Source organism: Topomyia yanbarensis, chromosome 2 (genome assembly GCF_030247195.1).
Source record: "Topomyia yanbarensis strain Yona2022 chromosome 2, ASM3024719v1, whole genome shotgun sequence".
NCBI classification, from domain to species: Eukaryota; Metazoa; Arthropoda; class Insecta; order Diptera; family Culicidae; genus Topomyia; species Topomyia yanbarensis.
In genome coordinates, this window is record NC_080671.1 from 441078203 (window position 1) to 441222381 (window position 144179).

The 144179-nt window shown below is 39.3% G+C and overlaps 11 protein-coding genes, 3 long non-coding RNA genes and 2 pseudogenes across 16 annotated transcripts; 7 read left to right on the forward strand and 9 right to left on the reverse strand.

Moving 5' to 3' along the window:
* The first annotated feature begins 5198 nt into the window (after positions 1 to 5198).
* LOC131685607 (uncharacterized) lies at positions 5199 to 7405 on the forward strand. The gene is made up of 3 exons (XR_009304849.1): positions 5199 to 6234; positions 6300 to 6441; positions 6522 to 7405. It is a non-coding gene; the product is annotated as an uncharacterized LOC131685607 (long non-coding RNA).
* A 2494-nt stretch (positions 7406 to 9899) lies between these two features.
* LOC131685606 (transmembrane protein 256-like) lies at positions 9900 to 11449 on the forward strand. 2 transcript variants are annotated; one of them, XM_058969462.1, is made up of 4 exons: positions 9900 to 9987; positions 10055 to 10216; positions 10837 to 11136; positions 11199 to 11449. In XM_058969462.1, exons 2-4 carry the CDS (start codon positions 10136 to 10138, stop codon positions 11340 to 11342), a joined length of 525 nt encoding a protein of 174 aa, XP_058825445.1. In that variant the 5' UTR covers positions 9900 to 9987; positions 10055 to 10135; the 3' UTR covers positions 11343 to 11449. The 2 variants fall into 2 exon arrangements, with proteins under 2 accessions (XP_058825445.1, XP_058825446.1); XM_058969463.1 differs by having other exon boundaries at positions 9904 to 9987; positions 10096 to 10216.
* Positions 11364 to 12821, reverse strand: LOC131685605 (geranylgeranyl transferase type-2 subunit beta). Its single transcript, XM_058969461.1, has 4 exons — positions 12666 to 12821; positions 12495 to 12599; positions 12072 to 12431; positions 11364 to 12003 (listed from the first exon to the last, which is right to left on the reverse strand). Exons 1-4 carry the CDS (start codon positions 12666 to 12668, stop codon positions 11473 to 11475), a joined length of 999 nt encoding a protein of 332 aa, XP_058825444.1. The 5' UTR covers positions 12669 to 12821; the 3' UTR covers positions 11364 to 11472.
* Positions 12822 to 19858: 7037 nt separating this feature from the next.
* On the forward strand, positions 19859 to 21496 carry LOC131685609 (probable mitochondrial glutathione transporter SLC25A40). The gene is made up of 2 exons (XM_058969465.1): positions 19859 to 20284; positions 20346 to 21496. Exons 1-2 carry the CDS (start codon positions 20164 to 20166, stop codon positions 21368 to 21370), a joined length of 1146 nt encoding a protein of 381 aa, XP_058825448.1. The 5' UTR covers positions 19859 to 20163; the 3' UTR covers positions 21371 to 21496.
* Positions 21447 to 25711, reverse strand: LOC131685608 (uncharacterized). The gene is made up of 6 exons (XM_058969464.1): positions 25498 to 25711; positions 24946 to 25442; positions 24548 to 24873; positions 24017 to 24475; positions 23761 to 23955; positions 21447 to 21634 (listed from the first exon to the last, which is right to left on the reverse strand). The coding sequence occupies exons 1-6, from the start codon at positions 25593 to 25595 to the stop codon at positions 21509 to 21511; spliced, it is 1701 nt and encodes a 566-aa protein (XP_058825447.1). The 5' UTR covers positions 25596 to 25711; the 3' UTR covers positions 21447 to 21508.
* A 19058-nt stretch (positions 25712 to 44769) lies between these two features.
* LOC131681046 (folliculin-interacting protein 2-like) lies at positions 44770 to 57227 on the reverse strand (annotated as a pseudogene).
* A 14321-nt stretch (positions 57228 to 71548) lies between these two features.
* Positions 71549 to 72865, forward strand: LOC131685620 (Bardet-Biedl syndrome 5 protein homolog). Its single transcript, XM_058969483.1, has 2 exons — positions 71549 to 71703; positions 71767 to 72865. Exons 1-2 carry the CDS (start codon positions 71648 to 71650, stop codon positions 72761 to 72763), a joined length of 1053 nt encoding a protein of 350 aa, XP_058825466.1. The 5' UTR covers positions 71549 to 71647; the 3' UTR covers positions 72764 to 72865.
* Positions 72859 to 74774, reverse strand: LOC131685619 (mannose-1-phosphate guanyltransferase beta). 2 transcript variants are annotated; one of them, XM_058969481.1, is made up of 3 exons: positions 74596 to 74774; positions 74098 to 74507; positions 72859 to 74038 (listed from the first exon to the last, which is right to left on the reverse strand). In XM_058969481.1, exons 2-3 carry the CDS (start codon positions 74257 to 74259, stop codon positions 73100 to 73102), a joined length of 1101 nt encoding a protein of 366 aa, XP_058825464.1. In that variant the 5' UTR covers positions 74260 to 74507; positions 74596 to 74774; the 3' UTR covers positions 72859 to 73099. The 2 variants fall into 2 exon arrangements, with proteins under 2 accessions (XP_058825464.1, XP_058825465.1); XM_058969482.1 differs by lacking the exon at positions 74596 to 74774 and having other exon boundaries at positions 74098 to 74528.
* Positions 74775 to 78698: 3924 nt separating this feature from the next.
* On the forward strand, positions 78699 to 80710 carry LOC131685623 (uncharacterized). Its single transcript, XM_058969487.1, has 4 exons — positions 78699 to 78829; positions 78897 to 80064; positions 80120 to 80263; positions 80326 to 80710. Exons 2-4 carry the CDS (start codon positions 78907 to 78909, stop codon positions 80479 to 80481), a joined length of 1458 nt encoding a protein of 485 aa, XP_058825470.1. The 5' UTR covers positions 78699 to 78829; positions 78897 to 78906; the 3' UTR covers positions 80482 to 80710.
* LOC131685622 (RNA polymerase II-associated factor 1 homolog) lies at positions 80696 to 82618 on the reverse strand. The gene is made up of 2 exons (XM_058969486.1): positions 82403 to 82618; positions 80696 to 82337 (listed from the first exon to the last, which is right to left on the reverse strand). Exons 1-2 carry the CDS (start codon positions 82471 to 82473, stop codon positions 80786 to 80788), a joined length of 1623 nt encoding a protein of 540 aa, XP_058825469.1. The 5' UTR covers positions 82474 to 82618; the 3' UTR covers positions 80696 to 80785.
* Positions 82619 to 89252: 6634 nt separating this feature from the next.
* LOC131681047 (uncharacterized) lies at positions 89253 to 91826 on the reverse strand (annotated as a pseudogene).
* A 2244-nt stretch (positions 91827 to 94070) lies between these two features.
* Positions 94071 to 95424, reverse strand: LOC131681048 (uncharacterized). Its single transcript, XM_058961752.1, has 2 exons — positions 95308 to 95424; positions 94071 to 95233 (listed from the first exon to the last, which is right to left on the reverse strand). The coding sequence occupies exons 1-2, from the start codon at positions 95399 to 95401 to the stop codon at positions 94071 to 94073; spliced, it is 1257 nt and encodes a 418-aa protein (XP_058817735.1). The 5' UTR covers positions 95402 to 95424.
* A 12472-nt stretch (positions 95425 to 107896) lies between these two features.
* LOC131681049 (uncharacterized) lies at positions 107897 to 109214 on the reverse strand. Its single transcript, XM_058961753.1, has one exon. It carries the CDS (start codon positions 109212 to 109214, stop codon positions 108147 to 108149), a length of 1068 nt encoding a protein of 355 aa, XP_058817736.1. The 3' UTR covers positions 107897 to 108146.
* Positions 109215 to 111786: 2572 nt separating this feature from the next.
* LOC131685625 (uncharacterized) lies at positions 111787 to 114015 on the forward strand. Its single transcript, XR_009304851.1, has 4 exons — positions 111787 to 112922; positions 112993 to 113296; positions 113387 to 113551; positions 113604 to 114015. It is a non-coding gene; the product is annotated as an uncharacterized LOC131685625 (long non-coding RNA).
* A 484-nt stretch (positions 114016 to 114499) lies between these two features.
* LOC131685624 (uncharacterized) lies at positions 114500 to 115209 on the forward strand. Its single transcript, XR_009304850.1, has 3 exons — positions 114500 to 114664; positions 114729 to 114979; positions 115033 to 115209. It is a non-coding gene; the product is annotated as an uncharacterized LOC131685624 (long non-coding RNA).
* A 786-nt stretch (positions 115210 to 115995) lies between these two features.
* LOC131681050 (hemiasterlin resistant protein 1-like) lies at positions 115996 to 116346 on the reverse strand. Its single transcript, XM_058961754.1, has one exon. It carries the CDS (start codon positions 116344 to 116346, stop codon positions 115996 to 115998), a length of 351 nt encoding a protein of 116 aa, XP_058817737.1.
* Between the last annotated feature and the right edge of the window lie 27833 nt (positions 116347 to 144179).

A 144179-nucleotide genomic window follows, 5' to 3' on the forward strand; every position in this document is an offset into this window, starting at 1 on the left:
AGTTAACTTTCCCATACAAAATCCCATGTAAACTTTAAACAGTGGGCGCAAAAATATAGTTTCACCGATCGAGCTAAGAATTTGCATAGTTGTTCTAGGGCCCAAATGGTACCTAAAAAGTTGCTCGGAGCTGGAATCTATTTTTTGTCCCACCCTAATGATCATAGTAGATTGCTTATCATTTATATAATAGAACTGCCGTTTAAAGAATAATTTTGTGAATAATAACCATACGCCCCGGTTCTGTCTAAAAATGTAAGTTTAGCCTTTATATTCCATATGAGAAGAAGGGCCTAAGTTGAAATCTCGAAGAAAATGCATGTTTCGCCGTTTTGTTTTCTTTGATTATAAATCGAATTAAAAACCATTTCAACTAATTTTCACCTCAATCTTGTAGTATTTTTGTCGCATAATGTCATAATAGCGAAAACGCTGTTTGTTTACATTTGCGATTTAAGCCCTAATGAAAGATCTATGTCGAAGTATGGTAGTATAATAGTTAAATTATAATGGTGGAATATATCAGTAGTATTCCCAATATGGTGAATATTATATGAATAGTTTGGAAATGGTTCCAAAGATTTCTGGAACGGTATTTATTTATACGGGCGAGCTCTGGAGGTAAATTTTACATAAATAGCTCTATTATTGTCGCGCTTATAATAAAATCTCACATTGCGGGCGTCTGAAAGGCGCATCAAATCGCAGTTGCTCCGCAAGCAGATTTCAGTGGAGCTTTATTTTTCTGCCAGCTGTGTGCTTTTTTTTGCTTTGCTTTTGCAATTTGAGCTTTCATATAATCGCATACCCGAATAGAAATGTACAGTAACAAAACCATGATTTTCACTGTGACAGTACAGGAATTTTACAACAATTTACAGTAAGTTTTAGTGTTATGCTACAATACAAAAACAATAAACTTTCACGCAGAAAAAAGATTTGTAGGTTCAATAAAATTATGCATTAAATTCAATAAATTAAATTATTGGTCGGGAGACAATAAAATAATTTATTGAATTCATAAAATTTATTTATTGTTTCAATAAAACAAGATTATCGTTCCGTTTTTCAATAATTATTTTATTGAAATTAAAAGAAAATTATTGATACTAAAAATGTATTTATTGAAAGCAGAAATTTGTTGTTGTTCTAATAAAAAAAATATTTTCAAACCAATAAGTTTGTTTGTTAAAGTGATAAACAATAAATGATTGGATTCAATAACACATATTTTTGGTTTAAATATGCTAATTTTTTCTGCGTGTTAACGTTTTTACAGTAAATTTCAATGTAAAATAGACTTTTACAGCGAAAAAGGGGGGTGGTTATGTATCTTAACATTAAAAAAATCAATTTTTCTCCATACATTTTTTTCTCGGAAACAGTAAAATTTAATGTGAATGCACTGTGTCAGTTTTTTGGTGAACAGTGAAATTTATTGTTACATGAAATTTTATTGTAAATCTACTGTGAGAACTTGGCATTGAACAATGTTGAAACAGTAATAACTATAATATTTATTGTTTTATGATTGTTTGTAGGGTAAATGCCATTGTATAATTCTATCCGGGAGACCATCAAAAGTCTATAAAATACAGACATGTCTGTAAATCTGGCATCGCTGTATACTGCGTGCATTCTCGTTTAAAATACGCACACCGAGATCTCGCATTTTCATACTACCGCCCTCCCCTTAAACCCAGATGCGGTTTGTTTTCCTCCCAATTCGCCGTGCAAATGATTTGTTTTCCTCCCAAATTAAACGTCAAAACGGCACAATACCAACGCAGCTGGATAAGTCTATGGTAACTCACTTTTGAGTTATTGAGTTCTACAAGATGACGACAAGAATGAACTTCACGGAAACGAAAAACCAAAGAGAATAGTGAAAGAGACGCAGAGTGAAAATCAGTCAAAACGGCAACACTTCCTTTACGATGATTTCAACACTAGTATTTGGCAACCCTTTCCAAAGGCAGCACTTTAATGTGGTTTTTGTTTGAGGCGAAACTGAGTCAGTTCCTAACCCCAACTGCTGTCAAAATGTATGAACTGACAGCGGTTGGGGTTAGAACCTGACTCAGTTTCAGGTTCAAGCGAAATCGCCATAAATTACTCCTATTATATTTTGAAAACAAACCTTTTGTCGATCGTTGGATTTGTTTATCAAACGATGTGCATTTTGAAACAAAGAGATGAAATAATTCTAAAGCTTGTTTTTACTCATACATAGACTCTAGAATGCACCTTCCAATCACGATTGCACTAAATTCTGACGAAAATTCAAATTTCTTTTTTGATAGATTTACAATACTTATCTCCTCCAACTCAGGCATGAGTAATGTTTATTTACATTGCACGATTGGTCTGCTCAATAAGGTATTTTTGGCTTCACACTATTCGTCTCTTTCCCTATTCTCTTTGCGAAAAACTACCTAAAATTGAGTTCCTTTGACTCAATCTTGTGGTATCGTGTGGGAACTTAAAATTAGGTAAACCGTGTTGAAGGTACTTTCCATTTAACCATGGCAAAAAATACAACTCATAGATAGGTTTTTTATACTCAAATATAAGTTGAATTTACCTAATTTTGAGTATACCCCAAACAACTCAAAAGTACCTTCCTCTACGGAAGACTTCGACTGAGTCGAATCTCTCGTTTTGTTTTTGACAACACTAATAAGTGCGAAAGCGACGCACAACTCAAAAGTAAGTTAAAATAACTTATGCCGCAGGTTGTTTTATTTAACCGTGTTATGATGAATGAAGTTCATGTTTGACAATTCTTGAGCGTTTTTTCAAAACGTCATATCTGCAATGAGTTACTCTATTTACTTTCTCTTTCGATTTTTACGGCGTCACTATAACACTTTTCACTTATTTTACAGTACAGATCGAAAGACGGTGGTTTTAACTAGTATATTATGCAAAGAGTTGAGGGATAAATGTTAAAGTGACCGAATTATTAACAGAAGAGAAAGTAAACAAAGAGAGTAACTCATTGCAGATATGACGTTTTGAAAAAACGCTCAAGAATTCTCGGTGGTTTGTTTACTTTGTCAATAGACTTTTCTACGGCTCATGTACGTACACGTCACATGATACAAATACTACATTACGAGCTGGTGGAAAATAATTAGGTTATTTACAGACAAAGTTAACCTCACTTTTCTTGACAGTTCGCTTGTACTGTTTACATGGACTTAGAAAAATTCGTGGACGAATAGATTCGCTCGAAGCAAATCGTAAAGAATTTTTCTAAGTCCATGTAAACAGTACAAGCGAACGGCTGGATGTTGTTGGCTCGAATCAAAACTTGTCGAAAGTAAACAAAGTTCATTTCATATCGTCAACCTGGCGCCCAGGTGGTGAAATCATTAGAATTCAACGGGGTGCTGGAGCGTTGCCAAAAAAATTTTATTTCCAGATGAAATTTTATTAAACTTCCCCGTTAAGCTCAGCCGGAATGCTGGCTGGTTCTAAGTCGTATGCCGGCTCATGTGACACAACCGATTCTATTTAGAACGTTTAAGGGGTACCATTTCGATGCGGCTTAGCCGCATAACCGAGGCCTAGGAACCGAAGCGGCGCAAAGCCGCTGAGGATCCGCCGGGCGAGGTGGTGACCGACCCGCCGTCGGAAGCAAGCGAACCTGTGATCCACTCGTTTGCCCGGCTTACTCAAACATAGGGGCTATCCCTAGTTTAAGTTCGACTGAGCGGTAGCGAAGTCGGACAGCATGCGCGAAAGCGATGTGGCGTAGCCACATTGGGTGTTGGACACAAAATAAAATTGGCAACGCTAGCAAAATGTAAACACAAATGAACACTCCGGATGAACCAATCGTCAATTGACATTTCGACGAGTTTTGATTCGAGCCAATAATATGGGCCCAATAAATTGGTTTGTTTTCAACCAGGAAGCTACAATAGTGTTCGTGAGGCCAGTCCACAAGAACTCAATTGCGTGAGTGCGAGTGCAACGGGTGCTCATCTGTTACATTCGAACTCACGTAACTCCCATGTAAACAAACCATAATATATTATATCAAGAGTACTTATTCAAAAGGTCCTAAGTAACATTGAGCTCGAACTGAGAAAAACGAGGCTGAAGTTTCATGGACCTAAAACAAATCCCTATTAGAGAACAAATATGTGTTTTGATGAAACAATTATGCCAATATAGTCTATGGACTATGCTCTTTAGGTAAATAATACTAAAAACATGAAATGTTTAGTGCTAATGTAGTTTTCAAGCGCTTTAAAATGATGCGTCCTTTTGAAAATTATAGGACCTTTCACATAGGTCTTTTTTCGGGCCTAAGAATCATACGACACTGCACATAAGGCTTTTTTCAGCAAAGGTAGCTCTTACGACGAATATTGAATATCTTCAAAGTTTTCGATAAAATGAGCACCGGAATACGAATGTTCTTCATTACTATGGTAAATAGTTGCACTGGATTTAACAGAAGTCTTGCGGTAAAAAAAATGCGGGAAACTTTAGTTTATATTAACAAACCATTGGCTGGAAGTGGTTAAAACTAACGAATGGCACGTTACTTTAGAATAACTAAGCTTTCCAATTATCATTTAATTTATTATACTTTCTAAATTCAACTTCGAAAATAAGTCGCATGATCAGAAGAAAATAATTTCTTTTATTTTGATGCTTAGGACGTTTTTACTAGGTACCTATGTGCAGTGGGAAAACATAGAATGAAATGAATCATGCGTCGTTTTTGCATGACGCCTATGAACAGACGCAGAGGTTTTGAAATGTTTCACGCATAGGTCCTTTCAATTTAAAAGGTCTCAAGTGCAAAATTTCAAAATAAGATCATGAAAACTTTGCGACTTTTTATACAATGCTTGTTATTTTGATAAATACTGGGTATAATGAATTCTGGTTTTCGGTATTCGTTAGCTATGTTGTAATCACATGCTGCGCTGCAAATAACTCAGTTTGTTTACATTTGTCACTAAGGTCCATTTGAATCAGCACTCTTGATATATTATATATAATTATTGTCAAACCAAATACAAATATATAAATACAACATATTTCTTGAGCCAAATACAAATTAAATACGCCAAGGTCCCATACAAAAGGGTAATCATTTTTTGACTCGCCGAAAACTAGATTTAATGAACCCTATGCATGGATTTTGCTTGACAACTAACAAACACTGAAAAGTAATAAGAAACGGCAACACATTTCGATAAATCCGATCAGAGCATGCCGTTCTTAAGTTTATTTTTTTATTGACATTTGTTTATACTTCTGTGAAAATTTGTGGATCGTTTCGTATATTGAAATTGAAAATTATTCGTGCCATGGTCAATCTTACCAAGCCATCAATTTTCTACGATGGTTCCGGAAGCAGCTGCCCTTTGGTTAATACTTTCTTCGGATCGAAGCAAAAATGCTAACATCGATCTGATCGGTCTAATTCAAAACTGGAATCGATACGGTTAGTGGTATGCGAAGAATTTAACTATCCGTTTCACCACGAACGCTCGTTCCGGGGGCGGAGATGCACATATGCAACACCTGGAAGATCATCAGTTATGCTTGGACAGCGAAGTTGAGCAGTATGATGCTAACAATAAAAAGTTTCAATTCTTAGTGGCCAGTAGTGGTAACGTTGCCTCAAGTGCAACACCGAAAGTGTCAAAAATAATATCCTTCTGGTGTGCAATATCCTGTATCCTACCAACACCAACAACAGACATGTCGACGGAACATTTGCGTCAATTTTGAAAAATTATATGTCCGGTGAAAAAACTACATCGGCCTGGTGTGAAAAGTGCAACAATTTTACCCACACTAATCAAAAGAGTCGTCAGCCATCTGTCGGAAATTATGTCGGTTAACTGTCCAAGTGTCCAGAGATGCCAGATTTGCAGACAAGTCTGCAAATTCGCAGACTTTTAATTTAAGCTGCAGATTTTTTCGATGACGCAGATATTTGCAGATTTTCTAGTTTGGTTGCAGATATTTGCAGATTTTTTAGTTTTGTTGCAGATATTTGCAGATTTTTGAATATAAAGGCTTTTGGTTACACTAGCTTTCCTGACATTTTTGTTCTTCCCAGACATTTAAAATTATTGTTGCAGACATTTGAAAAAAGTACCTGGCATCTCTGCAAGTGTCTAGCGATGGGCACTGGTGCAAACGTAGGTAATGGGATTATGTGTCGTTACGGGTAGATGGTCGCTTTTTCCATGCGAGGTGAGATTACTTGAACTGGAATGTTGTTCTCACAGGTCCTATAATATTTTACGCTGTTATTACAGAAATCCCCACCGTCGTTCAACTCGAATGCGTCTAATCAAGGTCAGCAGAAATAATGGCTCCCACTAGGCTTCCGAATGATGTTGGATGTGAAGGAGAATTTGAAAATTGGATCGTTGAAAACTGCTTCCAGCTGTTCTAAAGGTTCTGATGCTCACGAAAGCTGCAAACTGAGTCAGAGCATATTCCGTAGTAGCAACAATTTGAAATCTTTTACATTTCAGATATGCCGTTTCGGAAATCAAAAAGTATCGCTTGTCAGCGGCCGGCGTTTACATCAATGACAGAACTCGGCGTAATCTGGTAGCTTTGGTGCACGTACCAAAGAGCTATCATCATGATCTCAACTCTGGTGCCCAGAAAATTCTCAATTTTTACCACAATATCCATTGACGCAAACACATTCATGTCCCATTTGTCTAGTCGAACACAGACCGTTCAGGCAGGGTGAGTTAGCGCAGAAATCAACCTTAATCTTACAATGTCGCCCCATGTAATCCGGTTTACAGTTGGAGTGATAGTCATTCACAAGTTAAACGTAGTCCAGCGTTCCTGGATATGAGCATGAATTCGAAAGACACTCGTTGATGGCTTCTTCGCACCGTGATCCCACAAACCAGGGCGGACTATAACACTCCATTTCACTAACTTTCAGCAAATATCTTACTGTAACAGGCATCAGGAGTACAGTCTTACAGTGTTTATTGTGGAGCATTTCAATCAATTAAACACACGATGTCACCTCACCGAACATGTAGTTCATGGCTGAAAATAACTACTCTCCACTGCAGGCTACCCAAGGTACAATTCTTTGAATGTTTCAACCCGTACCAGAATGCTGGGGTCATACATGGGTCAACGCTGATTGATTAATCAAGCTCTTGAAAATTACTCGATTAACAGATAATCGATTATTCGCAAAAATCAGATATCACTACCCCCACCAAAAGATACGTGAAGCGTGAAGATTTTCAACGAACACCATCAAGACTTCGGAAAAGATTGGTTGTGTCTTGCCTGACCCGATGAATCCAACATAAACTTCAATTATGCGTACAGGTCTGTGTGGATATGGATGAAGTGATAAAATTAAATAGTGTTTCAAAGAGTGGGGTTGTTTTATTGTTTTGTTGGTTATTCGTTAGATTTTTATAATGGCATAGCATATCGTGCTGCTCTGGACAGTAGTGTACAAATTTATGTGCCTCAAAACCGTCCGGAAAATCGTAAGCGATCACTTTACTCTCAATGCCTTGATACTTGTATACAATCACCAGCGTTAAAAGCCGAGATATGCACAAGTCAACGAAATGTTTTTTACCTCAATTTGAGGGTACCCTGAACGCTCCCTTTGCAACAGCATGGCATCGGACTTCATTTTTTATCGCACGAGAGACGACGGTCATGGTATCGACTGTCATTCTTGGAGGTTTCATAGATAGTTTTTTCTGTCCACACAGTGGCGATAGCTGCTGATTTCGATTTGGTAAATTGGCAGAGACGACACAAACAGGTACCGACTTTTGCGCACTGTTTGTTTCCATTTGTCGGGTAATTGTTCCGAATCACGGCTTTTTCGAAAAGAGGGTTAATTTCTTTTGAAAAAAGGTTCTAAATGGCCTATTTTATAACACGCAATGAAAAAAATCGGGGGGAAAGCTTTAAAGTAGTTTAAACTGGAAAAATAAGTTGTTCCCACTTACCTTACATACAGTGGCGGATTCTCAGCGGCTTTGCGCCGCTTCGAATCCTTGGACTTTATTATGCCGGCAAGCCGCATCACACTATCTTCGCCCTTGGTGTCACTTTCTCATGCGCAATGCCACTGTTATAAAAGTAAGGGGGAAAACTTATTTTTCCAGTTAAAAACTACTTTAAAGCTTTCCCCCGAACTTTTGTTATTGCTTGTTGTAAAATAGGCCATTTAGAACCATTTACAAAAAAAAAATAAACCCTTTTTCCGAAAAAGCCGCGATTCGGAACAATTGCCATTTGTCGTAATCCCTTCTGCGTCTACGTTGAGGTTTCCAAGCCCTTCATCATTAGAAACGGCATCATCTGAAATCTCTTTCATATTACATTGTACGTGTAGTAATGATTTTTCGTTCATATAAAAGAATTCAAATTTAAGTTATCTTATTGGAACGAATAAATGTTTAAAATACCCGATTGATCGGCACATTCTTAAGAATTCCCGCGGGTCCATCCGGAATGCTCCGTTAACTTTTTTCCACCGTTCTGGGAATATATCGAACTAAACGAATATTTCTTAATGATTCTAGGCGATTTTTTAATTTGGTTCGCAGAGAAAACTTGAAAAACTCCGGATTTCTTACCAAAATTGCCAACGGCCGACACTGACAATATACTACCGGGAAACAATCGATTTCTGCTATCAGCATAGAAGTATTATTATGCCCCGATGAGGGCTGTAACCCATCGTGGCGATTCGAATTTTCCGCAGTTACTTTTTGTTATGATCCGGCATGTCTACTTGAACACGATTGTCGGAAAAACATGCGCATATCTTACCAAAGAATCACGGCCATAACGCCGTAGTAAACTGTAGTGCCGTCAATTAAAAATCTGGTATCTATTGATGAGAATGGACGAAATAGACGAAAATTTAATTAAATACACAATCGAAGTGAAATGTCATAAATTTTCAACAAGAACAACATTGAGTTCTACAAGATGACGACACGAATGAACTTATGATGAATGAAGTTCATGTTTGACAATTCTCGGTGGTTTGTTTACTTTGTCATTTGCGTGAGTGCGAGTGCAACGGGCGCTCATCTGTTACATTCGAACTCACGTAACTTTCATGTAAACAAACCACTGATAATTGTCAAACGAAGTTCATCCGGCTCGTTTTGTAGGGTTATGTCGGTTGGTGTAAAACCTAATAGCAATACCTGTGTTGCTAGTTTTAGCACTATTTCATCAAAGTACACTGTCATTCTGACAGTGTACCTTTATTGGTGTACCTGGGTTATAAAACGTGTCCTCGAAAATTCATCAGAGCATTCCGTATTAACATATTTCTTGAGCGTTTTTTCAAAACGTCATATCTGCAATTAGTTACTATCTTTGTTTACTTTCTCTTCTGTTAATAATTCGATCACTTTAACATTTATCCCTCAGCTCTTTGCATAATATGCTAGCTAAAACCACCGTCTTTCGATCTGTACTGTAAAATAAGTGAAAAGTGTTATAGTGACGCCGTAAAAATCGAAAGAGAAAGTATAAACAGAGAGTAACTCATTGCAGATATGACGTTTTGAAAAAACGCTCAAGATTTGTATTTGGTCAAACAAAGTTCATCCGGCTCATTTTGTGGAGTTATGTCGGTTGGTGTAAAACCTAATTTTGATTGATCCTTTACTGCAGAGATGCCAGATTTGCAGACAAGTCTGCAAATTTGCAGACTTTTAATTTAAGCTGCAAATTTTTCGATGACGCAGATATTTGCAGATTTTTTAGTTTGGTTGCAGATATTTGCAGATTTTTTAGTGTGGTTGCAGATATTTACAGATTTTTGCATATAAAGGGTTTTGGTTACACTAGCTTTTCTGACATTTTTTGTTCTTTTAAAATTATTATTGCAGACATTTGAAAAAAAGTACCTGGCATCTCTGCTTTACTGTTTGATAAGCTTGAAGATTCGTTCAGCGACATTTTTGGCGAGTGCGTATTTATATTTAATAATATTGCTATTTGAAGAACAAGAATCACCTAGTTTCACAATTTATAGTTGCAAAACCAGAATATCACCGCTTTGTGGGTTTCTCGTAGGTTTTAGTTTAGCTGACGTCTTCTCACTGCACTTGGAGAAATGGGAGTCAACGACGCGATGAATTACGTCCTGTTCAACAATCCAGTTGCCACCAATGTTTGGTCATTTCTATCATCAAATGTAAGTTCTCCCTAATTATTGTAATTTCTCCCTAATTATTGTGAAATGTTCCATAAACCAGCGGTTCTCAACCTTTTTCGGACCCCTTAGAAATCAGCCTGGGTTGCTGCGGACCCCCACGGATAAACGATTTTGTATGCTATCAATATGTTATTTCCAGTTTGTTAGGAAACAAGGAAATTTCAATATGCTCTCGAAAAAATATATTTTTCTTCGCAGACCCCGAGGAACGACTTCACAACCTCCTAGAGGTCCGCGGACCCTAGGTTGAGAATCACTGCCATAAACTATTATCAGTTATGTCTTGATTCTCGTTCGCCGTCCAGAAACTCGTTCCCTACCTGGAAATGATTGTGCCAACTGGCTGTTCCCAAAGTCTGTACGGGGTCCGAGATGTACCAAAATGCAGTTCGTCGCTGCCTACCTGACTAGAATTAAAACATGCAGTTATATGAATCAGATAATAAATTTCATATCATATAACTGAAAGAGAAGACTGATAAATTGCTGATCGAAATGGACATTTCTTAATCATATTTTAAAAGCACCGTGTTATGCGGATAAAGATAAACTTTTTTTTAATCTTGTTTCGTCAACCTTTTCTCAAATATCTACAATAGAAATCCAAAACAGCTGCCATCGCTCAGCAAGCGGCGACCCATAGTGCCAAGGTGGTGGTGGTTTCGGAACCACTGCCACCACTTTGGAAGATACTGGGACCACATCGACATATACTGAAACTTGCCGGGCTAAGCGGTGCAGTAGCCGTTATGCTCGGAGCTTATGGGGCTCACCATAAGTTCAATAGTTTCGTCGAGAAGGAACGCGATCCCAAAGCTATCTTTGAAATGACCAACCGTTATCATATCATCCATTCACTGGCACTTCTTGCCGCTCCGTTGGCGAGAAAACCGGTTTTGGTAAGTGATAGTTAATAAGCACACGAAGAAATAATTTCTGAAGTAAGCGTTTATTTTTCCAGACTGCCATTCTATTTTCCGCGGGAATGGCTTTGTTTTGCGGCACTTGCTATTATATTTCGTTCACCAACGATCGTCGTGTAGCCAAGCTCACACCGGTTGGAGGATTTCTGCTAATTTTCGGCTGGCTTTCTTTTATGCTCTAAGCAGACGAATAACTGATTGGCTAAAGCTTAGACGCTGCTTATATTCCAATACATGGGGGTAGTGTACTACGTTATAAAAATGTCAAATTAATGTGTCTGCGTTAAAAGCTTCTCTCATTTTTTTGGAATATTAGAGAACAATTACTTTCGGATTCAGTTTGCACCGATCGATAACGTATTGTGGCATGCAGAAAGTAGGATTGACTTTTCGTAACCTTTCGTCGCCAAGCAGTGAAAGTGCTCCCAGACCAAACAGTGTATGGAAAATATCCGGCATATTACCGGTGCGATCGGAGAATCCACCAGTTTCTGAATCTTGACAGGAGAGTATAAATTGTTGCAATTTTTCCGAACTAATCCAGTGCAATCGACCCATTATGGTCAACGACGCCAGCACCCACCAAGAATAGCAGACGTCCGGCAATTTTTCGGGTCTCCCATTGAGCCCACCGCTAGGTAACTGTCGCTCGCACAGCCACCAAGCAAGCTTCTCGCAGTCCAACTTATGCAGATGATCAGTTATCGATAGGAATCCCACACAGCAGTAAATAAGACCGGCATGGCTCTCGGCATTGGGCTTCGATCCGAAGCCACCATCGGAATTACAGCACGACATGACATAGTTGACCGCCTTCTCCAGGTCAATCACGTTCATTTTGTTCTAAAAGCCAAATCACGTAATTCAAAAAAAAATCCGTTCTCGTTGATAAAATGTTGAAAGTCACTTACGATCAAACTGAGAATTGCAACTGCACAAAAGGAAAACCTCGTATCCTCTTCGCCCCATTTATCGCCAAAGAAGCTGCCGTTGAGTTGTTGCAATGAACTGACATACCGAGCTACGGCTTCCGTATCAATCTCATCCAAACCGTCGTAAATGCACAAAATTTGCACTGCACTCAGTGTGTACAAAATGTGAGGATCATGACCCTCACATGCCGATATTCCTCCGCTTACCGGACATTGGCAATTTTTCACGAATTCGATGATCTCTTGCTTATCGAGTCGGTCGAGTTTGTACATTAAATCTAGCCCGGTTACACCCCAGTAGATTCCTGACATCCGAAGAAACTCCGTCATGCAGTATTCCTGTAATGCAGTGAAAAAATTTATGCTAGTCATGGATAATACGGTAATATTACTATAACTTACGTAGTCATTTTTGTCGTTCCCGTGATTAGCGATATATTCTACGTGTTTATCGAATAGCAGTTCCTTGGGCTCGTTGTTGATCGACACATCGTTGGAAACGAGAGCCTGTGCGGGAATAGTTTTTCACTCTATCACAACAAAATCCGTAATTTTCAATTGAAATGTACTTACCATCTTTGTGGTAACGATTCCTGGTATGAGATTTGAATCACAAAGTTTTATGTCAATATCACCTAGGTGCTGTTGCGTTTAAAATTGAAATCTAATTGAAATGACCATCAAAAACAAATGTAGATGACAAATTCATTAAGTACAGGGTGAGAAAATTTGTTATTACATGTGACATGTGACGTTCAGGGTGGCCAGAATGAATTTCCTAAAATCACACAGGCTATACTATAGGGTAACCCTACATATTTTGGACCCTGTTAATGTATTTGCCTCCTACACTGCCAAGTTTCTCTGAATTTGTTTGGTTTGATGCAGCAATTACATTCCTTGGGTTGTCTATTAAGTTTCAATATCATTAGTTCATCTCTAAAAATTAAACAGAATCCACAGTTTTCAAAAATATCATCGAAAACGTTTCATGTTTCAACGATAGCCAAGAGGAACCGGTGGAAATGATACATTTTCAAATTAGATTTAAATGTACAATTATAATATTTTTTATCGATTTAATTAGTTTGTCTGATTTGGTATTATGCATGTTACGTATTTGAAAAGGTTTCTTCGTAATGTTTTATCTAAAAAATCTTAAATAAATGGTGTCCACAACATGTCTTAAAAAATTGATATCAACTTATTTTGGACACCCCTCGATTTTCTTTCTTGATAGTTATTTGTTTATCGATTTAGAATAATCAAAAAGTGAAAATTTTCGTAGCGGTAGGTCGCCTGCTCTTTTTGGTCAAATTATTTAAAAATGTTCAAACCAATGGATGTCGAAAATCAAACGATTGAGGAACATTTCGTTGAAGACCATAATATGACCAAAGAGGAGACTTCTGAAATCCATGTTAAAGAACATTTGTATTTCGAATTTATTGAATTCGACGAGCTATATGTTGACAAATCTAGGAGACATATCACAGCTAAATATTGTCGCTGCAGCACTATTCTGCAATGCGCTGGACAGTCCAGCGACGCGAAGATTTCTAGCGACGTCAGTGGAATTGTCATTTCATGAATAAAATAAACAAAGAAATTTTCGCAAATAAACCTATAGTTAATCTTATATTTTGTGTTGTCATGGTTATAGTCGACATGCTACTAAAAAGCAATCACTTTCTTATTTATTTTAATCATGTGAGATCATGACAAATGAATATCATAATATAGAACTTTTAAATGCGATTGTATGGCTCTAATTTGAATTTTTTTCCTTAAGAATCACAAAAAGATTTATTTTGAATTATTTGTTTATAATCAACACATTTAACAAAGTCTATACTACATCAATAAACTATGAACTTCGCTGGGGTAACGTATGCTGACGAGCGACAAGTCGCTTCTGATTTTTGTCTGCAGACACAATAATGGTAATAAGAGTGTGCTTGCTGAATTCCTAGAATCGCCTGAAACACTCACACGAACAGGAACATCACGATTCAAGCGACGTTTGATATTGCGCCGAACAGTTGAATACCACAAGGCGAAAACTGAAGAAAAAAGGAAAATAAAGGAAGAGAAACAAAGAAAAACTGAGCTTAGAAAGAATAACAAGAAACCACCTTCTAAAGAAAAGAATTAAAAATTAATATTTGGTACAAGAAGATTCCTGACGAACTTTGAAGCTTGATTTATCTTGAAGATGTTACTCCATAATACTGCTACAGATGAATTGTTACACGAAATATATTATTGTTAACTCTATTGCATAACATTTAATGCTGCTTTGTTAAGTCTGCAGTAACTTAATTGTACCGAAAGTTTTTCTATTTCTCAAAATGATAGAACTAAAAAAATACTTCATGCAGTAAGCCTTCCATATAAAGATTAATGTACCATTTTTGATTGGCAGTCACTGATTTGCTTATGTTCTTCTTTCATGCATTAAACATACTGCAAAGAGAACGAGTCAGTAGGTCAGTTTAGTAGAAAAAATTTCACTGTTTCCAAAATATATTCAGTCACATTCAGTGTGTCCAAAATATGCTTGGAACACTGTCGAAATTAGTGTGGAAGGGTCCGAAATGTGAAAAATTCATGCTGTGAAGAAATGTCATTTTCGAGTTTATGTCAATGTATAAAACATCCATTGACAGTTTTCTTTCAAGAACAGTATTTTGGAGCAGACTCGTGCATGTGTTGCATTAAAAAATATAGGCAAGCAAATATTTTTTGACGTTCACGTAATTTTACTTCTTCTAGGGGTCCAAAATTGGTTGGTTACCCTATACACCACGAGAATTATGGCTAGTTTACATTTCGGAAAACGAAATTTGGGTCCCTGTGTATTGAAGCTCGGGATTTAAAATCCTGTGACGGGAAATGAGTCTACACAAAAATGAGTTTTCCTGAAGTGTAAACCCAACCGCGGGCAACATCACGGGATTTTAAAACTCTCCACACAGAAATCCGGCCGGAACTAGAGTCTGTATACAATATAGAGTCCCGTACAGAGAAATGCGCAACACTGCGTAGAATACAGACTATTTATTTTTTTCTGGCAACCGGAATATTTGCCGTAATTTTGAGTAACTTTGATCAAATGACAAAATAAATTCATACTGAATGAAAAATTAAGCAACTTTATCGTGGCAAACGGAATATCCCAACGAAAACCGTTTCAAACATTTCATCTGATTAATTGAATGCTATTTAATAAATTAATAACGTGTTTAAATTTATTCAAAAAATTCGAGTCAACGTAGGACTCAGGTTATTGTAAGCAGATTTTTCTCGGATGAACTTGACACTCGAATAGAACAGTAACAAAACCATGTCACTGTGACAGAACAATAATAATCATTTGCAGCGAAGTCCAATGTTATACTATAATACCAAAACAAGACTTTTACAGTAACTAGGGTTGGCTATGAGTTGATTTTTATTTTTTATGTTATTTAACAAATCATTTTGTTCCACGCATTTAACATTTAATGCTAATTTACTGAATCATTGCTTGTTTGAAAATGAAATTAATTAGCACTTGAAATTTTAGTGTAAATTTATTGCAAGAACACTGCTTGAATAACGTCCAACTGCTCTTCAATTTAAAGATAACTTGAAGTTGCATTCTTTATCATAGTTCATATCTGAAATTCCTTCATCATCTTATAAGTTGGACGATATAAAATGGTTAAAATCAGTTCAGATCAAAAAGAGTATAATGAACAGATGGAAGAAAAAGTGAACCAGGTGGTATCAAATATAGTCTTGGTCTAAAATGTCTTCCTTTTTTCAGGTAGATCTTGTGGAGTTAGAGTATTCTGAAGATTTCTGATGATAGCGTGTTCGATAACTCAGAACGTAATCTAGTGTACCATATTGCAGGATACATTCGTAAGAGTTTCCCGAAAAACTATACTGTTTGTGAGGCATGCTTTACACCATTGCTTCGATCGGCTTTACCATAGGATTGCTCAATGCTCACTTGCTGATGCATACCTTCTCTTTTACATCTTCTCGATGCATAGAGACAGTTAGATGCGGATTAACCCTCAAAAAGGCACGCTGGTCTTCCAGGCCCGGCGGCTATCGATTTCTTAGTTACAAAGCGTTATGCATGTAATAAAAGCTTGATCATGGAAATTCCATTAACTGACGCTAAAATTCATTGAAAAAGTAAGATATTACGGAGCTATCACATATGGTGTGCTTCATAGATTCGTATAAACTTTTTACATGCACAATAAGGCATGGGAGGCCTAACAGGCTCGGTAGGTAGGATGTTTCGGATTTTGACATTTCAATCAGCGCATTTCTTTTAAAAAGCTTATATGCGCTTAACGTTTCTTACGTGCAGTTTAAGCGGTTTTGAACGGTTAGATATCCGTTTGATAGGATTAAAAAAGGAATTCGTAATTTAATTAAATTCTTTAAGTTTTATTATTCTTTCTCAGAACTAACCAGTTCTGTCGCTCCCCTCGGGTGAACCAGAATGAGAGGGTATGTGAGCAGAATGTGAAACGAAAAATAAATAATAAAAAACACATCTATCCGCTTGTCCCGCTTGTGTTTCATTCCCCCTGTATTTTAAATGGAAGATGGACTTTCGATTTTCCGTGACGGAAAAAAAGTTTAAAGTTCGGGAAATGGGTCACGGGATTTTTCAGCTGCTTCTAAAAAACACCGTCAGTATCAGATAGCACTGAATTTTAAACCTAATAATAATACAATTTCCCCGTCGGACACAATTTGTGTTGAATTGTTCCCCCGCCGTATTTATGGTGTGGAGAAATTTAAAAACCCGTGATATTTTCTAGAATTGGAAGATTTTAAAGCCACCCTAATAAAAAAAAAATTTTATTAATGCATAAATACATGCATTAGATTTCAATACGTGACAAATACTTCAATACGTCATTCAATATGTCAGCCTGAATCAAAAATACACAAGTGAATCGCCCCTCTTATTTTACTATGACGTTTTTACAAACGGGCTTGTAGATGTGATATATTTCATGTGCTGTGTTGCAACCGAGAGTGTAGATAGTTATGAGGTTTGGTATTATCGGAAAAAGATGCTGACTACACCTACAGTCGACTTGGCGAAACATCACATCAACGCTTTTTTTGTGAAAAGGGCGATACTTACAAATGTAAACATAGGGCTTTTTTAATACATGCGAATGAGGGCTTCAAAACGCAACAAACTAATCTAAAAATTTGGATTTTACTATATTGCTTTCTTAAACTACAGCAAATAATACAACGTGCAAAACTGTATTTTTGTTTGTTTATTTAAAGTTTTGCCCTCCACGCTCCATGCAAGCAATCAGGGCGACACTTTTTTTTGCTACCAGTTTAGAGGCGAATCTGTTTTTTTGTATTTTTTTTAGGGTTATCAAGCTGATACTAGCTGTAAATAGTAACAATGATTGCTATAGAAAACCCGGACAAAATCGGTGGTGTAAAACGGTAGTTATTGTAAAAAAGGCGATACTTCAATGGTAATAGGTGGGACCGAGAAAGTAAACAATCACCAAAGGGGCGATACTATCATTTTGTCGATTTAAATAGCAAAAACAAATTTTAAATTAATAATTTCAAATACTTTATGAAGTTTTGAGTTTCGATCTTTGAATCATGCAATCTAAGATGTAAAAAACACAATAGTTTTTAAATAGGAAATAAAACCAAGTCTGGAAATATTCACTGTTGATTTTCTTAGAATGCTGTCACTGCTAGTATCGCCCTTTTCAAAAAAAGGGTTGACATCTACATACTGTTAGCAAAACTTTGGTGCACTATATGTGACATTTCAACTTAAGATTAAATTAAGATGTAAAGAATTATTATTTTTTTCTATTATTTGCAGGTGATAAAGAGTCAATACTTAGCTTGTATGTGGCATAATAAACTCAGTAACTGTACACATTTCGACATAGATCTTTCATTAGGGCTTAAATCGCAAATGTAAACAAACTGCGTTTTCGCTATTATGACATTATGCGACAAAAATACTACAAGATTGAGGTGAAAATTAGTTAAAACGGTTTTTAGTTCGATTTATAATTAAAGAAAACAAAACGGCGAAACATGCATTTTCTTCGAGGTTTCGACTTAGGCCCTTCTTCTCATATGGAATATAAAGGCTAAACTTACATTTTTTGACAGAACCGGGCGTACGGTTGTTATTCACAAAATTATTCTTTAAACGGCGGTTCTATTATATAAATGATAAGCAATATCTACTATGATCATGTCTACTCGATAGTTGCTGCACATAAACATTCGAATATTTCGATATTTTCATGTAATTCGAAGAAAAGATGCACACGCCCTTTCATTTACATTGGGTTTCAATGCGCCCATTTGCTGAGCCCCATTAAAAAGTATACTCACAGATAACAGACGTTTAGGTTCGATTTGAATTGTGTGTAAATACCCGCTACTGAGATTCCGAATAAATCAGACGTTTGAAACACGTTTGGCAAACGTTTGTAGATGGCGCAGTGATCGATACAATGCAGTTAGAATGCAGCTGTCGAACACGTATAGCAAACAGTTGCGCAGATGGCAATAGTGAAAAACGGATTTCCAACGTTTATCAATTTGAAAGTTTACACAGGTTTTTGAAGAAATTTTGTTCTAGCCTAAACGTCTGTTATCTGTGGTATACTGTCAAGCTCGCCTATTTACCCAGCCCTACCCAGCAAGACAGAGTCAGTTTAGCCCATTTACCGCGCCCTTCTGAAAATTATGTACACATGTTTAGCCCTTCCGCAAATGATGGTTGCTGAACGGCGAAATCACGACGAATCGCGGAATGCAAATTGGGCGTAAGCATTTTTTTAGTTTCTACCCACTAAAAGCACATAGGAATTAAATTCTTTGTTATATTGTCATAAAGTTTAACCAAAGATGCTTCCGGAAAAACATGGTCATAAAGTAATTTATACCTACAATCAAAACTACATTTAGAAAAGCATCGCCGAATATTGAAACTGATTTTTCTCCATTTGAGTACATTGCGACTTAGGCCCTAATGAAAGATCTTTGTCGATTTGTTAGATATTACATTTTGAATAAATGGTTTAGAAATCATCACAAAAGGGAGTGTTGCCATTTTGACTGATTTTCGTATACTCGCAGAAGAATCAGGCCTTTTTGAAACAATAAAACGTTTAGTTGAATTTCAAACTTGACGAATGATTGTTTCAAACTGAAATGGGCGTTTCTCGGAAGCACGTATTTGGTTTAATTCAACAAATACTTCTGTATGCATTTTAAATAGGTTCATTGTTGAAACAAAATAAAATTTGTTAGATCGAAATGATCCCTTGGTTGAAAAGCAACAGAATCTATGTTTGATTTCAACTAAATTTGAGTTGTTCTCTCATTGGGTTATTACTAAAGATTGTTATTGTTTCGTCGAACTTGATTGTTCGGTTAAATTTATCATGATTTTGTTGTTTCAAACGAAATATTAGTTGAAACTATTGAAAAGCCAAGAAATGAATTTGTTGGTAATTTCAAGCAATAGTATTGATTGATTGAATCAAACCTGAATCTTGTTTGTCACTATATCAAACAGGAAAATATTGTTGATTAAAACCAAAATTTGTTTATTTTTACTGGTTTTTTTCTGCGTGTATACACGTTTCTTCTACAGGAGAAACGCCAAAAGGAATAAACAAAAATCAGCTGATCAGAAACGTCTCCAAATGGCTAATATCGCCCAGCACTTTTCTAATTTTTCATGTTTTGCTCTGTTTCTTTTCAATGCACCTGCTTATTACGCTGTGGTTCAATTCGAGGATGTAATCTACTCTACGCTCTCAACAATAATTTCATTTACGAATTGCTGCTCATTATTTTACCTTCTATTTCTGAAGACGTGCACTGATAAGACTATCACTTGAGGATTATTACTATTTATTATCATCCGGTGTGTCAGAGTAGGCAGATAGTTGTTACATTGAAGAATCTTCACGATGACTGTCAACTTTAGCGCATACGCTTAGATTTCGACATACGATATAATAATAGAATAAAAATAATGTCTGGTGCTGGATCATCACCGGCACCTGGTGTCGATATGGACGATAGTCGCTTCCGGATTCGACCTTATCAACAAATACTATCTTCCTGCAGTGGTGCGCTAGTTACCTCACTTTTTAGTAAGTATAAGGTTCCTCATTATTGTTATTTAGCTTAACCTAAGCTTCCTATTGTTTCTAGTGACTCCGCTAGATGTGGTGAAGACACGCCTTCAAACACAACAGAAAATGATGCTATCGAACAAATGCTACCTTTACTGTAACGGACTAATGGATCATCTGTGCCCTTGTGGACCGAACGGAACCGTGTCCGCTTTTTCCAAACCGACAGTTCATTTCAATGGGACAGTGGATGCATTTGTCAAAATCAGCCGGTACGAAGGAGTTAATGCGCTTTGGTCTGGCCTGGGACCGACGCTAGTACTAGCCCTTCCCACCACCGTTATCTATTTTGTTGCGTATGAGCAGTTTCGACTTCGCTTGAAAGATTTCTGGATGAAGAGTAAGGGCGCGAACTCGGAAATACCGTTCTGGTTTCCTTTAGTAGCTGGCAGCTCTGCTCGCGTACTGGCCGTCTCCATTGTCAATCCGTTGGAGCTGGTTCGCACAAAGATGCAATCGGAGAAACTGAGCTATAGCGAAGTGGGTCGAGCCGTTCGAGGCATGCTCAAATTTCACGGTATTTTGGGCTTGTGGAAGGGATTTTTTCCGACCATACTACGCGATGTACCGTTCAGTGGAATCTATTGGACAACTTACGAGACATTTAAGAAGCGTATCAATGTGACACAACCGTCGTTCGGTGTCAGCTTCGTTGGTGGAGCAATATCCGGTGGTGTAGCAGCTTTTCTCACCGTTCCCTTTGATGTGGTTAAAACCCACCAACAGATAGAATTTGGCGAAAAGTTCCTGTATGCCGACAATGGCGAGAAGAGACTACCGGTCAAAAGTACCGGAACCTTTGAGACGATGCGAAGAATTTACGTGAGTAACGGCATTAAAGGTCTATTTGCTGGACTAACGCCACGGCTGTTTAAAGTTGCACCGGCTTGCGCGATCATGATAGCTTCGTTTGAGTACGGAAAGAATTTCTTCTACACTTACAACGTTACTAGGTACCTGGCGAAACATAGTCACAAGGAACATGGCGAGGCCACGGGGTTACCCACCACAAAATCAAACAAGCACTCAACCATGGGATATTAGAACCTACCACACAAACGACTGGTCAACGAATGAATCTTCCATCATAAATGGATCACGGTTTGAACGGAAAATCAAATTTGATTTGATTTATTTTGCTGTAATAAACTTCGTCTTTATTGTTTTAAACATGTAACATGATTATTCGTAGAATCGATACTGTCTGACACAACCGTTGGTATCATATTCATTGACAGCTTCTGAGTTCTGTAGGCAGTGTTGGTGAATGTTTTGAACTTTAACACCATCCAGTCGGCATTGGTTGTCCTGAAATTGAAGCTAGGGTTCAAACCGAATCAAGATGCTTTCGATGGTTCTATCACATTCGCCCGAATGACATTCACCCGAAAGTCATATACCCGAATGACGTTCGCCCGAAAACCATTTACCAGAATGGACCATTTACCCGAATGTCATTAACCCGAATTGACCATTTACCCGAATGCCATCAACCCGAATGGACCAGTCGCCCGAATGTCATTAACCCGAATACCACATTCACTCAAGCATAATATAAAATCGGTAATTGTCTAGTTTAGCGACTTTAGTGATAGAAGTCCGACTTTAATGCGGTTTTTTTACCAAAAGAATGCATTTTAACGTAAATAAACCAAATCCGAGCGGGAAATGTGAAATCTTTAACCAAAGTTTGATAAACTGAACAATAACAAGTGAGCTGATACAGCGGAGCTAGTGTAATGCGGCTTGGCCGCATATCCGAGGATCCGAAGCGGCGCAAAGCCGCTGAGGTTCCGTTGGACGAGGCGTTGATCCACCCGTCGCCGGAGTTATAAGCAAACCTGTGATCCTCTTGTTTGCCCGGTTTACTCAAACATAGGGGCTATAGCCAGTTTAAAGCCGACTGAGCGGCAGCGAAGTCGGACAGTGCACCAGAAAGGGATGTGGCGTAGCCACATTAGTCAACCGTATACTGACCAATGTGGCTATGCGACATCGCTTTTAGGTGTACTATCCGACGTCTATGAGGTTCTGTTGCCAACGCCACAAATGCTCTTCAGGTGCAAACTGATGCATATAGGACGCAGTTGTCAGCTCGAGCGGTGAAATCTTGTGATAAACCGGACAAGATAATAAGAAATCTTTCGGAAACACCATCGATCGAGGTAAATATATATTGAGATGTTCCGTTAACGAATTGAATCAATTAAATTAGTAATTATATCTTGCATGGTGGGAGTCCATTTGGCACAACACCGTTAGTGAATAGTAGCTCATAAATGTTATGTGGCGAAGCTAGTGTGATGCGGCTTTGCCACAATTACCGAGGTCGTGGAACCGAAGCGGAGGTCCCTACTCGGCAAACCTGTGATCCATTGGTATGCTTGGTTTACTGAAATATAGGGGTAGATTCCTTCTTTAAATATGAGCAGTTCTTTGAGTTTGTTGGCCCTCGCAATCAAACCGGTGATCCACTCGTTTGCCCGGTTTACTCACACTTAGAAATTGATTTCTTCTTTTAAACATGAGCAGCTCTTTTCCCACAATTAGGGGTTGATTGCTTCTTTCAAACATGACAAATCCTTGGATCTGCATGCCAAATAAATCTGCAAAGAAACTGTTGATCCACTCGTCTGCCCGGTATACTCAAACATAAGGGTTGATTCCTTCTTTCAAAACAAGAGCAATTTCTTGAATCTATATACCAAATTAAGGTATTCCAATGGCACTCGAAGAATTGAGGAAAAGTTGTCCAAAGCCTCTCGACGATTTTTTGGATTACATTAGTAAAAATTGTATTTTTGGTAGGAAGGAAACTAATCAAAAGGTTTCTCGATAACCCTTCTTTGCCCCCCGCTCCGTGGTCAGTTTTCGAAAATTTATCGACAAAGTTTCCTAGAACCACCAATAATGTGGAAGACTAGCACAATAAATGGAACGGTTTGTTAAGCCATGGAAATTCTATGGTGTGTTGAAGCAGTTGCAGCTTGAAGAGAAAAACCCTAGTACGTATGTTTTACGCACACTACAAGCGGTGCCAACAGCTAAAAAGTCTAAAAAGAACTCACGAAAGGACTTAAAACTGGAAACCCTAGTTAAATCATACAAACCAGGTGATTGGATTAACTATTCGACTGGTATAGCTTTAGTGTTAATTTCTTCATATCATCAAATGTAATAAAATTTGTATTTCATCTTAATAAATTAAATTTTTTCGAATGACATTTCGATGTTTTTCGGGTATATGGAATTCGGGCGAATGGCATTCGGGTTTATGTTGTATTCGGGCGAATGTCTTTCGGGTGTTCGTGGCATTCGGGTGAATGACATTCGGGTTTGTGTGACATTCGGGCAAATGTCCTTCGGGTAAATGGCTTTCGGGCGAATGTCATTCGGGCGAACGTGACAGAATCGCTTTCGATATAAGATCTTACAATCAATGCTTCTGTAATACCGCAGATAACGAGGGCTTCCCGTACGTAGTATCTCCAGCGAACATACATAAAGGTCGCGTGGAACATTTCCATATTTAATTCGTCTGGAACTTTATCGAGTAGCGCATTACGAGTGTTGTAATTTTCAACTGCAAGCAGAATACTGTCTGCGACATTCGATGATATAATGCTTTTCTGAAATTAAATCGTAGACGTATCACATACGCCGACAGGTAACAGAAGCGAACTCTAATACCTTGAGCATGTAGAAAATTGTAATATAATCCAACAGTTTCCAACAATTATCTGATTTAACCAATCGGTCGATACGTTCAGTAGGCAGTGCATCTATGTCAAACACGAATCTCAAATAGTCCAAACTTTCTTCCGTAATGTCGCCTTCCGGAACAGGGGTATGTGTGATATTAATCGGATCAGGAAATTTTACATCCACTGAGTAGTTATTGAAGTGAGATTCGTGGGATCGTTTCATATACAGTTGCCTTGATTGGGGGGCGCCCTGTCCATTTCGAGTCAGAAGTATACCAGCAGCTCGAGCGTAAAATTCCGTAACCAGCTGAGCAAAGTGGATTCCTTTTTCATCCCAATACCGGTAGTCGTTTAGCATAATGGTAATCACCGAAGTGCGATTGTTTATGATGTCGTACTCCCAAGATGATTGATTATCTTTTTGCACTGATAATTCGAAGGTTTGCTGAAAACATAAGAATTACAATGTAGTGTTAAAATCAGTAGTTAGTATCTATGTTAAATTCAAATAACGCACTACGTCATTGTATTTACATGCACGTTGCAAATCATCTACTAGAGCTTCGGAATAACGATCACCAAAGATCGCTCTCGCAGCTGCACAATACTGGTCCCGCTCTATATTTCCAGGTAACTTTTTCACTACATTGTGAACTCGGACCAGATTACGGCCAGTGGTACAGTTACCGATGAATGAACCGGGTAGCAAGGCGGTCATTAGAAGACGTTGCTTATGCGTCTTCAATCCCATTTCCCGACGAACACTTGCGGTATCCAATTCAGATACCTCCATCAATTCTAGATCAAGCTCTAGCACGTACCATACCTTCAACGGAAGTAAACCTGCAAACATTGAAATGATATTGGTGGTTTTGTATAAATAACAAAAACTAGTTTTTTTTTGTTGATAGTCACCGGTCAGAAGAATAAATTTCATTTTCTTAGTCAGCACAGCCATGGCCCTGAACTGTACAGCATATTTGGCTATTTCTAGATACCGCGGATTCTGCAGGGCATGCCACAAGATACCATACTTTTGGGCCAGTGTTTTCATAGAGTCCATTAAAATTCGATCTGTAGGGATGTGTAAGCGCCGGGGCAAAAACTGTTTGCAGCTTTTGCCATTATTTAGCAAATCTATGACTTCGATGTCGTGATCATACCGTCCGTCTTTATGATGCGGTTGGTAGTGGACCATATCCGGAAAAGTGTCACTGGAACTGGGACCATCGACAAAAAACACTATTTCTGCCTGGCATTCATCTCGAAGAAACCGGAAAAGGCGCTCGAACTGTTGCAATACATTCAAATTTGGCCCACAAATGTTACGCAGCCTTGTTTCCTTGTTGGTTACCATCTGATCTAGATGCATAAGATCCACCAGGATTAGTGGTCTTTCGTTTGAATGAGTGCTACGAAGATTTGTATTATTATGGTTTTGCCGGCCCAAATTTATTGGAATAGTACTTGCGGTAACTTTCAATGCTGTCCTTGATTCGGACAGTCTGTGTAGGTGTCATACGTCGCAAAAAATTATGGAACTGTTCATGCCGTTGTGGTTCCATTGTAAATATTAATGAACACAAATTTATATTGAATCTAAACTAAGCTGCGTTCCTGTTCATAAACGTCCAGATAGAAGACTGAGACCTATTGAGTGAGACTACAAGGTTAAAAGTCCGTATATTGTTCGTTCGTTCAGAATATTGTCGCGCTTATAATAAAATCTCACATTGCGGGCGTCTGAAAGGCGCATCAAATATAGCCGCAGTTGCTCCGCAAGCAGATTTCAGAGGAGCTTTATTTTTCTGCCAGCTGTGTGCTTTTCGAAAGCTTCAAGGAAAAAGCTGCCTATAAATTTATGTAGGCGGCTGTCACGTGCCAATCTCAATTGAGCTTTCGCATATCGAGCGATTATATGAAAGATCAATTTATAGGCAGCTTTTTCCTTGAAGCTTTCGAAAAGCACACAGCTGGCAGAAAAATAAAGCTCCACTGAAATCTGCTTGCGGAGCAACTGCGGCTATATTTGATGCGCCTTTCAGACGCCCGCAATGTTAGATTTTATTATAAGCGCGACAATATAGAATAACGTAAGGAACGTATAGAAGAAGCGAAATGTTTATTGTGGAGAATCTGAAGTCGCAAATAATTAACGTTAGAGCATGATCAGCAGTTTTATTTATACAGGAATTTCGAAGAACTGGAACCAAGAGGGTAACATGAGGTCATACTATCGTAGTCAACATAAGAGCATTGATTGTAACGAAATTTATCCTAAATACGAACGAGGAGCACTTTCGTTTGCATCAAATCAAAGAAAGTGTGCATTGTTCTCCATTGTTTACTGTAACAGCTGTTTGTTAATGACATTTCAACCGATTTTGACGTTGTCTAACTGACCCCCATCGATCGGTGGAAAATCGATGTTGCCTATTGTCAAACTCTGTATGTAGAGATAGGGACGTCAGTTACCTGACTGGAACCGAAACAATCACATCCCCAGCAGAGTTAAAAATATTCTAATTCATTGAATGAAAATTGATCATATTCAGCCGCATTCATTTTCAATATTCAGTGACGCAGCTGAAAACGTCAAACGAACAAACCGCCCATTCATCCATGCAGATTTTCATTCGTCTCCGATTATTACACGAAGCGCCCGTGCAGCCACGAATCAAATGCACCAAAGTAGGCCCTGGTCAGAGAAGAGAAGGGCCACTCAAAATCAAAACTTCTCACAATTCTTTTTAAAATCACTAGCGGCACGTGGTGTCGAAGCCCTGCAAAATACACTGTTAATCAACACATTAGTTCAAAATTATACGACGTTACTGGTATAAAATATCTAGCAAATTCATCCCCGATAATCCGACAAGTGGTCAGAATATGTTCTACCAAATAAAAATTGTCATGCAATAATTAACCCATTTTTCAAACATTGACTGCGTTTTTGGGTTGTAAACGGATATTTTACTTTAAAAATTAACCTATCTTTTTCCATCGAAAAACGAAAGTTTTAATGTTGAAGTATGTAAGCATACATTTACGTTTAAATGTCGAAACTTTTGACTGCACAGTTAATTCTTAGCGCACTGCCCAAGAAACATTTTCAATGGATATCTTCCCAATGGTTATTGTGTGTCCTTTCTTTTGAGAACCACCAAGCAAGGACAATAAATTTAAACGCAAACAGCATTTTGTTAGCCAGCCATTTTCCTTTTCCAGGATTCGATATAAGTTTTTTGGTCCTTATAAAAGTGGAGGAAATTAGTTTATAATTATTTTCAATCTTTAATATTGGAGGCTGCTTTGTATAAATTCTCATGAGTACCTTTTCAAGGATTTAACGTCGCATTTCAATTTTTACGACATGTCACCAAGGTCTGTAAACCATGACAATCGTTCTGACTACTCACCAGTGCTGCCACAATTAAACCTGTACTGGGAGTTGAAAATTCTTCGTATTCTGTACCAACACAATGACAAACAGAATCATTTTATATAATTATTTTTCATTCGAGATAGTGATATACTGAGTTGGTGTTGCGAAAAACCAAAAAAATCCGATTCGGAATCAGTTGTTTCATTTGCGATAAAATTTCGCCAGAAAACAGTCAAAACTACGAAGTGTTCTTTGAAATTTTCATGAAAATGTTAAAAATCTGTCTTCTGAAAAAAAAGAAGCTGTGACCAAAAATCAGGCAATCTATGAGACGTTTGTTTGACAACTCAGTGGAGGGTTTTGTAACAAGTTTGTTTTGCTTTACTACTGCAAACACAAACATCTTTCATTAGTTCCGATTCGTTTGATGTTGGATCGAATCAACGATTTTGTCGGACGTTGTGCCCAGCAAAGCGGAGTAACGTCAGAAGCAACAATCAAGAAATAATCAGCTGATCCAACACGTCTCATGGATTACCTAATCGTTAAATAAATCTGTGACATTAAAGAAAAGTTTGTGAATGTGCAACCCTGGCTGAGCCTTGTATTGACATTTGGATGCGAGATGTGACAAACTTGTATTCAGCAAATCAAATGAAGCCTATGGGTGCTTACAGAGTGGCGGCGAGAAGCTAAGCTGGGGCTAGGGCTGACATTAGAATGCGAAAAACCTGCTTGCTGCAAACCAAAGGGATGGTGTCAGAGTGAAAGCCGAGCGGATCTGCACCGGCTACCTGCTTTTACACTGACAGGTCCCATTTGATATGCTGCAAGCAGGTTTCTGGCATCTCGCATCCTACTGTCAGTACCACCCAAGTAACCCAGAAGCATAACGTAGCGTAATATCTGCTTTAGATCCACATATAATGCTGTCTTGAAGAGCCGTGAAGTCTGATATTATGCTGGTATTATGCCAGAAAAGGAGAAATATAGTGCTATTACTGTGCATAGATTGACAGCTCGTTTCTGCAGTACTAATGCTATTAGCATTAGCTTCAGTTGGCTGTCATTGTCCGCCATGGTTTTAAAATCATTTCTTATGTTTTCTTTCGGTATGATGAGCAAAAGGGAAAAATTATAAAATGAAATGTTCTGTTTAAAACCGTAATTGACTCTCTTCTAATGTATTGTAATGAATATACTTAATGTGTTTTCGTTCTCACATGATATGAATGTTTCACGAAAATTAACTTTAGTATGTCTCGAACTGAGGTACCTTGCCTCGTCCTTCACGGTAAGTGCGCTGCGTTTGCTCCCTAGACTATATTGCATATGTTCGATTGAAATGAAATATGCCCAATATAATCTTCAAGAAGAGTTGCATAACAAATAAACCCATAGCATTACAATAGCATTATATCGGCTGTTTATTTGCTCTAGAATGGTACTAAATGCACTTGTAAAGCTTACATGCTTTAAAGATCCTTGAAGCATGTACGCGTTATATCAGCTTTATATACGCATATAGAGCCAGTGTTAATGCTATATGTCGGTTGCGCTATTATGCATTATTGTTGCTAATATATAGTTTTATTGCATTGTTAATGGTGAAATGGAGTTTCAATGCAACATTAGTGCAAATGTATAGCCATTATAGTGCAATGGCTTAATGCTTATGGTTACTTGGGCAGCACATACACAGTTTCTCGCCGCCACTCTGTAAGCGGCCTATCACAGTAAACGCAAGCAATCCGCGCAGATCCGCTCGGCTTTCATTAGGTTTGTTTCAATACACTGTTTTTGCTCCTAGTTGCTCCGTAGCAAACAGGAATAAAAAAAAACTTGCTAATTTTTAATTCGGTTTGCTACTAGAAGTAGAAAAGGAGAAGAAGTACTTCCAGTTTCTCCTGATACTGTAACAAACCTATTTTGACATCAATCCTTTGATTTGCTGCAAGCAAGTTTCTCAAATCCCGCATCCTAATGCCAGTGCTAGCTCCAGCTCAGTTTCTCGCCATCACTCTATCAGCGGTCTAACTCAACATTTATAACCTGTTCACTGGTATGCATCGCACACGCAAACGAAAAACTACCTAAAATTGAGTTCTTTTATCTCAATCTCGGGGTATCGTGGAGGCAGGTAAAATTAGGTAAACCGTGTTGAAAGCCATTTCAGTTGGCAAGAGAGCGAATGGGTTTTCGGAGATAAGTGGAACAGCTCTTTTAAGCATTTCTGCGTAAGAGCGTCTGGAGCGATCTTTGGCGGATCGCTTCAGTTTATCCGCGCGAAGTTTGTACGTTGGGCATGTCAAAAGTGCATGCGGATTCTCCCCACAGTAAACACACTTCTCAGCGGGCCTACTGCAAGTATCATCCGCATGGCGTTCCCCACATTTACCGCACCGTTGCTTGTTGCTACAGTAAGTGGCCGTGTGACCTAGCTGCTTGCAATTGGAACAATTCATGACCCGCGGTACAAACAGGCGTACAGGTAGACGAGCTCCTCCCACTTCAACGTAGCTCGGAAGTGCAGATCCAGCGAAGGTTACGCGAAACGAGTCTGATGGATAGTAATTCCCATCTTCGATGGACTTTGAGTGCAATTGCTTGCACTCCAAAATCTTAACTGATTGAAGGTTAGGGTCCTTAAAGCGGCCAGCCCCATCATTCATCAGATCATCGACAGTTAGACCCGCATCACTTACCACACCGTCGATCTCCACATCACGAGAAGGGATGTAGACGCGATACTCCAGCGTAAAGAGGCTATTGCTAACGATATCATTGGCCTGTTTCAAGTCAGTAACGACTACGCGCAGTTTATCTGACTGAACCTTTTTAATCTCGGTTACGGCCGAGTAACGTTTTGTCAGCTCCCGTGCAACAGTTATGCTGTTTAACGGTTTATTTTTGGGCCGAAAGTATACCACCCAAGGACCAGCGGATCCATCCTGGTAAACCTTAACTCAGGGGGGCTGTGAGACATTGGGGGGAAGTGGATCGACCATAACATTATCTGTCTCAGTATCAGATATATGTTCTTCTTCCCCATAATATTCGTCTTCGGAGGGTGATCCTTCTGTTTGTTCCATTTTTTTGCGGGAGCAACACGCTCGACCGCACTGTTTAACTTAAATCAAAATAAAAAATCAAAAGCAATAAAAAGAGAAAAAAATCGATAAGAAAAGTAAAAAACGAAACACTTCACCAGTTGGTTTCTGACGAGCTGGTAGGTGAATTGATCCTTCGTTTGTTTTATCCGTCACCCGCGTGACCTTCACACAATAGAGCTGATATAGCTCGTCTAAACAAAGCCGTCTTTCAGGCAAGAAAACTGTTTAGTAACTTCACTGCACTACCTTTACCTTCGCAGGTAATAATTATCACTCGCGGGACTGTTTATTAGTAATGCTTTACCGCAGCCTCTGCCACAGCAAGCACCTTCGTACTACCGAAAAAACTAAACCACACCGGAGAGAACAAAAATCACTTGTTTCCCGGTACAAAGTTGGGTTACGAATGATGAACAATACCTGTTCTAGCTTTTATCAAGCTAAATTGTTTGTTGGGACAAATTGTCACAAATTTCTTTATCCCCCCCTCCCCTATTACGTAACAAATTCCTTGAAATTTTTTTTTCTTCAGTGAAAACATGTTACGTAACGATCTAGCTAACTCCCCCTCCCCCCCCCCCCCCCCCTATGTCACAATATGTAACAACGTGTCGAACCAACCCCCCCCCCCCCCCCCCCTAAAAGCGTTACGTAATTTATGAATGGTCCAAAAGAGCTTCGATTATTTTTAACTCTGATCCCCAGTAATAGTTTTTGTTCAGGAGTGTGTCAGTTTTAGATTAATAATTTTGACTGTTCTTTAATAAAAACAAGATATGTTAAAACTAGAACTTTCTCTCCCAAGCAATAGTTTTAGCCGGTGCACATTTTGGTTAAACTCAAGAACAATTTTAAAAACAGAATTTGATTGATTAGTTTAACTCACTGAACCAATTTTATCAATTCTGTAATCTAAAAAGAATGTTTGTGTTTGTATTATACTGAGCATGGTGAATTTGGCACCACTTGCACCTGGTATAATCAACCTGTACAAAACGTTGCATAACGTAGGGCTGATTTTTGGAACAACATGTGTTCTCATTCAGCCCTTCGTTAAGCGGACCCTACACGAGACAAGAATATTGTCAATCGAAATATTGACAAGACTGCTTCAATCCGTCAATCCCATTTGAATTCTACAGAATCAATATTTTCATAATGTGCTTACACGATCAATATATTGATCAATAATTGGTTTATTGTCAATATTTCTACTCGTGTAGGGTCCGCTTTATGCAAATTCGCGACAATTCCTTTCGATCGCGGGAGTCCGCGTGGAATTTTCGGCAGATGCTCTATTATCGCTATTATTAGCGCATTTACCTAAAATTCCACGCGGCCTTTCCCGATTGGAAGGAACGGCCGCGCTCCATGAAACACCGTACTCAGCCGAACTGATATAATGTTGGGAATTTGCATAACGAAGGGCTGAATGAGAGCACATGTTGTTCCAAAAATCAGCGCTGCGTTATATCGAAGACTGCATGTCAAGAAGACTGGCAACTCTGTCCAAAATCTGGAGACAGTAACAGCAACGCCACTTGCAGGTAAAGGTGGTACTTCCCATTGTGATGCACACACACATATACACTTTTACACTAAGCTTCCTACCTTCCTCCAATAGAGGCGCTGTAACCACTCTCGCTTCTCGTTTGTATTAGAGATGGGCGAAACAGTTCACTTCGAAGAACCATTCCCGACTGAACAGTTCTGTAAAAAGAACTAGTTCAGATGAAACGTTCTTCCGTTCAGCTGATATTTTACTTGTATCTAGCGAATGTCTCTCAAAACATTCGATTCTTGGAGAGGAACCAAACAGATGGTGCCCAAACTATTATACCCCTGTATGCTTAACAAGTTCATCATGGGTAGCGATTTCTTCATGATGTATAACTAGAGAAATAGAGAATGTGATGAGTCGTTCTTCGCCGGTTCCATTCAGGGAGAGCACAGAGAGCGGTTTGTGGGACGGCAAGTCGGTTCATTTTCATTCGTTCGCCTAAAAATCGGTCCGAGAAATTCGCCAAACGGCTTTGGGTCAGGTTCAGTTCATTCGCTTTGAAGAGAATTGAGAACTACCGTTCTTTTAAAAAGAACTTCCGTTCGCTCATTCTCTTCGAAGAACCAGTTCACTTGAACCGTTCGCGAACGAATGGCCCATCTCTACACGCCACCGAAAAACTACCTAAAATTCAGTACTTTTGACTCAATCTCGTGGTATGGTGCAGGAATGTAAAATTAGGTAAACCGTGTTGAAGGTAGTTTCCATTTAACTACGGCAAAAATAATAACTCAACCTTGAGTTTAATTTACTTAAATTTAAGTTGAATTTACCTAATTTTGAGTATACCCCAAACAACTCAAAAGTACCTTACAGCACGGAAGACGTCGACTGAGTCGAATCTCTCGTTTTGTTTTTGACAACACTAATAAGTGCGAAAGTGATGCACAGCTCGAAAGTACCTAAATTTAAGTTAAAAGAACTTATTCTGTAGGTTATTTTACGGTTGCGTGTAGTTTGTATGGGGGAAGGAAAGAGATATCAGTCTTCTTAATATGTAGTCTTCGGTTATATGCAACGTTTTGTACAGGTTGTGGCAGTGTGGCCAAATTCACCATGCTCAGTATAACACAAACATTCTTTTTAGATTACAGAGTTGATGAAATTGGTTTATTGAGCAATACTTACCAATCAAATTCTGTTTTACAAATTGCCCTTGCGTTTAAACCAAAATGAGAGGCTTCCCTAGTACAGTCGTGATGCGCTGGTTGGGCCACACCTCTGTCCAACTAACGAATTTGATTCGTTAGTTGGACCGACTGACAGTGATGTGAAAAAACTCTCCAAAGAAGACGTTAGTAGTGTAATTGCATCTATTCACATCTCTAGTAATTGACAGATTGATTGTCAAAGTAAACTTGTCATAAGATTTTGACTTTCAGATGCTTTTTAGTTGGACAATGCACAGTGGCTCAAAACAGCAAATTCATGCCTTTAATTATTTTGAGGCTAAACTATAGGGTTTTGAGTTTTAGTGATTTTAGACAAGTTTTTGGAGTTATTAAGACGGATTTTTTTAAGTAAACGGTCATGTTCCAAAATGAAGTGTAAAGGCATTTCTGAAATATAACTTTTTACTGAAAGGATATAGGCGGTTTGGGTCTTCAGCAAAGCTGTAGAGAATGTTATTTTAAGTAATTTAACTGAAGATACTAACTCTATCTACAGCCGATTCGTTGTTATGAGTAGTTTTAGTTAGCATCCGTTAAAAATCTGTTTTTTAAAAATAACTTTTGTGGTATTAATTTCTCTACAACAGTGTTCTCTGCAATGTATTAGATATTGTAAAACGCCACAACTTTGTTGAATATTTTAAGACGCTCCGTTGCTTATATAAATAGTTAGAGATGTTTCTTTGATTAAGAATGTCATATTTCTTAGCCAGTTTTCTAAAAAAGTTGCAAATATATGCAGGTGATATTGTATTATCTTGAAAGTACTATCAATCTACTGCAAAGTCTTGAAGGAATGGTTAGTATCCGTTGGTATCCAAAAATGTTGCGTACTAATGAAACGGCGAATATTTGAGTTCTAACGTCGTTTATATTCTATTCAATCTTAAATAATGTGAAAGTAGCAAAGGTCTACAATAGAATGTTGATGATCTAGTTATCCTCTTTCGATAAACTGTTGTCTGGGTTGTTATGTAATTTTTTAATGGGATCGTCCTCGGTTTTACTCGAAAACTGCAACAACTTACGTTTACCAATTTCGACGACAAACGAAATGGCTCACTAATAAACGACTACATTAAAATGCTTGAAATCTGAAAGCATACTGGAATGCCTAACATAAAATTTATTGTCAGTAATATATAGATCACAAATATTCATGAAAATATCGACGAGGGGGGTAAGAGATTAGGTTCATTCGGTGAAAATTGCTTTTAATAGATTTTGATGATACACAAAGCGTTACCCAACAAACATTAGGAGCTGAACTATAAGACTACGTGTTGATTTAAAGCAGATTAAAGGTTATGTAAGCTGAATAAAACTTTCGCTGAACTATTTAAACATGAACAGTTTATTCAGCCTATTTAAAATCCAGTATTCGCCAGTTCCAACTAGGCTGAACTATACTGCTAATAAATGTAATAGCGACAATATTAAAGCTTTTATTCAACCATCTTAATTAGACTGAATTGCGAGTTGAATAAATGATGATGTTACCAATAGTATTACCTTTAATCATTAAGCTGCACTACATGTCTTCAAAAGGTTGTTTCTACCTTTACATTTGCCGTTATACCACCTTTGACATTTAGCTGAATTATGTGTCTAACAAAGGTAATTGTAACTACTACAAAAATTGGCGCGATTAGCAAATCATGAGGAATGGCAACCGACCTGGGTTCGAGTCCCAATACACACACAATATTTTTTTACTATTATGTGAAGGATTTTTTTTTATTATTTCGGTGTATTCCAATTGAGATGTTTTGCATATATTACAGTTAAGGAGCAATAGATCAATAAATGAATAAAGAAATAAAGAAAGTTTATTTAGTTTTTTTTATATCTACTGAGTTTTCACCACGGGAAATACACGATTTACAGTTTTTCAATGTACAAGCTTACCAAATCACACGCGCCCTTTTAATTCGAAACGGTCTGTTTACTTGTGAAACATGAATATTCTCATATTGAACACAAGAGAAACTTTTTGTTCCAACGTTGCTATAAATTTTAGACACCAGCATTGTTATCATGATTTTTTTCTATCCATCGACTTGCAAACAAAGGTACAATGAAATGATTATTCACGCTGGCGAACTTAATTGATATAAATAAATAAACTATTGAATTCGAACAGCGACTTCCGCTTACCAAAAAAATCACAATAGAAAGAAAATCATTTGGCAGGGAGTGGTAAATAAATTGAGGAGACTGCCACCTTAGAATTATAAATTGAGTTCTTGTCGACCGGTCTCACGAACACTAATGCGGTTTGCTGGTTGAAAACAATCCCATTTGCTTTTGCCGTCTTTGTTTATTATTTTCCACCAGCTAGTGATGTAGTATTTGTGTCATGTGACGTGTACGTACATGAGCCGTAGAAAAGTCTATGACTTCAATCCATCATTCAGTTACCATCACTTTCATATAACACCCATTTTTACTTATCTAAATGTTTTGTGACAACCATAAATCCTCACCTTGGAAACAAAAACGACTATATTCATCATTTTTTAAATAAATAAATTATCTAATTTAAAATTCCCGAATGTTCTAAAAATTATTAAATTAAAAAAAATTTGAATGAAAAAATTATCGTAGGTTGGGATTCGAACCCAAGCCAACTAGGTTCACTCAAATCAAAAGAAGGTTACTGTAGCCTTTGTACAGACTCTATTCAGCAGCCTAGACTTGTCGGTACATCGGTGAAATCTTAAGCATTCGATGTATGCAAGATTGGTGCAGACAGTAAGGTAAGTGCTTAGTATTCAACAGGTTGCTGGTTCGGATCCAGGTACGTGATATGATATCCAACAAGGTAATACAATTTTTCTCTAACTGTAACGTAACACCAATAAAAGAATATGGCTTCCAAAGAGATTGATGGCGTGTGTAACTTGAAATAAATGTCTTTTTTTAACAATTTTCCTATGATAATTCTCTCAGCTGAATAGCGGTAACGAAAAGGTTTATTGATAAAGCTGAACTGTGGTTTTCTTCAGGCTGTATACGTGCTGAAGAATTGTTCTTTCATGTGTCTTAATCAGACAAGCTGAATAAATTCTCCAAATCCCGGATGTTTAAGGGTGGAATAAACGATATATGATTACACGTATACTTCCAATGTTCAGCTAGAGCTGAATAAAGCAACTGTTAAAACGTTTATAAAACCACGAAATGTTTGTTGGGTAGTCAATTTCCATATAATAATGCAACATTTGAACTTAATTTCTCTAATTTTCGTAGTAAAATATTAAAAATAATTGAGAGTGAACCTGTGGAGGAGACTTCAAGAAAAAACCTGTTTTAATCCACCTAGAGGTGCAATTGTGCCTTTACTCATTTCTCCAAACAATGATTTAATAGCTGGTTCGTACAATATAACATTATGGAAATGTCTTTCATTCTTATTACACTTGGTAAGTATATATAAGAGCACCCCCCGGAATCGGTTTGAATCGGAGTTTTCTATGTGATCGCACTCCACAACCCGAATTCGTTACCATCGGGATTTGCTGCATGATCGAACGTATCACCAAATACAAATATGTTAATACGGAATGCTCTGATGATTTTTCGAGGACTCGTTTTACGCTACCCTGTACCTGGAAAGGCACAGTGTCAAAATGACAGTTTACTTTGATGAATTATTATTGAAACTGGCAACGCAGAACGCCAAGCTGTTTATTATTGTATCCTAGTGATATTTGTTTTTCGTTTTTTTTTATTTACGTGAATCTAATGGCATATTCGTTTTTGACAGTGCACTACACCGATGTAGTCGGTGCTACACTCATTCAAACTTGGGTGTAATCAGTGTATCTCTTTCTTTGCACTACATCGGTGTAGCACCAAGAAAAAACGAAAACGCCATAAAGTTTTGCTTTCTCGCGATGTTATTCGTTTGCATTTTCGACGTGAAATGTACAAAGGCACCGAGGTTTCCTATCAGCGCTGGCCAGTTCTACCCTGTGGCTGCTGGTAGCAACTTTCTTCAATCTGTCGATTTCCGGAACGCATATCATCGTAGGTTCGACTATCGGTTTCAGTCTGGTCGCCCGTGGAATGCAAGGACTCAAGTGTAGCACACTCGGAACGATCGTCGGATCGTGGTTCATTTCACTTATGCTCAGTGGTATGATAAGCGTGATGTTCTGGTTCATTCGTAGATTCATTTTGAAAGCCAGAAACCCACTCAAGGCTGGGCTGTTATCATTGCCGCTGTTCTACGGAGCCACACATGGTAGTTAACGTATTCAGTATTGTGCACGATGGACCGAAGCTGCTCTACATGGATAACATCCCAACTTGGATGGCGGTAGTTATTAGTGTTTCCGTAGGACTGTTGGTTACTGTACTCGTGCAGCGTTTTGTCGTGCCTTGGCAGAAGAACGAGATTCTGAATCAGAACAAAGTCACACGCACTGAATTCATTGTCGGTGATTCGGATTGTGATTCGTCATCAAACGGAAGTCCGCGGGAACAAAACGTCCACTTTTCTTGGTAGGCGATGGAAAAACTACCAGCTATTACCGAAACGACTGAACTGGTAGAACTGTCCTCGCACCAGCACAGCGGATTGACTAAGAAGCTTTCGTCTCCGCATGCAAATAAAAAACAAACCAAATCCGCACAAGATCGAAAATTGTGAAGAAAGCAGAAAACCTACTTTCAGCCAATCAAATCGGTCTGGATAACACCAATCTGACGATAACCAGCCTAAACTACATCGATGAGTATCAGGCAACGATTACTCGTACATTGATCGTCGAAATAGCAGTAATATGTCACCAAAGTCACCGGATTCAACTACGCAAAACAACTTCATATACCCATATACGGTCTATTTTAATGCTTAATGCTTGTAATGCTTATAAACATTCGAAAAGCTTGTATAAAACTTATAAACATTTGTAAAGCTGCTATGCAGCTTATAAACATTTGTAAAGCCCATATAGAGCTTATAAACATCGGACAGCTATTATATAGTCAATATGCTGCTTATTTTAGTGCTTACTGGTTTGCTGAGAATTTAGATACCCCATCATAGATAGTCCTAACGCTAATGATGTGACATAAAAACGCGTCAGAGAATATTGATTGACACCCTTCGACACAAGTTTGACCGTACCAACCAGTAATAAATTATACAAATCTGCCTTTTCAAGAATGGTTTTTGATAAAGAATTAGAAATTTTGGTTAAGTGCGACGGGCAAGGTTGTTTGAAACTGTCACCATTAAGCTTTTTGTTTCCCCTTGAGTTAGCCAAGATATCGACGATTTATAAGTTTCTCAGAACATTACAAATTCTATGTTCAATAATAGTCAATATAAATGCGAATTCTACTCGCCAGTGATTCGTTTTGCCATAGACAGATATAACTCAATGAGTATGGTGATTCGAATGATTCTACTACTCTTAGATGAGCCTTGGGTCCAGCTCGGGTGCCTAAAATTAGAAATCTTCGAGATCTTTGGTTGATTCTCCGTACTAGCAAGTTGGGTTCGGATCGGGTTTCTCAAATTTTAAATTTTTGGGTCGGGTTCTGGTTTTCAAATTTCAGAATTCTCCGGGTCGGGTTCGGGTTTTACAAAATTTTCATTCTCGGGTACGGGTCGGGTCCGGGTTTTTCAATTTTAAAATTTTTGGGCTCGGGTCGGGTTTCTCAAATTTTATTATTTCGGGCTCGGGTCAGGTTCGGGGTTTTCAATTTTCAAGCTCTCGGGTTCGGGTAAGGTTCGGGTTCGAAAAAATTGAAACCCGACCATCTCCAATTAGTGGGTGATGCTTGATCAAATTTTAATGAGAGGATAAATGCAATCCGCTATACCCAGTGCTATGGGTGGTAGACCTGCTACAATGGGTGCTAGTAATTCAAATACATCATTGGATACGCGATAATTTCATTCCAAACCACTGTGCAGTCAGCATACGCTATGCATCTGGTAGCCTTTTAATCCACTGACTCTTTATCCTGCAGCCAAACGCAACACATTCTTACAAAAAAGATTCTCACGAGCAGAGCATAAAAAATTGACATTTCTGCGTGAACTTGAAAGAAAACCGAAATTCAATTCATGCCTGCTGCGATGAATGAAATATTTGGTTCGTTTCCCTCGTCATTCGTTCTCCCGACGCAGCGCTTTCAGGTTCAAACGTGTTCGGTTTCAGAAGCAAAGTGAATTTTGTTTTTATGCTGGCTCTGAGAGGGATTATTGAGCAAAAGTGCATCAGATATAGATTATGCAGTTCACTTATGCTCGAAAATGTAGAAGATGCCAACTTTCGCCTTCAAACTGTCGACATAATAACAAATGAACACGCCACCGAAAAACTACCTAAAATTCAGTACTTTTGACTCAATCTCGTGGTATCGCGCAGAAAGGTAAAATTAGGTAAACCGTGTTGAAGGTAGTTTCCATTTAACAACGGCAAAAATAATAACTCAACCTTGAGTTTAATTTATTTAAATTTAAGTTGAATTTACCTAATTTTGAGTATATCCCAAACAACTTAAAAGTACCTTACTGCACGGAAGACCTCGACTGAGTCGAATCTCTCGTTTTGTTTTTGACAACACTAATAAGTGCGAAAGCGACGCACAGCTCAAAAGAACCTAAATTTAAGTTAAAAGAACTTATTCTGTAGGTTATTTTATGGTTGCGTTAATGCTTTGGTTGGTGAATGAATTTATATTTCTTCTGCCCTCAAGCATTCGATTCTGCATGAAATTTCAGTCAGTTGAAAAGTGAATAAATGAGGGAGGCGTGGAATCTGAATGTCGGTTTCGGTAAATGCAAGCGGATATAGGTAATTGATTTTGAAATTTCGTGGCTCTGCTCACGAGTGGCGAAAATCGCATTCGCATGAAAATGCTGCCTCCAAATTCAGTGAGCGTTGCATTCGGGATAATTTGCTTCATCCATCGAATGAAATGCTGTGTGAGAAATTCTAAGCTAGATTGTGCCAGTAGGGTAAAGGTTCCCCCACACTGACGCGATTTTGTCGCAGCGACTGCGAAAATTTCGCGAAGCGACTTGTCGCTAGCAACTCTGCCCATGGCGACAGATGTGCGCTCCCATACTGACGCGAAATTTTCGCGTCGGCTGTTGCGAAATTGCAGCGATTTTTTAACAATCGCTGCGTGCGAGGATTGTGTCGCAGTCGCTGGGTGTTCGCCAGATATTCAAGATGGCGCAGACTAATCAACTATTGTCATTTGGCGCATCTCAACTTTACATAAATAATAATACTTTCAAAGTAGATTGTTGGTTGACTTTGATATCCCTTTTTCGGTCAAGTTGACCAGAATTCCGGAAAAAATGAAAATAGTTATACGAAAAAAATTGCCTAAATTTCAAAACCAAACTGATGGGCGCTACCAAGTCCAACAAAACTATTTGAAAAAGAAGATTACATACCGTATGAAAGCCAGGTAAATCAAATGAATACTGGAGCGGTAAAATTGAATTGAAATTAGGGTGGTTAGAGCTATTTACTATAATCCAGTGCTTCAAGTCTTTCGAGAAGAAAAAATATTCCAAAGCGGACTCATCTTTCCAAAGAGCTGATCGAAAAATAGTTCGACAAACAGGCTCTTAATCCCAACGATTCGAACGTAGAAGAATTAGTGAAAGCATTAGAAAAACGATACGTCGGTAATAATTCGGATGATGAGAAAGAAGGCCTTCCAGAAAAGGACGATCATTTCTTGTTCAAGGAAGATCTTTTAGCATTTTGTTTGAGGGAAGAAATTAACGCCAATGAACGGTTGAACATGTTATGCCAAAGACTCCATAACAATCTGAAATATAAGAATATAAAGTTCATACCGCAAATCGAGCGGGAGATTGAAGTTACCGACAAAATAAAGATAAATCGATGAAATCTTGGGTACGGAATCGATCGGAATTCCCATGCAATCAGATGATAATCATGTTTCTTCAGCTGGACGGAGAAATAGCAACCTCTCGTCGAGCAAGTTCTGTATGTTGGTTAACGGTATAACCCAATAGAGCAAGTGCACATCAAATCAAAATATACTCACACTGATAGCTGCTCAATTTCTCAAGAGTACATGTATCTGTCCGCCTAGATTGAGGGAACATTCGAAATCAAAACCCCACTGCTTCTGGTCGGATATACGCGCAGCCACGACGAATCATCTGAATACACCTCTATGCAAACCGGATCTAATCTGCCGCATATGCGAGAGTTAACTTACATCTCCTTGTTTATAATCCTGGAACCAAATGTGGAGACTCCCAAGTTCGGCACCAACGGACTGGAGTGTGTGGAGTTGCAGCAGACTATGGCGCGTATTTATCTGTGAGGAGAGGCGTACCGCAGTGAGTTTCCTAGGAGGGGATGCTACCGCTAGCAACGTTGCTCAGTGGCGAAAGGGTCTGCGTTACAAGGCTGCTTGGTCCGATCAATGTTCCCTTTGTGATCGATGAAAACGTGGAGCTAATGATATATAGGCGATATGTTTCACTACAACATGGATGCATGTTCACAAATTGGCGGAATTCGGTCCACTAACCGAGTAATTTTTAATCGGTTCCAAAGATAGACAATATTTATGCAGCCAAGTTTTTTAGGAAATCATGAATATGATGTGCGCTTCGCCGAAGGATTTAAATGTTTTATTACCTTGTTTTTACATTTTTTTGGAGCACTATGTGTATCTTATCTTAGGACACAGTCTCCTAACAGGTGATAGTACTTTTGTCATTATACGAGAGAACAACGATTTCTACTTTGTGGATCTACAACCAGCGGTAAAAAATACTCCAGCTCCGATACGTACTGTCCTTTAAGTAGAATTTACTACTTTGTCAATCAGGACAACGTCTAGGGAAATATTCCAAAAGAGAACCGGGTGTTCCTGACACAGCTAGATGTGAACAAATCAGCCTACTGGAGACCGCTATTCAATCGATCTCATGAAGCTCCCACTAGGGTTGTGGTACCGGTAATACCGGTACCGAAAATCCCTGGAATACCGACCCATTTTTGGTACCGTAATACCGGTACTGAACAAAAGCCAGTACCGGTATTTTCGGTACTATACAATTTTTTATGACAAATATCGGTCTGCCAGATAACGTTTAATTATATTAATTTGCCTTCTAGATAAATCGTTGAGATGACACCTTTGTGTGGGAATGAGGTCATCATAATAATTCTAGAAGTTAGTTTTATTAGCGACATTCTGATTGGTTTCCATTATTGACTGGGTGGCGCGTAAGTCATGTCTGCTGTATTTGATTTACTCTTAAACCTTTATCTATAAAAGAACGAACAGCGATTTAGTAGCTAACAGTTTTAGACTTGGTGAACCGTTTCAAATGGGGCGATTATTGGTGATCGGAAAATTCAGCAAAACTCCATAGTTTACAGGAAAGCAAGGAGCCTTGATATGCATTAGAGAATAGTAGGCAAAGACATAAAGGTCGAAACCAATTTTCAGAAAAGCAAGAAAGGAAATGCGATTGACCTGCTCGGATTTACTGCGATTCTCGCTTTGATTTACTGTTGTTAATAGGGTTTCATACATTTACCATCTGTTCAAGACGACGAAAGTCGCACCACTTAGCAGTAATTGATTTCAAAGTGGTCTAGATTTCGAAATAAAAGAAGGTGCCCTTTACGAAAAACATCCTCTGTGAAATGAGTCTTGCCATTCCGAAGCAATTAAAAACAATAAACATGTTTTTTTGATCAGCACAAATCAATCATCTGAGAATAAGATCATCAGTTTGAGCATTCAATTTCAGTTTGAAGCTTTTTTCGAATTTTTTAAAAAAATATTCGAGTACCGGTTCTTTACCGGTACTGAGGGCTTCAGTACCGTAGTACCGGTTCTCGCCAAAAAGGGTGCTGCGAACGCTACCCACCGGTTGTATTCACGATGGAATTTACTTGTACAAAAGTGCACTGAATGTATGAGATTTGTTAAAAACTTTTGAAAAAAAGATTGTTAAGAAGATTGCAATTTGGAGAACGCACCGTGAAATTTCGAGCCACATCTTTCCATTTTAAGAACTATATTTGCTCCACGGATAACATTTCCGAACACAACGTGTTTACTATCCAGTCAATCGGTTCTAAAAATATACCGTTAAAATTGACGCTCGGAGTGATATATGTGGCATCTCAATTACTTTTCCGGACATATATAAACAACTGGGAACCATTCATATTAGGACCGGAATTAGCCATCGACAGTACTCCAAACCCAAAGTGTTTTAAATTAAAACTTTCATCGACAAACTTTTTTCCGAATATAGATTTTCCACCCATTCCATTGTTTGCAGCAAAATCCCCACCTTGGCACATCTAAAACGGAAAATTGGCATTTTTTTGATGCACTACCAGAACAAAAAAAACTTGCAAACTCCGGAATAATCCTATGAAACGTAAACCCTTTATAGTCACAACCTTGTTCCCCAGCGCACAATGCTCAAAAATTTTCCACCGTCTTCGGCACAATATCTGGCCTGAGGGACATTATAATGCTTTCCACGGCATTGCTGCCTACTCGAATACACCGGATTTCGTTTTTTCTCTTCCGGTGCGCCATCGGCTGAGTGGCCTCGATACTTCCTGGTCACCTCGAAAGCCATCAACGTACTTCATCTGCTCCATTGTAAATTCTTATTTAATCCGCCCAAGACCCCAAGTATTCTTTGACTGCGTTCGCCCTCTTCTATGTTGGTACCTGTGATCGATCGTGACAGTCGAACATATTCCACATCATTCCAAGTCATTAACGTCCAGTTCTATAGCTTCTTGTCCTGTCTCATCAGGTTGCGTCAAAATTATTCTAATCTGTGAACCTGCAACTTCTTTCTTTATGTGATAGATCATCTCCAGGAATCGCTTTTAGTTTGCATAGAGTTCCATCTAGGTGTCCATGCTCTTAGTCTTAGTCTAAGCTCCTACTGTACGAACCGTGAATCACGAAAAAGCAGAACGTTTGGAATATCATTCATAACCGTTTTCTCCATTAGCTTGGACAGTTGGTCGGTGTTAAGTCAGACTGGACTAAGTCGCAAAATATCAAAAAATTGTGATAATGATAGCACTGGATAAAGAATTTTTTCTGCTACATTCAACTTTTGCCAGATTTGCAGCAATAAACAAGAATGATGGCAAAAATTAATTTCCAATTACAATATAAAGTATGCTGCAATTCAAACTTTAAACTTGTTTTTCTCTAAATCAATATATTGTCACTTAGTCCGGTCTGCGTAACTCCGACCAGTTCGCTCTCAGCAGGACTTATTCATTACCAGCCATCGAAGTTTAGTCTTTGGTCGTGGTTGCCGAACGAACCATCGCAGATCCGGATCGCAAGAATCTGGGGGATTTGTGTAATCCTCTATTTTCTTCACAGTTATTTCCTCCAAACCTTATGACACTGTTGCTATAATCCGTATTTTTCGTAATTTTGTAGTTTTATTGCGAACGAAAATCTGTTAGTTTACACTGTACATCAGGTCAAGGAAAAGCAGTTTTGATTAAAGTTAACAATTAACATAAGGAGCAAATAATTATTTATAATCCTTTGCGCAGCGAATGCCTGCTCAGCTTTATACTCGTCGAAAGCCTCTACGAGGACAGCCCGCTTGATCTTGCTACATCTTACGAAGTAAGATAGCTCATTTAGAATTTTATCCATTGTATTGCTCCAAGGGGGCCTCCGCAGATCATTGTTCTCGACAGTTTCACCGGCTGTCCGACGGTTCCGTACAAATCGCTCAATTGGACCCACAGTACGATGTACGGGTGATTGGTGGTTAGTTTGCACCGCTTCTCCTTCTATCGCTATATTGTAGCACAATATGTATCTGCTTCGTCAGCGGAACCACTCACAGGAGCAATGGTACTCACCCAGCCCAGGTGGTACTTTTATATCGCCGTTAGTAGTGTGCTGATGAAAAAATTTGTATCCTTAATGTCGGCCAGCAATAGCATCTGGTTGAACAGGTAAGTGAAGGGTTTCTATCAAGCCTACCTGGAGTAACTGCGGCTACCTGTAGCTTGCGTTTTCGGCAGTTATTCTTAAACGACACAGCATTGATTCAAATATACTCATGTGTTCCGAGCTAAATGCTTCAATTCCCTGCGGCATGTCATCGTTTAGTTGAACGCACAGCACAATTCCTAGACGTGCCTTTTTGTGAAAAGGTCTCCCGTGATATTTGGTTGCAGTGGAAAGAACTTCCCCGCTAAACGCTTTTTGTCTAGTAAGTACTATGGTTTCACTATACCGTCGATTTTTACCACCGGCGCAACCATCGCTCGCTGTCACTTGATTGCTAATGTTCACCGAACCGGTCGTATTGAGCTCGTGATCATGCCCCACGTGATCGGCTAGAGTGAGTCGGTTTTCGAATGAGATGGAAAGATTTTTCAATACACCTCGATGAAAGCTGCCATTCTGACTTCGTCTGAGTCGTCTAAACTTGTGCAATTCAGAAGCTGCGGAATATCAATACTGGTATCTAAACTAAGTCTTCGAAAACACTCGAAATCATTAGAAATTGATGCTAGACTGTTTCAGTGCGATGGCGTGGTTGACTTGATGAAAACGCCCAAGGATCCGTTCCACCATACCCTGAGTCAAGGTCACTGTTGGTTGAAAGTCTCAGATCTGCCAGATGCTCCAAATGCGCAAACTCGATTGGCAGTGGTGGCCTTTGTCTGTGGTTGTACGTCGAAGTGGACGAAGTAACAGTAAACGACCGTAGCGACGTTGTATCTATGGAGCTAAGATCACTTTCCGACGTATGTCGGCCGTTGTATAGTCCACTCTGACCGATACTTGGCAGTTCAGCGCCCAAGTAGGTGAAAGTGGATACTTTTTTACTGCTGTTGCTGCTACTCTTGGTTGCATGCTGTGCCGGCATAGGAAACACGTAAGCATACTTAATGGCTTTTCGAGTTTTCAATTAATGTACCTTCAAACTGCTGTCCTGGAATACTATCGGTGCAGAACCAAAAATCATTTCAGTCATCGACGTGGTATCACTTTTGGTTTAGCTGTTGTGCTGATATAAAATTTTGCGATGATAAAATTTCCCACGCTGTTGGATCGCTTTGTGGCTTTGTATTGCGGTACTGCAAGTGGACGTTGTTGCTGCATTGTATTCGCCGGAAATTTTCTCGACCGCACTGGAATCAAACAGTAGTTTACGACCTCCGATGTCACATTCGCGGACAAGAACACGAACCTGTTCAGCGGTGAAAGTTGATTCTTCTGAGGTATATTTCTCTGTTGCTGAACTAGCGCTGCGCTTCTTGGTACACTATAGTTCAAAACAGCTTATTGAATAATGCAATATTATAGTCAACTGATTTACTATCCTCTCTTCTTGCTTGTTTTCTTATGTGGTTTTTATGTGTTTGTTTGTGTTATGTTATGTGTTTTGGTTGGTCAAAATGTATGAACTGACAGCGGTTGGGGTTAGAACCCGACTCAGTTTCAGGTTCAAGCAAAAACGCTATTACTGTGTCGAACAAACGACCCAAAGACGATGTTTTAAATATAAAGACACGCGGACAGATAAACTCTCGACAAACATATGATTACGGCCTAAAAGCCAGCTGTCAAAATCCACTTTGAATGGAAATTCCAGACAAACCGTTACTAGTCGAACACAGTTCACAACAGTTTATGAAAGAGAAAACTTTTCTCTTTCGTTTATTATCAACATCTGTGATTGGCGTGTAACGGTTTGTCCGGAATTTCCATTCAAAGTGGATTTTGACAGTTGGCTTTTAGGCCGTAATCATATGTTTGTCGAGAACTATTCTCACTGAATGGCTGATAAAACAATCGAAAAATATTTTTTGAAATTTTAGGACAACATACGTCGTTTACCATGAGATTAAAATTGAGGTTGTCCCATCTAGCTACTATAGTTTGCAAATGTCACTTTGTGTCGCTTGTAATGCGAAATTCGCGCCGGTGTGGGCACACATGCGAATCGCACTGTCGCAGGAAGCGCGACGAAATCGCTAAGCGAAATTTTCGCAGTCGCTGCTACATAATCGCGTCAGTGTGGGGGAACCTTAACAGGAAAAAATGACCCCTATCGTCCCACCCCTGAGTCGATTTCTAGTCCCACCAGGAGTACTTGTTCCAAATTTGAAGCAAATCGGACAAGTCTAGCTACCGGACCAACGTGCCTGAAGTTTGTATGAGATTTTTCGACAATTTACATGGAGAAAAACCACTAGCTCACATTTTCGCAGCTAGGTGGCACTGTTCGCATTGTATTGTCACTATAAGTGAAAATAAGAAAGATAATTTAATTGTCTACAATTTGTCGAGGACTGCTAGTCAATCCGGCTTTGTTAAAAGAAGTTATTAAAATTTTAACGAAGTGATGTCTGAGTCAGTTTTCCATGGGGCCTAGCAGTGCAGGGTTGTGTATCAGTACTCGATTCGCACGAACTAAAATTTTTTGTGAAATAACTGTTAGATTTAGCTCAATAGTATGTTCAGAAGAATTGTAACAAATAATAGGAGTCATGTTTTGGTTAGAAAATTTTAGTTCCGCATTGTACCGTATAGAGGGCGCCAACACTAACTTTTCAACGGAGAGAGATAGAAATTAGGTGTCTTTCACAAAGTTGTAGAACAGGCATTTTTCAATAATTCTCCCGAACATCTCGATATTCTATCTCTCTTCTATGAAAAGTTAGTGTTGGCGCCCTCTATGCGGTGCCAGTTGGAACTAAAATTTTCCAACCAAAACATAACTCGTATTATGTGGTATAATTCTTGTGAACATACTATTGAGCTAAACCTAACGATTATTTCACAAAAATGTATAGTTCGTGGGAATCGAGTACTGATACACAACCATGCACTGCTAGGCCCCATGCAAAACTGACTCAGACATCACTTCGTTAAAATTTTAATAACTTCTTTTAACAAAGCCGGATTGACTAGCAGTCCTCGACAAATTGTAGACAATTAAATTATCTTTCTTATTTTCACTTACAGTGATAATACGATGCATACAGTGCCACCTAGCGGCAAAAATGCGAGTTAGTGGGTTTTCTCCATGTAAATTGTCGATAAATCTCATACAAATTTCAGGCACGTTGGTCCGGTAGCTAGACTTGTCCGATTTGCTTCAAATTTGGAACAAGAATTCCTGGTGGGACTAGGAATCAAATCAGGGGTGGGCCGATTGAGTTTTCAAAAATTCATTATTTTTCTGGGCAGTCTATTGTGCCAGCCTTTACTCAACAACGCCACTCATATAGCTGGGATGAACAAACTATTATGAGATTCGACGTGTACATCATCACAGCACAAAGCGAAACGGGAAAAAATCGACTTTCACTCAGCAATCAAAAAGCTTCAGAAGGTGACGATGGCCTACAGATGAAATGCTATTAATTAACGCACAGTGTACAGTCGAGATTCGCTGGTTGGACACTTTTTAACTGGACCGCTTTTTAGTTGGACCTCCGCTTGTTGGACCATTGTCCAACTAAAAAGTATCTGAATGTCAAAATCTTATGTCAAATTTACTTTGACAATCAATCTGACAATTATTAGAGATGTGAATAGATGCAATTACACTACTAACGTCTCCTTTGGAGTGTTTTTGACATATGTCAGTGGCCCAACCAGCGAATCACGACTGTAATCAACTCATCTCGCAAATTAGTCCAAAGATTTTCCTGAGGGTGCTTTACCAGTCGAAATCGCATCTTTCTCTTCCGCTTGTATTTTTAACGAAGGGAATGTTACAATTTTGAAGGTTTTTCAGGCATTGGGGCATCTTGTGGTCCTAATGCCTATCAGTTTGTTGCAAAATAGGTCGAGGCTAGAGACTACTAAAGAGGGAAGAGTGGCATGTCATTAACATCAAAATGACATTCTTGGCACTACTCCGGCCTCAGAAGAGTATGGCCTCAGAATATTACTCATTTTAGCATTGCACAATATTGACTCGAAATTTTAAACGCAATTATCTCAAAATAGTGTTTTTTTCGAAAACGGCTTCGCGGTGACAATGATTACTCGGCACATACTAAATCGATCGATTTGAGACTTTCACCATTTCATTTCTTATTACAGTGGCTTCTTCGTAAACGAAGGAATTTTTGTTTTGATTATATTTCTATTTTTTAGGCCAAAAAAACTAAAATTCTAAGCCATCAAAATTCAAAAATATCAGTAAAATTAGTACCATTTTGTAACAAAAGAGAATTTTGTAAAATATTTTGGGTACGAAGGGCGTTGTTGTGACGGCCGAGATAAATCAAAACACAACAGCTAATCGACGAATTCCATTTATTACGCGGTTTAATTAACTAATGCGCTTTTTCCATACGCGTCTATTTACTTATCGGTATTTTACTTCTGAGCGCTTTACACGTACACGCTTATGTGCAACAGCTCAATAACAAGGTAATTGTAAGGTGAGGAAAGATAATTCAAGACACTAAAGTTAAGGTGTAACAGGTGTCCAGGCATGTACTAACGAAAACACATTACTTTTTCCATTGCAGATAAGCCGTTTTTGATTTATCATGGTCACCGCGCCCGAGGTTCAAAATAAGGTGATCCATGGCAACAGCTAAACAGCACTGTCAGTTTGCAAGCTTTTGTAACATAAAAATTATTATAAATACCTTTAACCATGTACTACAATATATGTTAAACGGAATCGCAAAAAACTATAACAAGGAGGAAATTAAAAATTGCGAATATAACCATTTTTTTTGAAACCCAAGTAGATATAACCCCTTAAGGAGAATCGATTTATTTGAAACGGCTCAATGCGTTAGCACAACTGAGCCGCGGGTCCTTTAATTTTTTTTAAATAAAATAAATGCTAAGAATGTCGGTCTGCCAGATCTTGTTGACGCAGTTTCCTGCTGCGTGTTGAGATCCTTTTCCTTGGCGGTGAAGCCGCTTGGGGGTCATTCAGTCTGCCTTCTCTCGCGTTATCGTTCCCGTCCATATCATCATCGGTACTGCTTCCTTGCTGTTCACGATCAGAGGTTCTTATTTGTTTCTTGTTCTTATGGGACGCTGTTGTAAATCCGTCTTCATCGGTATTTGCTTCGTTATTGGCGATGCTAGTTGTTGGTTTGGGAGCGGTTATCGTGGTCATTATACCTGCATTATTGGTTAATTGGATCGTTGTTTTTGGTGTATCTGAAGGTGTCGGTGGCTGCTTGTTAGTTTGACTAGTTGCTTCGGCGCATGTTTTTCCGTAGTGGGCTGTATGTTTAGAGAATTGGCATGTTGGGGTCTGCCCGGGATATGTGATTAGCGTTGTTTGCTTATAGGTTACGCCTTCCTTCGGTGATTTGCATTCGATAGTCATGTAAGAAGGTATTGGTTTAGTCACTCGCATCCTCACAATACGAAAAATGTCTCCAGGTTTCATTCGTAATAGATTCTACTTCTCCATATTGCGACATGATTCGTTTGATGTAATCTTCCCTAGTGCGCGGGGCCAAATCATGGATACTCAATGTCGTTTTCCATATGCGCTGAGATCTTGATTCTTGTGTTATTAAATTCGACCTCGTGTTGCATGTTGTTCTTTACAATGAAGTTCTCTGCCGGTGCTAAACTTCTAAACACAAACACAAAACACAGTTTTCAACGTGGTACAGCTGAATATATGTAACTTCAGCGAGATTAAGCTCCATTTTAACCTTAACTAACTGTTTCACTTCCTGAGCTGTGGGTCTAACACGAGTTTTATTAAAGTCGATCGAAATCGTGTTATCCCGTAGCACGGGCACTTTTGTTTCATTTTGCAAACTCATTTCACTGCGCAGCCGGGGGCAACGATACAATTTGTTTGTGCATCGATATAGAACAAAAGCTGGCTTGATTCACTGGTGCCTATAGCCTGCTATAGCGTAGCCATTTTTTTGCTTCTGCTTTGTGCGTGGTCAGAAGATGGACTGAGGAGAATCGTACTTCCATTAAAACCTCTTCAAAACACTCACCTGTCATCAGAGGTGGGTAAGAAAACCAACCGGTACGTACATACACTGGTATTGTTCTCAAAATCTCAACACGTGTAAACGAGTGATGCACATCGTATTCGGTTTGGATTTCGTTCACACGGTAAACGAAAAAAAAAACCTTCACCGACTATCAGTTTACAAAACCAAACCGAGCCACTCAGCACCGTTTACACGTGTGTACGAATTTCAACTTGTGTTGTTGTATTCTCAACAGCGGTTTCGGTTTGGCTTTAGAAAACCGGGCCTGGTTTTTTCTGTACACGGTGCTTCGGTTGAAAGAAGAAGCAGTAAACTCGTCTGCAGTGCTGCCGAATAGACAACTGAATTGAGTTCAATTAGTTGTTGAGAGTCAATGGGATAATACCGAAATGGCTGGTTCTGAGCAGTTGTTAAAAGTTCAACAATTGTTTAAATTGAAATTAAAGAAAACAATGAAATCAGCGATGTCAATAAAATAACAAAAACAATAAAATCAATTAAATTAATGAAATCAATAAAATTAATTAAATCAATTAAACATGACTTGAATCACTTGAAACTTCACATTAACACTCAATGCATTCAAAGTGGCCTGTATTTATATCGTCAATAGTCGTATCAATGAGATCTAATCCACGTCTGGTTGCGCTGATTAGGCGATTCTCGAATAATCTCGAGCACACACTCGCATTTTGTATACATATATCCTTATTATTACTGCTACGGCGCATCGTATTGATACATCTATCCTTGCACAGAGGCAATTGCGTGTATGTGTGTGTTATTTACATATGTAAGCAACTCAAACGCAAGCGGGGGGAAACTCACGATTAGGTTCTTATTTACTGAGTGCTGGTAATACGTATTTCTGTTATTTTTGCTGTTACTGTACATCGTTTTGAAACATCTAGAAGGTTTGGTCGCGTACATAGAGAAAACTACCACTAAATTATTCAATTAAAAAAAATTAATTCATTGAGAACAGCAACCAACTAACGAATAGCAAAAACACTTTCATTTTATAGACCGCCATTAAAAACTAAGTTTCTTTAAGGAATAAATATTTCCGGCGATACCAGTCGATGTGTGTATGTAAATCTACTGCAGAACAATTAAATTTTATAGCTCGCCATTTCAGATTTTAAATGACGGCAGGCATCAATTTGCTGTCTTTTGACATATTTGTTATATTTAAAATGTCCATGTCGCGTGATTCTAGATGACAGAATATCTTGAATATACCGTCATCTTAAATTTTGATCTGCTATCATAGGTATAAAAATAGCGGAGGCTATTAAATTTCCGTTTACTTTCGATTTTTGGCCAGTTTCCCATACCAAACATACCCATATTGAAAACTTCCTGATGATAAATCATTATGAAAATGTCGCAATATTGAGTTAAGGAACGCCATTCATGACCACGAACATAATTTATTTGAACAGAAATATGTCTGAAGACATTTTTTCAATTACCGAAAAGATACCTTATATTATAAAGAAATTTGTTTAAAATTCTTAATCAAAATACTAGCAGCACTAGCACAGCCGATAAACATCAACCCGAATACATAACCGCAACACAACCGAAGCTTGGTTTCGTTATTCTCGTGTTTCCTTCCCATACTCGTGCACCGGTAAACGAAAATCAAAACCAAACCGCGGTGCTGTGTAAACGAAACTCGGTTTGGTTTTCGTGTCTCGTATAAACACATCCAGCGATAAGACCGCACACAATGTAAAGCAAACATAAACACTTGTGAAAATTTGGTTTACCGTACCGGTACTCAACCGGTATTTTCCCACCTCTGCCTGTCATACAAATGCGTTCACTGAGCAAAAAGCATCTGAGAATTTCATAAGTCTCGGCATATGAACCAGCCTTCTGACGGTTCCATTGAACGCTTTAGAATGTCATAGGCAGGTTTATGAATTCATTTATCTTTAATTATGCACTCCATAGACGTACAAATAATGTATTTCATAAAACAGTCCTATGACTTCGCTCCAATATATGCCTTTAAGAATTTCATAAGTTTTTCTCATGAAACCCATGTGAGATCTGTTATTGATTCTATAAAATTGTATTTTGTTTTTCTTAAACGTCTCTTTTGTGAAAAGTTCATAATTGTTTCTTATGAATTCAGTACTGGCCTGGACGGCCAACCAGGAGTTAATAGTTTCAGCACTTTTTGATTACCGCTGTTTGAAACAAAAGAATAAATTACTGTGAGCATTAAATCTGTTTACATGGTTATGATTTTTACAGAAGATATCCGATTATTTGAAATTAAATAAGTTGTGCATATAATTAGTGCCTGACGCGTATTTTATAATTATCAAAATCATTTGAGAAGTAACAACCATTATCATTCAGTTGTCAAGTTCAGTTTCCCAGTTGTCTAAGCCCAGTTTCCCAAGAAATATTGACGAAGCGTTGCTCATTATGTACAAATTTTAATATTTAATGAGCGTTTTCTCTTCAATCTTCTGAAGGGATCTATACTTGGCGGTTAATTTGTCCCGAATTGAGTTCTGAGGAATGACGTTCATGTTTGACAATTCTCTTCTTCTTCTTCTTCTTCTTATACTCTGTTGAGCCATCATTGACAGCTTGACAATAACTGGCTCCGTTTTTAAAAGGGCTTAGTTGCCATGACTATATTGCCCTGTTTTCTTTTATCAACCGTTTCAGCCCGACTGGTTTTCCGGAGTTTCGCAATACTTTTCGCATAACTTCTGTTTCCAGAAATAGCAGTTGTTTAAATTAGTAGACAATAATATTCTACAATTCAATTTTAATTTCCTTTAAAAATCGTGTGATTTCTACTAAGTAAACTAAATTTTTCTGTTTGAATAGATCAATTAACGTGTTAAATTTACAGTCGAAAGAAAAATTTTCGCGTATACGTGTAAACTTTGTACAATGCAAAATAACGTGATCGCTAGTTTCTGGTTCGTCACAAATTTCACAGTTTCCGTCATCTACTATTTTCATTTTGGCCTGCCAAAATTTACAGTAGTTGTGTCCGGCTAATAGTCTATTCAAAAGTCTAGTTTGTTCATTTGACAATTTTTTGTTGAAATACCAGGCATCGCTCTTCAAAGAGTCCTGAAACTGATAGAAATGTTTTCCTTTCTCTTCTGCATATTTTTTATACCACAAATTTCCGCTGTCTATCATTATGGATTTAAATTTCCAAAAAGCATCATTTAGTAGTATTTTGTTTGGTATGGTCATATCCTCCCTCAGTCCTTGTTTCGCCAACCTGTCAGCTATTTCATTGCCTACAATATTTACGTGGTTTGGAACCCATTGCACTGTTGTTTTCCATTCGATTGCTTTGTTGAGTATATCCAACACCAATTGTGGTGCGAAGCTTGAGTTTTGTGCACATTGTAAGATTTGACATGCTCCCTTAGAGTCTGTATAGATAACAGCGAAATGAAGTTTCTCTTTTTCTATCATCTGTAATGCCTGATCTATTGCTATGAGTTCAGCTGTTGTTGTACTAGTTTCTGTCAATAATCTAAAAGCGTATTGAGTTTTCGAGAAGTCATTATGTATTCCTATTCCACAGGTACCATTTATACCATCCTTAGATGCATCTGTGAAGATTCGCGGTCTGAATTTATATTTGTTATTCATTATTGCTATAGCTGCCTTTCGTAAGAGTTCTGGGTTTGTATTTAGTTAAGATGCTGTTATAATTTCTAAGTCAGTTTTTATTTCCACCCTTTGGTTTGTTTGTAACCGATATACTGATGGAGAGATAGTTTTGAAAATGTGTTGGTATTTTATGAATATTTGTTCTAAGTAACTTAGTTTATCATTAATCAAATTGGGTTCCAAATGTTGCAGTTGAGATGCTACTGCACTGTTGAAACAGTTTGTTCTCGCTATTTCTTTGCTAGTTATAAACTCGTGTCTTATTTCTAGTGGCTGTTGGGCTGCTATTGCCATTAATGTATTTATTGGGGTTGTTTTTGTGCAACCCGTAATTTTTCGCAAACATTGATTGTTAATTGTATCAATAATTTTCTTATTTGTTTTGCTACTATTGTTGTAAATAGATGAACCATATTCCATAACACTTTGAAACAGCGATTTGTATATTGTTATCATCGTTTGTGGGTGTCCTCCAGTTTTAATGCTATTGATAACTTTTATCATGTTTAGCCTATCTACTATTTTTTTTTCGTGTTTTTAATTTGTATTCCAAAGCTCATGTATCTGTCTATCGATAATCCCAAATAATTGTGCGATTTAACAGTTTCTATCGTTGTGTTGTTTAAACGTATGTTCATTACGTTATTGGAGCTTTGAAATAGTACAATTTTTGTTTTGTCAGCATTAACATTAAAGTTTAGTGTCTTCATCTCGTCTGCAAATTTATCAACTATGATCTGTGTTTTTTGATTTAAACTTTCTAGGTTTTTTGCTCTCACTAGGATGCCGAAATCATCAGCATATTGGACTAAGACTACATCGTCAGATTTCAATTTGTGTAGATGGCATGTGTACAGATTAAATAGTGTTGGTGACAAAACGTCGCCTTGAGGAAGACCGTTGCTAACAAATCGTTCGATTGTTCCATGATTGGTTTTGAATATGATTTTCCTATTTTTCAAGAACTGTGCGATCCATGATGTTACTTCTGCTGGAAAATATTTGTTTTGCATGATCTCTAATAGAGTGTCCACATTTACGGCATTGAAAGCATTCGAAAGGTCTACAAAAACTACGGCTGAAATGTAGTTTTGTCTTTTATTTGCTTTGATTGTGTTAACTAGATAATTTGTGCATGTTACTGTCGATGAATGTTTTCGGAACCCAAAAGAGGTTTCGGGAACTATGCTATGTTTGTTGATATATTCAACAATCATGTCTAGAACCGCAGAGTTGGCTATTTTTGTTAATGTTGGTACAAGCGAGATTGGGCGTTTCCCTTCTACTGTGCTCTGATCTTTCCCAGGTTTTGGTATCGCAACAACTGTGATCGTTTTAAGCGACTGCGGTAGATAGCATTCCTTCCAGATCTGGTTAAGTTGTAATACTATTTTGATTTTGGTATCCTCTCTTAGGTTTTTTAGTAGTTGGTATGTAATTTTGTCGCTACCTGGAGCTGATTTTTTCTTTTTCTTATTAATGATTTGGTTGAATTTCCCTAAATAAAGTAAATCAAAATTTATTCGGTAATGTGTATCTGTCAAAGGATTAGAATCGTTCGGTCCAAAATGTTTGTTAAGAAAGATCTCAGCCATTTTTTCATTCTCATGTAGTATGTTATTTGTTGGTACTTTTTTGCTCTTCCCTGTCAACCTATTTATTTTTTGCCATAGTTCGGATTGTTGAAAAAGAATATTTCGCAGTGATATACGTACGAAATATTCTTTGTATATAAACAATTTGCCATTCACGGGACGGCAGTTGACAGTAAGAACTGTCATACGGAACGTGCTATAAAAAGCTCTGAGATGTCATCTGACAGAACGTCATGTGACAAAAGCTTCAAGTGGGTAACTTGAGCTTTTGCATATGGACGCCGCGCATGGATGTGTTGTTTACTATAGGCAGAGGGTATGACAGGGTATGGCAGTCAATAAGGAACTGTGATAAACAGTGCATGAAATATCAATCGATATCGAACTATGTTAGCATTATATAACTTGACGAACAAGAATCAAATAAAGTTATCTCAAACCTACCTACAGAAATACTTCGAGTTTTCTTACGGTATTATCAACAGGTTATGGGCCCAGTAGTTAACTGGAACTAGCCACCTGGACTATTGTAAAATAGTTGTTTTGGAAGATACACGTTTCGGGTAGAAACGGCCGGCGAGAACCATCGTTCCGGTAGCAGCGGCATCCAGCGACGACCAGCGTTTCGGGCAGAAACGGCATCCCGCGAGGACCAGCGTTTCGGGTAGAAACGGCCAGCGAGAACCATCGTTTCGGACAGAAGCGACATCCGGCGAGGACCAGCGTTTCGGGAAGAAACGGCATCCAGCGAGCACCAGCGTTTCAGGAGCAAGTAGAGGATGGCAACCCAGCAGCAAGCTGGAGGATCTGCCGAGAGGATGGCAACCCAGCAGCAAGCTGGAGGATCTGCCGAGAGGGTTACTCTCGAGGACAGAAGAGGTGGTAGCTACGAGAGGGGAACTCTCGAGCGCACCGTGCCGACGACGGCATACTTCGGTAGCGTCAACCGCGAATCGATATTCGACGGTTCGGAGTTGCGGTTCCCAGCCTGGAAATGGCGAATGGAACATCATCTTATAAAGATGAAACTCCAGCACACGTTGCTACGAACGCCCGAAGAAGAGGACTTCTACGAACCAGTAGTAGGTGCCTCGGAAGAGCTAGAAACAGCCAGGAAGGCTAAGCTCAGAAAACGGCTTGATGACGACGTCGAAGCATTGGACGAGATTGTCATGATGGTCAACAATGATGTTTTGAATAAACTCATTGGGCTCAACTATGCGAAAGAAGCCATGGATACTCTGGTCAGAACGTACCAAAAGGGCGGTACAGCCGCTATGGTTAATATGCGGGACCGGTTGTATACCATCAAACAAAGACATCACGACAAATTGTCCATGATTTTTGATGAGTACGATCTGATTATTCGCGAGCTAGATCGTATGGGTTCAAAAATGACAGCATCGGAAAAAGTTCATGCTCTACTGATCTCCATGCCAGACAAGTACCGACACGTCAAAGGCGCTCTGATGGTACTGACGAATGAAGAACTGTGTGCCAAGCCGATCATGGAGATCAAACGAATGTTTATTGATGCTGAAGCTGGGGAAGAGAAGCAGACAGAAACGAAAAACGTTGCGCTGTCTTCAAAGTACAAGCCAAGGAGAGAGGTAACCCGATGCTTCGGTTGCAACGAAACTGGGCATTTTAAAATTAAATGCCCACTAATGAAAAAGTTTAACGCGAAGGAGAAAGATAAGTTCAAGAAGCAGCAAAAGATGGAGCCTAAAAAGAGCTTTGCAATGATGACCAAAGCGGATCGTGGTAGGAGAGTCAGATTCGTAATTGACTCAGGAGCAAGCGACCATATGGTTAATGACGAGAAGCTGCTAGAAGATGTCCAAGAATTAGAGAAGCCAATCACCATTTCGACGGCGAAAGCGGGCCAGAATTTACGGGCAACAAAAGTTGGAAAAATGCGATTAAAGAGTGTTGTGGGTAACAATACAATAAAAGAATTGAAATTGTACAACGTTCTTTTAACTCCGGGTCTTGAAGAAAATCTCCTTTCGGTTAGAAGGGTTAGCAAAAATGGTAAAAGGGTTACTTTTACGGATGAAGAGGTTATCTTTGAATTTGAAGATGAAGTAATTGCTTCAGGAATCTTCGTTGATGGTTTATTCCACCTTGATCTATTTCGGGAAGAAAAGTCGGCGGAAGATGGAACAAACTTAGCATTGTTCGGAAAGAAGGTGAGTTTGGAAACATGGCATAAAAGACTTGGCCATATCAGTGATACGAGTTTGGAGAAACTAATTAAGAAGGGAATGGTTGAGGGTATCAATCTAACTTCTGGAAATATTAGTGAAACAAATGTATGTGATGGTTGTATGGCGAGGAAGCAGGCTGCATCCAAATTTAAACAATTGCAGCTGCCAAGATCAAAACGACCACTGGAACTCATACATTCGGACGTTTGTGGAAGCATGGAGCAGGAAACCTATGATGGCTATCGTTACTTTGTAACCTTTATAGATGATTATACGCACTTTCTCGTGGTTTACCTCATGAAACAGAAATCGGAGGTTTTCGAGAAATTTAAAGAATTCGAAGCAATGGCGACAGCATTCTTCGAAAGACGTATTTCAATGCTAAGGTGTGATAATGGAGGGGAATATACAAGTAACGAATTTCAAGCTCATTGCAAAAGAAATGGTGTTAGAATGACGTTCACTGTTCCATACACACCGCAGCAAAATGGTGTAAGTGAACGTATGAACAGATCTTTAATGGAAAAGGTCAGAGCTTTGCTTTACGAAAGTGGATTAGCGAAAGATATGTGGGGAGAAGCATTATATGCAGCAACATATCTAATCAATAGATCTCCAACAAGTGGGATAGAAGAGGACAAAACTCCGTATGAAAAATGGTTCAAAAAGCGACCAAACTTGAATCATTTAAGAGTTTTTGGGTGTAAAGCATTTAAACAAATACCTAAAGAGAGGCGTCAGAAATTAGATTTCAAAACAAAACCTTTGATATTTGTGGGGTACGCAAATAATGGTTTTAGATTATTAACAAGGATACGCGTTCAATAGAAATTGGCAGAAATGTAGTATTCAATGAATCTACCAGAGCCAATCAAGATATTGACCACACAAACATGGATTTCGTAGAATCATCTGGTCAAGATTTAATTAGATGTACACGCTTAAACCAAGGAGAACAGAACGAAGACGAGGATGCTGCTATACATCCTTCTGATGAAGAACAGCATGAAGAATGCACACTCGAAACAGAGCAAGATAATCTAGATTCACTTGAAGAATCAGTTGGCGAAACTGACTATGAAAGTACAAATGAAAATCCAACAGACGAAAGAGAGGACGTCGATGATGGTCAATCATTGCGTCGAAGCAAGAGGGAGAGAAAGATACCGGGTTGGTATTCCGATTATACAGCAAAAACAGCAATGATTTTCAACGAAGAGATTCCGCAAACTATTGAGGAATTGAAGAAAGTTTCTGATTGGCAAGAATGGAAGCATGCTATTCAAGAAGAGTTTGATGCATTACATCAAAATGGCACTTGGACAGTGGTTAACTGTTTGCCAAAAGGAGTTAAACCGATTAACTCAAAATGGGTTTTCTCAATGAAAGAAGATGGAAGATATAAAGCACGATTAGTGGCAAAAGGGTGTTCACAGCGTCCTGGATTCGATTACTGTGAAACATTTGCACCAGTCGCCAAACTAGAGAGTGTTCGGTTAGCACTAGCCCTTGCTAACGAGCGTAAATTGTTAGTACATCAAATGGATGTCAAAACTGCATTTCTACATGGGAAGTTAGAAGAAGAAATATACATGAAACTTCCACCAAACGTAAATGGGCAAAGACAAACTGTTCGTCTACACAAATGTTTGTATGGATTGAAACAGGCAAGCAGATCTTGGAATAAACATTTTGATGATGCAATGAAAACACTAGGTTTTGTCCCTCTCAAAAATGACAACTGCATCTATAAGTCAAAATCTAGAGGCATCATAGTAATACTATATGTAGACGACATTTTACTACTTGCCAAAAACATCGAAGCAATTACGTGGATTAAAAAGAAACTTGGAAGGTTATTCCAAATGAAAGACATGTTAGAGATTAAGCACTTCCTGGGAATAGAGATAAATCGTGATTTGGAAAGCCAGACTATTGAAATTTCTCAAACAATATACGTGGAGAAACTTCTTAGTAGATTTGGGATGGCTGATTGTAAACCAGTGGGGACACCATTGGATATCAACACGAAATGGTCAAAATCTGAGGCAAAAATCACTGAAGAGCCATACAGAGAACTGCTGGGATGCCTACAATATCTTTCACTAACTTCTAGACCTGATAATTGCTTTGCGGTAAACACCCTAAGCAAATATGCTAACTGCGCCACCGATTGGCACTGGTCAGGATTAAAACGAATATTGCGATATTTGAGGGGAACGAGCAATACAAAAATAATTTATTCATCAAATACCGAATATCCAGCTTTAGTAGGATTTGCCGATGCAGATTTTGCAAATGATCCTGATGATAGGAAATCAGTTTCAGGATACGCATTTCTACTATACGGTAATCTTATTTCGTGGTCAACGAAACGACAACCGACTGTAAGCTTATCAACAAGTGAAGCAGAACTGATAGCACTTTGCGCTGCTACGAAAGAAGGAGTGTGGTTAACACAACTTCTCAATGAATTGGATGTAAACATAACACCATTCATCATAATGGAAGATAGCATCCCATGTATCAACATAGCACAGGAGCCAAGATCACATCAACGGATGAAACACTTGGATATCAAATACCTTTTCATCCGGGATCTCATCAAAAATGGTAGAGTAAAACTACAGTTCATCCCAAGCGTCGATCAACCTGCAGATGCCTTCACTAAGGGGTTACCTAAAAATATACACAGAAAGTTATTCGGTGTATTGAATGTGCAAATTGTGGGGAAGTGTTGAAAAAGAATATTTCGCAGTGATATACGTACGAAATATTCTTTGTATATAAACAATTTGCCATTCACGGGACGGCAGTTGACAGTAAGAACTGTCATACGGAACGTGCTATAAAAAGCTCTGAGATGTCATCTGACAGAACGTCATGTGACAAAAGCTTCAAGTGGGTAACTTGAGCTTTTGCATATGGACGCCGCGCATGGATGTGTTGTTTACTATAGGCAGAGGGTATGACAGGGTATGGCAGTCAATAAGGAACTGTGATAAACAGTGCATGAAATATCAATCGATATCGAACTATGTTAGCATTATATAACTTGACGAACAAGAATCAAATAAAGTTATCTCAAACCTACCTACAGAAATACTTCGAGTTTTCTTACGGTATTATCAACACGGATGAATTCATATCTGGATTAATCTCTTCTACAAATCTATTCAAGTCCGCTTGCTTGGCATTTTTTTTCAGTCTTGTAAAAATTGCTTGTTTTCGTTTGCAATCAATTAGATTTTCTATGGTAGAATGCTTGTTAAATTTTCTCCTAGCTTGTTTTTTTAATGTAGAATACATTTAAGCTTTCAATATAGGGGTCCCGTTTCAAAATATCGGCTGCGGCACCGCGTCAGATTTTGAACGTTAATAACTTTTATCATACTTAACAGAATGATTTGATTTTTAGGCCAATTTGTTGAAAATATGTTCCTCTATGCTGTATTAAAATTTTAAGTATGTATAACATGCACTAATAACAAAAAATTGTGTTTTGAAAAATCTTTCGAAAACGACTCGGAAAAGTGAAAATTTTCAGCCCATCCCGCACAGAGCCGTCAAAATGGTGGACCAACCGAACAATAAAATAATGAAAAGTTTATATATAGGTCCACTACATGTTTGTTTTATGATTATTCGTATTTGGTTGCTTGACGAGAGCAGTTAGTGGGGGAAAGACGGCATACTCCTTTGGTTAGGCCATTAGAAGCCGGACGGAAAGGAAAGGCTCACGCACGGCACGAGAACGAGCGAGAAAGCGATAGTAGTGCATATTAGCGCGATTATATAAATATCTGTCGGTCGGTTTTTCTCATTCGTATTCGTTCAAGTACTAGCAAGCAGCCAGTCCACCGAAGTAAAGCAGTTGGCAATGACGACGGTCCGAAAAAGTGCCCCAGCTACTGGTGACTCATCGGAACTGTCGCCCTGCAAGAATTTCGCCCCAACTAAAGGGCAACTAATCTGTAGGCTATCGTTCCAGCGTCTATATAAGAAATACGATGTGTGGAACGAAAGAAAGAGAATTTAAATTATCCTCTCTCGCTCGTTTTCGTGCACTGCTTTTCCATTCCCTTCTGCTGCTAATACCATCATAACTTAAACGAATGTGCATGTTCCCCCACCATCTCATGGCCAGTGTTGCCACAATTGCATGTTGCTATTACACTTTGAATTATTTTATCGATCCTCTCTAGTATTGATAAAATATAGAACGTGCAAAGTACACTAGTCGCATGCTTTTATTCGAACTTTTTGGCAGCCTCCGTTGATTAACTGCATAAATCGATTTGTTTGTGCAGCTCCTTGCTAGTAGCAAACTAAATAGCCTTTATCAGCGCTAACAAATAACACAAAAGAATTTAAATTTGTGAAAATATTTTCCTTCCTTCTTTTCAAATCTGTAACATTCTTTGAAAATATTGTTTGAATGTTGTTATTGAAAAACTGAACATGCAAGTTTGCTAGCACTGGCCACTACATTCAAGGCGATGGAAAGACAGAATATTCGTTTTGGTTATGCTAGTATTGGTAGCCGAACGGAAAGGAAAGGCGCAGGAATGGAACGAAAACGAGCGAGAGAGCGATAGTAGTGCTTTCTCGTGTGTTTATATATGAATATTGGTCAGTCGGTTTTCTCATCATTCGTATTCGTTCAAGCACTAGCAAGCAGCCAGTCCACCGAAGGAAAGCAGTTGGCAATGGCGATGGACGGAAACAGTGCCCCAGCTACTGGTGACTCATCGGAACTGTCGCCCTGCAAGAATTTCGCCCCAACTAAAGGGCAACTAATCTGTAGGCTATCGTTCCAGCGTCTGGTTCGTGAGATTGTACAGGACTGCAAAGTCGAGCTACGCTTACCTCAGTCCTTACCTTACAAACCTTACCTTACCTTACCTTACCTCACCTTACCTTACCAAACCTTACCTTACCTTACAAACCTCAGTCGTAATGATGCCCCGAGAAGCCAACGATGCCTACTGGTTCGAGAATGCAAAATAGTGCGCCTGGTTTGTTCGAGAATGCAAAATACTGCACCAAACGCATAACTTTCAGGCCAAATATATTAAACTGGCTCACCGTGTCGCGGGGAGTGCGTCTGAATTATGCTCCCGCAATAAAACAATAAACGGTTCTTTTCAGGACCAATTAATTGTGTTCTAATAAGAGTTAAACTGAAATATCCATTTGAGGTGTTTAACAATTTTCAGCAAGTAGGTTAGAAATACGATATGTGGATAGAAAGAGAATTTAAATTATCCTCGCTCGTTTTCGCGCACTGCTTTTCCATTTCTTTCTGCTGCTAATACATCATAAATTAAACGAATGTGCGTGTTCCCCACCATCCCATGGCCAGTGTTGCCACAATTGCATGTTGCTATTACACTTTGAATTATTTTTTCGATTCTCTCTAGTGTTGATAAAATATAGAACGTGCAAAGTACACTAGTCGCGTGCTTTTATTCGAACTTTTTGGCAGCCTCCTTTGATTAACTGCATAAATCATTAGATTTAAATTAACGTCTCGAAGTGAAGTCACGATGCTCCGGTTATGTCACAGACATTACCCACCCATCTTTTTTTAGTTTAGTAGAGCGAATACGAATTACTATCGCTCTCTCGCTTGCTCGTTTTCGGGCTATGTTCCTTTTCATTCTTTCCTGCTACTAATACTAGCATAATCAAAACGAATGTGCGTCTTCCCACCATCCATTTAGTGAGCAGTGTTGCCAAACGCATTTTCAGTTTTTCATCAATAACATTTCAACAATATTTTCAAAGAATGCTGTAGATTCGAAAAAAAGAAAAATAGTTGGTGATGGAAAAGAATTCCCAATTAGAATTTTTAACCATAATTATCACGAATCATTTGAAAATTTCACATGCAAACGTAATTTCGTTGCATATCATTAGATTTGGATTAACGTCACAAGTGTAGTTACGACACTCCAGTTATGTCGCAGACATTACCCACCCATCTTTTAATGTAGAATATTTAGTCTAGAAATCAGAATGTTCCAATGGTCGTTTCAGGCGACTTCAACATAGATGTTTCAAAACAAGAGAATTTGAAATTTGTTTATTTTATGAATGAATGTTTCAAGCTTCGTTTGATCTCTGATCCATCACAAGCAACTACACTTGCAGGCACATGCATTGATCTTGTATTTGTCAAAAACGTCAATGCAGAAACCCGAAGATATATTTCGTACTTTTCATATCACAGACCAATACTTTTTTTAATTGATCCAGTGGTTTAATTTCAAATGTAAACAACGCTTGAAAAATTATAACCGGTTGACGACCTACACCTACACCAATCATGTCAGAATCACCTCCTGGACAACAGCTAAGCCCGGAAATAGTAAGAAGTCAGAAGCATCCAACGAAAATCGAAGCCAGCGCATCTCCCCACCAAGGCCAACAACGCCAACAAAAACGGTCCTTGTCAGGACCACCATCATTTTTGTAAAGAATAATTTGAAATATTCCTCGCCCAAATCACCTTTTGTCCGAAAATTCCAATGAATATCAACATATTTGAAGAACGTGTTCCTTATGTATTCTACATCTCTCCGGTTATGTCGCAGACATTACCCACCCATCTTTTTCCTTCCATGCTGTTTCTACTTCATTGGACCACCAATGTTTCGGCTCAAATTTATTTTTAACTCTATTGTGTTTGTGTATTTTTAAAATATTATTTTGTAATGCTTCGATAGAATCAAAATCCGCTGGTTTCAAGTTGCGGATGCCTTCTCCAATTTTACGTTGGTTATACGCGTATTGCGGTTTGTTAATATTATTAGTTTTGCTATATGATATTTCTATCATTAGATGATGGCTACCCAAACTATTATCTAGTGTTTTCCAGCTCATATCGGTAAACATACTCGGAGAGCACATTGTTAGATCTATTGCCGTGGCCTTTTTGTTCATTTGTAATGGTATAAATGTTTTTGACTGGTCGTTCAGTAGAATTACATCATTGTTGTTAATGTGGTCTAGAACTATCTTTCCTTTTGGATCTTGATAATCGTTCCCCCATATAAAATGGTGAGCGTTAAAATCCCCTCACAATACTATGTTCCTGTATGGTTTTAATGAATCGAAAATTGAACTTAAATCGGAATCTAGTAAGTTGTTCGTAATTCGTGGTGAAATGTACACTGAGATCATGACCATGTCCAAAGAAAACAATTTAACTGCTACTGCTTGAGTGAATTCTGATAGTATGGGAAGAGAGATCTCTTCGTATGCTATATCTCGTCTTAAATATATCGCGCTACCTCCGTAATGATCGTCCCTCGACTTAAGAAATTTGTGGTATTTATGTATATTATATTGGTTTGTTTTTTCTAATTCTATCTTAGTCCACGTCTCTGAGAGAACAGCTGCCGCATAGTTTTTTTCTTGTAGAATTCTTTGTAATTCGTCCTTGTTTTTTGTGATGCTTTGTATGTTGCATTGTACAAATTTTAACGTGTCCAGTTTCTCTGTAAAAGTAAAAAAAAATCGAGTTAATTACAAAGAATTTTCACTGTTTGCCGATTTATATTATGCAATCGTCGAATTTTAAATATTGTTTAGAGCATTGTTTTATCTTTGTTTGAACTATGTCCGTTATTTCTGGAATTTGAAGAAGTGCTGAGTAAAAGCTCATTACGTTCGCTTTAGTGTTTCGGTTTGCAGTTTCCTCTGCTTTCTTAGTGGCCTCGGCCATAGCGTGTTCCCATCTCTCCTTTTCGGTGACGGCAAATGGATTATCATTGTTTGTACCATTCCTGGCTTTGTCCTTGAACGATTTCTGGTCGGGTCTTAGCTTTGCTGTTTTAAATGATGACACTGTGCTATTGTTATCGGGCCTATCCAATCTTTTTCTTTTGTATACTGCTTCGTCCTCAGTTTGTTTTTCTTTTTCCCAACTTGTATTGTATTTCACGCTTTTTCCTTGATCCTCCGTTGGGGCTCCAGATTGAAAAGTAGGGGTTCTTTTAACGTATCTGCCAGCTGCCATCTTAGCGTAGCTCTCTGTTACCGTTGGATAATCTTGGATATTTGCTAGAAGGTCGTATGAGTTATTTACTGGAAACGGGTTTGCCAGTTCTCTAGCTTCCACGTACGTTAAATTCTGCCGTGCCATCATGGTATTGATGCTTGCTTGTCTTTGACGCTCGGGACATTCAGAATCTGTGGTCCTGTGGGTTGTTGTCTTGCAGTAGTAGCACTTAACTTCATTCGAGCAGTTCGTAAAGTCGTCATCGTCTTTCTCGTGTATCTTTGAGCATTTACCACATCTTGTTTTTGCTCTGCAGTTACTGGCTTTATGGTTAAATCGGTGACAGTTTTTACAAAAGTCCACCCGTCTAATGAACGGATTAACTTTGCACGTAGTACAGAAAAGTCGCAATTTTTCTGGTAGAGAATTTGCCCTGAATGTAACGCTCACTCTATTTATTGGAATTTTCTTTCCTTCTTCAAATCGCGTGAGACGGTTTACGCCAACCACTGGGACATTGCAGTCAATTTCCTTTAGTATCTCCTCCGTATCGATATTTGTAGGTATACCGGCTAGTACACCGGAAATGCATACCACGTGTCGTGGTATGTATGCTCGGTAGCCATCTTCCTTCATTTTTTCGTTGTTGACAATTAGGTTAGCTTTTACCATGTTATTGAAGAACACGATGATTTTGTCCCTACCAAGATATTTCATCTCCGTTATGTTGTTGCGGAATGTATCGATTTTCTGTAGTTGTGATCCCAGTGAAAATTTATTGATCCTGTTCGTTTTGTCTACCTTTTCTACGTACACTCTGTAGGGAGCTGGGTCTTGTGCTGTGTAGGTGAACGATAATTTTTCTTCGGTCTCCATTTTGTCGATCCCACGTGATTCATCCGGATCTGGAGGTTTTCGACCTCCGCTTCCTTCCGCCATATCTTTATTTTTCGTGTTCGCTTTTCCTTATATTGTCTTTGCCTTTCCTCAATTAAATTAATCCACTTCACTTTTACTCAATTAAACAGCTTGTAAATTTTCCACACTCAATCTATATCTTCTCAAGACACTGGTCACTTTAACACAACCTTTCGCTATCGCGCTCTCGAGTCGAATGTTGACAATTCTCAGTGATTTGTTTACTTTGTCAGTTGCGTGAGCTGGAGTGCAACGGGTGCCCATTTGTTACATTCAAACTCACGTAACTCGCATGTAAACAAAACACCGAGGATTGTTAAGGACATTATACATGCGAGCCACAACATAGCTGCTACGCCGCACACACCCCTCTCCCCTGCCTATCCATGTATCTGACATGAGCAAATATAAAAATACGTTTTTCAACACACTAACCTTGATGGTGTGCCACGAAACTGCTACTTAAGAAAGCTAGAATATTTTCCTATACAATCAATCCGAGTTTTTAACGGAATGCCATCTGTAGCTCCTATTTTGTGCAAAATATCACCCCTCTTCACTTGGGGTTCCTTTCGAAACACTCTTTTTATCGTTTTCATTACACTTTTTCACATGCACTTTTTTCACACACCACTGCCAAAACACTCGCGAAACTTTAATCGTTTACTAACAAAACTTCAAATTTTCTGCCAATGTACAGATGACCAAAGGAAAATGTTCGAAAACTCTCATTTGTGCGTTTGAATTTTCACTTCAGATTTCAGTTTTTCTCAATGTAAACAAGCGAGTCGGTGCCTAGCAACGTGGCTTCCACATATCTTCACCTTAAACGAAGTTCATCCGGCTCATTTTGTATGGTTATGTCGGTTGGTGTAAAACCTAATATCCTCTCAAGGTTGATTTTTACTGTTGATTTTTTGTCTACTAAAAATGCTCAAGAAATGTCAGCCATGTTCTTTTTTTATATAAATGCACAATAATATTCATAAATAAAAAACTTATGGCATTCATTCGAACATTGTAATGAATTTCATAAGACTGTTCTATGGAAATCGTTATTTCTACTATGTATTCTACTTATAAATGTCAGCAATTTTCATAAATGGGCACCTATGGCGTTCATTCGGACATTTTCATAAATTTTATAAGACTGTCTTATGAAAATAATAAGAGATGGATTTGGAAAATTTCCCCTCCAAATCATAAGACACATTTATAAAACCCATTTAAAATCCTTATGTCTGAAAGTCATAAGACGTTTTTATGGGAATTCAATGTAAATTTTGCTCGGTGTTGTCTGCTTGTTTAAATCATTATATACAATGATATTTGTGTTTAAAATTGAAACTTTGAAAGAAATGAGAAAAATTAGTGGTAGGTAATGTCCGGAATATAACCGGGGTGTTGGCCTAGGACAATTATTTTGTGTGAAAGTTTTCTGTATAATGTTAAAAATTCTTGACTAAAACATGTTACTTTTACTAGTAATTCGCAAAATTTAAATTTCGAATAAATAATCAGCATTCCTTAACTGTTATCGGCAGAAATTTACCGCAAGCTTTCAACTTTTATTGACAGATGTTCATATACCTGTATTCAATGCGGAGAGGTAATAACATTGTTTTACTGAAAAGATTACTATTCAAATCTCCAGGAAAATTTCTCTGAGCCTGGTGAATCAAAATTAATGCGTAAATTCAGTTACTTGAAAGAGATACAAGCAGAATTTTAAGAATATAATCATCGCTGTTATGTCCCGGACATTACCCATCCCTAGTTTTTCGCAGAACGGTTGGTTTCAAAATCGTCCAATGAAGGTGGACATACGTTGGACGACGTCCAAATAAATGTTCAACAAACGTCCATCGTTGGACCCTTGTTGGACGATTTTGAAACAATTTTTTAGACTTCTCAGTGGGAAGAGTCGCTTCAGTTTTCGCACGAGGCATACATGCGGGCGTTACGATCGAAGAGCATATGAAGCTTTCAAGATCATAACGGCCGCATGTATGCCTCGTACATTACATCCCAAGCCCTGTAGAAAATTTGAACATGGTGTACTCGTGTACTTCGAGACTTTCGGGTTGTTGAGCGTTAACGTTTCAAAATTAGAGATGTGTTGTTTCATATAGGTCGAGCTGTATCCGAAATAGTTTCCTTCGTACATGTTAGGTTAGAAGATTGTCCTGGTAGTTGGTACGTCAGCGATTCTAGTTTAGCAATCAAGATCTAATGGCACAAACGTAGGCGGTGGTCAGCTATTTTCGTCCGCGTCCCTTATCACCTATTTTTATAAAGTGATTCATCAGCAGTGCTATCTTTGAAAATGAACCACCTTGGTTATGCAACTAATTTTTCCGGTCTTTTTTTTAAATGCAAATAATTAAGCAATCTTCATTTCGTTATATTCTGAATTGCACATATTTTGTCGTATGTAATTTTAAATGTACTTTCATTTGATGGCATTGTAAGGGAACACGTATCCGCCGGTTGATGCTAATCGAGCTGACATTTCTTTAGACTGAGCAAACTAAGTTATTTGTTTGTTTAGTGTTTATTTGACCAACTAGGTAACGAGTCCACTGGGTCTTTAATGCGTGTGGGAAATACGCATGGTCTTGTCTGAGTATATGACTATTGAATTATGTATGAGGGTGGAGAATTGACAATTCGCAAGATCAATTCAAATCCAATTACCAATTTGCGGCAATCATTTCAACATAAAAAAAAATTTATGGTCATATATAATGGTTTACTTTTAGTCCATTAACTCATCAGTTAATTATACTGAGCTGAGAATAAGTACGTACTATTTGGAAACGGGGGGTGTTTGATTCGTGCATCATTAATGTCGTTTAGGAACGCAGCATTTACTCGAACGAGGTGGAAAATTTCAAGTTACGGGATCACAATATGCTTAAGGACGATTTATAAATTCTGCCACGCTATTAGGAGGAAGAGATATGACTAATTGTGACATAAATGGGAGGGAAGCACGTCATGTGCTTTGACGCAATCGGCCGTTTTACGCACGATTGCGCCATGTATATAGGAAATTCCATGGAACATGAACACTTTTGCAAGTAGCGGCATTAATGTGCTACTACAAAATGAAGGAAAAACTAAAGTCATTTGATTCGTATTAGACCAAGGATAAAAATAACGTGGTAATATGACAGAGACTTAGTTAGTGTTGGGTAATCTTTGCGTGACATAATTTATGAATGTTCCACAATACCACTTTTAAACTCATTGTTTGCGGTCCATTTTACATTGTCGACAACACTCCCGACAGCCGGCTGTTCGGAGTTCAAGTTGTTTTCGATGAAACAATTTCGATAGACGATTACCCAGAGTTTAAACGCCTAGAACATTTACGTATCCTTCAGTCAATAAACTATTCAAACATCTTATGCACGAAAGTATATTCTCAGTCGCATCGCTTGCTTGAAGCGAATCCTGACTAACAACCCACCCACTACCCAATCCGTGGTACTTATGGGAGTGTCACTGAGTCGGGGCCTTCCGTTAAGTAAGTACCACATCAACACTTCCTTTCTCATCCCAAGTTACGGTAAAGATGGTCGTGGCCCGCAACGGTGGCTCTCAGGCGAAATTCTCGCTTGGACTGGATCAATTGTTATTCCCAAACAATGCTCCTCAAGTAGTCTGGCTGGAAATGAGAGTCATCAGTCTGCAATCTACGAAGTATACCGTGCTTACGCAACGCAACGCAACGCAAGATCTAATGGCACAAACGTCACCATGAGAGACCATTGCATTATTCTCCGAACAACCAGGAGAGCGTGGCATTTGGGCCAATTTCTGCTAATTGTGATTGTTCCACCATGGGAACACATGCGCATCAACGACAATCACGCTACCTTCGGATTGCCTTAGCAACCAGAAAACCAACAAGTCACTTCTATGTTTCACGTTGTTGTCCGGAATAGGAATTTGAATTGAACCATCATGAACCAAAAACCTGTTTGGGAAGATCGAGAGATCAAATTTGACATCGTTAGTATGTGAGTAAACGTCGATCTTACATTCGTGGTCAATCATATATTGTATGTTACAATTGCTTGCAGATATAACACGATTCGCAGTGGTGAAAAGATTCTGGAGATCTTGGACTCAATCGAAGATACTAAAGGTAACCTTGGAGATCGAGGTCGCCTGTTGGTGACCAATTTACGGATTATTTGGTATTCCGTAACCACAAACCGATTCAGTCTGTCGATTGGTTTTACTTGCGTGCTCACAATGAACACGAAAACGGTGGTTTCGAAGGTACGGGGAACTACACAAGCTTTGCACATTCTAAGCGTGGGTAACAACTCCCGCTTCGAATTCGTTTTCACCAATCTTACCATCAACAATACGCGGCACTTTTCCGCAATTTTCGATATTTATCGACTGTATCAAGCTTCGTTTCTTTACCGGGAACTGAAGCTACGTTCGTCGATCGTTAATGCTGGCCAGCTCAATGTGCTACCGCAGGAGCAGGTATTTAACAAGATCAACGGTGTTTGGAACCTGTCAAGCGATCAGGGTAATTTGGGAATTTTCATCTTCAGCAATGTTAGGTTGATCTGGTTCGCCGAAATGAATAACAGCTTCAATATATCGCTTCCCTATCTTCAAATTTCAAACATACGCATTCGAGAGTCCAAGTATGGACCTGCCTTAGTGATCCAGACGCTCGATACGGCCGGTTCGTATGTGCTTGGTTTTCGCGTTGATCCACAGGACAAGCTGGCGGATGTCTACAAAGAGCTACAGTCGCTGCACAGTGTCTACACGGAGACGCCACTTTTCGGCGTGTTTTACGAACAGAGACCGGATGTTGTTCGACCGCCCACGGAATCAATCGAGGACATTGAAGAGTTGGACCAATCAGCCGCTGGAGAAATCAACAGTAAGTTCACAGCATATCTGGCCGAATCGGATGCAGGGGGCAAACAACGGAAACCTTTCTACTGCAAGGAGCTCGGTTTTGCCATGGAAGCGATCAAGGAGGGATACACCCTCAAAGATCTGTGGGAGATAGTGCCAAGTTCGACTTCAGCTACGACGACAGCTTGAGTGATACAATCGCATTGATGGCGGGATAGTGCTGCAATATCTTAGTCCTTGGATGAGTGAGATATAACAAACGGTAATAATGAAAACTATTATAATGGTCTGGAATGCAGATATATTGGATTCGGAGAAAATATAACTAATTTAAAAATATTTTTAAAACGCCTGAATGTTTTTACTCGAACAAACACTAACTTGTAAATGCGGCAGGATTCTTGTTATCCCACCAAAGGCTGTACCTTCGCCTAAGTTGACTGGTCATCAATGACCTGGCCCGCAGAACGGATCAGTTCAAAACATAATAGAAATAAAAAAATTTACACAGGCCGTAGCGTTCCACTACATGATAATTTGCGGTTCGGGAACGCTTATCGCTATACTCTTATGAGGCAATACCTGTCCACCGTTGATGTAGATTTCATCTTGCACAATAACATCCTCCCCGAGGACGGTAGTACCTTCTAGCCGTACCCACCGGCCCACCATACAGTGCCATCCGATGATACAACTTTCCAGCCACGAGTGCGATTTGATCACGGCACCACGCAGAATTGTACATCGCTTTATGCATACTCCGTCCTCGATCACTACATCCGGACCGATGGTCACGTTCGGTCCTATTCGACAGTCTGCTCCGATTTTGGCACTTGGGTCAACCAGCACATTGCCAACATACTTTGCGGGACCATTGTACAGTGTTTCCGGTTGCCGCTGGCGTACGGAATTCAGGTACAGACACATTCCGGTCAGGAAATCCCTTGGTTGGCCGATGTCCATCCAGAAGCCGTTCAGCTCATACGCGAATAGCTGCTGTTCGCGGGCCATGATAGGAAAAACTTCCTTTTCGATCGAGGTCGGTTTCAGTTGTATCCTCGAAAGCACTGATGGGTTCAAAATGTATATTCCTGCGTTAATCTTATTGCTAACGAATTCCTGAGGCTTTTCGATGAAATTTTTAATGCAACCGTCTTCGGCGTATAACACAACACCGTACTTGGACGGCTCTTCTACTTTGGTTACGACGATAGTACCTTCTTTGCCGTGACGTCGATGGAACTGTTCCAGCTCTTTAAACGGAAAGTCACAAATAACATCCGAGTTTAGTACAAAGAATGGTTCAGAACTTTCCGACAGGATTTCTTTGGCAAGCGCCAGTGGACCAGCTGTACCCAAGGGTTCCGTTTCATGTGAAAAAATTAGTTTCACCCCCAACTTTTCCACTTTTTGCCTCAGCTCGGTTTCCATCTGTTCCGCACGGTAGGATACCGCTAAGATTACCTAGAAAGTTGTATTTCATGGCATTTTCATCAGTGCACTATTTTTCCCCAGTAACTAACCTGATTAACTCCAGCCTCAACAAGAGCCTCAATCTGATGCAGTAAAATGGGCTTATTTGCAAATTCAACCAGCGGTTTTGGTGTGCTCAGGGTGAGCGGCCGCAGTCGTGTTCCGTATCCGCCGACCAAGATTAGCGCCCGCATTTTTCCAACTGCTCCCATTATGTTTCTGTTCAATACACTTCGAAGTGACTAATCGATCCACTGCTCTGACACGTAATGATGCTGGAACACTTGAGTGACTTCCCGCGAGAGGGTAATCCTCCAAACCGAGGTAGTTGGTGAAGATCGAGTTTGTTTACTTACTTGGGGGAGGGAAGCAACAAAACTTCCAACTTGGCAGATGATACTCACATGAGTGCAAACAGGTTCTGCTGATTATGCGCTCGTCGTTCGGCTGATGCTCTTATCTACACGTCATTAGAAATAAAAGAAAAACAAAATATACGCCGCCTTGTGAAAAGACGGTTGCAAGCTAATTGGTTGCGTAGGTTATACCTTTACTAGGGCGGCTTACCACTGCAATTACTTATGGTCAAATCCGAGATAAAGCGAATATCAAAAGTATAATATCTTTCGAATTTGAATGAACTTTGAATGCTCTTTTAAGAATGATTAGAATGATAAAACCATAAAACCGGTTAGTCCAACACAGAAAGCACAACGTACACAAACATTGGTTGGCCGTCAGAATCTTGTGTTGGTAACCGTCTACAGTACTTCGTTATTAATCCGACTTATAATATTTGATATGCACACACAAAAAAAACCATATTTAAACGAGGGAAACGACACTCCGTGATTTGTTGATGAGGTGAATTTATAATTTATACAGTCGTGATTCGCTGGTTGGACACTTTTTAACATGACCGCTTTTTAGTTGGACATCCGCTAGTTGGACCATTGTCCAACTTAAAAGCATCTGAATGTGAAAATCTTATTCAAATTTACTTTGACAATCAATCTGACAATGATTAGAGATGTGAATAGATGCAATTACACTACTACCCGGTCAAACCATTCGGAATTTGATTCGGAATCCTGAATGGAGTCAGTATAAATTCCAAATCAAATGCAACAACCGATTGAGTCGGAATCGGTTGTTGCATTTGATTTGAAATCCATAATGACACCGTTCAGAAATCCGAACCGGTTCCGGAATGAGTTTAATTGGGTAACGTCTCCTTTGAAGAGTTTTGGACATAAGCGGGGCCCAACCAGCGAATCACGGCTGTAATTCTGAACGGATTGATGTAGATTGGCCAAATACAAATTAAATACGCCAAGGTCCCATACACAATGGTCATCATTTTTTGACTCACCGAAAACTAGATTTAAAGAACCCTATGCACGAATTTCGCTTGACAAGTGACAAATCCTGAAAAATAATAAGAAATGGCAACGCGTTTTGATATATCTAATCCGAGCAGGTCGTGCTTGTATCTCTTTTTCGACATTTGTTTACGTATTTGTCGTTAATTTTTTATGTGCTCGGTAACATTTTTATATACCACGTAGCGAAATAGAATTAAAATAAAATCATTCTAACTTCAGGAGAAAAGTGAATTGCTGTGCTCTGAATGGATCCAGCTGGAGCTGGTCCACCACGAAAGCCGCTATCATGCGATAGCATTTGCACCGGAGACATCGGTAGCAGTGATACCTAAAGTAGGTAGTAATTCTTTGTCTGGCAGGTGCCGATTATAACTTGCCTATTTTCAACAGTGATCTAGAAGGTTCAGATGCTGCAGGGTCATCGCAGCTATATCCCGGTCAAACCATTCGGAATTTGATTCGGAATCCTGAATGGAGTCATTATGGATTCCAAATCAAATGCAACAACCGATTCTGAGTCGGAATCCATTATGACTCCATTCAGAAATCCGAACCGGTTCCGGAATGAGTTTAACTGGGATAAATTAGGTCAGCTGGGATCCGGATAGTGAATCTGCCGTACGAGACGCTATAGATACGATGTTATTTGGCTGGCAAAAGAGCAACAACTGATTCAAACAGGCACACGGCACATTTATTTATAACTTTTCGTGTTCGTTTGAATCACTAAGCTGCTTCCTTTCGACGACGCTGCCGGGGATAGATTGACTAATGTATGAGAGTTTTCACGTTTTCGAGATCTGTTCTTTTTTGCTTGTTTTTCAATAGTGTACTATTGAAATGCAAAAACACTATAGCAATAAAACATCATTTCAGTTAATTCCGCATTGTTTAGTGATAACCAGACGGAAATCCGTTCATAAATAAGAAAGTTATTAGCGTTCAAAATAGTGACGCAAAAACGTGACATCGTTTGATTTTAGAATGACACCCTGCCCCAGATAGTGCAGTAAGACATTTTCAATGTCAAAATAATATGTAAAATTGCTTGCGTTTCTCCGTTTCTTTTCGAGTCATTTTCTGTTTTTACACGACACAAAACCAAAATGACGCTGCTTGGTGTCAGGATGAATAGTAGGAATAATCAAAAGAACAATTCTTGAGTAGGTTTTCGAAAGAACATAAGTATATTGAGAGCCACTCTTTTGTTACTTTCTCTTCTGTTAATATCTCGGTCGCTTTAACATTTACCCCTTAACCACAGACTAACAGACATAACACTCAAAAACAAAGCTTCGCCCGCTTTAACGATCATTTTAAATATTGTTTGTAGTTGGGACTGTGGCCACATTTGAAATTCTGTCGCCACTGACATATAAACAAGCATATGGGGGATAAACAACTAGTGAAAAATTGTTCCCCAACCCTGAGGGGTAACCCACCAGTAAATGAGTGTTTGGGACTGCGAATAAAAGGTGGAGCTAGTGCACTGGGAAAATTGTCGGATCGATGTTTTTGAGGGAATTCCCTCATAGTGTTATGTCTGTTAGTCTGTGCCTTAACTCTGCATAATATGTTAGACAAAATTGTCGTCTTTTAATATGCACTGAAAAATTATTGGATAATTTTATAGTGACGCCGTAATAATCAAATGAGAATGTAAACAAAGAGAGGCTCTTACTTGCGTTCTTTTGAAAACCCACCATAGAATTGAAATTATCCATGAAGATATGTCAATTGTATTCCATATCGTTATTATAAACCTTATCATACAAGAAAAGTTATACGCCATCGGATGGTCTATATTAGGATTGCATTTTATTATACGAAAAGATTTCTTCAATGCGCCCCATATCCATATTGATCATAGTATTTTTAAACTTACAAATGTTGAAGTACTCCAATTCTTTTATATTTATATTATTAACAAACGATAACCACAGATAACAGACATTTAGGCTAGAACAAAATTTCTACAAAAACCTGTGTAAACTTTTAAATTGATAAACGTTGGAAATCCGTGTTTCATTATTGCCATCTACGTAATTGTTTGCTACACGTGTTTGACAGCTGGACTCCGACTGGCAGGGATGCCAGATTTACAGACATGTCTGTATTTTACAGACTTTTGATGGTCTCCTACAGACGTAATCAGACATCTACAGACTTTTAAAAAAGTAACAGTGTTTAACAAAATTATACTAGAATAATTTGATTCGAATACGAGTGATTCCTTCACAATAGTTTACTAATTTCAAGCCACTTTTAAAGTAATAACCTAGTGTAAATAGGATTTACTCAACCCTCTACAGACTTTTACAGACATTTTAATTATTCTTCTACAGACATTTCACAAAAACATGTGGCATCGCTGCCGACTGCATTGCATCGATCACTGCGCCACCTACAAACGTTAACCAAACATGTTTCAGACGACTGATTTATTCGGAATTTCAGTAGCGGGTTTGTATCGTTTGTATGTTTTGTATCGAGCCTAAACGTCTGTTATCTGTGTGATAACCTTTGTGTTGGCTATTATTCTGGATGCAGTTGAAAATCGATATAGCGTACTTGCGCCTTTCGGTTAGTTTCCAATTTTCATCTTGTGCAACTAAAGCGCAACTGGTGAGAATAATGCGCAAGTTGATTCTCTAACATGCACACAAGATGCGCATTAGTTGTCCACTTTGCAAATAGGGAAAAAATCTAAAGGCAACCCGAACATAATTTTACAATAGTATTTAGCCTACAAACAATCATAAAGCAATAAATATTATAGTTTTTACCGTATTGTTCGATGCAGAGTTCTCGCACTAGATTTACAATAAAATTTCATGTAACAATCAATTTTATTGTTCAGCAAAAAAACTGATACAGCAAATTCACATTAAATTTTACTGTTTTCGAGAAAAAAATGTAAGGAGAAAAATTGAATTTTTTAATGTTAAGATACATAACCACCTCCTTTTTACACTAAAAGTCGATTTTACATTGAAATTTACTATAGACACGTTATAGTTTATTGTTTTTGTATTGTAGCATAGCACTACGATTTATTGTAAAATTACTGTACTATCGCAAGGAAAATCATGGTTTTATTATTGTATATTTCTATTCGGGAACCAAAATACTTGAATGGTTAATGTATGGTACCGAGTGTAACTGTTAAGGTTTTTATTTATCCGATCACTCATAATAATTTGTAGCATTGGCAGCCCTGTCTGTAGTTACCATTCCAAATACAGGACGCTACCAAGAATATGAATGCGTTCTGAAAGCATTAAAATAAAAAGTCATTAGTGTCAAACAGTGAAATTTTCTGCAGTGAGGCGGCGTTGGTTTTTTACAGTAACCATAATATCGTATTATATTCCATTTTTAATACATCATCTACTATGTAAGTATTGTTTGACATGTTTGATTGCATATATTGACTTATGTTTGTCGTTATTCAAAAAAAAAAGATTGCTGGATATGACATCGACTGAGCAAAATGGGGCTTCAGAATTGAAGGGTGAAGCTGTGGAGAAATCCATCGACGAAGCGGAGCCACAGGAAGATACCATTGATTTGACAGCGGCGTCTGAGGAGACCAAGGAGGACAATGGCAATGACGACTTCCAACCGATGCCGGATGATCTGAATGATTTCGTGGTTGTTGATGAAGCGGAGATAACGGACCCAGAGGATGAAAATGGAGAGGACGGGCTTCTTGATGAGGTGACAGAGTCTGTGCAATGGGATTGTCCTGCGGATCGGTTGGCACCGCGCACCTACACAGACAGGGATTTTCGGCCAACGATACGGGATCCACGATGCAAGGATGATTGGGTACTGGGTACGTTTTGGCCTGTTTACGTCGGCAACTTTCGATTGTTCGGAAAGTACGGGAAAGACTACAATTGTGCGCACTCAATTCATAAGTATTTTGCATCCAAGGGCATCCCGTCATTTGTGGTGTTCCGATTGAAGAACAACTTTTTCAAAGAATACCAGCAGCTGGTTGGTCTTTACGATTTATTGGTTTATTTCTGCTGCGAGAAGGATGCGAACCGTGCGATCCAGTGGTGTCATCGGGATCTGTATTACGGCTATAAACTGAATGTGTACAGCGGTCGGAAGCCGGTATATTTCGCAAGTCATAAGTCGTGGCGTTTCGAACATGTCAAAACTGAGGACAAACTTGAAATCGAATCCAACATGGAGCAATATTTCCGGCGCTTTGGGGAAGTTGTATCCATTTCGAAGCAAGATTTAAACGGCGTATATGTGCAGTTTAAGACAAAGCTTCGCCTTCGCGACGACCAAGATACTTTTCAGAACGATCGCTTTAAGGGAAAGATGGTTGTTGAGAAGGTCCAAAGGCAACGATTCGTCGAGCAGGATGTCGAGGCCGAAATACTGAAAGCGATCGCCGAAAGTCCCCAGTTCTTCCGGAGTCGTCCCAGACGGTCGGTAATGGTTTCGCTTATGCATGGTGTCATTCCTGAGATGTTTCGTAATTGGGAACACCCCGAGCTAATGAAGGGTAACAAAAGAGCAGCAGTGCCACCTGCTAGGTTGGATCGTACTGGCCCTATTCGAAAGAAAGTTCGCCGATTGGAAGACAGGGCAATTGTACCCGATTTTAAGGTAATTCGGAATGCCTACGATTTATGAGTAACTATATTTAAATGACTGATTTCAGAGACCAGCAACAAATAAACGAGATTTTCCCGTAAGAGGAAATCAGAATCCAGCGTTGAGCAATGATCGGAGAAGGATGAAAGACCGCAGACAGCGTCTTCCATTTAAATACACTCGCCGTCGTGATTTCGACGATTTTGATTATGTAAGCTCTAGTTTTTACTCAGATTATTAAGCCTTCTGAAGTAAACTTTTTTTTTGTTGCAGGACAAACCTCAGCGGCGCCCACGGAGAGGAAATCCAGAAGTGGCCAGAGCTGTTGGTCCTAAGCTTCAAACTGAGAACCCTATGCCCAGACGAATTCGTAGAGGAAGACGGCGGCCAAAAATTCCCCTAACTGGATCAAACACCATCGAACAGTAATATTCAAATAATATATCAACTTACTTTGTAGTGTTCAAGCATAATTTTACTCATTTTGAAAACTAACCATCTCAACGGCGGCGTTTGCTAGTAATAGGTAATGATTAATGGCATCTATGTCTATACACAAATAAAATTCACTGTAAACAATTCGAAATTGCGGAATTGAACAATGCTATCTGAGAGCAGGAAGAAAAATATATTCATGGAAGGATTTTGAGCTAGTTTAGTTTTAGTGGGATTTATTTCCGGTATCAATCGTCATACATGAAAGTAATAATGAAAAATAAACGCGTAGTTCACTTTATTCCGACTCGCTGCCCGATTTGCGTTCGCTTCCGGAACGACTCCCAGAACGACTGCGTGATCCTCCACCCGATGCCGGGGTACCGGACCGGCTTCTCGAACCGGAATGGGATCTCGATCCCGAGCGAGATCTCGATTTAGACCTGCTTTTTGATCTGGATCCCGAGCGGCTACGGGAACCGGAATGCGATCTTGATCTTGAACGGGAAGCACTACGGCTACGACTACCACTCTGTGAACGGCTGCCTGAGCGGGATCTGCTGCCTGATCCCGAGCGAGAACGTGAGCCAGAACGTGATCGCGAGCGAGATCCGGAACCAGAACGCTCAGAACCGCTACGTGATTGGGATCGGGAACGACTGCCCGAGCGACTTCTGTCGCCCTCGCCCTGACCATCTTCTTCTTGCTCGAGTTGTTTGTCGTCCTCCTCCTGAGTTTCTTGGAGCTCTTCTTCCATGTCATCTTCCTCCTCCTCTTCTTCCTCCACATCCTCTTCATCGTCTTCGCCGGGTGGTTCCAGTTGACGTTCACGATAACGCTGCATGCGATGTTCCGGCGCATTCAACGGTCTATGTTTAACCACGAGTTTAGTATTGTTCGGTTGTTGGCCAGCCTTCTGACGACGTTTGCTCAAACGTACTCTTGTCTCCAGCTCATTATAATAGACTCCATCCTGTCGAAGCACCAGGAAGTAATTTTCCTCGTAACCTTTAGAAGCTTTGCTCTTGACGTTCCAGTTGTACTCACGAGCCATCTTGTACTCGTACTCTTCCTCGTCTTCGTACAGCGTCTCATTGGCCAAATCCCGTCGTCTCTTTTCTAATGTCTCCTCAATCGGCAGGAAGTAAGCCACAAACTGTTCGCCACTTTCATCCATCACACCGCGAATCATAGCCTGGGACATTTCCTCAAGCTGAGCCGGAATGTTTTTACCGATCGGAGCTGGATCGAAATCGAAAATGACCTGAGCGCATGGATACTTCCAATTGGCGAAATCCGGAAATACCGGCAGTACTTCCACCGCCGTAACACCCGGCTTGCTGTAATGAATCTTAATTTCCTTCTTATTATCATCGAAGGTATTCTCGATGGCCTTGATTTGTGCCTCTCGGTCCATGTACAGTGTCTCCTCGCGCAAACTTTGCTTAACATTGAAACCAACCTTCGCCTCCACCTTCTCCATAGTTTGCGGCTGGAAACGGGTCTGCTCCGTAGAAATGTATTCAGACTTCCGCAACCAGGACACAGACTTTGCATGCTGACTACTGCGCTTCGAATCCTGCGGCGTATGGATGTCTTCCTCCAGCAGCTTTTCATCGGCCGGATCCAGCTGGGCCAGATGGTCGATTTGGTACAGATCTCGGTTAATCAAATCAATCGTCACGCCCAGATCATGCTCCGTCAGAACTTCGTACCGATAGTTCCGTTCCAGCGAGGTTGGCTTGTATTGTATGAATCGGTCGTTTTCGAACGGGTACGTAATGAACTTGAGATCAAACGGAATATCTGGTAGAGTGTTGCAGAACTTGAGGCGGGTGATCAGTTCGGATCTGAAAGAGGGCGAAGTACCTTTGATTTTATCAGCACTGAGGAGCTTCGCTTGAAGAGGGCTTACCTTTTGTCTTGTGGACGAGCAACCGGTCTCTTATCGGCTCCATTTGAGCCGTTCTGAATTGTTGGTGGCATCCTGTAGGTTTAGTGCACAAACTAATCACATTGGACGCTAATTTTACTTTGAAAAACGTGAAAGAGCAGCAGAAAACGCTTTATTTTTCGTTCGATAAAATCACATCAGCAATCAACCTGTGGCAGTTTTACAATGCAAATGTCACCAGAACCACGTCAGTAGCGCCTCATCACTGGTGGGGGCATTCGAGGAAATAAATAAGCGTAAATGGCTGCGTACTGAACGAATTTATTACACTGAGAACTTGCATTACCTAGCAGTAGGTAATCTGAAATCTTTGCAGCCTACTTCCTACCTCGCTTCCTACAATGAAAAATGAATGAGAGAGAAAAATGAAAGAGAGAGAGAGAGAGAGAGAGTTAATTTTACCATTAAATATTGAAATACTCCCCAAAGCCGAATAAACTTCATCTCATTATTTTAGTTAAAAATATCATTCCCTGTTCCGTTTTCCGGCAGCGAAATAGCGTCACCAACCTAATTTGGACCCCTACATATTTTGGACCCTGTTAATGTATTTGCCTCCTACACTGCCAAGTTTCTCTGCATTTATTTGGTTTGATGCAGCAATTACATTCCTTGGGTTGTCTATTAAGTTTCAATATCATTTGTTCATCTCTAATTGTTTGAAATCAAATAGAATCCACAGTTTTCAAAAATATCACCGAAAACGTTTCATGTTTCAACGATAACCTAGAGGAACCGGTGGAAATGATAAATTTTCAAATTGGATTTAAATGTACAATTATAATATTTTTTATCGATTTAATTAGTTTGTCTGATTTGGTATTATGCATGTTACGTATTTGAAAAGGTTTCTTCGTAATGTTTTATCTAAAAATCTTAAATAAATGGTGTCCACAATATGTCTTAAAAAAATGATATCAACTTAGTTTGGACACCCCTCGATTTTCTGTTTTGACAGCTATTTGTTTATCGATTTAGAATAATCAAAAAGTGAAAAATTTCGTAACGGCAGGTCGCCTGCTCTTTTTGGTCAAATTATTTAAAAATGTTCAAACCAATGGATGTCGAAAATCATTCATTGAGGAACATTTCATTGAAGACCATAATATGACCAAAGAGGAGACTTCTGAAATCCTTGTTGAAGAACATTTGTAGTTCGAATTTGTCGAATTCGACGAGCTATATGTTGACAAATCTAAGAGACATATCACAGCTAAATAATGATAATAAGAGTGTGTTTGCTGAATTCCTAGAATCGCCTGAAACACTCACACGGACAGGAACATCACGATTCAAGCGACGTAGTCCTGCTGTTTTAACATTGCGCCGAACAGTTGAATACCACAAGGCGAAAACTGAAGAAAAAAGGAAAGTAAAGGAAGAGAAACAAAGAAAAACTGAGCTTAGAAAGAATAACAAGAAACCACCTCCTAAAGAAAAGAATTTAAAAATTAATATTTAGTACAAGAAGATTCCTGACGAACTTTGAAGCTTGATTTATCATCCGCTTGAGGATGTTACTCCATATTACTGCTACAGATGAATTGTTACACGAAATATATTATTGTTAACTCTATTGCCTAACATTTAATGCTGCTTTGTTAAGTCTGCAGTAACCTAACTGTACCGAAAGTTTTTCTATTTCTCAAAATGATAGAACTAAAAAAATACTTCATACAGTCAGCCTTCCATATAAAGATTAATGTACCATTTTTGATTGGCAGTCACTGATTTGCTTATGTTCTTCTTTCATGCATTAAATATACTGCAAAGAGAATGAGTCAGTTTAGTAGAAAAAACTTCACTGTTTCCAAAATATATTCAGTCACATTCAGTGTGTCCAAAATATGCTTGGAACACTGTCCAAATTAGTGTGGAAGGGTCCGAAATGTGAAAAATTCATGCTGTGAAGAAATGTCATTTTCGAGTTTATGTCAATGTATAAAACATCAATTGACAGTTTTGTTTCAAGAACAGTAATTTTGCAGCAGACTCGTGCATGTATTGCATTAGAAAACATAGGCCAGCAAATATTTTTTGACGTTCACGTAATTTCACTTCCTCTAGGGGTTCAAACTTGGTTGGTTACCCTAATCCACACATTTTTCAACCCGGCCCTTGTGCAACCATTTCGGTGTAATATTGGATGGAAGTACACTTAAAATTATGCACAAACGACGATATTATTTGTGTACATGGTTTGGACTGAATATCATAATATGCAGGCATTGCATTTATCGCTCATATGAGTAAATACGTCTGGATAATTTGCTGCTGCGACAATAAAAACTCACATTTTCACACGAAAAGTTATTGGCACTCACACAACTTCTCCGGATCAATACAACGTGTTATTTCTCCGGATAAAGAAAACCACCGGAGAATGAGCGAATGAGTTTATCATGGTATCTTTTTTGCGGTCGCTGCCTTGCTGTCGATATTCCAAAACACGAAAAAAAAAACAGTCTGTCGTACTTCTTTGCCGCTTTTCTTTGAAATTAAGTGTATGTTTTGGCGCTTTCATTGATTTCCACGAAATTAAAATATTATCACCTTCTCCGGTGAGAAGGAAAAAATCAAATAAACTTTATCCGGCAAATGTATTCTCACACTATTTGTAGAGACGGAGAATTTTGCGACTCATCTTATCTCGGCAAAGTTAGACATCGGATAAGCCTCTTCTAGCGTTAGTGAGTGAATATGACATGAAATATTACAGGAAATTATATAATACGATGTTGTAAATTAGAGCACGTCATTTTTTTGCTATGCGTCGATGCATATTACGACACCCGTTATTACGATATTATTTGCTGTAAATTAAGAGAAACCATCAAAATAAAAGTTTGTTTACAAATCTTATTCGCCCTTTTTACCCGTATGAACAATAAACTAACGTCTCGCCGAAAAGAGATTATGGGAGAGGGCACAAAACCAGTGCGATGTTTCAAAAGGGACCAAAACATTTATCTGCAAAAATCGTTCAAATTGCAATTCTTTTAATAAATCTGGCATATTCGGAAAATATGGTTGATTTAATACGGCATTACGTTGTTTGGTCCTTAAATCAAGCTCCTGTTCATAAATGGAAATATAAAGTACAAGGAAATTTTTCAGACGCCATTTTCTCAACATGAGCATATTGTATTTAATGCCTTATGAAATGTTGACGTCGATAAGGGCAGCAGATTAAAATTACCTACACGCAAAAGAAAGTTGTGGTAAAATTTACTATATTAGAGGGTTAAATTAAAAACAATGTACCCACGATTTTCAGCTGATAATACTATGATTTTATCATAACCATGCCACATGTCATTTTTACCATATCATACTTTTTGGATTTTCACCATGTTTGTAGTATTTCAATGTTTATGCATGATAGTCGTTTTCACTGTGAAACTAGTTAAATTGATAGGTACACGCATAAAATTTTTGCGGTTCAAATTACTATTTTAGAGGGTTAAATTAAATACCCACAATTTTCAGCTGATAATATTGTGCTTTTACTGCAACGATGTAAATAGTAGTTTATACCATATCAAATTACCTGGGTATTCTGTATATTATACCATATGTGTAGTATTTAATTTTCATGAATGGTGTTTATTTTTACTATGAAAGCAGTCAAATTGATAACTAGAGTATTCCTCGTTCATAGTAATTTTGATCCCGCTGGATATACTTTTTACTATGTGTGCAGTACTGTAATAGTACAACAGGGTAAACGCTCCAGTTGTCAGAATAGGGGTTATTGTAACCCTTCGGAAGACCCCTCGGCAAGAACAAAATAACATACCGATAAGATGTGTCATGCTGTAGGAAGTCTAGGCAGAAGCTGTCCACGAGCGAAAACGTTGGTTACTTTCAATTAGTGATTGCGGCTACAAGTACATAATTAGAGCACGCTAATATTGAATTTCGTTGTTATACTAATTATTCTAAACTTATATAGATTATAACTAAGCCGGTTTAATCCCGATCAAATCTTTACCCCGGGTAAGATGATAGTAATTGAATTTATATGAATTATAATTAAAACCATATTATAACCATTAGTGTTAGTTGGATTGGAGGTTAGGTTTCCCGGTCAAAGCGAGGTAATCTACCTACGAGGGAACACTAAACGTGAGTGGACTATTATTTATAATGATGAAAATGATATCATTAAAATGCTTGCAGGAGATTTTTAACAAATCCAGAATAAATTTGTTACGATCACGGAAACACTGTTTTCTTCGCAATAGGGGTCAAGTGTTCAATTGGCGAATTCTTTTTGTTTAAGTTTTGGAATTATAAGCTTAGAACACAAGGTCCCTATTATAACAACAATTTATATATTTATGAAAAAGCTAATTTCTGTTCAATTATTTTTTAATTTTATGCTTATACAAAACACTTCTTAAGTCTAATAAACTTCTTTGTATCTACATTATATACATGTATTCGGGGTCCATCAAATAAGGTTACATTACAGATTTCAAACTTTGATATAATATTTTCATGCACTTCAAGCGATGCAAAATGCTATGAATAATTACCAATAAGCCATGTTTGACAAGCTAAAAATAATTCATTGTCGAGCACCAGCAAATCTTTTCGAATTTCGAATAATTCAACTTTGCGCATATTATGATCTGATTTGGTGACGAAATTTCCAACTTTGTATGCTGTACCTTTATATGTTATTGCTTTACAAGCATAGAATTCGTCTGAAATTAAGTTACTTTTATACGATAAAACACTGTAATATGGCAATTCAGGTACTTTTATGCAAACAGCACTCCGAAACGAAATGTTCTTCTCATTCTCTGACATTTTTTCTTATATTTTGCATAAAGTACATATAAGCTTTTATACATAATGTTAGACATACATTTTTTCGTGATGTAATGTTGCGACTATATTGTTTGAATATTTGATGCATGGATTCAAAACGAAAGCTCCAAGTATACCTAGGAGGTCCGATTTTCTTTATTACGTCGACGTAATGTAAAAGTATGTGAAATTTAGGTTTCAAGGTAGCGCCAAATAATTTCTGATAAAGTGTATGATGATAAATAATTTGTTCTTGAAGTATCTCTAATATTTCGGAATCAAAACATGGAAGAATCACTAAATCTGTTAGTTCTACTAACGACATCGTAAAATTCCACACTCTGTCATTCTGGGGGATCAAATCACCGAAAAGCAAGGGAAAGTAACGAACAAGGAGCATCATTTCGCGAGCAGTCATTTTGAATGAGGATAATTTAATTTGTTGTAGTGTGATTGCCTTAATTGACTTTTGATTTTCTGTGTTAAACATTTTTATGCGATAGTTAATAACATTCAATGAGATTTTCAGTGTTGTAATCATGTATTCGAAAACAAAGGTAAGGTCGTAAGCGCATATACCATGTGAAAAGAAATCGTGCATTACATCAACCGCAGAGAAAACTCCAACATGGTAATACTGCAATCTATTAAAACCACATTCCTCCTTTATCCCTGACTCTTTTACGTTTTTTGTCAAATCTATTGCATATGATTCTTTATTTCGACTCAAGTTTGGATCCAATGTCACAGATTGTTGACACTTGTTTCTGTGCAGTTTGCAAAATCTGCAGTACAAAAGAGAGTTAAATGAGGTAGTATATCCCATCAATAGATTCATGCCTAAGTTATCGCCAAGTATTCCCATTAGTACGAAATATACTTTTACAACATTATTTTCCACGATCAACTCGATTCCGTCTTGTTCAAGCTCAATTAAAATATTAATGAGTGCATTCAACGCTCGTGATGGCCCATGTTTTGCAATATCTGATGCTTTAACGAACCCAGCTACGAAAATACAGCTTAATCGCGACAAATAGTGGGAAGGAATCGTTGGTAAGCTGTAATAAAGTCCACACACTTTGTGGGTTCCCGAATGTGCACCTATAGCATCGTTTAGTTCTGCTTCATCAGAATACAAAAAATATCGTATGACTAATCGTTCACCGTACATAGGCTTAACTGTTTTCCATAAACTTCCATTTACAACATTTGATATTTTATTTGTCTGCTCTAGTCTTGCCATATTCTGCATAGTTTGTTTAAGCATGGATCCGGTTTCAAAAAACTTTTTAAGCTGAAATTTGATTGGTGTAAGACATCCCTTCGATACGATGTTACCGTCTTCGTCTTCATACTGAATAACTTGAGGAGTTTCTCTCATGTTCAAATTTTTAAGATGGGTATTTAGCCTGTGCTCTGTACATATGAAATTAAATGGATCGCGTAAGTCACTCATTAACTCTAAATGCATTGGATCTTCTTGGATATTTGATATTTTGCTAAGAGTATCTAATATCGGGTTTAGAATGTCTTGAGTAATGTTATGTTGGATTTCAATTATATCTTTCCTGCTTAGATTTTTTTTTGCTATGTAAATTTATAGTGAAACTTAGGAATATTTCTCTTAAATTACTTCTCATTTCTAATATTTCTTCTTCTTTACTTTTTGCACGCTCCTCGTCTTCGATGTTATTACTGCATAACTCCTGTACAGTCAGGTATTCGGTAGTTTCGTTGGAGATGGTTTCGACGATAGACGCTTGGATCCCTGTTTCATACTGGATGTGTGATGATGCACTGCTATGTTGAAATAATGAGTAATGATAATGGTTTATGTGGCGCTTAAAACGATGCACGTCCTTGAACAGTGTTGCCGGTTGGCATGCAGTGCACTTGTAATTTGAAATAGCAGGAGCTCCATGCTCAACTCGAATGTGTTCAAATAAGTTACTAATAGTTCGAAAAAATGTAGGGCACAAATAGCAATCCATCACTTATCCTCTCCTCGGTGGGCTTCCAGATAGGTGATCAACTGTAGAAGCTGGTTGTTTTTAGATTTTCTTTTGTAGTCGATCCCGTAAAAATATCTGGTCACGAAGCACCAGAAGACCTCACAACTTTCTGGAAAGCTGTAACCGATTACGTGTTTCAGTTTTATAATCACATCAATGCAACGCAGATATGACGGCAATCTATATTCAAACTTTGCGGTCACGACATAAAACGCTCCAATGTTTTCAATGCAACCTACAGCATATATACGCGGTGACATCTGAATTCTCGCAGCTTCACAATCCCCACGCACCGATCGGAGGTCATGGCGATAGTCATCGTTCGTTTGACAAATACAACATACATCGAATTGTGCCTGTAGTATCGTGGGTAGTTTTCGACCAGTGCTTCGTGTAGGCTTAGTAATTGCTTGAAACACGTAGCATACAATCAAATTTCGGCTATCTGGAATGTGTAAAATTGGTTGATTATTTGATTAAATTTTGTTTCTTAACGCATTAGTGACAGAACAACAAGACACACGCCACATAAAATAATCACTATGAATTTCGTGCTAGATATTCACAAGCGGGAAAAGCAGCAACGTGTTACTGCATGAATATAATCTACAATGTATATTTGGTGTGATCTGTGTGCTGTTACCTCGTCTGCGGACAGCTTAATTCTTACCTTGGCAACCAGGCGATTCATCTAGAAGACTCAGAAGTTGCCGGGAGTGGTCGTCTCTGATTTCATTTGTTCGGACATAGTTTAGGAAGTGATCAGCAAACAGTTCCCAATCATTGAACAGTTTCTCAGAATTTCCGAAGAGATAGTCGAAATCCGAATCGATCTGCAAAAAAGAACGGAATGTTTTTAATCGAGCACCAATGTCCAATTTACGTTAATGTTACAAGAACAGTTGTTTGGCGTTGCACATACATGCCAATTAGAGAACAGTAGTCGCTAACTAGAATATAAACATATTGCTATTAACGAATGGGTACTAATTTCAACTGTATCCTCAGGTAGTCCAAACTTTTATTATGCTTTTTAGATATGGAATATTTGTGAAATAGTTCAATATGGTGTAAAATGTGCAACAGTGTACTCACCAGTAGATATCCAGTATCATCAAGAATTCTAGGCCATTCAGAAAGCACGTCGGTTTTTTCAATATCAACTCCGTTAATAATTGCTCTTAGTCGCAAGGGCATTGACTCTCTCCACTTTAGCTGAACTTCTTCTGCTGGGGCGAAGTTATGTCGCAGCCAGTTTTTCAGTGTTGATAGCTTTGTGATGTCTGAAAATTACCAAAAATAAAAATATGCTAAACAGCCGTTATCATGTAGTTTACCCACCGTCCCACCGCAGAAAATATTTTCCGTTTCCGTAGCAGACTTAGCTTTAACTGATCTTTTCTTATTCCGGTTATGGAATCGATCGTATATTAAACCGGATGGATGTTTCTTATCAGCTTTCGCGTCCCTAGGATTGTAGTAGATTTCCTGTAGATAAATGACAATGTAATTATGATAAATGCAACATGTAACCAGAAATTTACTGCTAGCTCAATCGGAAAACGTTCGGCAATCAATTCAGCAAATTTTGCCATATCGGGTAGAGGAAAATATAAATCGTTAGCGATGTAGTAATCGACAACCGTGTGGGCCAAGTGCTTCCTGTACGTGGCATCGAGGATTTGATGTTTTTGAAAATATTTTGCAACAATCTTCCCCTTCTCATTGCGGCGAAGAATGTCATTTAATAACTCCGCTGTTACGGAAGTTGGCAGTAGGCGATACTTCGAAGGATTACCACTGTTGTTGGCACTTCAATTGGAATAGCGGCCGTATAATTCCGACTTGCATTCGATGTACTAGCCGATTGAAATAAAATGCTTTCAGGCCACAAAACCAGCTTTTGGCGCAGTGCAAATTTATGACCGGTTCATTTGGCAACCGAAAACACATCGTCCAACGATCTGACGGTCATTTCCTTCAGATACTGGACTGAGTGTGTACGCGCACTGAAAATAATCGACACGATAAAACCATATGCAATTAAACATCACTTTCATGTGCGTTATCGTGTTAAAAACTAAAAGAAATGATTTCTCTTTGAATTTCATATGAAAATCCATTAAAAAGCATTTCATGTGGCGTTTCAAATTAAATTCAAACTAATTTCACGTGAATTCGACATATTTTATCCATTGAATGTTCATTGCCATACTATTGAGTCGTAAAGTATAAACTTTCCACATGAATTTCGCATGGAAAACAATTGATTGAAATAATTCAGTAGATACACACATGATGTTAACATGTTAAATTTTTTAAAGTGCGAATATCGAAGCAGGGTTATCAGATGATTTGATATGATATTGCTATAAACAGATAACAGATATTTGGGACTTGGGATCTGACTACAAATAAAGAGTCGTGGCATAAGGGTTAACGCAGGCCTACGGCGTGGATTTCGACGACGTGTTTGCCCCTGTGACCAGACATGCAACTCTCAGAGCTCTGTTGACATTAGCCGGGCAGACGAATCTCGTCGTTACGGGCATGTTCAGGAGCGTTTTATTTTGTATAGGAGTTTCAAGGTAGAACTGGAACTGAAACATTCACATCCCCAGCAGAGCGTTTTGTTTTATAATTTCGAACAGTTGTGTTTCAAAATTTAAAACTGTTATACGAATCCGTTCTATTTGTTGCTGATTTTAAAACACGTTTACCTTCACACTTAAAATCCATTACCTACCAGTAGGTAATTTTAATTTGCTGTCCTTATTTCACTGCCGGAAAACGAGGGAGAGGGAATGATTTTTTTACTCAAAATTAATGGGATGAAGTTTAGTCGGCTTTGGGGAATATCTCATTATTTTTGGGTAAATTTGGACTCCCTCTCTTTCGTTTTTCGTCGGAGGAAGTTGGATGCACAGATTTAAAATTACCTACTGCTAGGTAATGCACGTTTTCTGTGTTTACGGAGACATTAGTCAGGAGATCTACATGAGACAACCTCCAGGCTACGTGTGTAACGGCAAGAAGGAGCTTGTATGCCGTTTGCGCAGGAGCATAGGGACCATTCATAAATTACGTAAGGCGGTCAGGGGGAGGGGGAGGAGGTACGAGAAGTTGTGACATTTGGGGGAGTAGGCTAGATTGTTACGTTAAATTTTTTTTCGAGGAATTTCTTACTTAATAGGGGAGGGGGGATAGAGAAATTTGTGACAATTTGTTACATGTGGGAGGAGGGAGTCAAGTTTGGCCAATTTTTGCGTTACGTAATTTATGAATGGTCCCCTATATGGGCTAATCTGCCCAAACGATAAGCTGACGGAGGTGCTGACGAATCTAGGTTTCGAGACTAGTGCTGCTGATCCGCGTCTTTTCGTGGCTACCGCTAATGAGTGTATTTGATCGTTTATGTTAATGATCTGTTCGTTGGTTGCGAGAGTGTGGAAGTGATAGCTCGCATACACGAAAAACACATTGTTTTTACATTGCGTATCTTGGCGATGCGAAATGTTTTTTGGGTCTAGAAGTGCAAAAGAAGAAAAACGTTTACAGTGTATGTCTGATTAATTATATAGACCAACTGGTAGAAAAGACAGAAGCAAAGGTATCCAAGACACCAATGGACCAAGGTTTTCTCCGTGATGAAGTGGAGAGTGTGCCTGCCCCCACATTATGACGAGTGCTGCCATTCCTGGTCGCAAGTTCAGTGCTCCTTCTGAGACTGATTATATTGCAGCAAAGCGCGTTATTCGCTACCGCGTGATTGGAGACTGAATGTTGCTGGTCGATCTTGGTGATAACCAGATCGATGCAACCGTACTAAAGGAAGATAATCAAAGTTGCCTAAGTGTCGCGCAAACGGAGCGATCTACCAAGCGATCAAAACATATGGAGTAATTAGTAATCATCAATGACTGTCCCCTCGTCATTCACCGAACGTACAACCCACCCATCGTTTTGCCACTGGGTGATCTGTCAAACGTATGCGTCCTGAAGGTGCGAATAATGTGGTTTTCGTTTGAAGCGAAACTGAGTCAGTTCCTAACCCCAACTGCTGTCAAAATGTATGAACTGACAGCAGTTGGGGTTAGAACCTGACTCAGTTTCAGGTTCAAGCGAAATCGCCATAAGTGAATACCGTTATTGTACCATTATCGCTCGAATGTCCAAGAAGCACAAATAAATCGTTTTCGCTTCTTGTCATCAAATCGCATGTTAATACTGTTCCAGCTTTTCCGAAACAACCAGTTTTTCTTGTGTAATAGCGCACTCTCCCACAGAATGAAGTGGATCAGCGTAAGGCGTTTATTAAACAGACTTTTCTGCGAGGGAGTGCGAAGGTGATACAAAAATGGAAACGAAACGCCTTTTTTTTAAATTTGATGCAAATTTGTTATACATTCCAAGAGTGATCTGCCCCAAGCTTCAAACTCAATAGTGAACAAATAATAAAATGAGATCAGTATGCAATTTGTATTATTTTATTTTAGGGTTATTGAAAATCATGTTACTGTTATTAATATCAACAAAGTTGTTCCAAACACTGATATCACATAGTCGACCAATGTAGTCCTCTTGTTCAGGATTTCATCTGAAGCGTGTATTTGTAACAAACTTTTTCCTAAAAAAAGATTTCATAAAACTAAACATAAATATAATTGCTGGAAATTTCGTTTTTATTACCAATGGAAATAGTAGTGGTTTGTAACTTTATAAAATTCTTGACTTCTGAGCTACTGTGATTAAACATCGCATTAACTTTCGTAACAATAAGATTATATTCAACGGATCTAAAATCCTTGAACTCGCATCAAAAACGTAAGAATGGTGTAGCATGTCTTTACTGTAGCCGAGAATGTCTGCATAGACATTTCGAACAAACCGCCACAGTGAAAATTCAGCCTGTGCTGAGATCTCATCATCACGATTAGTATCGTTCTACGAACGTATTTGTATTCTCGAACGTACATTCGATCGTACTGTAACAGTGAAGGCCATTCGAGCTGATATAGAGCTTCCTTGGTGGCCAGGTGCGTGTCTTCCAGGTCTTCTACCAACGAACTGTTATAGTAGCTCTCCAACATAACCAAACAAGAAATCCCGACCAGCACTAGACTTTCTTCCCTGACAAGCATGAACATGAAGACACCAATCGATGCTATCAACACGCTGGCAAATACTTCAGCTAGGAACGACCAACTCGCTAATTTGCGAATTCGATATACATTGATCAGCAGTTCCTTATGATGAGCCACAATAGTACGTAGCTCTCGCTCCAAGAACACCCAGAATAGTTGTTTTTCTGTGTGCTTCAAGTTAGACGTTGATGAAGTTGCAATGAGGGTCGAAAAAAATTTGCTGCTTTTCATAGCGTTATAAAACAGTCCTTCGTAAGCCATATTCACCACCATCAGCTCAGCTTGAAGTATCCTCATTGTCACCCTAGTCGTAATGAAAGGAATCCAAAAGTAAGCTGCAAGTTGTAGTAGATACAATCCGAAAACTGTCTCGACAGTTGCCTTAACCGGTGGATCCAAGTAAGCTAGTTCGAAAGGAATTCGGTACTGATCGGTCGCTCGATAGTCTGTCATATTCCAAATGAAGATGGCCGAAAATCCCGCAATGAACATAAATACGGAAAACTTTTGGTTATTCTGGTAATTCTCTCTGCGAATGCGTTGCGCTTCGCAGCTATCTCTTTGAAATATCGAACTGTTGACCATGAATTGTCGAAATTTGCGGAAATCATTGTAGGAATTAATGAACCCGGACATTCGAACTGCTCCGGAGACGTATCCGCCGATGACATTGAACGCACATACGATATAGGGAAACCCGAAATCTTTTTCGATCACCATATAAAGCCTATAACAGAAACATAACGCATGGCAGATCGACAGCACAAACGAAACTCTCCATATTCGAATGGCAAGTGGGCTCGTCAGGTTGCACCCTAAATTCGCAAAGGGAAGAAAAAACTTAGTAGTCGTTGAGTGTCGAAAATCGTAGCAAACGTCTTTCACTTACCAACCAGCTTGTGAAGCTTTGCCAAATACTTGCACTGGTCCGAATTCATATCAAAATGAAGGAAATTCCGGTATAGTTTTCTTAGTGAAATCATGGTTTCGTGTCGAGGAAACCCAAAAACACAGCAAATTCGAAACTAATAAGCTTCAGCTTATCCACGATTGGTATTTATACCGTAGAATAACGATTGTCGCCATTTAGTGTTTGTGGCCATCAACTGGCACCTTGTGCGAGAATAATTATAGCTTTAGGCGGATGTGATTGACATCGACAATTCAATCAAAGTAAGCCTGTCGTTTCATTCAAACATCAAGGACGATTCTACTTCAAAGCTAGTTTACCGAACAGTAAGCTTGAATACTAAATACGAAAACGACATGATAATGAAAGGTGAACAAAATTTTCAGTTTTCTATAATTTTTAAGAATATTTCAAATATTACGATTACAAGAGTGTCGAGACTTTAAAATCGCCTTTTGTTTGTTAACATTCATCTTGTAACCATGTATATGCCGGATCTCCTGATGGTTTCCCTGGGTTTGGCAGTAAAACCAGCTTCTGGATTAGACTGCCCAGAAAAAATATGAATTTTTGAAAACCCATTCGGCGCACCCCTGAGTCGATTCCTTATCCCACCAGGAGTACTTGCACAAAATTTGAAGCAAATCGGACAGGTCTAGCTACCGGACCAACGTGCCTGAAGTTGTATGGGATTTCGGATTTTCGCCGCTAGGTGGCACTGTATGCATCGTATTATCACTGTAAGTAAAAATAAGAAAGATAATTCAACTGTCTGCAACTTTGTCGAAGACTGCTAGTCAATCCGGCTTTGTTAAAAGAAGTTATTAAACTTTTAACGAAGTGATGTCTGAGTTAGTTTTGCATAGGGCCTAGCAGAGCATGGTTGTGTATCAGTGCTCGATTCCAACGAACTATACAATTTTGTGAAATAATAGTTAGATTTAGCTCAATAGTAAGTTCACAAGAATTTTAGTACATAAAGGGCGAACACAAAATTATTCCGACACATTCAACAGGGCATAAATTTTTAACAATTGGGTAAAAATAAACCAAATTTTGCACACTTTCTCATTGATGTGTATTGTTTACATGCTGTCAAACTCGAAGTCGTGTTTTTCGATTCAACGAAAATGGAGGTGAACCAACGCGAGTCGAGAGAACAAATTCTTTCCAAACACCTGGAATTTCCTGACCTGTCGCACCGGCAGTTGGGAAAAATGTTGAACATTCACCATTCAGCCGTCTCCAGAGTGTTGAAGCAGTTGACGTTGGACCACGGCAAAGGAGCTGGAAGAAAACCGGGACCGGAGAACAAAAAGACGGAGGGAAAAGTGAAGCGGATGATTAAAGTAAATCCCGACGTCTCAAGCCGTGATTTGGCTGAAAAGATCGGCATGTCGCAGAGCTACGTCCAGAATGCAAAGAAGAAAGCTGGACTACATACATACAAGGTACAGAACTTCCCAAACCGCGATGAGCGGCAACAATCGACGGCTAAAACTCGGGCACGGAAGCTCTACGAGAAGATGCTGACAAAATATGGCTGCTGTGTGATGGACGACGAAACGTATATAAAAGCCGATTTTAAGCAAATTCCGGGGTTAGAGTTTTTCACCGGCAAGAGCAAGTTCTATGTGACAAATTTAAGAAGAAGAAAATGTCGAAGTTCGCCTCCAAATATCTCATTTGGCAGGCCATCTGCTCTTGCGGACTGAGGAGTGAGCCTTTCGTGACAAAGGGCACAGTAAATGGCGAGATCTACAAATCTGAGTGCCTCGAGAAGCGTCTTTTGCCGTTCTTGCAGCAGCACGACGAAGCTCCGCTATTTTGGCCAGATTTGGCATCATGCCACTATTCTAAAAGTGTCCTGGAGTGGTATGAGCTGCGCCCGGTGAAGCTGTACTGGGCAATGATGAAGCGGGAACTTCGGAAGAGCAAGAAGACAGTCAAAGACCACCTGGGTTCGGGTCCCGACCCCGCACATAGGGTTAGAAATTTTTCCTAAGAGATTTTTCTAACCCGAAGAGGCGAATGACCTTAAGGTTAAAACCTCTATAATTGAAATAAAAAAAAAAAAAACAGTCAAAGACGAGAAGGACATGTTAAGAAAATGGAAAAAAACTGAGAAACTGGTGCCGGATGACACTAAAGACTTTGATGGAGGGCATCAAGCGAAAATGCGTTCAATTTTACACTCAAGGCTCCATCGATAGACTAAATATATGTATAAAACTACCCTAAAATTTTGGTTTGATTTTAAACATTATAAGAAAATTGGCATGACATTTTCGGTGTCGGAATAATTTCGTGTTCGCCCTTTAATACGAGTTATGTTTTGGTTAGAAAATTTTAGTTCCATCTGTGACCGCGTAGAGGGCGCCAACCCTAACTTTTCATAGAAGAGAGATAGAATATCAAAATGTTCGGAAGAATTATTGCAAAATTGCTGTTCTACAACTTTGTGGAAGACACCTTATTTGTATCTCTCTCCGTTGAAAAGTTAGTGTTGGCGCTCTCTATGCGGTAACATGTTAAACTAAAATGTTCTAACCAAAACATGACTCATATTATTTACTATAGCTCTTCTGAACATACTATTGAGCTAAACCTAGCTATTATTTAACAAAAATGTTTAGTTCATGCGTATCGAGTACTGATACACAACCATGCACTGCTGGGCCCTATGCAAAACTGACTCAGACATCACTTCGCTAAAACAAAGCCGAATTGACTATCAGTTTTCGACAAACTTGTAGCCCATCAAATTATCTTTCTTATTTTCACTTACAGTGATAATACGATGCATACATTGCCACCTAGTGGCGAAAATGCGTGGTAGTGAGTTTTCTACATGTAAATTATCGAAAAATCCCATACAAATTTCAAGCACGTTGGTCCGGTAGCTAGACTTGTACGATTTGCTTCAAATTTGGAGCAAGCACTCCTGGTGGGACTAGGAATCGACTCAGGGGTTGCCCGATAGGGGTCATATTTTTTTCTTGTCACTCTATTCTGGATCTTCCATCTATCCGGGAAATAGCCATAGTCCAGGCATTTCTGTAGGACTATGCTGAATATGTCCGGAAACGCCAGGATCGCGGTCTTCAGTGCCACTGAGAGCTTTCCTCGCTTTCAGCCCTTTTGTTACTATAAGGAGCTCGTCGCGGGAGACTAATTTCCATCGTCTACATCGACGTACGGTGTTGGCGGCCATGCGGTTGGGTCGTGCCTCGGGAAAAGAACCCCACGATAATCTTCATTTTTTCAGCGCATTTTTCGACTGGCATCGTTGGACCCTTGATTTTGACCATAACGACACGATAAGCATTGCCCCAGAGCTTAGCGGATCCTGTCTACACAGATTCTTGTAGCAGGTGAACTTGCTTAGCACTATCTCGCATTTGAAAGCGGCCCTAGCCTCCTGGAATGTTACCATATACACTCTGAATGCGTCTTCCGGATTTTAGGCAGGCAGCCCGGAGTATGGTCAAAAAATGCTCATTTTTTTATTGAACACCCGTTAGCGGAACCGTTCACAGTTTTACATCCAGCTTCGCCAGGGCTCCCAACAAGCTGTAACCCCACTCCACGGCCCAGGCTTTCAAGTCTCCTCTTATAACAACCGACGTTATCTCGTCTAGACCCGTGCACTCGACTACGGCTTCCTGCGACAGGGCTCTCACGTTCGCTTCGCTGCCCAAGGAATTTGCAACGAAGATAGGTCAAGCTCTTGATGGAAGGGTCCTTCTTCAGCTCGAAGATCATCTCGCCTTTATGAGAGGGCCTCATTTTAACACGTTCTCTCCCAGCTCCTTTAGCTCTGGGTTCTCTCTCACTTTCTTGAGAAGAGCGGCGTAGGGCGTCATATCGTTCGCTTGTACTTCTCCCGAGATGGCTTACGTTTCTCTTTCTACTCTTGTTACTTTTTCTGTTCTTTCTTTTGTTTCGGTTCCCTCCGCTTCCCCTGCTGGTTTTTCACGATGCACCAACCTCGGTTTTTCCCAATGTTCTTCTGGTCGCTAGTGCCGTCCAGCTTGTTGTTCTGCTTTTTCGGATCCTCTTACTCCTCCGGCATGTCCCTCACTCTTTTTTCCGAGCAAGTATTGTGGTGACTCTTCGGTGTCACCTCAGTTTCTGTCGTCGCATGTTCTGCGGCTTCCATCAGAGTTTTTTTTGCTGACTCCGCTCTCATCAAGGGCGCCTTCTGCTCACGTTAAGCAGCTGTTACAGCTGATTTAATATTCGTCACCAACTGCTTCACCTTGGAGTGCACATTGTGCTAGTCCTTTACAAACTCATAGATTTCGTTGACCTTTTTACTCATCTCCGTCAAAAACGATTTCCCACGAGTCATTCTGGATAGTGTCGCTACCTGATTTTGAGGTGAACACTCGATCCGTTTACCCCATCTCACGTTGGTTTCCTAGTGGCTCACTCTGTACCAAGCCGCTGCTGGTACTCTCTGTGGCTACCGGTGGCGTAACCTGCAGCTTATCGCTCTTTGCAAACGCAGTCGCTTTGGATGTCTCCATGCTGGTGGGTTCCAACACCGGGCCGATATTTCCACTAGTTGTACGTAGTCGCCGCTTGTGAACCCATGGTTATCTACGAGAGCGGGGAGGTCATACTAGGGTTGACACTATCCTTCATGGGGAGTAGTGTTTAGAGCCGGATCGGCGTAAAATCGAAAGTGGTCCATCCGAATCTAGTATCACCAACTAAACGGTGACCAGTTTTGAACGTCCCCGCGGAGACCTGTTGAGGTTTTGACGGGGCGGAGGCAGCCGTGCTGTTAGCCCACTCGCTATTTCAAGTCGGTGTCATTCATTCTTACTCATGGTGAAGAACAGCACGCCTGTCAGCCCAAAGTCGCCGTCCTATTCGTGATCCGTGTCCTGTCCGTTGACGTTCGTTATGGCCGGTATGCCGTAATCAGCATGTTACTGGCGTCGATCCTGATGGGCCAGTTGGCACTTCGGTTAGGCAAGAATGCTTTTATTGCTAAGATCTTAGATTGCTGGTATCTTTGGACCTTAGCAGAAGCTTAGCAGACTTCGTCGGAGCTGCTTTCGGAATTATGGTTTTTTTAGAGGTTTAGCAGAACCCAATCTAAACCCACCATATCCTAGCAAGGCTCCCCAACTCGCGGTAGGTCCAAAGGAGGGGGGGGTCGTTAAGCCCCTGAATTTCTGTCCTTCCTGTCCCTGCTGCCCCCTTAGTAAGGTTTAAAAAGCTTTAATAGCCTGGCCTGTAGTGTATTGGCACTGTGTGGGACTCATGACTAGCGTTCGTGCCTGACCACTAAAACACTTCTTGCTCTTTTTTCGACCTTCGTCCCCACGGAACTACATCAAGGAATTACTTCGTGGGGGCTTGTTGTGCTTTTGTCGCATCTCTTTCTTTCGCTCTATCTCGGAGCCTCATTTGATTTATGAAATGGTTAGAACTTTGAACTTTGATTTAACGCTCGACTCCTCTATAGTCTCCATCTGTTACGTTGCTGATTCCATGAGCCATTTAGCTCCTGTTTGCGTGAGTCATTCAGCACCCGTCCTTATTGTGATCTACTCGACGGTGTGAGTTCACTCCGACTGATAGTTCACCGACGAAGGAATTTCTCCCGACACCGATACCAGCATCCCAGAGCCCATTGGCTCCCAGCTTTATCGAGATCTACTCGGATAGTATCCGGCGGTGAACTACCCTACTCCGACTGAGTGTTCCCCGGGAGCGAAGTTTCTCTCGTTAGCGATGTCTGTTTCGTGAGCCAATTAGCTCCCTTTTTTGTCACGATATAGTCGGATAGACCACGGCGATGAATCTACCCTACTGTGAATTCTCCGGCGATAGATTTCCCCCGATACTGATGTACGTTTCCGTGTTCCATTTAGCTCCCCGCTTCGTCGCGATCTACTTGATCTTGTCCCCAGCCAGCCAGTAGGTGCTGCGATATGTCCAGCGATTCCGGGTGGAGCGTAGCTTCCGGTTCACAGACGCCCCAACGAGCCACTGCTGGCTCTTCGACGCCATCTACTCGCACTAATCCCCGGCGATGGATCTAGCCATACTCACGAGCTACTCGGTAGGGTGTCGAGGTGGGTTCGGTGATTCTCGTGAAGCCTGACGTCCCGTTCACAGGTACCCCGACGACACGAACCTTGGTGCTACGTCGCGTACTATTCAACTGGTCTCCGGCGGTAGACTTAGTGTACACCGACGGAGAATTCCCCGGTGGCGGAATTTCTCCCGAAACCCGATTTATGCTTTCACGGCGGCTTTCTAGTCGACGGCACTACTTTGTTGGTCATGCTTAAGCTGACCAACTGTGGGCTAAGAAACATCCGTATACATTTCATTTCAAAATTTAGAACACAGAGGTTGATTTCTTAGACTGAGAAATACTATTCTCTTGTTTACTATATTTTACTACAGGCAATGGAATTTTTAACAATGATTTTAGGGGTTGGCATAGCGTAGTTGGTAAATCGATCGGTTCGATTCCAAATCCGGCACACAAGGTTACAGTTTTTTCAAAAGAGATTTTTCTACCACGAAAAAAGAGGCAAATGGTCCTAATGTTAAAACCTCTATAATCGAAATATTTTCTGGATTTAATGCAAGTGATGAAGCACAGAAATTATATGCCAGAGTTGCCTGTGTTAGTGTCCTGATCAATTTCCTCCATGTACATTTGTTATTTAATTTGCAATTATAATTTATGGAACCAAACTATATTTAGTTTACCATCTAAGTCTAGTTCGACCATTCCGAGACATCGTTTCGTTCTTCGCATTATGTTTTTAAAAAATCCAGAAAATATCTTCTTTTTAACATTCTTCATGTTAAGTTCACAACGAACTGAAATTTCTTGCCATGCAGGAAGGTTCTTTGAAATTATATGGGTTTCTGTAGAAAATTAGATATTCCGATCGAAATAAACTTACGAAATTATAACAGACTGTTGCTCAGCACATTGGGTTCAAAATAATTAGGTTTCGAATTTAAATATCCACGATTATCCAATCCCGGAATTATGAATTTTGATTAGAATCTTAGTACAGAGACCAAAGACCCGAAACGTGCACAGATTTTTTTTCCAAATTCAAATTTTAGAATAAAAAGGATGTATTCTACCCAGGTAACCAATAAGCAAGCTGAATGCGTCTTAACGGCTACTTGATAAGCACTTAAGTCGTTTTAAATGCTATTTAAAAGTCGCTTTTGGCAAAATATACGGCTACATTACTGCTGTGCTATGAAAATGCTTTTTTACTACTGTTGTGCATTCAGAATGCTGCTTACTGGCAAGAAGTTTTTAAACAGTTTTTCAAATGCTGATCAACAACAGTTATGCATAACGAATGCCAGCATACTGCAAGAAGCATCCGGAATGCAAATTTTACGCTACTTTACTGCATACACTAATGCTTGTTGGTTACCTGGGTATACTTCAAATTCACAAAAACAGCTGTTCGTATGAACAGAGTTCTATACAAATCGACAAATTAAAAATAAAATGCTTATGCGTTTCGAATTCATCTCATCAGTACATGCATGGTTGGATCTTCTTTCTTTCTTCGTCCCAACTGAGAACTCTGGCTTTTGATTTGAAGTTACACACAGTTTTTACGGTTTTGCAGGTGCCGTTATTGCCTGAACAAGTGTCACAAAGTTGGCAACCATTTGGGGATCAGACAACGGAATTGAAGACTGTGTATTGATATTAATTGTCAGAGATGAGTTTTCTTAACGACTGCGGTTACTGTTTATGATAGTGAGCCGTTTCATCATAGAATATGGAGGTAGGAATCTGTCATTGATAACTGCAAAGCATTGTTTGTAAAATAATACTGTCGTGTTTTGTATTGTCGGATCAGGTAGGAAGGACGCAATCTTACCGCGTAATCCTTTGTAACGATTCCACTTTTCTGTACAGCGATACTTTTAAAGACCGTATCACAAGTTCGAGGTGCCGTATCGGTCAGTTGAATCTTGATTTTATCCATAAACACGAGGATATTGAATTTTATTATAGTGCTTCACGATCAACGACATGTTGTAGATTGTTCTGCAAAATGATTTTGTTTGCCTGGCGCAATCTATCGAAAATTATCATTATTGAATGCCTGATATGATGGCATCTGATAGAGGTGACTTTCACAAGGCTAGGCTATGAAACCTGTAACTAAATATTCCAAAAACTCGGGCTAATACGGAAAGACTCGAAGTCCGTTCTTTGACCAGAGTTCCACTTTTGTTTTTAATATTCAGATATCTCGACACTAAACGATCACTTCGGCAAGAATTAAAATATTACAGCGATTGTTGTTCAAATTGGCACTTCCCGACAGATTTTACAATACAGTAATTCCTCCAAGATTCACCCAAAAATCTTTAAAATCGCGAACGACCATCTTCGATACAGTTGAAACATTAGACGTTTTACCAGCATGGGTTCTGAGCATTTTGCACGCAAAGCAAAGCATTTTGATTCAATCGCAATACTTTCAAAGGGCCTAAAATTTTTTGCAGACATCGTTTAAAAAAAATGTGGTTCGAGATCTGTATTTTGCACAGCAAAACACTTCGAGAAAAAATTGCAGGGAATAATCTCTTGTTTGCAAAAAAACAAATGCTATATAAAAAGTTGTGAATTTATCAAAAAATTAAAAAAAAATATTATAAACTAAAACTACAAAAAAAACTCATTTTTTTAAGTTTTATTTTTTGACAACGAATATCTGAAGAGAATGAAAATATATTTAATGTGATTGCATCGCGGAGAAGTAATTGGTAAAAATGTTTTTCTCTTAACTGCTTTAAATATGTTCCTAAATTTCATACTAACTGGCAGACAAAAACATAATTTTATTACAGAATACGATTCTCATAGATATTTTAAATTTTGTTATCTTTCTTTCTATTTCGAGAGTTTTCCTACGGGAGCTGTAGAGCTGAGTTCACGGAAGGGCTCCCTATCAGAATCACTCATCACTGCTTCAGTCCAATTGCAGCAGGCCGTGGTTCTGGTTGTGATATCGACTGTACGGTTCAGATGTGCAGTGGAATGAACTTGACGATCGCGTTGGAATGAGCGTTTATTTGTGTGCGCTTGAGACGCGTTAATCGGATTAGAAGTGCTGTAGGGGTTACTAAATCATTGGGGTCGTTTTTGTGTTTATGAAATCTTGGGCGTAGTTGTACATGGATGATCGCGAATGTATGTTCGTCTTTGTGTACCCTCGCGAAGGGCTCGAGCGTTTGGATGTTATTGTGTTCGATGGCGTGAGCGTTTGTTTGTCGCGTAGATGTTTGTGTGCTGCGTGTGCTAGCGTGTCACTTCGCATGCTTAAATTCGATTTTAAAACCGGGTGTCCATTTGCATATTTGCGTGTGTTTTTGGATGATCGCACGGACCGTAAATATAATACTTAATTTTCAGTTTATGGTTCAGATGCTAGAAGAGAGTGAGTTCTCTATCACTATCAACTCTATCACTAGAGTTCCCGGTCATGTCGCCATGGAACGTATTGTCTAGTGGATATTAGCGTCATTTTTCTGATTAGTCCAGCTGAGGGCATGGACCTAGGCGGCTAGGGCCGAGAGGAAGAATTTTCGGACATAACCAATTCATGATCGCGCGAACGCAAGCGTATGTAGGCTCATTCTTGAGACCGCGTTTGTAAATTTATAAGTGCTAGAACGTTCACTTAGTCACCGGAGTGTTATCCTGTTTGCAATATCGTAAGCGTAGGTATGCGTGGATGACCGCGAAGGGCTCAAGCGTTTGTATGTGAACGTGTTTGTCGCGTGTGCTAGCGTGTATGAAACTTCTCGTGTATAAATTCGGTTTCATAACCGTGTGGCTAGTTGCATATTTACGTGTATTCTTGAACGATCGCGCGTGGATTCTGAATCTGATATTTAATTTGCAATGTATGGTTCATATCCTAGAAGAGAGTCTCCCATATTACTAGAGTTTCCGGTTATGGCCAAAGAGGCATCCACGTAATATAAAATCACCCCAATAACTGAAATAGAAGTAACAAATCTCATCACAAAATCTTACAGCAGTAAATATGGACGGTTGATACAAACGAGCCTGATATATAACACAATTCCTATTATGCCGCTATTCTATTATGTATCGCTGAGGTTTCTATTTTTGGGTTGTAACCGGTTTTTCCCCAAATCATTTTAACCCGTCCGAAACCTTTTTTTCGATTGATCGACTATAGAATGTTTGTTTAGCGTTTTTTTAAGAATCTTATATTTAGATTTGAGCGACCGAAAATTAAAGTCGCAAGGATAGAACATGCTTGGTAACTTCAACTATCTTAAAATGTTAAAATCGAATATAAACATCAAGCATAAAAATCGGACAGAGATCCTTCAGCATGAGAATCACTTGGCAAGAAACCTCCAGCATAATTGGCTTGTGGCTAAATCCATATAACGTTACATTCAAGATAGAAAGTCGGATGAAGAAGATTCCTTTGTAAAAACTCAATATATTTATTACGGATTTTATACCGGTGTTACATGAAAGAGCTTCTTTTAGCTTCCGATTTTAACATTCTAATATATTTAAAGCGGGTTTTATGAAGCACTAGCTAATACCCATCGCGCGTTGCTGCGATTTTCAACGAAACACAATTTGTTCCAAAGCGCCATCTGGCGGGCAGATAATCTCTAACTAATAGCACACAAACACGCCACATAACAAATACCAACTGTGTATAAATTTTTACGGATATCGGTTAAGCCGTTTGGGAGTCTATAAATCATATACATACAAACTTTGACTTTTATATATATAGATAGATAGATAGATAGATAGATAGATAAGATATAGATTTTACTAGCTAATACCCATCGCGCGTTGCTGCGATTTTCAATGAAATAGGAGGAAAACACAAATTTGTTCCAAAGCGCCATCTGGCGGGCAGATAATGTTCAACTAATAGCACACAAACATGCCCCATAGCAAATACCTACTGTATATAAATTTTTACGGATATCGGTTAAGCCGTTTTGGAGTCTATAAATCATATACATACAAACTTTGACTTTTATATATTTAGATAGATGTTCTGTTCTTACGACATTTATTTTCGGTCACTCATTTAGTCCACAGTCTCAAATTTCAGCTTTTTTTTATAATACTTGGAACAATAGTCATAGTTACCCTAATAAAAATCAGAAGTCATTTTAGAAGTTGTTTCACTTTTATCGAAGTTAGATAATTTTTCAATTAATAATAATTTGGTTCCGAAAAAGATTAAAAATAGAAATTGTATAATTCGGATCATATTGAGATACCTTCATAGGAGGCAAATTGAGTTGAACCAAATGTGTAAATCGTGCGCTATATTTTTCATAACGGAAATTAATCGGGTAAATTGCGTTTCGACTTAGATAGAACGACTTGTCGGCTGCTAGACACTGATTTTCAAAATACCACCCAACTTGGGAGAACGACTTAAACTACTAGTCGAGGCGGATAGCGAGACACATAAAAGTTAAATTTTTTCTTTTATGTTAGAAAAAATCGCAAAGTTTGCTTAGTTCCACAGCTTATGAGAAACTTTACAAAAATCAAGTTTTTAGCACTCTTCTTGTTCACCGGTTTCCATTTGCTAACAAAAATTGCATTTCTGGAATCTGGGAAACTAGTTTGCAACATTATTTAGTCTGTTTCCATTTGTGGAAGATTTTTTGTTGTCCCGGGAGTACTTCCACTTCCACTGAAGTTGGAAATTCCGTACAAATTCCGGACAAATCCGTACAAGTATTATTTCCGGACACAGGACCAAAAATCCGTACTGTCCTCCCATTTTCCGTACGGTTGGTCAGCTTAGTCATGCTGTTGTGTTTATGTGTGTGGCAAATAATGTCACTCAATTTTATCAGAGATGGGTGAACCGATTTGCCTCAGCTTAGTTTCCAGGTATAACGCTTCCCTAAGCTGCTATTGAATTTTTAGTTGATCCGACTTCCGGCTTGATCAGTGCGGCCACACAGCAAATTCTCATATAAACTGGTAACACTATGATGTCCGAACTAGGGGTAGATCACTCCAAGAATGTATAACAAATTTGCATCAAAATAGAAAAAATGCATTTAATTTCCATTTTTGTAGGGTTTTGACGTTTTACACGCAACGAAAAATACGTTAACAATTTCTATTTTGATGGAAAAAGATGCATTAAATTTCGCTGATATTTTAAAATGCATCACAAGTGATCTGCCCCTAGTGTCCGAATGATGTAACACAAATTAAAATGGGTTCAACATTATTCATCAACAGATCATTAATGATCAATCAAAAATAGCTTTGACCACATTGGCCACCTATGCCGGTTCTTGATGCTACCGGGGTATTCACAAATTTCCTAAAATAATATCACACCTATTTTCCAGCGAATTCTTGATCGATTTTTGCAAACTTTATTTCAAATGAAAAATATAGTCACAGACAAACAGACGTTCGAAAAAATTTCTAAAAAAATCATCACCCATCATGGCAAATAAATCTTTTTCAACCGAAGCATGAACACCCATTATTTTGCATAAACATATTAATTTCACATCAACACATATCGACATGCGTAATAAATGTTCATATTGCAGGTCGAACACACCTAAAAATAGTCATGTTCAGCATATTTTGTCAACTTTATATTCTCACTGTTGGTAATTTATAAACATGAAAGCTTTATCACTACTTAATAAAACTCTTAGCTACTGAGTTACTGTGTGAATCTTGTTTAAATGTTGTATTAACTGTCGTAACAATAAGCATATTTAAAATGGGTTTAAAATCCTTGAACTCGCATCAAAAACGTAAGAATGGTGTAGCATGTCTTCACTGTAGCCGAGAATATCTTCATGGACATTTCGAACAAACCGCCACAGTGAAAATGCAGCCTTTCCTGAAATCTCATCATCACAATCAGTAGCGTTCTACGGATGCATTTGTATTCTCTATCGTACATTCGATCGTACTGTAACAAAGTAGGCCATTCAAGCCGATAGAGAGCATCCTTGGTAGCCGAGTGCGTATCCTCCAGGTCCTCAACCAACAAACTGTTATAGTAGCTCTCCAACATAACCAAACACGAAATCCCGACCAGCATCAGACTTTCTTCTCTGAGAAGTATGAACATAAAGACACCAATCGAAGCTATCAATACGCTGGCAAATACTTCAGCTAAAAACGACCAACTCGCTAAGTTGCGAATTCGATATATATTGTTCAGCAGTTCTCTATGATGCGCCACAATAGTACGTAACTCTCGCTCCAAGCACATCCAGAATAACCGTTTTTCTATCTGCTCCAAGTTAGACGTAGATGTAGTTGCAACGAGTGTCGACGAAAGCTTGCTGTTTTTTACAGCGCTACGAAGTAGCCCTTCGTAAGCCATATTCACCACCATCAGCTCAGCTCGAAGTATCTTCATCGTTACCCTAGTCGTAATGAAAGGAATCCAAAAGTAAGCTGCAAGTTGTAGTAGATATAATCCGAAAACTGTCTCGACAGTTGCTTTAACCGGCGGATCCAAGTAAGCTAGCTCGAAAGGAATTCGGTACTGATCGGTCGCTCGATAGTCTGTCATGTTCCAAATAAATATGGCCGAAAATCCCGCACTGAACATAAATACGGTAAACTTTTGGTTACTTTCGTAATGCTCTCTGCGAATGCGCTGCGCTTCGCAGCTATCTCTTTGAAACTTCAAACTCTTGTCCAAGAATGCACGAAATTGGCGGAAATTATCGTAGAAATAAGCAAACCCGGACATCCGAACTCCTCCGGAGGCGAATGCACCGACGGCATTGACTGCACATACAACATATGGTAAACCAAGGTCTTTTTCAATCACCATGTAGAGTCTATACCAGAAACACAATGCATGGCAAACCGACAGCACAAACGAAACTTTCCATATTCGAATGGCAAGCGGATCCGTCAGATTGCACCCTAAAGTCACCAAAGGAAAGAAAAAAAAACTTAGTAGTCGTTGAGTGTCGAATATCGTAGCAATGTCCCCGACTCACCAATAATCTTGTGAAGCTTTGCCAAATACTTGCACTGGTCTGAATTCACATCAAAATGAAGGAAATTCCGGTATAGTTTTCTCAGTTGAACCATGGTCGAGAGAATCTAAGGTGACAGCAAATTCGGAACTTATTAGCGCCAGTTATCCATTGTCGGTATTTATATTGTAGAATAATGATTGTCGCCAACATTGTTGCCATTTACTATTTCGAGACCATCAATTGGCACCCTGTGCAACAATAATTATAGCCTTAGATGTACGTATGTCACTGACATCGACGATTCAATCAAAGTAAGCCTGTCGTTTAATTAAACATCAAAAACGATTCTGCTTCAAGGCTTGTCTGCTGAGCAGCAAAGCTTAATACTACAGATGAAAAGGTGAAAGGTGAACAAAATTATCAGTTTTCTGTGATTTTTAACAATGTTTCAAATATTACGATTGCAAGAGTGTTGAATGTTTATTAATAAACTTCTGTTTGTTAGCAGCTTGTAACTATGGATAACTACATACCATCAAAAGTTTCGTCTTGGTAACTACGTCACCGTCGCGAGTTACGTCAAAATATTACGTATTGAGATTAGGTTTTGCACTAATCGACGTAACCCTGCAAAATGAGCCTATGAACTTTGTTTGACAATTTTTGGTGGTTTGTTTACAACAGAGTTACGTGAGTTCGAATGCAACAAATGAACATTCGTTGCACTCGAGCTCATACAACTGACCTGCTAAACAAACCACCGCTGAGAATTGTTGAACATGAACTTCATTCATCATGAGTTCATTTGTATTATGTCGAGGAACTCAATTGAGAGTAGCAATCAAAAGCTTGTCAATGGTGCAAAATAAATAAAGTCTGTTGATAATACCGTAAGAAAACACGAAGTATTTCTGTAGGTTGGTTTGAGATAACTTTATTTGATTCTTGTTCGTCAAGTTATATAATGCTAACATAGTTCGATATCGATTGATATTTCATGCACTGTTTATCACAGTCCCTTATTGACTGCCATACCCTGTCATACCCTCTGCCTATAGTAAACAACACATCCATGCGCGGCGTCCATATGCAAAAGCTCAAGTTACCCACTTGAAGCTTTTGTCACATGACGTTCTGTCAGATGACATCTCAGAGCTTTTTATAGCACGTTCCGTATGACAGTTCTTACTGTCAACTGCCGTCCCGTGAATGGCAAATTGTTTATATACAAAGAATATTTCGTACGTATATCACTGCGAAATATTCTTTTTCAACACTTCCCCACAATTTGCACATACAATACACCGAATAACTTTCTGTGTATATTTTTAGGTAACCCCTTAGTGAAGGCATCTGCAGGTTGATCGACGCTTGGGATGAACTGTAGTTTTACTCTACCATTTTTGATGAGATCCCGGATGAAAAGGTATTTGATATCCAAGTGTTTCATCCGTTGATGTGATCTTGGCTCCTGTGCTATGTTGATACATGGGATGCTATCTTCCATTATGATGAATGGTGTTAAGTTTACATCCAATTCATTGAGAAGTTGTGTTAACCACACTCCTTCTTTCGTAGCAGCGCAAAGTGTTATCAGTTCTGCTTCACTTGTTGATAAGCTTACAGTCGGTTGTCGTTTTGTTGACCACGAAATAAGATTACCGTATAGTAGAAATGCGTATCCTGAAACTGATTTCCTATCATCAGGATCATTTGCAAAATCTGCATCGGCAAATCCTACTAAAGCTGGATATTCGCTATTTGATGAATAAATTATTTTTGTGTTGCTCGTTCCCCTCAAATATCACAATATTCGTTTTAATCCTGACCAGTGCCAATCGGTGGCGCAGTTAGCATATTTGCTTAGGGTGTTTACCGCAGAGCAAATATCAGGTTGTTGTTGTTGTTGTTGTTTATTTGTGGCTTTAACCTCTGTGGGTCATTCGCCATAAATATCAGGTCTAGAAGTTAGTGAAAGATATTGTAGGCATCCCAGCAGTTCTCTGTATGGCTCTTCAGTGATTTTTGCCTCAGATTTTGACCATTTCGTGTTGATATCCAATGGTGTCCCCACTGGTTTACAATCAGCCATCCTAAATCTACTAAGAAGTTTCTCCACGTATATTGTTTGAGAAATTTCAATAGTCTGGCTTTCCAAATCACGATTTTTCTCCATTCCCAGGAAGTGCTTAATCTCTAACATGTCTTTCATTTGGAATAACCTTCCAAGTTTCTTTTTAATCCACGTAATAGACCTTTCTCGTCAAAAAAATTTATATGCGGAACAGCTTCCGTTTTCATCGCTGGATCAATTCTGAATACTGTCACGTTAATTTGGTGTCTCTAACTATTGAAAAAATCAAAAATTCTTCGAGCTGCCCATTTTACTCTGTATTCCCCTGTCCTATTTTACCTCGATTCTCCATACTTTTTCACCATTTGGATGAACTTCGAGTGGGGAATATGAAATAAAGTTACGGCGGGTAGCCTATAACATAGTTCCAGTAGCCTACCGCTAGCCGGCATCTGTTTTAATCTGGCTATTCGCCGTTTCGTTTACTGGGTATGAACTCCAAGAGTTCATTCCAATTTGTCAAAAACATTGTTTTGACGTAGATGAACCCCAAAACAGTGTTGCAGAATATACCGATTTATCGATATTTAAACCGATTTTTAATTTCAATACCAATAATGTTACTAAAAATACCGATTTCTTTTTTCTTACCAAAAAATCACGATTTTCATATAATAAGATATAATAAGATCAATATTATTACGTATGGGCCTTTTTAGAAAATGTCTTCACCTTTCCACATCAAATCATCCGGAAATTGATTCAGCAATCTGCCAGGTTACCAAATACAAATATGTTAATACGGAATGCTCTGACGATTTTTTGAGGACACATTTTATGACCCAGGTACACCCATAAAGGTACACTGTCAGAGTGACAGCATACTTTGATGAAATTGTGCTAAAACTGGCTGCACTGATAGATTTGTTTTTGATTGTTTGACACTTCTAAATATTTTAGTTTTCTGCATAAAAAATCTCAGAAAACTAACGACTGATTTTTGTCGACGTCGGGCACCAGTTACAGTTACAGTTTGAAATTATATCTCACCTCGGATGAACGCGCCTGTTATGTGTTACCCCGCAACAGCTGACTTAACTGATTGTTCAAATCCTCGAATTTATCCTGCTCGCTGTCGTTCATGTTTTTATTACTTTCCCCTAGTTCTACACAATCATTAGCCATTGGATCGGTTCGTGATTTTAGGGAATAGAAAACGTTATGAAAAAATCCATTGTATAATATAATTATAGTGTATAGTTCATGAATCCGAAGTGGTTCAAAAGGATGTCGCTGTACAGATTCAGAGCGGCCGCTTCCAGCTCAGCAAAAGTGGAAGCCACTTGACGGTTAAATTCGTAGTGTGTCCGCTGATAGCGCTCGGGGACAGAAAAATCTCATAGGTCAGAGTCGCTTCCGACTTCGTTACCGTCAACATTAAACACAACAGCAAGATACTTGGAAAGGACTTTCTCGTTCGGTAAGTTTTTACCATAAGCTTCCCCCTGCAACATTCTTTTTCATGTCTAGATGTCCTTGTTGATTTACAGAACAAACATAATGGAAGCGTATTCTACACGCACATATTCACTCGGGCCAACCGTGTGACTCATTTGGAAAAAGGACTCATCGTCGGTTTCATGGCAGCGAAGTGAGCAGACAAAAAAGGCATCGTTTTTTTTCCACATGATCGTTCTGAGCAAAATTCAGCGATTTGCCAGGCATAAACCACCGATGAGACAGTACCCGTTTGGATTCAGGACGTTTTCCCATACATTGCAACCGGTCGAAGCGATGGCAAGCGATGCAGATAACTGGGTCAAAAAGGCGGAGGTTCTGGGAATTTCTGCACTCGTAAGTGTTCTTTTTGTCATAACCACCTAAACTATTTTTAGAACCATCATTGTTCCATGGGATTTAAATTTTCCTTTTCTATAAAAATAGGTTAGCGATCTGAGTATGACCAAGGACAAGGAATCAGAACCGGCGACTGACAGTCCAGAGAAAGAGAATGCGGAAAACCCTTCTAGTCCATAGCTCCTGAAGAAAAACGAGCTGAAGCGAATATGGAGAAACAGCTTCCTCCACGGAAAATGCAGAGGCATGCAAGTAAGTCGAAATATTTAGTGTCAGCTTTAAAATTACCCGATTAATCTTTTAGCGCGGCGGATGCAAGTTTGCTAATTGAAATTATTCGCAAAGATCTAGTAGAATTATACTGGAGGTGCTGCGAAACGATCCTTTTTCGACGCTATACTCGGTTAAAACTATCGACGCTTTGCACCTGATGCCGGAACTGCCCACCCCGAGAGCAGATGAGCGCTGGGGAATGTTTTCAGCCACCTGGAGGAGGAAGTTCAGCGCGGAAGAAATGTTACCAGACTTTGCCGATCTGGTATCTGGACTTTTTTGATGATCTCATAGAGATTGGGTGTGCAGATGGGCGTTTAAAGTTCTGGGAGGGAACGACTGGTAACTTTTAGGTAAATTGTTTGGAGTCATTTGTTTTTTATTACAACTATTGACGGACGTTTCATTGCAGGATATATATATGAAGCTGAAAACAACCACAACAATGGGGTAACTAACATAAACCTCGCTGGTGACAAAGTGATAGTCGCACGGTTGAGTGAACGAATCGATTTTCTGAGACTGGAAACGTACACGTAAGGTTTTCAGATCGATTGGGGATTTACGTCTGCATATGGGCGAAGTAAGTTCTATGTTTCAAGCAATTTTTTAAGCTCACCTAGGGCGCAGACAGATTTTACTTGTTCTTTTAAAATACTGTATATTCTAAGTCATTTAATTTTCAGTCTGTAATGAGTATGTCATCAAGTGCCTTAATTCTTTTTCTTTTTAGCCCACGTACGCAGCGGTTTGGCAGGAAGCATTAGTTTATTTCAGAAACTCGCCGGCTCAAATCCGTCCACAGCGTTGCCAGCTCAACATCACGCATCCGAGGAGTAGCTTCGATGTATCCTGGAGTTTCACCAGCAGGGTCACCGGTGACATGTTTGGAAGTGGCGGGTGGTACAGTCATTACTGGCAGCCAGGGCCACACTGTTAACGTGTTCCGGCTTGATAGCCACCTATTGCAGTTCACCCTAAACGGCCATTGTAGGACCGCACACACATGTGTTTTCATAGACCAGTGGCAGGCCGAGATGGGCGCATCTGGTTGCCAGGATGGTGTGCTATGTGTGTGGGACTTGATACGGGGTATGTCAGTCAAATTTACGGTATGGCCTAAATCTACATAATTAAATTGATTGGTTATTTATAGGTGCCTGTATGTACAAAATTGAAGCCCATGACGACATGACGTCGCACTTGCCTGTTCCCCGAGTTACGCAATATCGCTCGGACTGAACGAACGAATACGGTTTTGGGATAGATTTCAGGGTCAGCCGCTCAACACCATGACCGTCAGTCATGCATATTCATCGCTTGTGATGCTGACGCTTCTGAACGAAGCCATTGCTAGCACGAGTTTTTGATTTGGAAGGATAGTTGCTGAGGACCATTCTCACAATAGTATAAAAGTTCTAACCTCAAAAACAGACAACAATAAAATGTATTTCTTTCAGAGTTTATAATATCCATTACATGATCAAATGCGCTGATGGGTTAGGCTTTGGATTCGGCTATATTCCATCGTCATTGAAGCTAGATCATAGAATCATGTTAATTTGACAGACTGCAAGTGTTACTAGTAGCACAAACAGCTAGCAGCCCAGCTAGTATTGTTCTTTCTGCTTGCAACCAACCTGGTTATATTGATGTCAATGCTAAATTCGCTGTTGCAGCTGTATGGTCGCTATACTGTTCCATGTGTTATGGGATTCGCTATTAACATGGGACAGTGTTATGCTTAGAGCACCAGATTCTAAAAGCGACCAATTTTGGCCAATCACTGGAGACAAAATCACGCGTAACAATTAATAATAAATTAAATTATTGCTGAGTAATATTTGTTGTACATGAATAAAACATACCGATTGCCTCGTTACCTATGCTGCCGTGATCCGCATAACAGTCCCATTTGGGTTTCCTATGCAGATGGGACAGTTATGCGTATCACGGCAGTATGGCTAAATAACCATTAGAAAGGTTATGAGCTTATGTTATCGCATTTTATGATCATTTATACTACGTAACAATTAATAATAAGTTACATTATTGCTGAGTATTTTTTGATGTACATGAATAAAACATACCGATTTCCTCGTTACCTATGGCTAAATAACCATTAAAAAGGTTATGAGTTTATTGTTGTCGCATTTATAATTATTTATACTACTTTCAAGTGATCGATTTTAAAGATACGACTCGCACTTTAAGCACCCCTTCACCGCGCCATCAAAATAAAAATAAGTCATACTCCTAATGAACTAATATTTATTAAAATATTTACTAAATAAAAACATAGACCTGATAGTTCGTTTGCAAAAAAACACCGAAGCACAGTGAGTTGGTGTTAATGCTCTATCTGTGATCCTATAGTGCTGCAGGATTTGGCCAACATTTATACTATTTTTATTCAATCAACTTTAAGGAAAATGTATCACGTGAACGCTATATATATGGACTTCTATACTTGGTAATTGTTCCGAATCACACTCGACCTGGCCTTGGGTACAAGATATTTGCTTGATCTCCCACGAGCATGGTTCTGCCGGAGTGTTTGCCTCGCCCGATACCGGGGCAGCCTGTCCTAGCGAGGCTGCCTCTTGTGAATCGGAACCGCTGAACATTCCGATGAGGGCATGTCCAACGGTGTTACCGACGAAGCCGATCGCTACACTACCAGCAGTAGCTGCGATTTGAGCAATTAATCCAAAGGCCTGTTTCGGAGCTACCATTGGTGCAGCGACAGCCGAGTGTGACGCAGACTGGACCATCGGCTAACTCGATTCCGGCGAGGTGGAGCGGCTGCAACTGGTGCGGACCTATATTGCGATGTATATAATTTCAAGGATTACTAGAGATTACCAATTACCAGAGATCATCAAAATGTTTTGTGGCTAATGTTGTTATTTAGCAAAAAAACAAAAGTTAAATTGATCGCAACAAATAAAATCGCTTTCTTCAACGAATCGTGGACAAGAAAAATCTAAATGCCAAATTTAATGGAACATTGCCTAATGACGTCAAATAAAAATGAAAGCCTAGCGAGCTTGTTAATACAAGATATTCGTAAACCAAATCAAGTTTCTCATACTGTGGTCGAAAAAAAAAAAATTCTAAGCCTATGTAAACAAGCTCTGCGAAATGTCAAAAAAGTGAGGTTAAAAATTTTCATCCAATGCATCCAATGTTCTACAGCGAGAGGTTCATTTTAGTTTGTTTACATTGCTAATGAATTTTGTACTGCGATTCACCACTTCATTTACCGCGTTGCCAAGAACTTAAGTGAAAATATTCAAAACAGTGCTGCCCAAACGCACATTTTAAGTCCCACCATTCTTGCTGAGGTGAAAAAAATATTCAACATTCTTGCATATTTCAAATTTTAAAAAATCATTTAAAAATCATCATAGCTCCTAAAAATCTCATATTTACGGAAATGTTCTTATAATTGTGTAATCTTTCGATTAAAAATAAGAAAAACAGGTGTTAGGTCTGACGAGAAAGGTCTATTGCTTCGATGTTTTTGGCAAGTAGTAAAATGTCGTCTACATATAGTATTACTATAATGCCTCTAGATTTTGACTTATAGATGCAGTTGTCATTTTTGAGAGGGACAAAACCTAGTGTTTTCATTGCATCATCAAAATGTTTATTCCAAGATCTGCTTGCCTGTTTCAATCCATACAAACATTTGTGTAGACGAACAGTTTGTCTTTGCCCATTTACGTTTGGTGGAAGTTTCTTGTATATTTCTTCTTCTAACTTCCCATGTAGAAATGCAGTTTTGACATCCATTTGATGTACTAACAATTTATGCTCGTTAGCAAGGGCTAGTGCTAACCGAACACTCTCTAGGTTGGCGACTGGTGCAAATGTTTCACAGTAATCGAATCCAGGACGCTGTGAACACCCTTTTGCCACTAATCGTGCTTTATATCTTCCATCTTCTTTCATTGAGAAAACCCATTTTGAGTTAATTGGTTTAACTCCTTTTGGCAAACAGTTAACCACTGTCCAAGTGCCATTTTGATGTAATGCATCAAACTCTTCTTGAATAGCATGCTTCCATTCTTGCCAATCAGAAACTTTCTTCAATTCCTCAATAGTTTGCGGAATCTCTTCGTTGAAAATCATTGCTGTTTTTGCTGTATAATCGGAATACCAACCCGGTATCTTTCTCTCCCTCTTGCTTCGACGCAATGATTGACCATCATCGACGTCCTCTCTTTCGTCTGTTGGATTTTCATTTGTACTTTCATAGTCAGTTTCGCCAACTGATTCTTCAAGTGAATCTAGATTATCTTGCTCTGTTTCGAGTGTGCATTCTTCATGCTGTTCTTCATCAGAAGGATGTATAGCAGCATCCTCGTCTTCGTTCTGTTCTCCTTGTTTTAAGCGTGTACATCTAATTAAATCTTGACCAGATGATTCTACGAAATCCATGTTTGTGTGGTCAATATCTTGATTGGCTCTGGTAGATTCATTGAATACTACATTTCTGCCAATTTCTATTGAACGCGTATCCTTGTTCCATAATCTAAAACCATTATTTGCGTACCCCACAAATATCAAAGGTTTTGTTTTGAAATCTAATTTCTGACGCCTCTCTTTAGGTATTTGTTTAAATGCTTTACACCCAAAAACTCTTAAATGATTCAAGTTTGGTCGCTTTTTGAACCATTTTTCATACGGAGTTTTGTCCTCTTCTATCCCACTTGTTGGAGATCTATTGATTAGATATGTTGCTACATATAATGCTTCTCCCCACATATCTTTCGCTAATCCACTTTCGTAAAGCAAAGCTCTGACCTTTTCCATTAAAGATCTGTTCATACGTTCACTTACACCATTTTGCTGCGGTGTGTATGGAACAGTGAACGTCATTCTAACACCATTTCTTTTGCAATGAGCTTGAAATTCGTTACTTGTATATTCCCCTCCATTATCACACCTTAGCATTGAAATACGTCTTTCGAAGAATGCTGTCGCCATTGCTTCGAATTCTTTAAATTTCTCGAAAACCTCCGATTTCTGTTTCATGAGGTAAACCACGAGAAAGTGCGTATAATCATCTATAAAAGTTACAAAGTAACGATAGCCATCATAGGTTTCCTGCTCCATGCTTCCACAAACATCCGAATGTATGAGTTCCAGTGGTCGTTTTGATCTTGGCAGCTGCAATTGTTTAAATTTGGATGCAGCCTGCTTCCCCGCCATACAACCATCACATACATTTGTTTCACTAATATTTCCAGAAGTTAGATTGATACCCTCAACCATTCCCTTCTTAATTAGTTTCTCCAAACTCGTATCACTGATATGGCCATGTTTCCAAACTCACCTTCTTTCCGAACAATGCTAAGTTTGTTCCATCTTCCGCCGACTTTTCTTCCCGAAATAGATCAAGGTGGAATAAACCATCAACGAAGATTCCTGAAGCAATTACTTCATCTTCAAATTCAAAGATAACCTCTTCATCCGTAAAAGTAACCCTTTTACCATTTTTGCTAACCCTTCTAACCGAAAGGAGATTTTCTTCAAGACCCGGAGTTAAAAGAACGTTGTACAATTTCAATTCTTTTATTGTATTGTTACCCACAACACTCTTTAATCGCATTTTTCCAACTTTTGTTGCCCGTAAATTCTGGCCCGCTTTCGCCGTCGAAATGGTGATTGGCTTCTCTAATTCTTGGACATCTTCCAGCAGCTTCTCGTCATTAACCATATGGTCGCTTGCTCCTGAGTCAATTACGAATCTGACTCTCCAACCACGATCCGCTTTGGTCATCATTGCAAAGCTCTTTTTAGGCTCCATCTTTTGCTGCTTCTTGAACTTATCTTTCTCCTTCGCGTTAAACTTTTTCATTAGTGGGCATTTATTTTTGAAATGCCCAGTTTCGTTGCAACCGAAGCATCGGGTTACCTCTCTCCTTGGCTTGTACTTTGAAGACAGCGCAACGTTTTTCGTTTCTGTCTGCTTCTCTTCCCCAGCTTCAGCATCAATAAACATTCGTTTGATCTCCATGATCGGCTTGGCACACAGTTCTTCATTCGTCAGTACCATCTGAGCGCCTTTGACGTGTCGGTACTTGTCTGGCATGGAGATCAGTAGAGCATGAACTTTTTCCGATGCTGTCATTTTTGAACCCATACGATCTAGCTCGCGAATAATCAGATCGTACTCATCAAAAACCATGGACAATTTGTCGTGATGTCTTTGTTTGATGGTATACAACCGGTCCCGCATATTAACCATAGCGGCTGTACCGCCCTTTTGGTACGTTCTGACCAGAGTATCCATGGCTTCTTTCGCATAGTTGAGCCCAATGAGTTTATTCAAAACATCATTGTTGACCATCATGACAATCTCGTCCAATGCTTCGACGTCGTCATCAAGCCGTTTTCTGAGCTTAGCCTTCCTGGCTGTTTCTAGCTCTTCCGAGGCACCTACTACTGGTTCGTAGAAGTCCTCTTCTTCGGGCGTTCGTAGTAACGTGTGCTGGAGATATAAGATGATGTTCCATTCGCCATTTTCCAGGCTGGGAACCGCAACTCCGAACCGTCGAACATCGATTCGCGGTTGACGCTACCGAAGTATGCCGTCGTCGGCACGGTGCGCTCGAGAGTTCCCCTCCCGTAGCCACCACCTCTTCTGTCCTCGAGAGTAACCCTCTCGGCAGATCCTCCAGCTTGCTGCTGGGTTGCCATCCTCTACTTGCTCCTGAAACGCTGGTGCTCGCTGGATGCCGTTTCTTCCCGAAACGCTGGTCCTCGCCGGATGTCGCTTCTGTCCGAAACGATGGTTCTCGCTGGCCGTTTCTACCCGAAACGCTGGTCCTCGCCGGATGCCGTTTCTGCCCGAAACGCTGGTCGTCGCTGGATGCCGCTGCTACCGGAACGATGGTTCTCGCCGGCCGTTTCTACCCGAAACGTGTATCTTCCAAAACAACTATTTTACAATAGTCCAGGTGGCTAGTTCCAGTTAACTACTGGGCCCATAACCTGTTGATAATACCGTAAGAAAACACGAAGTATTTCTGTAGGTAGGTTTGAGATAACTTTATTTGATTCTTGTTCGTCAAGTTATATAATGCTAACATAGTTCGATATCGATTGATATTTCATGCACTGTTTATCACAGTCCCTTATTGACTGCCATACCCTGTCATACCCTCTGCCTATAGTAAACAACACATCCATGCGCGGCGTCCATATGCAAAAGCTCAAGTTACCCACTTGAAGCTTTTGTCACATGACGTTCTGTCAGATGACATCTCAGAGCTTTTTATAGCACGTTCCGTATGACAGTTCTTACTGTCAACTGCCGTCCCGTGAATGGCAAATTGTTTATATACAAAGAATATTTCGTACGTATATCACTGCGAAATATTCTTTTTCAACAAAGTCATGCCGCAGGTTCAATCGATGGCTCCATTACCAGTAACACGCGTAGCCCTGTTGACTCGGCCGTGAACTTATATAGGTGTTGGTTTCCTTGGAGCGCAACTCGTGTAGATCGGGAGAAGTAAGTGTTGGATCGCTGTGTTTACAATTTTACATACCTGACATTGTAAAAGTAGCTCATAGTCTCAGTACCGACTTAGTGTAAAGCGCGCTACTGCGTTTCGTGTGTCGACGGGGGTCGCCGGCAGAGATACAATCCGCCAGTGGCATGAACCTCCAGGGAGCTGATCGACAGTTGAGGGAACAGATGCAGCAAATACACGAAGAACTCGCAGCAACCTTCGCCGATATAAACACAGATTGGTTACTTACCACGCACATGGCTGGTTCATGGGAAAGAATTGTGCGTTCTATCAAGAATGCGATAAAAATGGCCTACTACAACTACCGTAATATGAACAACGAACCCATGGAGACAATAGTTGTAGGAGCGGAGGCGATCGTCGACATTCGTCCCTTGACGTATCTGCCCTTGATTTGCGAAGAGAATGAAGTCATTACTCGGAACCACTTTCTGTTGGGAAGCTCAAGTGGTGTTCGTCAGCTAATGGTTAAACCAATTCAATGGATTCACTAGGAGCCTCACTGACTTCCTGGAATCAGATCCAGTTTCAATTAGACGTCTTCTGGAAAAACAGGACTCGGGAATATGTTCCTCACCAAGCGGGGATGCAAAACCTGTCGCAGATGATTTGGTGTACGTCGTGAACGGAGATAGAAGAAACGGCTAGGAACGAGGTCGCTCGCCAGTGGTCATCGAAAAAAGAGCGGATGTGAAGATTCGTCAAACTACGATGGAATTGTGTGTCGACCTGTCTCGAGGCTAGAATGGTAGAACTGTGGTACGGGGTGTGGATGTTGGAGCTGTGAGCATCTCAGATTGCCGGCTTGTCTGGTTTCAGACCGGTGCACATCTCTTTCGTACACAACAGTGCTACACAGGTACTGCGGCGTCGTTCCATTTATTACTCTGAAGATGAGAAAGTTTTTTATATTCAATACGTTGCTGAACTGACATCCATTGTAAACAATTGAGCATCAAATGTCGCGGAGTTAGTCTGTCACATTGTAAGATCTGCATTCGCTTACGTTGTTTCTTGGATGCTAAGAACAGAAAAGAAGCACAGTAATCCAACTGGGGAGCTATTATGGTCTTGTAGACAGTTCTTTTTAAGTCAAATGTGAGAAACCTATTAATCCTACAAAGAACACCAAACTGGCAGCTTTCCGGATTGTATAGTTCATGTGCTCATTAAAACTTAATTTTTCGTCCAATGTGCCCCGAAGATATTTGATGGTTGCAACTCGTTCAACTGTTTCTCCATCAATTTTAACTGTAGCAGTACTTTTATTCTTCTGGTCTTGGAACTGTTCAGTTTGAGTTTTTTCCCCTTCAATCAATCACAAAACTTCGTCAGCTCAAGGTTCATTAGCCGATATTACCGATGATAAACAAAACTGTGTCATCGGCCAACAGGTTTATTTCCGCATTTTCCAAAATGTTTCTCATATCGTTAATATATAGGATAAACAAAAGTGGTCCTAGTGTACTACCCTGTGATACACCAAGGTTAATTTCGGCTTCCGATGATGTAGCGTGGTTGTACCTTGTAACTTGCGTACGTCTTTCTAAGTAACTGTGAAACCACGCAAGAGCATTTTATCTTACACCATATCTCTCCAAAACGCAAATCAGTTTACGGCGATCAATTATTTCAAATGCTCGTTTCAAGTCAACAAAAACTGCCAAGATTTTGAAGCGCGCGGAGTGAGTTTCTAAACTATAACCATAAAACACATTATCTAGTGCAAAACCGAATACCTAGTTAGAACTTAATACCTAGTAAAAGTTTAGTCTAACCTCTAAGAAAGATGAACTAAAATGAATAAAGTGTCAAGATAGAGTTAGAAGTACTAAGCGCGGCAGGTTGCATATACCAATAAAAGTAGTACCGATTTGAGTAAGTAAACATTGTCTTACGGTTAAAATTGAAAGCTAAAAAAAGCTAAAAGCTTCGACATCACAAATTGGGATTTGTTGTTTGCAATCTGCTAAAGAAATTTCAGATTCTTCACGTGCCTCGTCTTCTTGTTCTTCAGAACAGAAACAATTGTTGACGATGAATGGGAAGCTTAAAATAGCAGCAATTACGCCAGTGTAATTTTTCCGTCTATGTCATCCGGAACTGATTATGTTCAAAATCATTTCCAAAGCAGAGTTATTCGCAGAGCTACATGAAACACACCGTCGTTTTGAAAAGCTTCCCAGCTCACAACGACGAAGACACTATTGAAGTAAAGCTACAAGAGCTGGCACCGCATACTTATTCTAGGCTTATCAAATAGCTCATGTTCTTCGTAACGTTGTTCGTCTGGTGAGAATGCGTCCGACAAAACCTTACCTCACGATTTAGTGGAAATCAATCCAAGATGTTAAATTTAGCCAGAGAATCTTGGTCACACACCCAGGGCAGATTCCTACGTACCAATTCTGTTATATGCCGCTACGTCATGGAAAACCTTGTGGAGGGTTACTTGATTTGGCGTTAGTTAATGATACCGATCGTGTTGAGCTGTCCGAACCATCTATTTTAAGAATTGACACTCATTACAAACCGTGTGTTTTTAAATATGACACTAACCGCAGAGAATATGCTAGAGAACTTCTATCTATATTTGAATCGATGTAATTTTAATGCTCTTAACGTATCTATTGGAAGTACAAATTGGTTACAGCTTCTCTCCGACTGTTCTGTCAATGTCGCAGTTACTCTATTTTACACAAAACTCTACGCCATGATTCACGAGATTGTACTGATGTAAAGAACTCGTCATTCGACAGTTAGTAAACAACCCTGGCGGAATCCAGAACTTCGTCGACTCAATATCAGGAAAACTCATACACGATTCTTCAAATGTAGCTCTGCAGAATACGCACGATCGCTGCGAAGTCTCTGACAACTTTACCTGTCGAAACAGCAACTGGCTTTTCGTGAATATATTAACCGTATTGAGACTAATCTTAAATATATCTTTTTGATCACATGCCAAAAACGCCAAGTCGCCAACACTGTAATAGTATTCCAATATTGACGCTTCTACAGTTTAACAAACCGTTAAACTCTTCGCTGATTTTTTTCAAGCGCAACTTCAAGCGCATATACTTCTATATCTCCACGCCGTCATCGCCGTCCGATAATCTCCGACTACCAGCATGGTGTTTTGGAAAAACCGTTTGACTATCTTCAACCTCATGATGTTTGTTTCTAAATCGAGAAACAAGTTGGAGAAACGCTTGCAGGTGGATATAGTATATATTGATTTTTCCAGTAAATATGCGCCGCATGGGTCTCCCGCTTTGGATTACAGAATGGATAAACTGTTATCTGACCGGTTGATCAGCTTTTGTTTAAGTTGATGACTTTCACTCCAAACCGTTCGAGATTCCATCTGGTGTTCGTCAAGGAAGCCATCTAATCCCCTTGATATTCATATTATTCGTTAACAACATTAACACGACAATGCAACTAATGCTTCATCGTCAAGGAAGAGAATCTCAACACATAGCAGCAAACTGCGTCAACAAGGCCCAACGGGCAAGCATTTTGAGTATTATTTTTAATTTTAATATACTGTAAAAATATAAAAGATCTACGGCTCGTGTATGCTAACGCATTGAGCTGTGCCAAATCGGATAAGTGCATCATTTCAAGATATGCACTAAATTATTGTTCGAAAGTTGAACTGAAAAAGAAAGGCGCAAATGCAGCTTAAACTTACGGAAGCCATCGTCATCCAATTTCACCACACACTCGCTCAAAAACCTGGCCATGGCGGAAAGTTGTACTTACCTTACCGTTCAGGCTAGAGCCGAGCCGAGCAACAGACGGCGGGCACGGCTAACTAGTGATTGGTTAGTTGGAGCGAAAAAGGCCAAGCGCAAAAAAAGGGAGTGAATGGTCTGTTCATGCCGAGGCAGGTTTGGCGCAGCGAATGGCAACCGCGTAAGGGGTAAACCCAGCCACCCCGAAGCAAGACAGAAGAGTGAGTGTATAGGCGTATAAGTGGACTGCCTCATGCCAAGACGGGAGGGTCGTAGCGTAGTATGTTGGAACTAAGCTATCGATGCCTCATGGCGTGGCAGAGGAGTGAAAGGGTGAGCATCCAAGTCAGTCTCACACTGCATGTTAAGGGTGAGCATAAAAGTCAGCCTCACAGGTTGGTAGAGGCTAGCACAAAAGTCAGCCTAGCAAGGAATGAAAAAGGTGAGCACAAAAGTCAGCCTCGCATGGTATGTCAGAAGTGGGGCCTAAGAAAAATGTCCCACATGGGATGCCAGAGGGAGTGACAAAGGTACAATAGAGTGGCACGATTGAGAGTGAATCAGGTGATAGGGTGAGCACCCAAGTCAGCCTCACATGGATGGGTAGGGCGAGCACAAAAGTAAGCCTAGCAAGGAATGAGTAAGGTGAGCACACAAGTCAGCCTCGCATGGAACGTAAAAGGTGAGCACAAAAGTCAGCCTCATGTGGGAGTGTTTGAGAGTGAATCAAAGTGTGATTGAGAGAGCACCCAAGTAAGCCTCATACAGGATGTATGATCGCGCGAGTGAGAGTGAATGAGTACATTCAGTACAGCCATCCCCCCAGAAGTAATACCGAGAGGTAGTTCCTGGGAGGAACGATGGCGGAGCCCAATGGAGTTTAGTCGGTATTAATGGCTGGTCACCATTTGAGTCCGACACGCCCCCAGTGCACCCCGTGTGGTAGATTGGACCCTACCGTTAGCACGTGTACTGGGCTAGGACATAAAGGTCTTCTCCATTGTAAAAAATAAAAAAAAAGATGGGTGGGTAATGTCTGCGACATAACCGGAGAGATGTAGAATACATAAGGAACACGTTCTTCAAATATGTTGATACTCATTAGGATTTTCGGACAAAAGCTGATTTGGGCGAGGAATATTTCAAATTATTCTTTACAAAAATGACGGTGGTCCTGAAAAGGACCGGTTTTGTTGGCGTTGTTGGCCTTGGTGAGGGAGATGGCTAACGATGAAATTAATTGTTAGCATGAGGAAGTCGCGTAGTACTGGCCAATGGAAGAACAGATAATAATTGATTCCTGAAAATCAATTTTTCTTTATTCATGTAAATTATACATACTTACAAATCTAACAGAAGATTCCTGATCATATTTCTGAATCATTAGTGCGAACATTGTGTAATTTGGTTAAGTACAATGAAAGTTACAAACTTTCCAAACTCGACCTTCTGTTCCTTCAGAAATATTGAAATGGGGTGTCTATATTAAACCGTTAGTCGTGGTCACAATAAAAAAAGATGGGTGGGTAATGTCTGTCACATAACCGGAGCGTCGTGATTTCAATTCGAGACGTTAATTTAAATCTAATAATATTCAACAGAATCACGTTTGAATGGGAAATTTTCAAATAATTCTCTATGGTAATAATGGTGGTTCTGAAAAGAACCTTTGGTATCGGCGTTGGTGTTGATGGTGATGCGCTGGATCGTTGGATATTTTTGGCATGATAGTTACGTGCCTGGCGAACTGTTTTGTAGCCTCGAACAAAACGACAAGACTGGCTTCTTCGGGTACCATTACGGCTGAACTTTATAAGCTTAGCTCGACTTTGAAATCCTGCACAATCTCACGAATCAGACACTGGTAGGGCCATTTTGTTTGCTACTAGCACGGAGCTGCACAAAAAAATCATTTAATGCAGTTAGTTCACGGGGGCTGCCAAAAAGCTTGAATAGAAGCATGCGACTTCAACGTTTCTCTTAAACACATGCAACAACACATTCGTTTTGGTAATACTGATAATAACAGTAGAAAGGAATGGAAAAGCAGTGCACGAAACGAGCGAGAGGATAATATAAATTTTTGTTCCGTGTGCAAGCTACTTCTTTCCACCCAACGTTGCAACGTATTATGTTGCTTGTTGAAAATTTGCTACACACCTTAAAATGAAAGTTTCAGTTTAACTCTCACTAGAACACAATTGATTGGTCCTGAAAAGAACCGTTGCTTTTATTGTAATTTACGCCCACTCCCACAAACCGACCAAGTAGGCATCACTGGCTTCATTACGGCTGAGTTTTGTAAGCGTAGCTCGACTTTGAAGTAATACACAACCTTACAAACCAGACGCTGGAATGTTAGCCAGCGGATTAGTTGCTCCGTTGCCCTTTAGTTGGGGCGAAATACTAGCATGGCGACAGTTCCTGATCGGTAGCTGGTTGCGATGGGCCACCAGCAGCTGGGGCACTTTTGCGGACCGTCATCATCGCCAACTGTTTTCCTCCGGTGGACTGGCTGCTTGCTAGTGCTTGAACGAATACGAATGATGAGAAAAACCGACCGACCAATATTCATATATGAAAACACGAGAAAGCACTACTATCGCTCTCCCGCTCGTTTTCGTGCCATTCCTGTGCCTTTCCTTTCCGTTCGGCTACCGATACTAGCATAACCAAAACGAATATTCTGTCTTTCCATCGCCTTCAATCTAGTGGCCAGTGCTAGCAAACTTGCATGTTCAGTTTTTCAATAACAACATTCCAACAATATTTTCAAAGAATGTTGCAGATTTGAAAAGAAGGAAGGAGAAGATTTTCACAAATTTAAATTCTTTTGTCTTATTTGTTAGCGCTGATAAAGGCTATTTAGTTTGCTACTAGCAAGGAGCTGCACAAACAAATCGATTTATGCAGTTAATCAACGGAGGCTGCCAAAAAGTTCGAATAAAAGCATGCGACTAGTGTACTTTGCATGTTCTATATTTTATCAATACTAGAGAGGATCAATAAAATAATTCAAATTGTTATAGCGACATGCATTTGTGGCAACACTGGCCATGAGATGGTGGGGGAACACGCACATTCGTTTTAGTTATGACGGTAGTAGCAGCAGAAAGGAATGGAAAAGCAGTGCACGAAAACGAGCGAGAGAGGATAATTTAAATTCTCTTTCTTTCTTTCCACACATCGTATTTCTTATATTGCTTTCTGAAAATTATTTGTTATACACTATAAAATGTAAATTTCAGTTTAACTCTTATTAGAACACAATTAATTGGTCCTGTAAAGAACCGTTTATTGTTTTATTGCGGGAGCATAATTCAGACGCACTCCCCGCGGACACGGTGAGCTAGAAAGCACTATTTTGCATTCTCGAACAAACCGACCAAGTAGGCATCGTTGGCTTCTCGGGGCATCATTACGACTGAGCTTTGTAAGCGTAGCTCGACTTTGCAGTCCTGCACAATCTCACGACCCAGACGCTGGAACGATAGCCTACTCTGTTGCCCTTTAGTTGGGGCGAAATTCTTGCAGGGCGAAATTCTTGCAGGGCGACAGTTCCTGATCGGGTTGCGATGAGTCACCAGTAGCTGGGGCACTTTTTCCGCCGTCGTCATTGCCAACTGCTTTTCTTCGATGGACTGGCTGCTTGCTAATGCTTGAACGAATACGAATGATGAGAAAAACCGACCGACAGATATTTATATAATCGCGCTAATATGCACTACTATCGCTTTCTCGCTCGTTCTCGTGCCGTGCATGAGCCTTTCCTTTCCGTCCGGCTTCTAATGGCCTAACCAAAGGAATATGCCGTCTTTCCCCCACCAAGTGCTCTCGCCAAGCAACCCAATGCGAATAACCATACGAACAAACATGTAGTGGACCTATATATAAACTTTTCATTATTTTATTGTTCGGTTGGTCTACCATAACGACGGCTCTGTGCGGGATGGGCTGAAAATTTTCACTTTTCCGAGTCGTTTTCGAAAGATTTTTCAAAACACTTTTTTTTGTTATTAGTACATGTTATACATACTTCAAATTTTAATACACCATAGAGGAACATATTTGCAACAAATTGGCCTAAAAATCAAATCATTCTGTTAAGTATGATAAAAGTTATTAACGTTCAAAATCTGACGCGGCGCCGCAGCCGATATTTTGAAACGGGACCCCTATATTGAAACCTTAAATGTATTCTACATTAAAAAAAAGGCTAGAGCCTTGTTGTCTCTTGCTGTATGCAAAAACCGTCTACACTCCACTCGGTCGATTGCTGCCTGTAGCCAGCCTCGCCTCTTCGAAGGGTTCGCAGGTCGTCCTCTATCTGGTCGATCCACCGCCCTCAAGAACCATCTTCACCGGGTCGTCGTCCGACATTCTTACGGCGTGTTCAGCCTACCGCAGACGTCCTATTTTTGCAGTATGCGCGATGGATGGTTCTTTCAGCAGCTGATGCAACTTATGGTTTATTCGCCTGCGCCACGTTCCGTCTTCCATCTGCACGCCACCATAGATGATACGCAACACCTTTCGTTCGAAAACTCCAATTGCGCATTGGTCCTCTACAAGCATAGTCCAGGTCTCGTGGTCGTAGTGGACCGCCAGTCTAATCAGTGTCTTGCAGATAATCAACTTCGTGCGGCGGCGAATTTTGTTCGACCGGAGTGTCCTCCGCAGTCCAAAGTAGGCACGATTTCCCGCCAAGATCCGTCTCTGAATTTCTCTGATGGTACCGGTCCAAATACCCGATTTCGTCGACCATCTCTATTTCATCATTTTCCTCTAATGTATTCTGTCTTCGAAACGTTGATGGCAAGTCCAATCCTGCTGGCTTCAGCTTTCAGTCTAATGCACGTTTTCGACATCGCCTCAAAGTTCCGTGTCATTATGTCAATGTCGTCGGCGAAGCCAAGAAGCTGGACAGACTTCCTGAAGATCGTGCCACTCGTGTCTATCCCCGCTCTCTTTATTACACCTTCTAACGCAACATTGAACAGCAAGCACGATAGACCATCACCTTGCCGTAACCCTCTGCGAGATTCAAAGGGACTCGAGAGTGTCCCTGATACTCGAACAACGCACATCACCCGATCCATCGTCGCTTTGACTAATCGTGTTAGCTTATCCGGAAAACCGTACTCGTGCTTATCATCCATAGCTGATCTCGATCGATTGTGTCATACGCCGAAATCGAATGAACAAATGATGGGTGCCACGTTGCATTTGCGGCACTTCTGCAGAACTTGCCGAATCGCGAATATTTGGTGCGTGGTGGCGCGGGGACCCATGAATCCCGCTTGGTAGTGCCCCATGAACTCGCGTGCAACTGGTGACAATCGGCGGCAAAGAATTTGGGAGAGGACCTTGTGGACGGTGCTAAGTAGTGTGATCGCGCGGTAGTTGCAGCAATCCAACTTGTCACCCTTTTTGTAGTTTGGGCAAACGACACCATCTGTAAACTCCTCCGGAAGAATCTCCTCCTCACAATTTTTAGCGATTACCCAGTGCAGCGCTCTAGCCAGTGTTTCACCACCGTATTTTAATAGCTCGCTGGGTAGTTGATCTACACCGGTAGCCTATCGTCTTCTGCGTGTGCTCCAAGATCCGTTGCCATACCGCCTTCGTCCTCTGCTGCTTCACCGTTGAGGTGCTCGTCATAGAACTGCTTCCACCTCTCAATCACCTCACACTCGTTCGTAAGAAGGTTGCCATCCAAGTCCCTGTACATATCGGCTTGCGGAACGTAGTCTTTGCGTGAACTGTTCAGCTTCTCGTAGAACTTCCGTGTGTCGTTTACGCGGTATAGTTGCTCCATCGCTTCGAGATCTCGTTCCTCCTGTTGGCGCTTCTTTGTATCGCTCCACATTCTGTCTTGTTCCGTGTTACAGCACCCTCGCCCGTGCTGCATTATTCTCCTCTATTAACTACTTACATTCGTCATCGAACCAGTTGTTTCCTCGATTCGGAATCGCTGTTTCTAGTGCCTCTATAGCAGTACTTCCTATGGTGGAACGGATCTCGCGCCAGCCACCTTCTAGAGTAGCTGCGCCCAGCTGTTCTTCCGTGGGTAGTGCTGCTTCCAGCCGCTGTGCGTAGTCTTGGGCAACCCCGGCGTTCCGAAGTTGCGCGATGCTGGGCCTGGGCGTCCGACTACGAAGAGTGTTGTACACCGTTGAGAGTTTTGAGCGCATGCATACTGCAGGTAATGGTCCGAATCTATATATCAGAGAAGAATCGCCCGTCGCTTTGAACGTGATCGGTTTGGTTTTCGGTGCGTTGGTGTCAGGTGATTTCCACGGGAGGCTGCGAAGTTCACGCATCGTTGGCCGTTGTCATTCGATAAGGCGTGCAAGCTGTTTGGCCCGATTACCGGTCTAAACATTACCTCTCGTCCTACTTGACCATTCATATCACCAATGACGATTTTCACGTCCCGTTGCGAACAGCCGTCGTACACCTCCTCCAGCTTCGCGTAGAATGCTTCCTTCTCGTCCCATCGTGTGGGCAGTGTACGTTGATGATGCTGTAGTTGAAGAAACGGCCTTTGATCCTCAACTTATACATACTTGCGTTGATCAGAGTCCATCCAATCACGCGTTGACGCATCCTACCCAACACTACAAAGCCGGTACCCAGCTCGTTGGTGGTGCCACAGCTCTGGTAGAAAGTAGCCGCCCGATGCCCGTTTTCCATACCTTTTGTCCTGTCAAGCAAAGTCCCTTCAGTGCTACGACTTCAAAGTTGCGTGGTTGGAGTTCGAAGCGGAAAGTTGTACTATCTTAGAATCAAGATACCAGTTTATATGGACGATGATAAGATTGACATGCGTCTGCATAATTTATCCCCGTGTACTAGCAATCATTTCATTACAACCATCATTACGGACCAGTAGAATCCATTAAGTTTGAAGCTTGGAGAATTTTTTTCTAGCTATTTCCGACGGTGTTCATGTCATTAGAATGCGAGTGACGTAGCATATTCCTTCTTTCCTGAGCCTTCAATATGAAATTGAAGGCGTAACCAAATCTCAAATCACGCTGTGCATATATGAAGGACAGGCCCCTACGTGTCAGTTCTGTAACAAGAAGGCACACCACGGAAAACCATGTACAAAACCTTCAACGAAACAATATAAACTGCAAGCAAATACAACTTACATCGAACAAATCACATACAACTAGTCTTCAGCAATGTTTCTTGTGAAAGCAATTTTCAAAACTTTGCCGAAGAAACTACCACTGTATCTCTTCAACTTCGTCCGATTTGTTTCTTATCGAGATTTTAGACTAATTAATAATATTGCCTTTGTACAAGTACCAGATCTGTGGATACGACCAATTACAAATGATTCGTACAGGATCCCGTAGTATTTTTATTCTATTTTCAAATGCATACTAAGTCTGTTTTTGCCCGTTCATGAGTTATTTGAGAAGTAGGCAAAGTAGTAGGTTGTTTTACAAATAAAAAAAACCTGTTTTAATCCACCTAGCGGTGCAATTGTGCCTTTCTCCATCATGAACACGAGAATTTTTTAGTTGCTTATATTTATTAAAAGCTTTCAAATGTATACATTGTAGTTTTATTATAATGACTTGACAACTATATACAAGAAAAGAAATCATTATTCGAGTTCTAAAATTTTGCAAAAGAAAAACCTGCCACGGTAATATTGAATTGAAAAACCTATTTTAATCCACCTAGCGGTGCAATTGTGCCTTTCTCAATCATGAATCACGAAAATGTGTGCGTTGTTTATATTCATTAAAAGCTTTTAAATGCATATATTACATTTTATTATTGTACATCACATGACAACTATATACAGGAAAATAAATCATTATTCGAGTTCTAAAATTTTGAAGAAGAAAAAACAGCCACGGTAATATTGAACTGAAAAAACCTGTTTTAATCCACCTAGCGGTGCAATTGTGCCTTTCTCATTTCTCTAAACTATGGCACGGAGGTTTTTTATGTTCAACATAATCGTGGAAATGTCCATTACATTCTTAGTACACTTTGCACTTATACACAATGGCATGCCAGCCACGAACTTGATGAGCTACGTGTCGACGGTGAAACACTTGAAACAAAAAATATCATACTTCATTAGCCTAATCAGCATTAGATCAATGTTATCTGCTTGCTAACTCATTTTGTCATGCGGGGCTGGGTATGTGAAGAGGGCGAAAGTCCCATGAACGAACTCCCTAGCTTAAATTGGTATGCTTTGTGATATAGTGGTGGTTTAATGATGATGGGGTTGAAAGGGAGGGGTATGAGAGCTGGATGGGGTGGTGGTCTGAGGGGTGATTTAAGGAGATTTTTAAAGGAGGGGCGCGAACAGTAGAGGGGGGGGGTGTAACCCCTCTCCGTAAACCATCAACTACGCCCCTGTTAAAATCCAGAAACCCTAAACAAGTCGAAAAAAAATTAGGTTGACGTTTTTCAGAGTGATTGCATAACCTTTCTATATGAGAAAGGCAAAAATGTGCCAAAATCCAAAAAAGTGAATCGTCGTTAAATTTTTTTTCGAGTTTGCATCAAATCTCGACGTTTTATGCACCTTGAACACATTTAGCATCAAAAATAAAAATTCAGTTTTTAATTTTTCCTATAGTTTATATGAGAAATTTCTGTGTGGCCGCACTCTGAAACCCGTAATTCCGGAACCAGAATTCCGATCGATCCAAAATTCAATAGCAGCCGATGGGAAGGTTGCACCTTTCATTTGAGACTAAGTTTGGGCAAATCGGTCCAGCCATTTCTGAGAAAAATGAGTGACATTATTTGACACATACGCACATACATACACACACATACATACATACACACACACACATACAGACTATTTCCGATCTTGACGAACTGAGTCGAATGGGATATGACACTCGGCTCTCCGGGCCGGGATTAGGTTGATGTTTTTCAGAGTGATTGCTATATGAGAAAGGCAAAACGTGCGAAATCGGCAGTCCCAAAAAGTCGATTTTTACAAAAAAAAATTGTTTTCGGGATAACATAAAATCTCGACGTTTCATGCATTTTAAAGATGTTTGGCATCAAAAATAGGAATTCGATTTCTGAAATTTCATAGGGTCCCCCCTTTGGAAAAAAATTTTGAGTTCCGGCTTATATGGGAATTTCATGTGACCGGACGATTTAGTCTATATTTCCGGACCCATATAAGCGATCCGTACGAGATTTTATAGACATCTGTTAGGATATTATAGCTATTATTTGGGACTAAGTTTGTGAAAATCGGCCCAACCATTTCCGGGAAACTGATGTGAGTTCGTAAATTTTTAAAGATGGCCGCTTTTCCCGGGCACTTCCGGAACCGTCTATGGTGGTCAATGTAGTGAACGAAAGTTTAGTTGGCCGCCGGTGACCTAGAACAGCAAATTGAAGTTATTTGAGAGACATTTTAGCGAAATTTTTACCTTTTTTGCTTTCATCGGAGTATCGGTTTGAATCACAATTTGCTATGTGATCGCACGCCACAACCTATAACTCCGGAACCGGAAGTCGGATCGGGATGAAATTAAATAGCCATTTACGGGGACGCAATACTTTTCATTTGAGGCCAAGTTTAGTCGAATCGGTCTAGCCATCTCCGAGAAACCGATGTGACTGTTATTCTGAATTTAGATTCTTCCGCCGGGGCTTCCGGAACCGATGATGGTGGCCAATGTGGCCAAATAGACTTTGAATGGATGTTAGTGACTTAATACTACAAATCGAAGCAGTTGTGGTCATATTTTCGAAAAAATTTCACCTTTATGCATTCATTGCAGAATTTATTAAAATCGACATTTTCTGCGTGTTCGTACTCATCACCCTGTAATTCCGTAACCGGAAGTCGGATCCATTAGAAATTCAATAGCAGCCTATGAGAACGTTGCACCTTTCATTTGAGACTAAGTTTGTCAAAATCGGTTCAGCCATCTCTGAGAAAAATGAGTGACATTTTTGGTAACATACACACACATACGCACATACACACACATACATTCATCAATGTTGCTTCAGAATCTTCATCGCGACGAAGCACGGTGAATATGAATCACCTGCATTCGTCCAACATCGTTCTTCGCTGTTATATTCAACTTGCTGTTGATATTCATCCACGAATGAATCCGACTGCCAATCCGTGTTTACCCGAATGCCTTATCCATACGTTCTTGCCTTGCTTCTCATCGAACGACCGAATGAACTGCACGAGGAAGCTATGAAGCGAATGACGAATAAACGAATCAGCAAACCATTCCTCACCATAGCGATGATCGCTTAAAACTATTGGCGAAGATGACTTCAATTTTATCTTCGCAGAATGATGGCTCGCGAAGAAATATATTTTTATTCTGATGCGTTGTACTTTTCGGAACAAGCCAATGCGCTACTGGTTCTTCAGTACAAAACTATGGGTTAAATTAACAGCCGAATCAAGGCAATATTTGTTAAATATAGTACAATCTTAATAGAAGCCTTGTGTGTCAAGTATTCAAAGGAGATTGAACCCATGTTTGGTGATAAAACTCGGCATAAGCAAAACAAAATTCTTTTGGATGAAGTTTTGATTTTAATCTGCTCATGGTGTTATATCACAATAATTTAACCTATTGCGCATGTTTTGCTAGTATCACGACGAATTCGCTTAATCAGCACGGTTGTTTAAAAAGAAATTAGCTGTAGAATGAACAGTGTGTTGTGGGTGTAATATGGACAATACAAATATTACTTCTTGTTCCCCCATCGGGAAAGACTTGGCATAAAAAACGTGCTGTAATTATTTTACTCCATATTGTCGAGATCCTTAGATACCAACAAAAAATATAAAATTGTTGAATTTCGATTTTTTAATGCATTCCCTTCTAGGGATTAGCTATAATGATTACATTGCATGTGCACATCTCACGAATTCAACCATGACTGCTAACTTTGTTAACTAGTGCTATAAAGTTAGATTGATGTTTAAGGTGAGATTTTTTGTGACGTGGTTAACATTAACAGTAGGTACCACAGTTTGATAAAAAAAATACATCATTTAACGCAAATTTATTAATTAGGGGTCATACACTAATTACGTAAGGACACCCACTCCCCGGTGTTTCAAAATATCTTACCAATTCTCACCTGGGGAAGGGAAGGTTTGTCCTTTCTTAAGTAATATCATAAAACATGCATGAAAAATGAAATCGATAAGAAAAATATTCTTCTCATAAGAAAAGAAACTATTTCTTATTTGTGCCATGAACATTTTATATATCAAACAAAATGAGCACATACTGTACATCATGGTCATGGAAACGCAGACCTCAAATTGAAGTGTTTTGCAGCGACAAAATATGATTGTTAAATTAGTTATGGAATTTATTGTTGCCAACGTAAGGGGCGGCTTAATTGTCGATGGTTTTGGAGCAGTTACAGAAATTTCTTGACTCTTGGTGGTACATTGTTCTGATCGGGAACTGGAGTCACAATCTGCTTTACGAGTTAAGAAGTGTTGAGATCATTCGTGTTGTTAGACCAACATCCTTCTTTTCAAACTTTCGCTTCAAACCCGCAAGGTATATGAAAAATTTTCTCTCATGTGATTGTCAAAGAACTTGTTGGCTGTATAGTTCCAGAGTGTGAACTGTATTTTACTTCAAGAAAATTCGAAGATAGCTATGTCGGAACTATGCGTACGATAAGCGTTATAGTTGAAACTCCGAACAAATTCACACCAGAAGAGGTTATAAATTCTTTTGAGTTCTACATCACAAAAAAATAGATTCAAAGGAAGTGGAATATAGCGAAGCAAATTATGTGGAACAAATCGGAGTTTCTAAATATCTCTTAAAATTTATTCTGAAATTTCTACTGGGCGAGATTAGGATGCAAATGAAATTTCTACAGATGATTATACACACACTTAGAAAAAATCGTATAAATTTACGTCTCCTGATCCTGACATATACGAGCATCAAAAATGACTTAGTTTTACGTTTGATTTTAATTTTACATGACATTGAATTTCGTAAATCATGTAATTTTACTCCACATATGGCGTTTGTTCTGTATGACAGTAAGTGTAATTTTATGTCATTGCGCATGGAAAATATGTTTCATGTAAAATTAAATGGAACACGGTGATGTTTAATATTTAGTCATTTCGTGAATTACGGTTTGTTAAATTGTGTCATGTTTGCAATTACGTCAATGATAAAATTTATAATTTTTTGGTGTGTAGTTAAATTTTGTCCTGAGTTCTCTTTTAATAATTCAATAAGTATCGTGTTCGCTATCGAATAATTTAATGAATTAACAATATGATTTAAAATTACACAAAGTAAGATAAAATCTTATGTAGGGGGAGAGGGAGTTCACCAAAATCATACGAACTCTCATCTGGGGGGAGGGCGAGGTTGAATAGTTCTAAAAAAGCCTTACGTAATTAGTGTACGGCGGCCCCGAGCAGAATATTTTCTATGATGAAAGTATTTTCCATTTCAAACATTTATAATTACCTTAAGGGATCGAAACAAGCATAAAAATATTTTAAAAAAATTAAAAACCAAAGAGAATACGTTATAGCCAAATGTAGAATCTTACACTTAGTCAAGTCTCCCCATGTTCCCCTACTCTATCGTCAGAGCAATTAAATTTTCGTACATTTTCGAAATATGCTAGAAGTACCAAGTTCCAATCAATTTTACATTTAAATTTCGCCCACTTAAAATAAACAACTTGATCAAATTTAGTAACGCAAGCTTCAAGATAATCAACACTTTTCTGATCAAAATAAGTCGTTTAAAAAAAAGCATATCGCGGAACTCATTTTCACGCTAGACATTTTGAATTTATTTATGAAACTGTTATGAACACTTTTTCATTAAAAATATTTCTGTTTAATATTTCAGTAGCACTGATTATGGCAAGCAAAGCTTATTTCCGTTCAACTTCATAGTATGTCATGACTTGTAGAACACTTGAGCGATATTGGAAAATATTGATATTTTTAACGTCCATTTCTCATATTCTCCACAAAAGAAATTTTGAAGTTTTCGAAGAAAAATTTTGCCTTTAAAAATCTGGCCTAGAGGATTGATATGTCTTGACATATTGATTCCCTAGACTCTAGTTTGTTCCGTGAAAAAATTATGAACACTTTTTATATAGGATTTTGAATGAATATTGCAACATATAAAAAAATTGTTTTTGCATTTTCAGGCCATTTTTTTTCTAAAAAGTCGTATATTCTTTATGGAAAAAACAGGTTTCACTTTCAGGCACTTTATTCGAAGATGACGAAGTTCTTATAACTTTCAAATGAAAATAGTTTAGTGGTTGGTGTCCTTAAACATCTCATGCGCTCTAAAATATTTTTAATATGTCCAGAGATTACATTTATGTTAAATAATAATTACTAAATTTATCTAAAAACGGTTTTAAAGTGTCACAGCACTGTAGAATAAAAAAAAGTCGATTTTCAATTTATTAGTCAAAAATGGCTTTAGAATGTTAAAAATCATGTCCCAAAACATGGAAGACGCAAACAATACATAAATATTTAGATTTTCCATTCTACCGCAATGCCTCTTATGTATATCTCGTGTGTACTGAAAACTTTAACCGTGTTTTTCTCGAAGCCGCAAATGTAACTCGAACAAATGATTTTTGAACGCTTGGAAATTTTCACAGTATATTCAAAATTGATTTCTCCAGCGACGTACGTAGGATTTTTTTTTATTGCTTAGCTTTTTTAATTAATTTTGTGTCCATTTTCATGACATATTTGGCGTGCTCTACAGTGGTGTAGCCCCTTAATAGAATATATCCAAATTTTATTTCTTGATGTCATGTCAAGTAAGATATACATATTCAGCATTTTTTCTGTAATGCTTTGTTGTACAACTTTATTGAAAACATGCTAAATTTTGCTGAAATTAAAACCATATTAGCTGCTATTTAAGCTAAAGAATAGTCTTTCATGGTACAAAAACTTATGTTTACAAGCAACAATTGAAGTTTTATAGCACGCTACAAGTGCAATTAAAATGTTATGAGTGGCTATAAAAGTACGATAAAACCTCAATTGATACTAGGGTATAAGACTAACCAGTTCAGTTTTGGCAAAAAGTTTAATATTTGCTAAGTTTGGTTGAAATCGGAATGCATCGATTTGTCAAAAACTTGTGGCTTGATTATACTTCTATAGATATAGAAATTATATTATATAAGAGTACAGGTCGGACTCGATTATCCGGGGATTTGAAAAAAATCTCACCCCGGATAATCGAATCACCCGGATAATCGAATCAAACTTTTTTTTGCGTTATTTCATGAATTTAAGCTTCATTCGTGGAGAAATTGGAAATAAAATGACCAGGGCAAATTTTCCTATTATGGTAAATATAAATGTACCTACTTTGGCCCTAGTCGATTTTTCAGACTTTCAGGGTGTGATTTGTATTTTCAGTTGGTTTTCATTTATTATTCATATTGGTAACGAGTTAACGATATGTATCAGTTGTTTATAGCTATTTGTACAAGAATTCTAAGATAAACTTTTTAATAAGGTGTGTCTTTTGCAATACAAGTCAAACTCGATTACCCAGGGCTTAGATTTTCCGAGGAAACTGATTCGATTACTCGAATACCAGAAAAAATAAAGTTAGTAAGTAAACTGGAGGTCGTCTGTTTCTTGGCTCCAGTTTAATTTACGTGGAGTGTCACATATCATAGCTAACATGTCTAGTCATTCTAATTAGAAGAGTGCGTGTTGCGCACCCACAAAGAGATCCTTGTCCTTGTAGCATCATTTAGTTGACCAATACTGGATTGTCAGGTAATAACTACGCATGTAGTCTTCGCAAACTGTCCCACTCATACTTGTCACTAGCGAAGGACTACCAGATTCCTGGGCGCCTCAGCGAGAAATACTGCTGGCGCCCTCTTTACTTAGCGTATCATCTTTGTTTGAGCTACCCAAGAATTGAAATCACCTCCAGTGACGGCCGGGTCTCTTTTCAGAATCTCGTTAACCATTTCTTGACCAACTTTTTTCTACCGCGTATAGGATCCCAAAACTATTTTTCCTTAAAACTGTTGGCGTCAAGAAACACGAAAAACCTGGTTTAAGAATGATAGGTGCTTCTTTTGCAGCTGCTCAATACTTACCTTCCGATCTAGTCCAATTGCATGAAAAAGGTTATTGAGGGCAATCTAAATTAGAAAGTTTTAGCAGTTTTCAATAATATTCCCAGGCTAAGAAAATATTCCAAAATTTCATTTTCGCCATTAACAAAAACTATCCCTAACAGCACTGCTTCAGCGGAACCCAATCAGATTAATTGAAATAACTTCTGTTCTAATTCTGATATTTATAATATTTAGTGCTCAAATGAAAGATCTTAGTTGCCGTTATTAGCCTTACTTGACGTTGTGTAAACCAAAAGTTATAGTCATATAGAAACATGGTTGTTCATCAACCAGAAGGGCACGAACGGGTAATAGATGCTATTGGAATTCTGAGCAGGAATCACTTATTGAAGGGGATAATGGGATAAGAGCAATATTGTTTGTGTCAAAGTCCACTGGAACTCAAAGCAGGATATTCATCAGAACATTACACCGGATTCCAATGATAATAGGACCATAATTCTGTCAGTATTTGGAATAAAGCATAATCTTCAGCAGAGTTCTATCTTGAGAAATATTCCACTAGACATTTAAGAAGCTTTTCTCTAGAATCCTGCATCAAAATTCAGAGAAAAAACCGTAGAAATACGGATAAATATTGAATCGAAGTTCTGAAATAGATTCCATTGGGATGCTAAGAAAACTTCGATCAGAATCTTCAAAAGTATCCAAACAGAATCCTGAAAAGCATGCCATCATTATCCCAAGAGATAGCCAGAAACCGACCGAGCAATGTAGGTTTAATGACGTTTTATGTGGCCTACAGTAACCGATGTATTACGAGAAAAATGTACTTTTAGTGTAAAATTAAAAAGTTGCATATTTGGCAATATTGGCATTAAAAACTTCATTTTTTTGGAATTCCTAAACAAATCTTTAAAAAAAATATCTCGCTAATTGATTCTAGTGCAAACAGTACCAGAGACATAATCCAAAGAAAAACATTTTTTAAACAATTTGTTAAAATTAACCGTTATGTGTCCAACAAAAAACACCTATAACAGGCCAACGAGGGTACCCGGGTACCCACAAATTAAAATGCTCATAACTATGGCTTCCTTTAACCGATTTTGACACTTTTATATGTTTTGGATTCAGGAACTCGTCCAATTTTGTAACATTGAACCGGACGAATGGATCTGGTTCTTGGTAATCCGGATTTTCCGGAGTAATGTTCCAGTACTAGGGTATGACTTGTAAATTTAAATAGTGCCCAAGCAAAATGAGTATCAAAACTCTTCAAATTGTTTCGGAAATCTGTTATTTATTGTTACGGGACCCTATGGTAGTTTGAAAAATTGAATTGGAATGGAATGGCCATTCACGGCCCTACGGGAACCTGCTCAAAAATGTCCGTTCCGTAGTGAAATCACCAAATGGTTCCAATACCACGAGATACAGCCTATTGATGCTATGCCAAGAATTTTGATACCCATATTGCTAGTATTCCATTGAAATTCACAAATAGTATCCAAGCACTAGAACATGCTTCCGGAAATCCGGATTCCCGAGAACCGGTTGAAATAACCCGATTCATTTTTACCAAGTCTAAAAGTGGATGAGTTCTTAAATCCAAAACACCCAAAATCATCAAAATCGGTTGGAAATTACCTTAGTTATTGGCATTTCAGTTTTGGGGGTACCCGGGTATCAACGACGGCCTGTGACGTAGTAAAAAATTCAGGAGCCCCTCCTCACTCCCTTCTTACTACTTCAAAAACATTATTACCCCAAAAGCTTAACTTAGTGAAGTTCTAAGATGCCACAAAATTTCAATTTCCAGCTACGGATAAAACATCGGAATTTCTATATTTGTAACCTTAAAAGGTATCCGGGTACCGCGTCGGACACATAACGGTTAAGAGTGTTCCCATGGATTTAGGGGCTTTTTAAACGACACAACAATTTAGGTTATTATATATTGGCTCTAAATGAACAATTTCTTCAAAACTGGTTCCAATCCATGAAGGTCGATTCCAAGTTTTGTTTTTTTAGGTCACTTTGCGCGGAATAACCCATATATAAGCTATTTTTGAGGTAGGTTAAAATTTGAGAGGAGGTTAACCCTAGACCCCCAAATTGCCCGAAAAAATGTTCTATTGACTGCAATGATCGAATTAGTACTATAATAAGACATTATAGTTGAAATTTAATTTTTTTCAAAACACCCGGATAATCGAATCATTTTCCCCGGATAATCGAATCACGGTTAATCGAATCCCCGGATAATCGAATCCCCGGATAATCGAGTCCGACCTGTATTTCGTCTTACGGTTGCTATTTGTGCCAAATGGTCCTAAGAAAATCATTAAACGTAGATTCAAGGAAACTATCACTATATGTTGATTCGGTTTTCGCCCGCGAGACATCCGCAGATTTACATATGTAATTGATTTGTTTTGCTTTGCTTACGCAGCTTCCCGTTTCAAATCTGATAAAAAAACATCAGCAAATAATCATTATGTAATACTAATTGTTGTTTATAGCAAAAGTCATCCTATTCCGAACATAGCAAGCATTTCTGCACCACTTCAGTCATGAAGCTCTGACCCTTCCATCAATGAACAAGAAATTTGTTTTTCTTGGTCGCAATGCAGGAGGAATGAAGAACGAAGAATCCTTAGCGAAGAATGGCTAGTGGCGATTATCACCTAAGCCATTCGTGTGCCGATCCGAACGATGCGTGAAGATGAACATTGCATGAATGGCTAAATTCAACAAACAACGATGCGAACAAGCAGCGAACAGCAGTCATCAGATTCGGATTTTTTATTTTGTTTGTATTATTCATTTTCGATGATTCTGTGCTTTCGTGTGACGAACGGCGCAGCGTTATTCGAGGCATGGGTGAATGACACGACGAATATCGCATCGATGATGAACGAATGAACTAGTTCGGCGAAGAATATTTGCAACATTAGTGAGTAGACCGCGACGAAATACCACCAGTCGCAGGTCGTCGGGGCATCAGCGAACCGGACGCTCTGCTCCACCGGAATCGCCGAACTGACCTCGACATCTGGTTGGTTGGCTCGGTTTCGGGAGAACTTCTCTCGCCGGGGAATTCTCCGTCGGAGTAGGCTAGGTCCATCGTCGGGGACTAGACCGAGTAGTTCGCGAACAAGTCTGGTGCTCAAAGAGTAAATGGCGTTGAATGGTGCGAGAAGGGAGTTGCGGTGCTAACCGGCACAAGCGAGCCGCAGGGCTCAGTGAATTAGACAGTCAGAAGTTTGCTGCTCAGACTGTACTCGTAGGGGAGGAGTACTAAGCCTCGACTCACAGCCAGCTTTCCGACTGCCATGCAGAGCTTGCCAGTCTGTGTGGATGGTAGAGAATTGGTGGTGTGTAGAGGAGTGGGGCTGTAACCCTACGGAAGAAACGAACTAGGAAGTAGTTGAATTAGAGTGCGTGCTATGCACATAAAAACCCCTCCCCGAAGTAATGCCGTAAGGTAGTGCCGGGGAGGAATCAGGTTCTGGGCAAGAGCAGTGGTTTTTAGCGGGTCGGGTGATGGCAGCCCAAACCCGTTCCCTGACAATGGGGTTTTTGTACATTTTTCCTCACTCAGGGTTTTTCTGAAAATTTTTTTACTGCTCTCAAAAAAAAAAAAAAAACATGCATACATACATACATACATACATACATACATACATACATACATACATACATACACACATACACACATACACACATACAGATATTTTGCGATCTCGGCGAACTGAGTCGAATGTTATATGAGACTCGGCCCTCCGGGCCTCGGTTAGAAAGTCGGTTTTTGGAGCAATTGCGTAACCTTTCTATATGAGAAAGGTAAAAGAATAATATTTAATTAGCTTAATCAGCATGAGTTCAATGTTATCTTCATGTGATTATATTTTGAAATGTTGGTGGAATGGGTTTGAAAGTGGAGGGAATGGGGGGTTAGTAGAGTGGGAGTGGAGGATGCTTCAGAAATCCTTCATCTTATTTTGGTATACGGGGTGGATGAAGGAAATGCGGGCGTGAGGGTGGTCCAAGGGGACGGTAGTGATGAAGGAGGGAGATGTAAGGGCAAGGCGGGGGGGGGGGCGGAGGGGCTCTGATGCAATACTCAGCTGCATATTTTGCCTTCCATTTGAGACTTGGTTTGAGAAC

Bases quoted from the DNA above. Each gene is read 5' to 3' on its own strand.
- LOC131685606 (XM_058969462.1), top strand. From the start codon at position 10,136: ATGGGAGTCAACGACGCGATGAATTACGTCCTGTTCAACAATCCAGTT. The intron at 10,217-10,836 runs GTAAGTTCTCCC...TATCTACAATAG, and splicing joins GGTCATTTCTATCATCAAAT to AAATCCAAAACAGCTGCCAT. The intron at 11,137-11,198 runs GTAAGTGATAGT...TTATTTTTCCAG, and splicing joins TGGCGAGAAAACCGGTTTTG to ACTGCCATTCTATTTTCCGC.
- LOC131685605 (XM_058969461.1), bottom strand. The intron at 12,432-12,494 runs GTAAGTTATAGT...ACTGCATTACAG, and splicing joins GGAACGACAAAAATGACTAC to GAATACTGCATGACGGAGTT. The intron at 12,004-12,071 runs GTAAGTGACTTT...TTTGGCTTTTAG, and splicing joins TTGCAATTCTCAGTTTGATC to AACAAAATGAACGTGATTGA.
- LOC131685609 (XM_058969465.1), top strand. From the start codon at position 20,164: ATGTCTGGTGCTGGATCATCACCGGCACCTGGTGTCGATATGGACGAT. The intron at 20,285-20,345 runs GTAAGTATAAGG...TATTGTTTCTAG, and splicing joins GCTAGTTACCTCACTTTTTA to TGACTCCGCTAGATGTGGTG.
- LOC131685608 (XM_058969464.1), bottom strand. From the start codon at position 25,595: ATGGAACCACAACGGCATGAACAGTTCCATAATTTTTTGCGACGTATG. The intron at 24,476-24,547 runs GTGCGTTATTTG...TTATGTTTTCAG, and splicing joins CATGTAAATACAATGACGTA to CAAACCTTCGAATTATCAGT. The intron at 21,635-23,760 runs GTAAGATCTTAT...CTTCAATTTCAG, and splicing joins GTATTACAGAAGCATTGATT to GACAACCAATGCCGACTGGA.
- LOC131685620 (XM_058969483.1), top strand. From the start codon at position 71,648: ATGAACCAAAAACCTGTTTGGGAAGATCGAGAGATCAAATTTGACATC. The intron at 71,704-71,766 runs GTGAGTAAACGT...AATTGCTTGCAG, and splicing joins AAATTTGACATCGTTAGTAT to ATATAACACGATTCGCAGTG.
- LOC131685619 (XM_058969481.1), bottom strand. From the start codon at position 74,259: ATGGGAGCAGTTGGAAAAATGCGGGCGCTAATCTTGGTCGGCGGATAC. The intron at 74,039-74,097 runs GTTAGTTACTGG...ACAACTTTCTAG, and splicing joins TTGAGGCTGGAGTTAATCAG to GTAATCTTAGCGGTATCCTA.
- LOC131685623 (XM_058969487.1), top strand. From the start codon at position 78,907: ATGACATCGACTGAGCAAAATGGGGCTTCAGAATTGAAGGGTGAAGCT. The intron at 80,065-80,119 runs GTAATTCGGAAT...GACTGATTTCAG, and splicing joins CAATTGTACCCGATTTTAAG to AGACCAGCAACAAATAAACG. The intron at 80,264-80,325 runs GTAAGCTCTAGT...TTTTTGTTGCAG, and splicing joins ATTTCGACGATTTTGATTAT to GACAAACCTCAGCGGCGCCC.
- LOC131685622 (XM_058969486.1), bottom strand. From the start codon at position 82,473: ATGCCACCAACAATTCAGAACGGCTCAAATGGAGCCGATAAGAGACCG. The intron at 82,338-82,402 runs GTAAGCCCTCTT...GCCCTCTTTCAG, and splicing joins GCTCGTCCACAAGACAAAAG to ATCCGAACTGATCACCCGCC.
- LOC131681048 (XM_058961752.1), bottom strand. From the start codon at position 95,401: ATGATTTCACTAAGAAAACTATACCGGAATTTCCTTCATTTTGATATG. The intron at 95,234-95,307 runs GTAAGTGAAAGA...TTGCGAATTTAG, and splicing joins AAAGCTTCACAAGCTGGTTG to GGTGCAACCTGACGAGCCCA.
- LOC131681049 (XM_058961753.1), bottom strand. From the start codon at position 109,214: ATGGTGATTGAAAAAGACCTTGGTTTACCATATGTTGTATGTGCAGTC.
- LOC131681050 (XM_058961754.1), bottom strand. From the start codon at position 116,346: ATGGTCCAGTCTGCGTCACACTCGGCTGTCGCTGCACCAATGGTAGCT.